At 39.8% G+C, this 121,896-nt stretch overlaps 1 protein-coding gene across 4 annotated transcripts; it reads right to left on the bottom strand.

Annotated features, from left to right (window-relative positions):
• Positions 1-403: 403 nt before the first annotated feature.
• Positions 404-74,218, bottom strand: MINDY3 (MINDY lysine 48 deubiquitinase 3). 4 transcript variants are annotated; one of them, XM_065583031.1, is made up of 15 exons: positions 73,743-74,218; positions 68,220-68,299; positions 65,305-65,362; positions 64,701-64,874; positions 60,075-60,126; positions 57,938-58,052; positions 53,492-53,565; positions 52,893-52,972; positions 41,176-41,246; positions 38,706-38,786; positions 11,118-11,190; positions 9,923-9,995; positions 5,576-5,663; positions 3,131-3,202; positions 404-1,489 (listed from the first exon to the last, which is right to left on the bottom strand). In XM_065583031.1, the coding sequence occupies exons 1-15, from the start codon at positions 73,837-73,839 to the stop codon at positions 1,340-1,342; spliced, it is 1,338 nt and encodes a 445-aa protein (XP_065439103.1). In that variant the 5' UTR covers positions 73,840-74,218; the 3' UTR covers positions 404-1,339. The 4 variants fall into 4 exon arrangements, with proteins under 4 accessions (XP_065439103.1, XP_065439106.1, XP_065439105.1 ...); XM_065583034.1 differs by having other exon boundaries at positions 64,701-64,890; positions 73,743-74,054; XM_065583033.1 differs by lacking the exon at positions 3,131-3,202 and having other exon boundaries at positions 73,743-74,087.
• Positions 74,219-121,896: the final 47,678 nt, after the last annotated feature.

Here is a 121,896-nt window from a genome sequence, read left to right as displayed (position 1 = left end):
CAATATACAGGTGTTTTGTTAGATTTTGTTCTGACAATTCAAACAACACAGGTCTGCTTAATGGGGAAACAAGCTAACTCATGCTGTTATTTATACATAAAAAGAAAGTATCCCCACCTAAACATTGTAGAGAAAATACATTTCTAAACATGAATTCGTAGCCCTCTTGATATTAATATACACTATGCATTTATGGTCTGTGAACAGCAAGTTTAAGTGGATCAACTGCACGAAAGTGATCCTTTAGTTATCTTTAACTTGTGTTTATATCCTCAAGAGATCACTCTACTTCAAAAATTGTCCATTTTTAGCTCCTCTACTATCCAGTTATTTTTTTCAATAAAAAGAAATTGAAGAGGAAGTAAACAGGTCAGATTGAAAAAACAAACTTGCAAGTACTAGGTCATAGTTCAGGGAAAAGGTTTTATTTAGGGCTAACAACTAGATAATAAATAAAGGCATATACTCATGTAATAACAGATGTTTTCATGCACTTAACACATACAATAAAGCTGGCTTACATTGCTGTTTGGACAAATTGAGAAGAGGTATTTGGCAATACTATAAATCTGAACAATTTAAAGATTATAGAACAAATTCTTCCTGCTGTTGATTTTTTACATTTCCTTTATACAACTTTGAATAAATATTAATACATTTATTTTTCCTCATACTCTGTCTTCACTTTTAACATGCCAGATAGCTAAGCCATAGCAATATACAACCGCCTCGAAACGGCTTTTATAGTTTATATTAAGTAGTAAGAGCCTAAAAATTATTCCTAATTTTACCATTTTTGTAAAAGTTGTTTAGTTAGAGCCAAATTTTAGAAAAAATTGCAGAGAGTTTAAGCTCATTTAAACATTCAGTGCAAGGCCAGTCCAGACTGCAAATTATGATACTGTAACGTAAGCCAGTATAATTTAAATAACAAAACGTGCCCAAAAGATTCAAGAAGAAGCAAACATGTTTTCTGAATGTTTTTACAGTTGAAAGATTAATTTGATACCTAACATGCAGATACTGCAGTATTAGACATTTTTCAAATCTTTATGAGATGGCAAATTTAGATGGTATAAGTAGGCTTTTTTAAGAACAGAACTCACAATACTACCACAATGACCAAAAATGACCAACTATTATAAAGAGAAATCAATCTGATTAAAAAAATTAAATATTTCAATTAACACTGAAAAGTGTTTGTAATCATTATTTACAATTTATCAATGATACCAGTGTACAGCTTCATACAGTCAAGTATACTGCTTTCAGCAAATGCCAATTCTTAATCCCCCAGTAAAGCATTAGATAGTAGTATAGTATATTTCTTCTAAACACATCAATTTAATGAAGGAGATCGATCTGTGGTCCAGAGTAATTCTATATATGGCCATTTGGTTTGCAAACAGCGCTTTATTGGAGTATCATCAGTCTGTAGCATTGGATCTTCAAAGCCCATAATAACTGCTGTGCCTTCTACATACATGACCTGTCAAAATAAAACCATCTACTTCAGTATATTTCCTGAAATTCCTTTACAGATAGACATAGAATGTTGTTTTCACAGTGTAGGAAGCCACTTGTCACAAAGCATGCTTTTCATAATAAAAGGAAAAACTCAAATCAAATTAAAAGTTTTATACAAGTAGTTCACATTTATTGAAATATGAGATCCAGAGTATCTAACTGGTAGGTGTTGATGCCTGAAACTTCTATTCAGGGCATAGATTATTCATGCAGTTTACATACTGACAGTAAAGGCTAAAGCAGAAAAATAAAATAGAGAACTTAAATGATGCAAAAAGTCTGAGGCAATAGGCCATTCACTGAACAAACTCAATTTGCTTTAGATAAGAAAAAGATGAAAAAGCACAACAGGCAAAACATGTACAAATCTTTCCTTATAGTATAGCATGAGTCTTACAAGAAAGTCAGAAATCATGTTTTGACCAAATTTTCAGATGAGTAGTAGTATAGTTTTGAAGCAGAATGCTTTCAGTGCACCAAAGTCTGCGTTTCTATATATGGAAACACTAAAGTTATAGCACTGACATTTGCTCATATAGGTAAATGTTACTATAAACTATCTGAATATTTTTAATTCAAATGCAACAGAAAAGAGGGAGGAGTGAATTAATATATACACAGGTGTCAATAGACAGAACAAATGAAAAGAAATCGACAACAAATACAATTGTGCACAAGAAAATAAGGGTTAATAATGAGGATGGACAAAATCTTATATTCCTTATTTCATGTTTTCATGAATAAGCACACACAGAATATATTTATTTAACCACCCAATTAAGTGGCCCGATTTTCAGAGGTGACGAGCACCAAGAGCTTGCACTGAATTGGAGCGGCAGGTGCTCAGCACTTCTGAAAGACAGGTCACTGCTTTAGGTGCCCTTGGGTGACTTTATAATCCCAGTTATTCTGATTTCAACGAGCATTAAATAGTGATGGAATCAAAATGCATTTTCTGGAAGGGCCTCCTCACTGGTAGTTGTCTCTGTCTATTCATTCCTTGTAATCTCTACTCAGACTGATAGCAAAGGTGCTAATTAGAACTGGTTGAAAAATGTTTTTTCCTTTGAAGAATAATCTTTGATTTGACAGAAATTTGAATATCTTTTTTTGGCCAGAACCAGAAATTTTGATTTTGAAATGCCACTGTGGTGATTTATGGGAGTTTAAGTTAATCTGTCTCATAACCCCATTCTCCTCTCTGGGTCTGACTACATCTCCCATGATGCATTGCCTCCTCTCTGGAAGAGTGTGACTGGTGTACCACAGTAAATATGGTTTGACCAGGGAGCATGGTATATAGAAGAGAAGTGGAGTATGAGGTAGCATTTCCAAACTGAAATATTTCTGGTTTTCGGAACGGGAAAAAAAAAATCAAATTTCTGTGGAAAGCAGAGAATTTTTGCAAAACAAGTTTCTACTGAAAAATTTTGACCTGGCCAACTGTTCAGTGTCAAAAGTGGTGACAGTTCTGCAATTTGGACACAAGGAATGGCACTGACATCAACTCATTTCACATAAGACAGTGAACTGCTATCACATGGTCATGATTATTGGTTTCTCCTAAGCAGGTTCCAATTCATTTTCTCTCAGATCATCATACCTTTTCATTATAATTAGACTGCTTCAATCCATTGTAGTGATATACAGTGAATGACTCTGGAACCCTGGAGTCCTGGTATAAACAAGACAGTTCATTTTATATCATAAAATCAGCTTACCATGCACCCTTTTTCTCTTTACAATTACTTTGCTTGATGGGAAAGGGGCAAGTAGGTCAGAAAAAAAAGGTGAGTCAAGATACAGAAGATTTTCCAGGCCCCTCATAGGAGAAAAATACAACACCCAGTGAATCAGTTCCACTACCTGTTAATAGATGAACATTTTGGGTTGCCTAAAGAGACTAATGATTCAGTGCCCAACTGGATATCTTGAAGTGGAATGATAAAAAAGTTGAGCATATACACTCTGAAAATTGGGCCTCCGAAGTGACTCATGTTCAACACCCAAAAATACTAGCCACTTAAAACTGTTAAGTCTGATCCAGTTAGAATGCTTAAGTACTCAGTGAAAGGTTTAATAAATTCTTTCCAAGAAAGAATTCCTTCTTCACTTACCAAAAAGTGCAGAAGAATCATGTCTGGAGTTAAAAAGAGTGATATTTAAATTTAATAAAACAACTAATTCCACTTTGTCAGTGGTATATTGCTTCCAGACTTGTCAATAATTGCAACACATCAGTTTTTGTATGAAATAAAATTTAATTAAAAAAAACTTTCTAGTGGTTCCACAGCTCTGGATCTTTCAATCCTAAGAAAATGAAAGCTGCAGCCTACACTCTTCCTCCAGACATTGAATCATCTCTTAATGTATTCAGTCCTTACCATCTTGGCAGCAAAGCTCTAGAAGTGCTTTTGAATCATTGTTGTGTTAGTGTTTCACATTGCAGTATTGTTTTGTTATGGTACATTTTTCTGATCTATATTACATCTTTAAAAGGTGCATTGCCAAGTATACTTTTAAAATAGTAGTGGGTGTTTCACTTTTCCTTAGTAACACTTATTATCTTTAAAATAAATTTTCCATTTTTTTTTTTAAACAAATGCTGATTTTCCTGTATTTCAAACATGGCTGAAATTAATAAGGCTATTTTGTTTACTAACTATAGCTTCAAGTCACATAGTGAGATGTGTAAAGATTTGTTTGGGCCCTAGCATCGATTAGGTCAGCAAAATCTGGGAATAATATTTATTAGCTAACTGCTGTAACAAAGGCTGCAAGACTGGTACATAACATTGTGGCCATTGCATTCTCACAAAAGATGAAAATAAAACTGATTTCCAATTCCCAGGCAAGAGAAACGGCATTTTAGATCTAAAATACTTGATGACAATTTCTCCTTATCCGACTTTGTCCTCTTATCTGTAGAGACCTGCAAATCCGTGGGTATCTGCTTTATATCTGTGGACAATTTCTGCAGATAGCAGCGTGGACGGGGATACAAATTTTGTATCCGCGCAGGGCTCTGATGGTAAGAACCGGGCGGGTAGCTGTGAGGAACCACAGCATGGATCCTCCATCTGTCTTGGGCAGGGGTCCTGGGGAGCATGGACACTGGGTGGGGGGCCTGCTTGGCTCTTACCGTGGTCGGGTGGGCGGCTCCACGCTGACCCCCCGGCCAGAGTTGGGTCCAGGAGAGCTGCATTGGCAGCTGTTGGGAGCCTGGGTCTCTCCACCTGCAGGGGGCTGCTCAGGGCAGGTGGAGGGTCCGCCACGGCTCCCCACAGCTGCCAGCATGACTCTCTCCGACCTGGTTCCGGCTGGGGAGAGGAGCAGCTCTGAGCCGCAGCCCAGCCACGCCACGATAACAGTCGGGCAGGCAGCTATGGGGAGCTGTGGTGGACCCTCCACCTGCCCTGGGCAGAGGGCTCGAGCAGCTCCAGGGCATCTCCACAGCTCTCCCCCCTCCCAGGCCTGTGTGGAACCAAGCTGGGGAGCTGCAGCGGACCCACCACCTGCCCGTGCGGGAGGGAAGGGAGGCTGAGAACAGCCCCTGGCTGTGTCCCCGCCCCCCAGACTCCCTGCCCAGCTGAGGGCAGGTGGAGGATCTGCGACTTCGCCTGGGCTCCCCACGGCAGTCCCCGACTGGGCTCAGGCATGGGGGATGCCTTGGAGCCTCAGCCTGGCGGATATCCACAGATAATTTTTGTGGATAGCGGATAGGATGCATCTGCACAAGGCTCTACTTATCTGACATTTGGCAGCTTCAGTGGCGAGTGCTTTTTGGTGTGAAAGCTACAAATTAGAATACTTTTTCACCTAAACATTTTGGAATGCTAATCATGTGGGACAGTTATATTGAACTGAACAGTGCAAAGAGTTACCTGTTGACCCGAAGTATCAAAAAAATGCAACATTTATTAGCCTAAATACTTTTGCAAAAAAGCACATTAGAGGTATGAATGTTTAATGCATCACTGAAGAATCCTATCTAGTGAAATACAAAATGTTCTATGGCATAAGTAGTAGAAAAAAACATCTATGTTACCTGCTCAGGGAAAAATTCTTGCAGAAAGGGACCCAGTAATATGATTCCTAGTCCTTCTGGGTCTAATTTGGTCTTCATGAGATTGACACTAAAACAAGAACATTGGATACAAAAATATGAGTTGCACATTTTTATTCTTGCATGACTATGTTATGTGGTACTACAACATTCTGACTGCCAAATATATTGAGGTTTTTTGATTTAGACTCTTAAATGACAAATGCACCAGAACGGCACCAGATTTGAGAAAATGCAGTTATTTTTAAACTAAAGTAATCTGTTATTCAAAATTGAAGTAGTTATAATTTTGAAAGATTGCCTTATTAGGTAAAGTCAGTTGAAAGTCAGGCAGACTAAAACCTACACTTTAGCCCAGAAGACATTTTACTGTATTCTGCAAGCATTCCTCATCTTAAACACACAAACCAGTCATCCTTTGAAGACCTCTGACCAAACAACCTGTTTTTAAATAGGGATTTGAAAAGCCACCAATGAATACATTTCAGAGATTTTTAAAATTAAGTTGATAAGAATAAATTTAATTGAACTAAGGTCCCATGTTTATCATAGTATATTTACATAGTGCCTTTCATATTAAAGTAGCCCAAACCACTTAACATTTATTTTGATATTATACATACAAAAACAGAGAAAATGAGAATATACATGGAGTAGTATAAAAGCTTTATTGGCAGTAATGTGGGATTTTTGCAAGCCGTTCTAAATGAGTGTTGATAAAACATTTACATTTCTATTTATGCAATATATTTTACAGACACTATTTAGCAGAGCTTTAAAAAGTATTCATATTTTTTATAGCTCTCAGTCTAGTTCTAAAAGTTTACCAGGATAGGCTTCTGAATGAGAAATTTTAGAATTCACACAGTATCTAAACTAGCTCTCCTGTAAATCAAGCAGAATTTTAACATCAATTTTAAACTGGTCACTGGTCCATGACAGAATATTTACCATTCTGCTAGCAAACCACACCTTTGGTGTGTTTAACATTTTAATTATTTTTTTTCAAAGTAGTCTGAAAACTGCTCAGTTTTGGAATGTTAGAACAGGTTCTAGGCATGATGGATTAGTGGACAGAATGCACATGAGGCATATTTAGGGCTTGTTTACATGGAGCAGCAACATGCAGTGTGAGGGTGTGATTTCTAACGCGCAGTAACATATTGTGCATTAAACTGGTCCATGTAGAGCCCGCTGGTGCACACTACTGTTTCCACAGCTCACTTTAACATAGTACTGTTTCAGACAGAGCTATGGTAAAATGCAGCAGGGTACACGGATCAATCAACACGCAACACATTAGTACCTGTAAGGTGCATTATTTCACTTTGTAGATAAGCCCACAAGTGTATACCACGTTTCAAATGCTCTTCAATTAACCTAATGAATATAGAGAAACCCCTTTACTAACTGAAATACATCTCTAGAAAATAATACAGCAACTGTTTAAAAACCTCTCAGCCACACTAAGTTTGAAGCCTAATTTTAAGCAGTCATGGGATAAAAGATAGTCCTCCCATGGATCAGTAACTGGTTAAAAGATAGGAAACAAAGCATAAGCATAAATGGTCAGTTTTCAGAACAGAGAAAGGTAAATAGCAGTATCTCCCAAGGATCAGTACTGGGATCTGTGCTGTTCAACATATTCATAAATGATCTGCAAAAAGGGATAAACAGTGAGGTGGCAAAGGTTGCAAATGATACCTAATTACTCAAGATAATTAAGTCCAAAGCTGACTGTCAAGAGTTACAGAGGGATCTCACAAAACTGGGTGACTGGGCAACAAAATGGCAGCTGAAATTTAGTGTTGATAAATGCAAAATAATGCACATTGGAAAGCATAATCCCAACTGTATATACAAAATGTTGAGGTCTAAATTAGCTGTTATCACTCAAGAAAGATCTTGGAGTCATTGTGGATAGTTCTCTGAAAACATCTGCTCAATGTGCGGAAGAAGTCAAATAAGCTCTGAGAATGTTAGGAACCGGATATATAAAAAAAATATAAATATCGTAATGCCAGTATATAAATCCATGGTGTGCCCACACTTTGAATATTGTGGGCAGGTCTGGTCACCCCATTTCAAATGAGATTTTAGATATGGAAAAAGGTACAGAGAAGGGCAACAAAAATATTTAGGGGTATGGAACAGCTTCCATATGAGGAGAGATTATAAAGACTGGAACTATTCAGAGGAGAGACTACTGAAAGGGGATATTATAGCGGTCTATAAATTCATGAATGATATGGACAATGTGAATGTGTTATTTACCCCTTCACCTAACACAAGATCTAGGAGTCACCCAAAAAAATTAATAGGCAGCAGGTTTAAAACAAACAAAAGAAAGTACTTCTTCACATAATGCAGTCAACCTGTGGAACTTATTACCAGGGGATGTTGTGAAGAACAAAACTGTAACAGGATTAAAATAATAATTAGTTAAGATGGTCAGGGATGCAACCCCATGCTCTTGGTGTCCCTATGCCTCTGACTACCATATGCTGGGACTGGATGACAGGGAATGGATCACTTGATAATTGCCCTGTTCTGTTCATTCCTTTTGAAGCATCTGGCATTAGCCACTGTCAGAAGACAGGATACTGGGCTACATAGACCATTGGTCTGATTCCAGACTGGCCGTTCTTATGTAGAAAGTAAACATTAACCAACTGAAAATATAGATGGAAGTTAGGGAAAATGTAACCATCAAATTCTAAACAGGGCTAAACAACTAAATTCTAAACAGGGTTAATCTTCTAAAGAGTATCATAGGATCTTTAGTAATCACGAATTAGCAGAATCTCATTTCATCTCTAATTAAAGATGCCACCTTCAGCAATAGTGCCCTCAATGCCATGTTGCAGGAATTCATTCAGAACTGAAATAGAATAATTCCATCTACTGAGTCACCAGCATAACTATCCGACCAAAAATGGTTTTCCTTGCACACCTCCCAAATACTGAGCAGGTCTGAGGATGGTTAGGTTTTGAGATCTGAAGAGATCTCAGCCTGATGTAGAAGCTTATAGGAAACTATATATATATATTTTATTTCCTATAAGCTTCTACATTTTATTTTATACATAATTTAGATGTTATTTGCTTTGAAGAACACCACATTTCCAACCACCACGTTTGATTTTTATCTTAAAGAAAACAGCATGACAACATACAAGGCATTAAGAATCCAAATACTCTTTACGTTATTTAAGTTTGTTCCATATTTCATGGATTGGAGACCCTAAACACAAAGACTTAGATGTCCGCTGAAAAATGTGGTGAACCTACATAGGTCAGAACCTACTCTATAATACTATTGCTTTAACAGAGAAAATATTGCAGACTATGGATACAGAGAAATTCCACAGCTCGATGTGCAGCAAGGAATCTTTTTAATAAAGTATGCCTTTCTTGTGAAAGATTCTTGACCATTCAACACCTGATGTTCCATGTGCAATAAGAGGTCATGATTATGCCACAAATATCTAAAACCCAAGCAGCCATTTCTGAAAGAGCTGGATTTGGAAGGAGGATTTTTCCCTTTTCCAAAGCAGATTTTTTAGAGGCAGTAGAACAAAAGCAGCCTTTCCAAGCCTCCCAAATCAGGCTCTTTCCCTAGAATTTGCAAAATTCTGTTCCCCTCTGGAAGGGAAAATATGTTTCACATAGAGCTAAGTACAACTACATAAAATGCAACCGTACAGAAACACAATCAATCAATCTGAAATGCAGTTTGAACTTTGAGCTCTAGGATGGTATTAAATCTTCCTGTAACATGGTGGTCTGCTGTTGAGAGACCTTGTTTTTTCTAGCACACAGATTCACCTTGCAGTATTGGGTTGTCATAGGCAAATACATGCACTTACAGAAACGTGGGTCACAAATAGCCAATAACTGGGAGCTACGAAAGACTCTTCTTTCTAAATCAAAAATAATTTTTGAATCTTATCTTTAGGCCCGTTTTCTTTCATTTACAATTGACTCAATATTTTGAGACATTGTCCGTAGGACACTACACAGAATTAGATGTACAGGTCTGTCACATCTTACGTGCATTTAACATGCGCGATTTCAACTTTACGCAGTCGGCAAAAACAAAAACAAAACAAAAAAACCAACAGTTTTAATACTATACCTGTAGTGTGAGCGATTTCGCCCGCCATTGAACTCAATGGGATTTTGGCTATACGCGGTTTTCGCTTTACGCGCTAACCGCGGAACGGAACCCCCGCGTAAGAGGAGACAGACCTTTACTAACAATTCAAGATAAAACCAACACATAACTAATCTGTTAAATGAAAATTTAGCTACACAAATTATACTTACTATTCAGGATCTGATACAAGGTCCAAAGCCTTCATTACATCTTCTAGAAGGGTATCAGGTATAAATCCATTATCTACAAATGGGACAAATTTTCTCATTAGGGGAAAATAAACTGAAAACACTTCAAGATTATGGATTTTACCCAAAATACTGGTAATCAAACCCACATCTTAGAATTTGAGAGTGCACTGTAAAGTTACAAGATGATGTCTTAGAACTCATGATTTCCATACATATTTCACCAATTAAAAAACTGCAGGCCTACAGGTCTTAAAAATGCCATTTTTCTAAAACATTTGAAAATGTGAACCTTATTAAACTTAAAACAATTTTTTACTAATAGACATATCATGCCACCTTAAAATGGTGAGAGAATGTTTCTAAACTTGTTTCTAATTAAAATAAAATGTGAATATCAGGCAACTTCTGATTTCTAAAATGAAACTAAGGAATCTTTCAGTTCTTGTCATACCACTCAGAACACGATGGATCAGGTATGAAAGTCTTACATTTTTCGAAAATGTAAGCTTAGGGAAAGTGATGGGTCACATACAAAGAAACATACAAAGTCCCCAGTGTTGAAAAGTTTACAGTAAGAACTCTACTTCCTACTATTGCTATATTTGACTTCCTCATGCTCTGTAGTTTTCAAGAGGCTTGTCCATTTTATTACTAGGTTGATAAACAGCAACACTTTGTGATTTGTCGGTTAATCAGGAGGTAGCACACTTCCCTATGGGTATGTCCGTCTACACAAGAGCTGGAAGATGTGAATTCCAGCCTGAGGAGACATATCTGTAACTAGCTCAGATTGTGCTAGCTCATTAAAAATAGCAGTGTAGCCATGGCAGTGCAAGCAACGGGAGGGGCTGGCTGTGCCAAGTACATACCTATGGTCTTGGATGAGATCATACAAAGGGCAGCCATGTATGATTTATAGCATTCTAGCTCACTAAATCAGAGATAGTGCAGGTATGTCTCCCAAGCTGGAATTTACACCTTCCAGCAGTAGTGTACACATACCCTGTGAATCAGTATTAAGCCTCATCATGAGCTGTGTGCCTTACAATGCAGGGGACTGTACTACTGGAGGTGCAATGTTTTGCATGTATTGTAAAACTGTTGCCCTATTTTTCCAGAAAGTTAATATAAAGATTTCAACCCAAAACTTAAAAAAAAAAAAAGGCAGCCTTACCTTCTGGGTCATACGTTTGAAAAACTCTTCTGGCTTGTTCTGAAGGAGCTTCAGGGGCAACAAGGGCCAAATCCTAAACAAGAAAGTTCCACAAGATTCATTATTTCAGACCAATACATATTGTTTCACTATGAAAATACATGACCATACTGAAAAATTTCAAACCTTAAATTAATGAAGAAACGAAGTATAATCGCAGAGGTAAGCATTAGCTTCAAGTTAATTCCACACATTGGTGGTGTTCAAAAAGCTTGCGTTAAGAATGCATTACGGTTTATTTAGATGGCTTTCCAGACAACTATCCTGGTATGGATATAGCTTGTCATGCAGATGTCATGGCATAGAAATAGCTGATTCCAAGAGCAAAAAGTGTTATAATTGGGATGCTTATATTGGCAACTAAATCCTTTTGAATCTAAAAAGGTATACACCTTTAAATCAAAGTTAAATACTCTTAAAAAATTTATTTTAAAGACAAGAATAATTAAAGATATGGAAAAAAACCAGAAAAGTCAGTAAAATACAGATGGGTATACCAGAGATAGATCATGCCAAACTAGCCCAATAACTTTCTTTGAAAAAATAACTGAGTTCTTTAGACAAAGGAAATGCAATGAATCTAATCTGGACTTCAGTAAGAAATTTGATATGGAGATTAGTTAAAATGGAAAAAAAAAAGGAAATTAATAAAATAATTGTTAGGTGGGTAAGGAACTGGCTAAAGGGAAGAAGACAATAGGTTATGCCAGTGGTGGGCAACCTGCGATCAGGGTAATCTGATTGAGGGCCACGAGACATTTTGCTGACATTGACTGTGCACAGGCATGGCCCCCTGCAGATACCAGTGGCTGCAGTTCGCCGTTACCAGCCAATGGGAGCTGCGGAAAGCGGCGGGCCACAGGTTGCCCACTATTGGGTTATGTTGAAAGAACTATCAGGCTGGAGAGAGGTTACTAGTGGAGCTCCTCAAGGACTGTTTTTGGAAACAATCTAAATTAATATTTGCCTTAGTGTACTAAGGAAATTTCCTGAGGACAAAGTTGGGAGTCATTGTCAATACAGAAAAGCATTGGAATATTATACAGGAAGAATTGTATGACTTTCAGAGATTCCAAGGCCAGAAGGGACCATTGTGATCATCTAGTCTGATCTCCTGTATAACACGCTATAGAGCGTTCCCAAAATAATTCCTATAGTAGATCTTTGAGAAAAACATCCAATCTTGATTTAAAAGTTGCCAGTGATGGAGAATCCATCATGACCCTTGGTAAATTGTTCCAATGATTATCTATCTTCATTTAAAAATTTACACCTTATTTCCTGTCTGAATTTGTCTAGCTTCATCTTCCAGCCATTAGAACATGTTATACCTTTCTTTGCTAGAGCCCATTATCAAATACTTGTTCCCCATGTAGGTACTTATAGACTAATCAAGTCTTTGTTAAGCTAAACTGAGTATCATGTTTTATAAATCCTTCCATCGTTTTCATGGCTCTCCTCTGAACTATCTCCAGTTTATTGACTTGCTTCTTGAACTGTGGAAACAAGTACTGGATACAGTATTCCAGCAGCAGTCACATCAGTGCCAAACACATAGATAAAAATAACATCTCTACTCTTACTCGAGATTCCTGTTTATGCGTCCCAGGATCATATCAGCCCTTTTGGCCAAAGCACACTCGGAGCTCATGTTCAGGAGATTATCCACCCCCAAATCTTTTTCAGAATCACTGATTACCAGAATAGAGTCCTCCACCTTGTAAGTATGGCATACATTCTTTGTTCCTAGACATATACGAATTTCTGCGATAAGCTGGAGCTTATCTTTGGAAATGACAGGAGAAAGACAGACCTAGGTGCATTTGTTGATCACAGGATGACTGAGCTACCAATGTGATGTGGCTGTAAAAAAAGGCAAATGCGATCCTAGGATATATCTGGTGAGGTATTTCCAGTAGAGCTAGAGAAGTATTTATATTGCTGCACAAGGCACTGATAAGACCTCATCTGGAATACTGTGTAAAATTCTGGTTACCCATGTAACCAGAAAGATGAATTCAAACTGAAACAGATGCAGAGAAGGGATATTAGGATGACCAGACGACTGCAGAGCCTATCCTACTAGAGGAAAGATCTTGGCTTATTTAGCCTTGCAAAATGAAGGATGAGGGGGGGATAAGCTTGCTCTCTATAAATGCATTGGGGGGCAAGGGGTAAAACATCAGGGAGGGAGAAGAGCTATTTAAAGTAAAGGACAATGTTGGCACAAGAACAAATGGGCATAAACTGTCCATGAATACATTTAGGTTGGAAATTAGAAGGTTTCTAATCATAAGAGGAGAGTGGTGGGGGCAAACAACCTAACTATAATTTTAAGATTGATCTGGATAAATTTATCAATTGGATTATATGACAGGGCTGACGGCAACAGCAAGAGACTGGACTCAATGACCCAGGAGGTCCTTGCCAGTCTTATGTTTACATTGCACTAAACCTAAATAATTTGTTACAAGTTAAAAAAAAAAAAAAGTTGCCCTACCTATGACTCAGAGTACAAAACATTTTTTTCTAATTTATTTTCATTTTCTTAAAGCAGAAAATCAAAGACAATACTTTCAGTCAGCAGATTTCAGTATGAGACAAATAGTTTTAGTCTGGATTGTGCAGGCCTGTACTATTGTTCAATTTAACTGAGTAGACATAAATGGAAGCCATGCATCTACATAAAGTATGTTATTTTAGTACAGTGACCCACATATTAGATTAAAGAAAGAAAAAGCTACTTCAGGGAAAAATAGAAGTGAAATGCATTCAACCAGAATTTCATTCTTATTTTAGGTCTCAATTGCAAATGCTCCAAATGAGCAAGATATGTAAAAATATGCTTAACTTTAACGTTGGCATGTGCTTAAATACCTTCCTGCATGGAAAGGTAAGCTTGTAACCTTGCTCTCATAATTCATTGAAAGTATATGTAACGATTTACTTCTTTACGATGCTAAATTGGCATACAATGACATATTAGGAATCCCCATATGTGATGAACAATTTGTACAACTTAAAATAAATGGCATTCCTATTTAAGAAAAACTAATAAAAAGGCACTGTAATAAGTTTGATAACTAGAACAATGTTATAGAACCTCAATACTTTTAGCAGTACATTCTCATATTTATATACTTTATCTGAGCTCCTTTCCCAACTGCAAGTTTTGCAAAAAAAAGCCAAACTGTTACACCACCAAATGATAGGATTAAAAAATAATAATTCTTCCAACCAAAGGTTGTAACAGAAGTTTGATGGAGGGAACAAAATTAGCTCTTTATCTTGCATCTCCGTTACTGCAACATCCTTAACATAAGAATGACCATATTGGGTCAGACCAAAGGTCATTCTAACCCAGTATCCCATCTTCCAACAGTGGCCCATGCGAGGTGCTTCAGAGGGAATAAACAGAACAGATAATCATCAAGTGATCCATCCCGTCATCCATTTCTGGAAAGCAGAGGCTAGGGACACCATCACTCCCCATCCTGGCTAATAGCCATTGATGCACCTATGCTCCATGAATTTATCTAGTTCTTTTTTGAACTGTTATAGTCTTGACCTTCATAACATCCTTTGACAAAGAGTTCCACAAACTGACTGACTGCATTGTGTGAAGAAATACTTCCTTCTGTTTGTTTTAAACCTGTTGCCTATTAATTTCATTTGGTGACCCCTAGTTCTTGTGTTGTGAGGAGTAAATAACACTTCCTTATTTACTTTATCCACACCTTCTCTCTAGCCTTGACAAATGCAAACTTGCCCCACCCATATCCAGTCAGAACACTATTGCAAATATCGTTTTCCTAGGGCATCGCTTTGATCGCATTATCCCTCTTTGAATCCCTCTACTTGCCCCCCATTTCTACAACAAGCTGCTCATATTCACTTCCAAGGCCATTCAGCCAATTCCCACCCTATCAATCATCTCTCATTCACTATTTTGCTGTTGACACTCATCTCCTATTGACCTGTGATGCCAGCCTCCACTGCCCACTTGTTCAATTTTGTAACACACCTTCATTGCTTTCTCCCATGCTGACCCATAGGCTTGGAAGGCACTCCCTATAAACGTCTACAAAGCTACTGACTTGATTACCCACCTTCAAATCTCTCCTTTGCCACGAAGCCTACAAAAAACTTTACAACGGTTAGGCTGCTCATGTGCCTATCATGACCAATATTATTTCATTGTTTACTTGTACTCCCTCATCTGTCTATATCCATCTGTTGTCTATCAGATTATAAATCCCTTGAGGCAGTGGCTGTCTTTTTGTTCTGTATTTGTATAGTACCTAGTACAATGGGGTCCTGGTCTATGACTCTGGCCCGTAGGCACTACAGTAATACAAATAAATAATATTTGAAAAAGTTAAAAAACAACCTTAAGAACTTTACATACGAAGAAAATGAAACATTGCAGCAATAATGAATATCCAGAATGCTCTGATTAAGTTTAATAGAACTGTATTTGGGGGTGTAGGACAAGACAAAGACACTCAGGCTGGAACCTTTCAAACACAACTCCTTCCTAATTTTATACAGGGCCTGAAAGACTCTTCACTTGGTCTAACAGAAACTTTTGTCAAGGCAAGTGGGCTGAGGAGCTGCTGGCTTCTTTCCTGGCGAATGATAGACTCAGGATTGGAGAGGCTATTTTTAGGTCCCTTTAACCCATCACAATATGATCTTGTACTTGTTTAACTTTTTACAATTCCACAGGATACGGAAGAAGAGTTCCCATTCTCAAAATATCTCCAACAAATTCCCATCGATATGACTTGATTACTTGTTTAATGGTCTTCGTTTGGTAACAAAACTGAAATAATGTAAATATTCATAATTTGTGTTGGGCCATGCACATGCCTATCTTCTCGTTTCAATATGCGTGACCACGGAGGAACACAAGGAATCAGTCTTTCTATTCATTAATTGGCATCTGAAATAAATTGTATGCTTGTACAGTAAATGGCTACAATTTTAAGCCAAATGCTAAATTGGAATAAAGCCAGCTATTTGTTACGCATTAAATTTTTAAAGTATGGAATTTTGATGTTCTATGTAAGTCATTCAAGAAGAGATTACATAATTTGCTTTACATGAAGCTTTAACTCTACACTACAGTTTTCATTGTTTAAAATAGCAAGATCAGAAAAGCACCATTAGCTACCACAGAGAAGTGCCAAGAAAATCAACTTGTACTTTTTTTAAAAGTGCGAAAAAACCCTAAAGTTCATAGTAACTTTAGACTTCAGATGGAATATTGTGCTATGATAGCAGGTAATAACAAATTAAAACACCTTCATACGTATATGACCCACATTCCCTACGGCAGGGATAGTCAATAGGGAGAATGTGGGCCACATCTGGATCACCAGACACTTTTGAACGGACCTCCAAATCTTTTTGTTTACTTATTACTGTTGTTTTTTATTATTATTTTCTCTGGAGGCTGGCCCTTGACTATACCTTTGACCAAGAAATTTGGACCTTGACAAAAAAAATTAATTGACTACCCCTCTCCGATGTTTCTGCAATGAAAATAAATGGAAAATATGAACTTCAGTCAGTAAAGCTTAGAAATGTGGCAAACATCTAACAAAAATGTTCTTCAACTGCCCAAATTGAAATTCCATCATTTCTGCCAAAATATGAAAAACAAACCTCCAGCCTTGTGAACTGTATTTGATACATTCCACACATTGAAACTTCCATACAAGGAAATCTCATCAACAGATTATCATAACACTTATTCAACACTTTTAAAGTACCCCATGTCCCAAGAGGCAAGAAAATCATATTTCACCCTTTGGCTCTGGTGATATACAAATAGCCATTTTTACAACTTTCAAAAGTTCTCTTCAATAATACCAGTTATTTTAAGATCTCATGTTTATTCTTAGAGGCAAAATATATTCTTAGTAAGTTCTAATGAAAACATTCCAGAAGTTTGTCCTGCAAATCCAAAACAACTCATAAGAATTGCTATAATGAATAAGCTGTGATTACGTACCTGTTTTGAGTTTTTTACAATACTCTTCATTGAAGGACCTATTATCCTTTTAATTCAAACCCACTTGGATATGAAATATTTAGAAGTTCTATACATACTACAGTAAATACATGACTTACAGTAATATTTTATTACTATTAAAATATCTTGTAAAATATTTTTCTACATTGTTTGCCTAATTTCAAATTAAAACATCAATATATGTAAGAAGTGCCTAAGTTTGATAAAGATTACATTATTATTTTTTTTTATAACTATTCCAAGCTAATCTGTAGATTTACACCATTCCTAAAGCATTACAAAGGCCATCTTTTTTGTAGTTCACACCAACTTTCATCTCACTACACTCAATAAATTGATAATTGTTACTTCTACAATACAATACAGCAAGTCTTCCCACTCGAAGGACACAGATGCTAAGATTGTTTTAAAAAAATGGATTCCAAAAAGTTAAGCTCCTAAGCAGCCTAATTTTCAAGAGCGCTAAATACCCAGCATATCACGATGACATCAAGAACAATACCTCAAAGCACACTCAGTACAAGCTTACACACAAAATTTTGTCAATTCAGCACAAAACTGACCAGTGATGCCATGCTACTCCAGTTCGGGACAACACCATAGTATAGAATACCAAGCATGCAGTGCTTTTGCGATACGGACAGACAAACTAGGCAGACTAAAAGTGATCATCACGTGTAACCGAAGAATGATTTTAATTAGATGCATTAGACCTTTCACCTCCAAAGATAGAACTCATTGTATCACAAAAACGCAAGATCTAGATTTTCTAAGTTTTTGTTTAGTGTCCTTTTATATATCAAAATATGAATACAAAGTAAATAACATGAAATATTGGTATGATACACAAAGTATATTTTAGTAGAAACAGTGTTTTAACACAAAACAGAAGTACTTGGTTGATCTGCGAGCCCACAAAGCGTGCAGAGATAAGTCTAAGCTTAAAGATCATATTAAAAATTGGCAGTTGAAACTACTGCAAGTTAAAGATAGAAGGTGGCTTTGAGGGAAGAGTTCCCACCATGCTTGCATTCTCCTTAAAGGACTTTAGCCAGGCAGATGTACAAGAAAGGAGTGATTTGTTTTTCAGTATAGTATAGAAGGAAATAGAATATGTTTCTTCTAGGCTCTTCTCATTTCAAGAATTTCTTTCCTTCTCCCAAATCCTTAAGGTCTTTCAGAGACTTGCTATAGACCTATATTAAAATGATTGGCTGGGAAATAAGATAATATCCAGTGAAGCCTATCAAGCCACTACCGAATGGGCTGGATGGATTGCTGTTAATCCCTGCTAGTGCTTCACCGTCTTCTGAGTGAAGTATGAAGCTCCAATTGATCCCCTTACCTGGTAACAAGTTACCCTACCATTAAAAGACTGGGTCAGCCAGAAAAGCTTACATGTAATCAGTTCAGTTATGGCACCAATTGCCAATACACAGAAAGTTAAGGCCAATTCCTGTCTACTAGCTGTAGTTCACTGTTGTACCTATAAGAGTTAACGTTATTTTTATGTGGTTGATATGCATTACATATAAAAATGTGTTCACCAGTAACAAATCACTAGCATTCAAACCCGCACCTTATTTGATACAGAGAAGCATATAGTTCAAACATACTTTATATGTTTCTCACTTTCAAAAAAAAGTTTATAGCCAATATTACTGTTTCTGTTTAACTAAGGCTCTGAGCCCATTTCTATTTAACCTTATAGTGAAGTCAATGCTGAATCAATGTCAGCACAATTGTTTCCATAGCAACAGACCTGTGTGTAAGAACAGGACTGTGATTTCACAGCAGGATAAGACAGGAGAAGCTGGACTATGAGAGAAAAAATGTTTATTAAAACACAAAAGTTCAGTAGCAGAAAATGCAACACAAACAAGGGGGATTGTTGGTTAAATAATCTTGTTTTCAATTCTGCTTTGGTATGAAATTCTCCCATTAAAAATAAAGAAAGTAATCTTATATTAGTGAAAAAAGGTGATACTAGCTTGTGAAAGTGTGTACATGGTAAATCTATGTTTTATTTCTGGTAATGAGATTTTGAAACTCAAATGCAACACTCAGTTCTATAAGATGGTGTTTTACCTTGTTGGCAGAATACTTTCGCAACTAACTGCTCAAGATTTTAAAAAGTACTGTAATGATTAAATATGCTTAATTATATGATTTTTATTTAAAAGCCTGCCTTTTAAAATCTTTAGTGTAAGGCCATCAGGAAGTTGATGTCCTTTAGTGTAAGGACATCAGGATTGATTGTCTCCAAGTCTTAAACCTTTTTGATAAAACAATTTAAATAGAGAGGTTTCTTACTGACTGGGGAACTTTTTAGACTAACCATGTCATTTCACATTTGCTTTGGTAAAATTCGAATAAAGACTAATTCACACATTTAAACTAAAACCAGATAGAATTAATTTCCTGTAATCATAAAACTGCTGAAATAAAAACCTCTTCAATGCCGAAGAGCTGTAGCTCGGTCATCAGTATGTTTAAAAGCTATCTATACTACGCCTTTTTATAAAGTAGCAACATTAGCTGCTCTTAAATAACTACTGAAAATACTAGCCTTCAATTCACTGGCTAGATAGATAAGCACTTCACTACCCACAATCTTTCTGCTCTGATATACCTCTTATTGCAGATATTCTTCTGTTTATGTTGATCAATACACATTAAAAATCAAAGCAGCTTTTATACACCAGCACAGTAGCCAGTATTTTACAATACTACTGTCACACAAAAAAGCAGGCAGAAAAAATAGAGATTCTAGACATTTTAAAAACAGGTAAGTTGAAACAGTGTTCTCTATTCTTCAGAAATGTCTGGTAATTTTACTCAATAGCTCCACCTTGGACCATGTCACAGCTGATCCCAGTTTCAAATATATCTCCACGTCCAATAAAGTTGAATTATCACATTTGACTAATCTTAATACTGAATTCAAAGTTGCTCCATATTGTTGCCCATGTACGTGAGTTTTGCTTAAAGGTGGAAGTTGAGTACCTAGATCAAGGTCTGACACAAGGGTCTGCTACTGAAAGAGCTCTAGCGGGGATCACCGACAGCCGGGAGCCTGCATTTTACTCACTACTTTCTACTTGGTTAACAATCTGCAAAAGTAAATCAGTTGTAAAGCAACAAAATCTCTTGTTCTGCAATACACAATTGCACTTTCCTGGATATTCCACAGCACAGGCCTGTGATACCGGTTTCAAAATGTTGCTGATGTCACTGGAAAACATACCATGTAGGACCAGAGGCACTATTACAGAGATGATGCATTTTCCAGTGAGAAAGTTGCACTCTGGAGGGAAATGACAGAAGAGAGATTCAGAAACGTAATCTAGAGAGATTAGTCTTTGGAAAAAAGCCGTACTATACTGTGAAATATTCGCCTATTTTGGGGGTTCTTATTTGAAAAAGAAAAGGAATGGAGAGACCATCTGCCACAAAGGAATCAATACACATTAAACATACAGTAGAACCTCAGAGTTATAAACACCAGAGCTACGAACTGACCAGTCAACACACCTCATTTGGAACCGGAAGTACACAGTCAGGCAGCAGCAGAGACCCTACCCCCAAAAAGGCTAATATAGTACAGTACTGCATTAAATGTAAACTACTACTAAAAACAAAGGGAAAGCAGCATTTTTCTTCTTCAAAGAAAAGTTTCAAAGCTGTATTAAGTCAATGTTTAGTTGTAAATTTTTGAAAGAATAACCATAACATTTTGTTCAAAGTTACGAACATTTCAGAGATACAAACAACCTCCATGCCCGAGGTGTTTGTAACGTTGAGGTTCTACTGTAAAGCACAGTACACACAGGAGAACCAATTTATAAGCAAAACATAAGAAATAAGAAAACACAAGAACCTACCAGGGAAACTCAAGAGAGTGTTAAGAGTAACAGTGCATTCATGTAATTCATTTAATTTGCGTGGGATCCCCTTTTACGTGCAGTTCTACTTAGAAGTTGCTAAGGTGGCATCCTGGGGTTCTACATCTGTTCAGACTTCCACAAGTCTGCTTCAATAGGGCAAAACATGCTAATATCCATATCCTATAGTCATATCAAGATGTAAGTGTTCATGCTTTGTACAAACTGATCAGAAACATACACAGGGTTGGCTTTAGTACTTCCTCCCTGCAAATTCAAAAGTTTCCTAGCCAATTCATTAGTTTTCATCTTTCTTACCTTCACTGAGCATCAACATAAGATAGATTTGTAACAATAAAATAATCTGTTCTGTAACCAATAAGTGAAAGAATGCAAACACCAAACAAGTAAACCAATCCAGTATCACTGTATTTGATATATTAGCATTGTTGCTTATTGAAAGAACTTTCTGAAAAGCTATGCTTCAACAGTGCCTCCCTATAACTTAACACTAATAATAATTATGACATTCAATCTCAGCACTTTTGAATAAAAGGACCACCAAGTAAAAGAGATCTACAAAATACATTCATTACTATTACTCCTAATAAAGTCACAAGAACTAGTTACCTTAATAGGATAAAAAAAATCTTAATGCAATTAACTATACTAGTGCTTAAGGCCAAAACTCTCCACTACAATTATGATTGAGGAGTCAAATTACAGTCTCATTTATTCAGCCTGGAGATGAATTTCTGATCCACAACATTCTGTTCCTTATAGAGCATAAAGAAACTACATTAATTAATATTAGTGCTGTCCTGACTGCAAAGTGCTTTCCCAGAAATGGACCCAGCAGTGCATAATCCTAGGGCTTATCTATAGAGGAAGTTATCGCACAGCATGCAAGGATGTGAATTTAGCACACTAGCTACTCTATAGTAACTTCTCTATGTAGACAAGCCCTAGGCTACTAGTTTTGACTCGTCCCATAACAGACTACCAGGGTATGAGGGACTCAGGGTGCAACATCAGATGTTAGAGTTAGTTATAGAGGCATAAGGCCTCTCTATTGATCACCACATTTGGAGGGGTGGGTACATAGCCTAATAAAATGGGTGTGGGGCAGCAAAAATTTTGACGCTTCATGAAGGCTCTCCTGGTAAGTTCTATTGTAATAATTGGGCCTAAAATGTACCCCAATTATGAGCTCAACTGTGAAGAGTGAGTGAAAGTTAACAAAATTTTACAATAACCTACAACAAATATTGATGAGAAAAAGGTGGTGGGAAAAAAAGGAAGACTGAATTAGCACAAACAAAAAGGCCTACTGATATAATTCAAGGACTGTATTAAGATCATGCCTGGTAAACAGAACAGTGGAAGACTAGAAATCAATTGACCAAAATTGGTGTGTTGGAAACTAAGCCTAATTAAGTGAACAGGCTATTCCATATATCACTTCCCTTTTGGGGTCTTCACAGATTTTGGGAGGAAAAAGATAGCTACCATGAAGCTGGCTGACAAAGACAAGAGAAGGGGAAGGTGTCAGTTTCACCATCATGGTTGCCACCGCCACCATCTCCTGAGACACTGGACATTCATCATCTTGATCCTGAGAAATGTACTGACCAGACCAGGCCATAGAGAGAGACCCAGTCATCACCACCTCAAATAACTCTGGCTGAATCCCAAACACTGAGATGTGAGCCTGTTACTCCCACTCCTTTTTCTTCCTCACATTATATCTTCTCTTTGCTAGCTTTCTCCCCTATTACCTTCCATCTAATAAGGGTCTGGAATAGACAGTCAAGAATCTATATTTTGCAACACTGCTGTATGGCTGTGACCAAAAGAGGCAGCTAAAAGCAATGTCCTAAAAGCCCAATGCTAGTACAAGTTTGCCAGGTCTCCGAGTGGCTGATAAGACTGTGTGCTGTGCCAGCCATAAAGCTGCAAATGAAAGTCAACATCAGAGGCAGAAGCTGCATTTTCTAATCTTTGCTGTTCTTTTCTCTTCCTTCTTGTGTGTGCCTTGTTTTGTCTTCTAGGAAATGGAATCGGACTTTAACAGCAGCACCATCCCATTTCAACTAACTTCTTCTCTTCCCCCCCAAACCAGATAGTTATTACACCATCTAAGAGACAGCTACAATATCTAAGAGACTGTCAAATGGCATTTCTTCCTAAAAAATCCCTTCAACTAAAGAGAAAGGGAAAAAGCAACGTTGCTATGCTGCTAAAATGAAAGCTTTACTTAATACTTTACATTACAAATGCTTTAATTGTTTTTCCTTCTTTTTTGTATCTTTAATAAAAGGTTAAAAGGATTTTGCATGATGTGTTTGCTATGGTACTAAGTTGAAGTCTCTGTATACCAAACCACAAACCTTGTTTAAACTGTTTAATGTTGGACAGTGACCAGGTTATGTTAATAACTGACTTCAGGCCCATACAGGTCATCTAAATTAATACTACTGTCCGCTCCTACGGGTTCTTCAGAGGAGAGGCTAACATGAGTCTTTAGTGACTAAAGCAAGCAGTCAGGACTCAATGGAAACATGAAACAGATCCATTAAGTAAAATACTGTCAGTTTTACATACATAATTTTCAGAGTAAAGTACAATTTAAAATGTGAGCATGTTTAAAACTGCTCCCACCAAGGTGCTATACCCTCCTCCCCTTCATACTGGGATTTACTGTACAAAAAGACATTCCTACAGTTCTTTAGTCCTAATAAAGAAATGACAGAAGAAGTAGCCACAATCCATTACAACCTACATCCCCAGCCCAAGAGAAAAAAATCAAAACAAAACAGAGCAAGACTTCATAATTTTGGGAGGAAAAGTAATCTGCAGTGAATAATATGACTGAGTATCCATCGGGGAAGTAATGCTCTTAACAGGCACTCTACACAATTACAGAAATCACAATATATCTTCTATTCTGGAGGGATAGTTTAACTAAAGAGCCAACAAAACATCCACTTGATTGCACAACTTTTGAAGAGACCTAAACTACAATGAATACATCAACACATTAACATCTGTGGAGATGTTAAAGTCATCTAATATTTTATATCCAACCAATACCAAAGGCAACAATTCATTTGCTGGACTGTCAGAAGGATGGCTCTTCATTTCCATATTTCTTTCTTTGGAGGACAGATTACGGAGACTTTTAGAAAGTCGGGGTGGAGGGGGGTATGGTATTGTTTTAGATTTTGTTTGCCAGCTACTAAGTAGATGATCTTTATCTACCTGGGGCAAGCCTTTGACTTTGAAAGTAAATTTTTGCAAACAAAACAGAGTGTTGGGCAGATTCTTTGGTCCCCAGGTTGCAGATACTTCTGAGGGATACTTCACTCAGAATAAACAGTGGCTTTGATGCCACGGAAGCGCCTTCACAGGGTTTGAAGATGTAAAAAGTAACAGGATATTAATACCATTTCAACCTATAAAATTGATTACACATGATCAGATACACAGTACATGCTGGGTCTGATATGTTCATCTATTTTGTGAGCCTGCATTAAGCAGGAGGGGGTGGAACAAGTGTGACAAGAACACATCGTGTGTGAGCAGAGTTCAAAGTAAATGAAAATATATGGCAGAAATCAAAGCCATTTTGAATCCAGGACAGGGATCAATTGGTCTCCACATCCACTGAAAGTAGGACATAATGAGCTTAATCTGAAGCAAGGGAGATTTAGGTTAGACAGTAGGAAAAACTTTCTAACGGTAAGAGTTGTTAAGATCTGGAATAGGCTTCCAAGGGAATCCCCACATTTGGAGATTTTTAAAAATATGTTGAGCAAACACCTGTCAGGGGTGGTCTAGGTTTACTTAGTTCTGCCACAATGCAGGATCCTGGACTTGATGACGACTTGAGGTCCCTTCCAGTTCTACATTTCTATAATTCTGTGATTCTAAGTCAGGTATTCAAACTATTCAAGCAGGAAAAAGTTGCTTCTTAAGCACAAATGTAGAGCTGGTTACAGCTACTGCTTATTTTAAAACTTATGTACAGCTTGCCCTCAAAGACAAAGTATCAGGCAACTGTGAACAAGTATTTTAAAAAACAGCTATGGGATTAAGAATTCATTTTCACATTACAGCAAAAATTTTAGATTTTCAATTCTGTAATTGCCAACAGCACACCAGATGCTTAACTCTGTAGGGGTGCATTTTGAAACTCCCTGTTCTGTTGAGCTACTTCCCTTCTCTCTCCACCCCCACTCCCTGTTTACTTTTGAATTCCTTTCTTTGAAAGAAAGAAAAGTATGCTAATACTGCATTACATGTAAAACTTCCTTGTAAGTTCAGTTTTCCAGCCTTAATGCTGTATTAGTGAACTTTTTAACATTTGTGCTCTGGGCACAGCTGTTTTCTTGGTTGTATAGGCCCTTGAAATTATAATTTTCTAAATATGCCAGCCATTGCTTTTGTGATCCTGGACCATGAAGTGTATTCAGGTCATACATGTCTTACACTCATGATCTTAACAATACAAAGTATTCAGAGTATGTGTTTTCTAAATTAGCCAGTACATATGCTTGCAGAGTTTAAGGACTATCTCCACTAACAATTTTTTCTGTATTGGTAGAATGCATGGTATCAAAATGTCATTGATAAAACTTTTAAACTAAACAGTTTGCAGACTTCATGTATAACATGCAAAATAAATCCATATTTACCATTTAAAAATTTTAAAAAGCTATTTTAATTCAGGAATATAATCTTAGATATGCAGGCATACAAAAAGATGTTTGATTAAATGTGACTTCTAATGTTACTTGGAGGGAAGAAATAAAGACATCTGCCATGTAAGGCATCAATACCAATCTGGTCTCAGTAACAGATATCACTATGTACACTGCCAATTTACCCAGGGAGGGTTAAGAGCTTCCTGCACCACTAAAGACTGTTTTCTTTACAATTTTTTAAAAAAGTTTAAGCTTTCAATGTGTTCCCTCATGTGCCCTCACCTGAAAGTGAAACTGCTTAATCAGAAGAGGTCAAAGGTGTTATTCTATACACATGAACGTCCCTATCACCATGAAAGGGGACAACGAAGGATATGTAAAACTCGTTTCCCACCACTTCAAAAGAGTCTGAAATGGATTTCCAAGGGTATTAGTCACTGCACTTGTAAAGGATGAAATTGGATGCTGTATATGGGTTTTTGCTAATGTTTCTGTGGATTTAACAGCTGTCACATGCATTACGGTTTTCATGATCAAACAACAGCCAAAAGACAAATTGATTTATGTCAGGTTCTTGCCATGCATACAATTGCACCAGTGTCCATAGTGTTTCTGCATTTCCATTGGATACATGTTTAGGAGTTTATAACTAGGAGAGAATTTGGGACAGAGCTTGGCATAAAGCTTCAGTCCAAGACTACCTTTGTTACGATTTAAAAAAAAGATTTGCCACTGAATTGTATACTGCCATGTTAGTTTTCTGAGCTTATTCCCTTGCTTCTAGTCCAGCAATGTTTGAGTAAGGCAGACATAGCAGGCTTAGCCTCAGAGAGGGCAGCCAGGAACAAGGAATGTCACCTCACACTACCTCCTCCAGCTAATCAAGGAGAAACACTGACCTGCTCAGGAAAATGTCTACTGCCTTCCTTTGCCAGAAGGGGAGATTAAGAAGAGAAAGGACAAAATGAGGCAATAGCCTAGATATGAAATATATCAGAACTGTGCACAGACATTTGAAAAAGTTCATAGGCACAGTAAGTGGTCAAAAGGGCATGTTTAAACTGCAAAAAAGAGACCTGCAGCATGGCCAGAGCTGGCCTGGCTCAGCTTACTTGGGCTTGAGCAGGGGGGCTAAAAATTGCAGTGTAGATATTCAGGCTCAGGCTGGAGCCTGGACTTAGACACTGCAAGCAGGGAGGGGTTACTGAGCCTGGGTTCCAGCCCAAGCCCAAATGTTTACACTGCAATTTTTAGCCCCGCAGCCTGAAATCCAGAGGCCCAAGTCAGCTGACCTAGGCTCTGAAAATTGGTGCCATGAGTTTTTTATTGCAGTGTAGACAGACCCTAAAGATTAACTCTTTATATTCTGAAAACCAATAAAATTCTCACTTCAAATTACTACTCATGGACATTCAGTAATTATATTCCAAAGGCTTTTATTTTTGGAACTGTACACTACATTTATGACTTCCAGCTAAGTGGAGGGAAGACACCTTTGATGGATGTGTCCCATTTCATTTTGTAATTTAAAAAAAATAATAATAATTTAGGACAATCTTCTACCAATAGTCAGCACTTCCCAACTGAGAATCATTAGCTAGCACTCATTTTCTAAATGAAAAGCAATAAAGGGTGTTTGTGCCATCAGTTCTCAAACTAATCCAGACAGAGTTAACTGGTCACACAGTGTTGGTTCTCTTCATTTCCAACTGTTAAGTCACTTTAAGAGACTGGTAAAAAAACCTCCTAATAGCATTATCATGTAAACAGCTGCCATAGGGATCGCAAAGTAAGAGGGGAGGTGACGTATGCGATTTGGAATGTTAGGGGTGTTCCCCACACTAGGACAGTTTGAGAACCTATAGTGTATGCATTTTACTTTATATTAAATATGGGAAATGGAAAGAAGTGACATTGTAGTCTATCACACCCTAGGCATCTCAGTCTCTCCTGTTAACAGCAGCAAATATTAAAAACAGTATTTTGGAGTACAGTGAGTTATACTTCTAAGATCTCTTGAAAAGTACATATCGTGAGGGAATGTTTGAATAAATCTTACTCTTCTAAAATGTATTTTTGCTAATTTGAAATAAATCTAATGAACAGAACCAATCACTATACATATAGCAGCATAAGTACTGGAACAGCGAACTGTGGCCAGTGGGAGCTGTGATCGGCCAAACCTGCGGATGTTGCAGGTAAGCAAACCGTCCCGGCCCGCCAGTGGATTTCCCTGATGGGCCGCGTGCCAAAGGTTGCCAATCCCTGGTCTAGATGAAGTTTACAGACTCACGATAGTTCAAAAGCTTGTTGAAAGACCATGCATGATAAATAGAGAAAAGGTTAGCTATGAGTGCTGAGATAGCCTCTTCATTGAAACAGTCTAACACAGCTTCTCTCTTCTCCCTCTTATCTTTTCACAAGTACAAGGACATTCATTTAGACCTATCTCTGAAAGATGGACTGTTCAAATTTAGTAGGTAAAGAAGTGATTGTTACATTGTCTTCTTAAACAACTCTTCCTTGCCTTCCACTCACTTAAAACCAGATTAATATTTACAAGAACTAAGGCCTTATCTATGCTTGGTATACAGTGATCTGCAATCAAGTGTTGCTGCATTTGTGTGCTGAAAATAGGTAAACTCAGCTGGTGCAAGTCATGGCTTTTGTACCTCTGCTTGGAGGGTTTGCAGTGATGCTAGCTGCTGCAACAGATGGAGACTAATCTCAAATATAGAAAAAATATACTGAAGATTAAGTGGATTACAGTGACATCATGTTGGCTCAATCTATTGATTTTGTATGAATTATATTGATTATCTCAATCATCACATTCCTCGTCACCATCATCAGCGATTGTCGTCCTGGCTTCTCCCAAAGCACGCAGACTGGTATACAGCTTTTATAATGTGTTACATTAATACCACTATGTCTAATGAATATTCTGTAGGTGTTTCATCCCCTTTTCCTTATTTGTATTTCCTCACCCTACGAATGTTGGGGTGCCCTTCTCCCGTAGGTTACTAATCTGTTTACTTAAAGTTTATTATCTTGTATGTCAATTAGTTACTATGTTATTCTTGTGGTTGGACATCTGCTGATGTTCCTAACTTAAAATATCCCAAGTTGGTATAAACTAGTATCTTGTGTTTACCTGTGAGCAGTTTAATCATTACAGCATTCTATCTTTGGATCTCTTATGATCTATTGGTTACTCCTGGTTAGCTGCTTTGGCCTTATGCCTTGATTAGCTTGAGGCTTGTAAGCTCATTGTGTTACTACTTTAATTTATACATATGCCTTGCCTAGCAAATTCCTGTACCTAGAGGCTACAAAGAAACTGAAGCAGGCAACAGTTGAGCTAAAGAATTTTATAGTCTCACATGAGATCTTGGCTACCATTTTAGATTTGCATCTCTGAAGGACAGTCAAAGCAGCTTTTAAAGACTGAGTTTCCATTTTGCCTTTAAAAAAAATCATTTTATCCCTATGCACAAGAAAGCCTTTAGGAGTGGAGAAAGCCTTTAATGGAGCTAAGGAGAACCACCAAAAAGTATTAAAAATAGAATGGTAAATGAATCCTCAGTCATTTAAAAAAAATAAATCAGATTTTTCTTTAAAATACCATGCCTTTAGTCATGGCTCAGAGAAAAACTGAAACAGTGGCTAGAGTAGCAAGATGGAGTTTTGTAAAATATTCAGAAAGACCCACAAGTCCATAGCACTTAAACTGAAAGTACCACACTGACAATCAAGACTCAGACATACCATTGGGGAAAGGAGCCTTGCAGAAGAGTGGCTTTGTTTTTCCACTTTGTGGGGCACAAATTTGCAGAAACAAAGAACAATTGGTTTACATTTATGTGCTGAGTTTCTATAAATATCAATTTAAAGCTAGAACTATCATTTAACCCATCAATTTTCAGTCAATTGGGATGTTTATTCTTCCAACTTTGAAAAGCAAAATATCTACCCGTCATGTGATGAGTCAGGCCCAATGTCTTCTATTGTACCAAACATGGCTGGAACCAACATTGGTTTGACACCTAAAAAAGGATACAGAATGATACAATGATGTTCACAGCCTTCTCTGCTATGTGGTAGGCTAATATACTGTACACAGTGACTTACAAAGTAAGAAAGGTGTATTTAGCAGTGCATTTGATGTGTTCAATACTTGCAAGCCATTCTGTGTACTCTACAAAAAAAAAGTGAGAAAGCTGAAATGTTTTTATAACTCAACATCTCAGATGTCAGGTATATAGAGGTATTGTATGCTGTTCATCCACTAGAAGTGGGCCATGCCAAATACTTCAAATTACAGTGGACTCATTCATAAATCTTCTTACCTCATTCTCTGCAAAAAACCTTCAGATGTCTTATTAAAGTTACATTAAAATTAATTACTAAGACAACTGAATACTTCTGATGTCTTTTGCACAGAATGCGATTGGACTTATGAATGAGTCCAAAGATTAAAATAAATATTCAATAATGCTTTGCTTAGAAATGTGCAGAAACGTCCATTAAAAATTTGGCATCAATGATTTTTATTCAAATATTCCATTTTATATGGTGGCTAAACTTTTCATGACAAAGTGATTTTATATATTTATTACTACAACCTTTTGAAGTTAAAAATTACACCAAACCATAAAATGATAACAGAATGTGCCAATTAATCTTGTAGTTATAGTCAGAGAAGACCATAAATTACATTGTGGAGTTCCAATATTTATTCTCAATGTACTTCAATATCAAATTTGCCCATTTTACAAGTCAGAAGATGTATTTTTAACTGGCTACACTGCTAACTGATCTGAAATTAAACTATGCTCTCCTTCATGTATCTCCAATAAAAACTTGAATTGAAAATTACTATTTTGTTGCTTTGGAAAATGCAGAATATATGTAATGACGACAGTTAAGTAGAGAATATGATTTGAAGACAAAGCACCCACACTGAATTAAAGAAAAAGGAAAAAAAAAAGATTTTTGTAGTCACTTTTCTAGCCAGATTTTAAATAGACTAAAATGTTAAAATAGGTGGTTACATTTCAGCACACACTTAATTGCATTTTCCCTATAACTTTGGAAAATTTCTGAAGCGCCTCAATTATATTTACTTGAATGTTTAGCTTGTCATGGGAAATTATCTTGTTTCATCTATAAAGGGTGTTTTGTTTGTTTGTTTATTTATTTTGGAAAGGGCCTCGTACAATACGAACTGGAGCAAGAGTTTTAATTAGAATTTTTAGAATGAACTTTGTTCCCGTGAAGATCAAATAGGAATGGGGGGGGAGAGAGAGAGAGAGAAATCTGGTATATTTTGACTCTTGATTTACAAGCCTTTTCATCTAGGCTTGGAAAGGCTGTGGGAAGATAAAGTAAAAGGGATATTCCATCTCTATTCTAGCTCAGTGTGACTGTACTAAAATGTACATCTTTGGAGAAGGAATCCAAGTTAAGAACCAAAAATCTTATTCTTTAAAGGCATCTTGAACTTGCACACATGAATGACAAGTGATTTCATCAAAGCACTACTCTCCTATCCCCCCAAATCAATGAATGCAATTAATTTCATTTGTAATTAACCACTTCAAGTCATCAAATCAACACAGTCTACCGAGGACTTCTGTGCCAGCCAGAGTGACCACCGTTGATGGTGTCGTAGTAGGTTAGTGAAGTTCCCAGATCTGGCTCAATCCGTCAAATCAACAAATCTCTGGGGCAGCCCCGCAGGTGGCACCAGGTAGGGACAGTGCGTGCACCTCTTCACGCATCAATGGAGAGTTTGAGAGCAGTGTGTTAGGGTGTTGTGTGTCCATCCTGGCGACAAGGCTGAAAAGTATGCCACACCACTTTTGACCATAATGAGTGATAGAAGGATAGTCAGATCTCTGAGATTATGAGATTTTGTACAAAATCAAGCCATTTTATGCTCTGGATTTGGTGCTGACAGCACAAATGGAATGTTTCTAGCTGCCAAGTCTGCCTATAAGAGAGTGTCCAGGTTTCTGATGTCTATTAGCAATATGGGAAGTACACAGGTTTGATAGGTCTTGAACTTTGTCTCAATGCAAAGACATTAACTTTGTGCAGGAGGCGGTGAGACCTATTCGTCAAAGAATGTCCAGTTTTCTGAGACTGTTTGAACTCCGCTTGCAGAGTAGGTAGATGAATGTGTCAATACTCCATGGTACCTGAACCCATACCTGAGCCAATTTGCACTGGGGTTCTGGTGGCCCAGTTCCAAGGTTCTGGACATTGGCCTTCTGCCATGAGATGTTCAACCTGATAGTGTGGGCAGACTCTGAGACCCTGGTGGGCAGGGCTGAAATTCTATAATAAGCATTACAAATTAATTCTATAATAAGCATATAAAAAATCTCTCCATAAGCAGGTTTGCGTTGTCGGCATAATCTTGGTCAATGAACACTTCTTGGGCAACCTGGATTCGGACATGTGGAGCAGCAAATCCTAATATCTAGCTGATAGCTTGACAAAATAATGCCGGGGCGAGAATGCATCCTTGCTGCACCCAAGGTTGGATAGAAACAGACAAAGCCATGTACCAATGCAAACACTTGTCAATACTGGTGTGAAGATTATGCACATCTGGAATGCCAAGTCGGCTCTGCGTGAGACAAAGTGCTAACCTGTAAACTGATTCAAATACCACTTTGATGTTGCTATATACACCTCTATCTCGATATAACGTTGTCCTCGGGAGCCAAAAAAATCTTAAAAAGAAGAACAGGAGGACTTGTGGCACCTTAGAGACTAACAAATTTATTAGAGCATAAGCTTTCGTGGACTATAGCCCACTTCTTCGGATGCATCCGAAGAAGTGGGCTATAGTCCACGAAAGCTTATGCTCTAATAAATTTGTTAGTCTCTAAGGTGCCACAAGTCCTCCTGTTCTTCTTTTTGCGGATACAGACTAACACGGCTGCTACTCTGAAAAAAATCTTACCGCGTTATAGGTGAAACAGTGTTATATTGAACTTGCTTTGATCCACTGGAGCGTGCAGCCCCCCCCCCCCCGAGCATGCTTTACCGCGTTATAACTGAATTCGTGTTATATCAGGTCACGTTATATCAAGGTAGAGGTGTACCACAGAAAGTGTGTGGTTAAATTCTCAGTGCAGCTCAGCCAGAAGCCAAAGGGTAAGGACAGCTTCCATTGTGGACTGCTCAACAATGAAAACTGATTGCTGTGGATAATGTTTGTTAACGAGTGGCTGCATCCTACCAAGCAGGACATGAGCAAAAAAATCTTTCCAGGAACTGATAACAATGAGATCAGCCTGCAGCTGCAACATTTGCTGCAAGATTTTTTCCATCTTTCCATTCTGCTGGCATTTTGCCTCATGCCCAGTTTTAAAAGCAGTTGATGCAGGCACATGTGCACCGATTTTCAAGGCATTTTTGAGCAGCTTGAACTGAATATCAAGTCCAGTAGCATGTCTATTCCATAACTTTTGGATAGCCTACTTCAGGTGATGGAGTATCAGTGTTTGTCCCAAGTCTGCAGCCACACTGTTTGCTAGATCACATAGCTCTGGACAGTTGTGAACAGGTGTGTGGGTCAGCACACTTTCATAATGTGTTTTCTCTCTGTCCAGGACCTTGTCCATCAATGAGCAGGAACAGCCATTTGGTTTTGGGATAGGTATGTCAGAAGGCTGTTTATGGCTGCCAGACAGATGCAATGGCTCTGAAAGCAGAAGGCAGATTGTTGTACTTTAGGCTGTCCTCTGCTTCATCAGCCAGGTAGTTGATGTAGATCTCATGGTCACATGTGGCCATGGCCCAGAAAATGCCTTTCAGCCTTTTACTTTCCTAGACATCTTCTTGCTTGCATGCTCCCGTCTTCTTTGCTAATATATCAGAGGCCTCTTCAGAAAGCCAAGGTTTCTTGCACAAGTGTCTGACATTGATTTAGCCATGGCATGTAATACAGCATTAGGTAAACCAAGTCCAGATGATCTCCACATCATCTGATACGGTACTGAGCTTACATATGTGATCCTCGATGGCCTTGTGTATTTTGCTGCTTCAACAGGATCCTCGGATAGATGCTGGATGTTGTACTGTTGGTGGACATCTGGCTTGTGAGGAGTTGGAAAATGCAGAGAGCTGCACAAGTAGTCTATGGTTTGAGTTTGCTGGTGCTTCTAAACCTAAGGAGATTTCCCTATGGAGTGGTTTTTGATGAGGATGTGATTAATTTCCTTCATGGCACATCCATTGTATGAAAATCAAGGCCAGTGATGATTAAGGTGCGTGCTTAAACCAGAAACCCATGACAGACAAGCCCTCATGGGCACACAATGTTAAAAAGCTGGATGGTATTGTCATTTGGGGAACCTGAACTGAAGGACGCTGGCACAGTTTCACACCCATTTAATTTACAGCCAGTCACAGCATTGAAGTCTCCGAGCACTAGCAGAATTGACTGGCTTTGCTGCTAGCTGGTGGCAGAATGCATCCTTTTCCGCAGGTAATGCTCCTTCTGATGGTGGGAAGGCCATAATGACGGATAGGTGTCCACGACAATGTTGGAGCCAAGCGTAAAGTAAGTGTGGAGAGATGGGGTTCCGTGTGCTTAAAGCGGTCTGACAACCTCTAACAAAACACCACACCCTGAATTCAGTGTGGACCACTGGAGTGGAGAAAGATTGATCCTTCCACAGTAACTTGATCACTTTGCGACAGATGGTCCTGTGATATCAGCGATTTTGATCTTGAAATGGGTGAGTTCTTTGACAAGTGCTGTGCTGTATCCAGTGTTAACACGTGCCATGTGACGATATGTAACACACCTCTAAGGTCTAAGGTCTGGTTTGGACTTCCAGGAAGTTGGAACTTTAAGTGTAACAGCTAACATCCATCTTCCAAAGAAAACGGATAAGAAATCTTTTTACAAAAAGAAATAATTTGCTTATTCTCCTAAGGGCATATATACAGATACATTTTCACGGTCTACATCAGCCGTTCTCAACCAGGGATCTGTGGCCCCCCACAAGGCTGAAACCCCGAGCCCCAGCAGGGCTGAAGGCAGGCACCCCAAGCCCCAGCAGAGCTGAAGCCAGGAGTGGAACTACGGGGATGAAGCCCCGGCATCCCGTGGAGCCGAGACCCACCTCCCTGCTGGGCCCTGGAATTTCTATAGCATGTTACGGGGGGCCTCAAAGAAAAAGGTTGAGAACCCTGGTCTACATCACCCAACCATGAACAATAACCTTAGATGTTTATACTTACAGTGTGCACTTTGTGATAAGGTTAGTTAGCAACCTTAGAAAACTTACAAATATTCAAAACAGCTTTGTTTTTGATTTCTGAAACCAGTTAGAAATATTTTCACCATGTTGACTTGATTCTCTAAGTGCAAATGCCACAAAGATTCATAAGTAAAATATGCAGTACCTGTTCAGCTTAATGACCTCTGTGTTGAAGTTTGTAAATCTTGATTAAGAATGCTTCAGAATGCTGGAGACAGTATTTCCTCTTCATATACCTAGACAGTGATCCCTCATGAAGCCCTGCCTACTTCTGATCCGAACAGGGGACTTGTAAAGTTTGCAAGAGGTAGCAAGTGCCTCAGTAGCCTGATCCAATTCAAACTTGTTAGCAGAAGTTCTGAATACTACCAACAGCTAAAACTCCTCGCGATCTTTCTACAAAACTCCCATGATTCTCTGCCAGTGCTCAACATACCTGTCACTCATGCCTCTGATTTCAAGTATCAGCCAATTTTTACCTCTTCTCTCACATCCACTCAGCATCTTAATCCTGACACTTTCACAAGATCTTTTCTTTCTGTCCCTCTCATCCAGACCGTAGATCCTCCTCTCCAGCCTCCTAAACATCCACATATCACCCACTTTGGCCCATACAAAATGAAGTTGCGATAGTCGTTTTTGCCTATGGCTCTGTTCCCATCTTCCTGTCTATAAATCCTTCCAATGACTTCTTTTTCTACTGCTTCAGGTTCAAGATTCTTTTTCTTAATTTCAGGGCACTTCATGAATGTGCATAGGGACTTGGATCATACTCTACTTTTCTGCTTGTGGTTTCAAGAGTTAAAAAACCTTATGAGCTACTAAAGTTTCCTCAATCTCATACCAAGGAGTCAACACCCCAGTACTGCCAACCCCCAGAGTTCAAAAGTCAGTCAGACCTCCCAAAAATCTTTTTTTTTTTTTTAAATGTTTGGTTTTGGGTCTATCTTGATTTAACTCCCCCTGTCAACTCCCAGCGCGCATGCAGCAGTAAGTGGTGCCAACTCTCCCAAATTCATAGAATAATGCGATTTTGGTCCCCACTACAGACACTCTCACTGGCTGCCTGATGAAGTAAATCTTACAGCTTCTCCCCAAACTCCAAAATAGTTATGTCCCCTTCTGTGCTCAGATCTGCCTGTCTTAAAGCTCAGCAGTTAATCATGCACCCTCCACTCTCACATCAAGTCTGCCCTAAGCCACATAGTGAAATTCTGCTCCTCCTGCAGCTCCAGGGGACCTTCACCTTCACCCCTCTTAGGCCTGGGGAGCAACTACAGCAGGGTCCTCTTCCCCCTCTCCCAGGGGTATGCCAACAGGAGTGAATTCTTGAAGCTGTGAACACCCTTTTCCTTCATTACCGCCCCCCCTCCCCCAATCCAGGGGGTCTTCACCACCTTTTCCACACCAAGTGTTACAGGGATGAAGGGATGGGAGGGGAAGGAGCCAAGAGGAGCAGACTCATTTGTCACAGGAGTGGCGTGGGCAGGAAGGTGCAGAGCCAACCTGTTCCTGCTCCCCAGCCCCACAAACTCATCTTAGTCATGGGTGGGGGAAGAGAGGGACTGCTTGCTTCTTCATTGGCTGCTTCCCCCCAGGAAACAGGGAAGTGGGAGAAGGCAATCAGCTGTTTTACCACACACAGGGCTGAAATTCACATGAAGGTTGAAGTGTCTAGTCTCAGCACAAGAATGGCTCCAGCAGGGGCCAAAATTACATTACTTATGATGAAATCACAAGGGCTACACATATTAGATCTTCATAAGAAGTATAATACCTACATTTGCTATGGAAGGTCACCAGGGAAAAGAGGGAGGAGTTGCCTTGTATAGCAAAGATTTATAAACTTGCACTGAGGTTGAGACAGAAGTAGGAGGCAGATGTGTTGAAAGAGGGCTCAGGTTACAGGCCCCCTAGCTGGGGCAGAATCCTTTGCCTTTAACCCCTTCCCCACCTGGGGCAATGGGGCTCAGGCTTTGGCTTTGTCCTGCCCGCCCCCCTCCCCGGGGCAGTGGGACTCAGGCAGGCTCAGGCTTCAGTCCCCCCTCCTGGAGTCATGTAATAATTTATTGTTGTCAGAAGGGGGTCGCAGTGAAATGAAGTTTGAGAACCCCTGGTTTAGATAATACTTAGTTCTGCCTCAGTGAAGGGGACTGGATTAGATGACCTATTGAGGTCCCTTCCAGTCCTATGTTTTTATTATTCTAATTTAGGAAAAATTTATGACAGTTTAACGGAAGTAGTAATCATAGAATATCAGGGTTGGAAGGGACCTCAGGAGATCATCTAGTACTTTTATGAATGCCCAACAACATGAGACTCCTCAAACAAGCAAAGAGTCCCTGTTACTAAGTTAACAAAAATCACATGTGTAATGACAAGTGAAGGTCAAATAGGCAGCAGATAAAGAGGGAGACAAAGGCAAGATGAAAAAAAGATCATTTAGCTGGTCAGAATGGCACTTCTACATATCTTGATAAACCAGCTTCTTATTTATTGACAAGTTGGCTATTCTGCCCTTCACCTTATGCAGGCTTCACATCACAATTGAGTTTTTAGGAGGATTTGAACACAAAGATTGAGCAGAGAGCAGGAAGAACTCTCCTGGAAACTATAATACAGAGACCATTTTTTAATAGCTAAAGAATTCTGTACTTAAACTTTGTCCCTTGTTTCAGAATTACGATCTAAAAGAAGACTTCATTGTAAAGTGTTGAATTAGGAATGGGCAAAACTGCAAAAAAGCTTTCCACAAATTAAAAGCCATTTCCTAAAATCAAAGATTCACTTATGCAGAAAGCAGCTTTTCAGAGAAGAAGGTAAAAAGTTTGACTCACAAGGGACAATGTCTCAACCACAACTATGGAAATACGTGTCTAGAGAAAATTCAACATACGATTTACGAGTTCATTAGGAACTGTTAACTCAAATGTTTTATACTTTAAGTGTAATGGTTTATAGTTAAAGCTTAAATCCTAAATGTTAAAGTTTTCCTGATATGATGTACTAATTCTAAACATTTAGTATACCTCTACCCCGATATAACGCTGTCCTCAGGAGCCAAAAAATCTTACCGCGTTATAGGTGAAACCGCATTCTATCGAACTTGCTTTGATCCGCTGGACTGCGCAGCCCTGCCACCCCGGAGCACTGCTTTACTGCGTTATATCCGAATACGTGTTATATCGGGTCGCATTATATCGGGGTAGAGGTGTATGTATACTCGAGCTTACAGTACAGATTTCTGTACCTCATATGCTTTAAAAATGGATAAAAATATTTCCAAACAGGTGGAATTGCAAAGAAACCCCATATATTTTATTCAAACAAACCTCCCCACAACTATAGCAATTTAACATCTCAGACGTAACATCTATAGCACTGTAAAGCCTAAAATATATTAGTAGCTTAAACAACCTCTCTTTTTTAAAATGCAAGTTTAAGCTTAAAGACACTATAAAGATAGCACAAACTGTGAAACTTGTTTTTAAGGGAAGGGCTTGTTTTAAATGTTCAGTGATTCGATTTTTGTATTAAAGGCAGCTGAAACTCACACTTTAGCAAGATCTGAACTTTGGACTTATATGGTATTTATCTGCCTGGGGTCATAACAAAAACCAAAGCTATCATACCTTGGCAAAAAAGACTGTGAGATGTGTTTCACTGCCAAGTATCCAAATAGGAAACTTTGGAGATTTCAAGTAGGAGCCAACCTAGAAAAGATGCAGTAAAAACAAATAAACAAACTAGCTTACAGCTATAGTGAAGCCCCAATAACCCCCCCCTCAATTTGTAATATTAAAAAATTAACATTCAGTCACAATTTGAAGGTAGTATTTAAAAACTTTACTAAATTTGTTTTTGATTACCATATCCCCCACTTAATAATTGGTGATCTGTGATTTAGCCATGTAAATCCAACCATCAGTGGAAATTAGATGGCACTAGGCCCAATCCTGTGTAGTGCCAAGTGCCTTCAATCACCACCGAAGTCAAGAGCTGGTGGTATGCTGTAACTCTGAGGCCTAAGTCACTGTTTATGCTTGGGGGGAAAAAAAGTGGGGGGTGGGGCAGGGGGAAAGAGGGTGAAAGCAACTGAATAGAGAGCCTTACAACATGAATGTAGTTTATTTACATTGAAAAGATCCTATTTAGAAGAACCTTTTTTTTTTTTTTTAAGCTACAATTACCAACTTGTTTTGAAAAAGGAGGATTAAGTGACAAGAAAGGGTTAGGTGTTTAAGTTGATTAATGCAAAAGTAATTTGTTTGTAGACATCATACTTCTACATCTTAGGTAGCATATTAAATGAGTTTTTAAACTTGTCCCCTGAGAGAATATGTCACACAATTTGGCCCAATTTAATAATAGATGTGGCAGTTTCATCTCCAGAGATTGTACTGCTCAAACACCCTACTCCGAACTGTCCTGGAAAAAGTAGTATCGGATACTCAGGATGTCAAAACTCCACTGCGTAATTTGGAAAACAATATAGCTGCTCCTGGCACATTGGGAGCAGATTTCAATAAGGGAAAGTGTCAGTTGGAGAAAGCAGCAATATCTCATTTTACAATCTTAGAGACTAATCCTTCAAATGTTCATGCAAGTAACTGTACTCTTGTGTTTGCTTGTATATTCAGGCCCTTAAGGTAGGAGTCCATTTGTTTTATGCACTTGGCTGTGGATCCTGTGATTATAAACTCATTTATGTTACCTGACAAAAATAAAACAGAACAATCAGGTGCATTTCTTTATCCTTATTAAGCCAACCTAACATGATGGTCCCTCACTTGAGAAGTGAAAGCTCTCCCTACACCACCATATGCACTACATGGGGTGCACTTATGCTTCCCTTAGTCTACCACTGCATCTTTTTAAATCTATTTTTATTTGAGTGATTAAACTTTGAAGAAACGTTCATGGTTTGTAGTCAATATTCTTTTAAATATATGCAAATTCTACACAATTCTCTATACAGCAATAGCCAAGTCAAAAGGATTCAGTGTAGTATGAAAATAAACACCAAGAAGCCAGCCTTTGACAAATGTTACCAGAACAAGAGTGCATGCCAAATAAACAGAAAACATTAACAAAGCATCCAAAATATTACAAGTGTAGTAAAAAGCATACTAATGCCCCTTAAATAAAAACTTAGTGTTGAAGACTTATTTTCTGTATCACCACATATCAAAATAGCCAGAGTTTGTATTTAAATAGATTTTGATATATGCAGTGATGCACACATGAAGTTAGCATCCTGCCCTTGGATGTCAATGTTTTTGGCACAGAGAAATAGTAATAAGTAAATATTCAAGCACTTTTTTTATCTAGGAGTCACAGCACAGACTGGAACAAGGAACTTACAATACATAAAATCATAACTCAACTTGGATTTAAATTTAAATTTAAAGTATAAAACAGTGCCAGCTTCTACTTACATTAAATTTGCTGCAAAGCAGTTCCTTTGTAAAAAGCAAATCTAAGAGCTTCCTACCAATGCACAAATAATGAACCACACCAACTTAGCTTTAAAATACATCACTACTAAAATGCTACATCTGCCAAAATTACACATTTTGGCTATTCCGTTTTTGTCTTTATTTTCCATATGACTGAAGTATGGGATTTTTTAATTTAACGAATGGGGTAGCTAGTATCTACTTTTTTCTTTTTCTTATAATTCTGGTACAAATTAAAGCGTTCAGGACTTTATAAAATGCATGGTATTTTTGAGCAAGGTTGGAATCTCACATTTAAACATTCTTTTGGCTAAGAAAAGGGCAAAAATACATACATTAATTATTCTATTAATGAAGAGCACGAACTGTTAATTCTTAATGTTTACTCATCACAAGACATATATTTACATGCCTAACCAAAAAGAGAATGTTATTTTATTACAGACTTTTAGCCTTGGTTTCACTTTTTGAGGCTAGAAATACTACAAACCAATAACTCTTAGACTGTACTCTTCTACAGTTTAGGATGAAGTGCCTACCTGCAATATTTTCAGAAGAGGATGATGTGTTAATGGAATACTGCTAAGGAGCAACTCACAAGAGAAAGCTCATCTTAAAAATGATGGGGAAAAAGGCAGCTTACCTTACAGTATCTTAGAGATTCCATTAATGTCAAAAAACCTACAGTTGCCTGTTTACGTATACCAAGTAGTTCTGTTTAAAAACAAAACCCAAACATTTTATTAGACAAGTTATTTTCTATTTTTTCAAAAATGACATGGTATAAGATACCTTATTTTACAAAAACATACAACTTAAACAAGCATTGAAAAAGCAATGAGGTCAGGTCAACTGGAAGCTTTAAAAAAAATTCCGGATGACGTTAGCCAAACCCCAAATTGTTTTTTTCATAAATGAATACAACTGAAATGAACAGTTAATTTTACTAGAAGTCTGCTGTTGACAGTCCTTTTAAAAAAGTTTTGCTTTATTGTAAATCTAATTCTTCTGAAGTATTCCAGTATGCTCTAGAAAAAATAACATCCTGAAACTGCCATTTTGGAAAATGAAAGGAGCAAAAATTTCCACTTTTCTCTAATCATATTGACACTGTGGACAATGCAAAAATCAACTGGTTTCAAAATATTAGTTATTAATAAATGACTCATCATTTCATTTTCCTGTGGAGAACTTCATTTTTAAATTACATTGCGTGCAACCACCAGTACTAGCACTCAAGTATCAGTAGTAATCATCTGAAGAATTACTATTTTTAAAGAAAGCCTCACAATAAGAATGAAAAATACCGAAGCTGATGAATCTTTGAGAAGTATAATCTATACAGAACTAAAACTTAGACTTCAGCATCTTTAGAAATGTAGTTCCACTCTGAACAGGAAGCTATTTGCCTGAGCTGGACATTCTCTTGGATCTGAAAGTCAAGCTGAGTTCTTTCCTACTCAAGAATAACCACCAGTAATAAACATTCTGCAGACAAAAATACAGCATCCCTAGGTTTACACAGGTCTGATTAAAATTTAGTAAACAAATCTGTCGATCAAAAGGAGTAGAATCCAGCTTTCACTCTAACATGAATAAAAGCAATAAACATTTGTGACACTAAAGCAAGCATATGTCTGAACATACAGTGAGCAGATCTGTTTGGTAAAGTCTTTAAGGTAACGTTTACACAGCAAACAAACATCCGCAGCTGGCCTGATTCAGCTGGCTTGGGCTCGGGAAGCTCAGGCTGCAAGGCTGTAAAATTGTGGTGTATGCATTTGGGCTCAAGCTGGAGCCCAAGCTCTGGAACCCTGCAAGGGGGGAGGGTCTCAGAGCCCAGGCTCCCGTCTGAGCCCGAACATCTACACTACAATTTTACAGCCCCACAAGCCCGAGTCAGCGGCCAGTGTTTAACTGCCGTGTAGACATATCCAAAGTCACTTTTCAGAGAATTTCACTGAAGCTACTTTGATTTTGGGGAACTGTAACTCTAAAATATATATTTGTTAGTAATAGTAACTCATGTTATGATTACAATCTGTGATGCATATACCTACAGGCCAAGTTCTGGGGTAACACTGGGAAACATTCTGAAGAGAAAGAAAATGAACTTTTATAATGTTTCAATTAGACTCAATCCCGCATTTTATGACAGCACTGTATGCTCTCTTATTTACTTGGGACACCATGTGCAATGCATTTTCAAGAACTTGAATTCAACACCTGTGCAGTAAACTGACTACAGGAATTGCATGAAAGAAGTGTTAGTTTTTCCATGCATTTCCTTTATCTATCCATTCCAATAAGTCAAAAGAAGATATTGGGTAAGTTTCGCATGATGTGTGTTTCATTCACATAAACTGGTTATTATGCACGATCTTCCTTTCCCAATGTTGTCTACAAACAGACTTCTCTGCTCCGAGTTGCACAAGAAATGTATTCTGAAGATACTACACCTTGTAGAATCAAAAGTTTATCACTAAAGGATCTTTCTGATTAACCTCTATTTTGGAGGTACCTTTGGACCACAGGCTGTTAAAATTCTTTCCAGGCTGACATTCAGCCAGACAGGAAAGAACTTGCTCATGCACTGGTACATTTTGGAGCTCAGGCAGCACACTTATTCACTTACAGCCCCATTGCTATATATGGCAATATACTGAGCAGAATCACACTTTCCTTGAGAAGTAAAAGTGGCAAGTCCAAAATCTAATAGAAGGTGCATAGCCTCTCTTTAGAGCTAAAAAAGCTTCCATGCATCAGATAATTTTAGCTGAATTAGACCCTAAGCAAACAGAGGTAAATATCTAGCCTATCAAAAGGTCATATCACTACAATAATCCCAGTTAATACCATATATCAAATTCCCTTTGTGAAAAAAAAATTAATTTACACTGAAAACAGTCTTAAAACAGTCCATCAGATAAGGGCTTTTTGAAATGCAGTGGATCTTGCTTCTCTACTAGTGGGTGATTAAGGATAACTACATTTTTCAGGCAGAGATTTTTTCCCTTCCAGCTTCAATATAGTATCTAGAGTAGGGTGACCAGATAGAAAGTGTGAAAAATCGGGACGGGGGGTGGGGGTCGGGGGGTAATAGGCACCTACATAAGAAAAAGCCCCAAATATTGGGACTGTCCCTATAAAAATCGGGACATCTGGTCACCCGAATCTAGAGAGAAGCTGATTTTATAAAATAAATGCCTGAAACAAGCATTGAGTGAAAGGTCCAGTGCAGGACAGAGAACTGCCTACTATTTTGAGACATTATGTCAGAAAGGAAACAGAAGAGATCCTCTGATAGTTGAGGGCTTACACGTAACCTGCTATGCTGACTCTGGCTTCTTGTCAGAAAATTAGTCCTTTGCTAAAAGAATTTTTGGAATTACTTTACTGGGTAGTTAGTTTTTAGTGCACTGCACCTTTTATAAGAGCACTTTTTTCTGTCCTTTATTGTGCTATACCTAGTGGTGCTACTTCAAGCTTAATGCAACTTAAATGCCACCTTGTGTTGATATGAAATAATGCAGAAGTTCTGACAATACACAGATTGTTTTTGAAAAGGCACAGCATTGTATATACTAATAACATGTATTCTCTTTGCAGCTGCTTCATTCAGATGAAAGAGGAGGTTACTCACCTTGTACAGTAACTGAGGTTCTTCAAGATGTGTCCCCCTGTGGGTGCTCCATTTTAGGCGTTGGTGCGTCTTGGCGCTGCTGATCGGAGACTTTTGGTAGCAGTGCCTGGTTGGGATGTGCGTGCACAGTGGCCTCCTTGTGGTACTGCTGGCGCTCACGCATCCCGATCCACTCAATTCCTTCTCTATGTAAAGCTCATATAGAGAACTCTGTAGAGGGGAGGAGGGTGGGTAGTGGAGCATCCACAGGGAGACACATCTCGAAGAATCTCTGTTACTGCACAAGGTGAATAACCTTCTTTTCTTCTTAAGAGTGCTGTCCCTGTGGGTGCTCCACTTTAGGTGACTATAGAGCAGTACCCAGTTATGGAAGGTTGGGTTCCGGAGTAGGTTGCACAGTTGATGACTATATCATAAGGCCGAGTATTGCATCATTCTCAAAGCTTTTCGTTATTGCATAGTTGTTTGTGAACACGTGTACTGAAGCCCAAGTGGCAGCCTGGCATATTTCTTTGATTGGGACATTATGTAGAAAAGCAGTCAAGGTAGAAACGGCTCTCGTTGAATGGGCTCTGATCCCTGGTGGGGGTTCTATCTTTTGTTGCCGATAACATAGGTGGATGCAATAATCAAAATGGATTTTGATAGCCCATTTTAAAATGGCTATGCCTTTCGATCATCCAGTGGTGGTGGAGATGCAGAGTCTTGGTGACGTACGGAAAGGTTTTGTTCTCTATAGGAAGAATGCTAGTGCTCTTCTAACATCTAGTGTGGAGAACAGATTCTATGACTTTAGGTAGAACGCAAGGAGATGTGTAAGTTGACTGACCTGGAATGATAAGGGTACCTTTGGTACAAATTTAGGGTGTGGTCACATAGTTGAGCCATGAGGGCCCCAATCTCACTCACTGTACATGCTGAGGTGATCGCAACTAGGAATGCTACCTTCATTGATAGCTGTAGTAGTGAACAGGTAGTAAGAGGCTCGAAGGTGGCTCTGGTAAGTCCTCTGAGGACTAAGTTTAGATCCCATGCGGACTTCATGTTCTGAATTCCTGCAAGAAAGCGTTTTGTAATTGGATGCATGAAGGCTGTGAAACTGTCAATCTTATGGTGGAAGGTGGATATGGCCGTGAGGTGAATCTTGAGTGAACTAATGGACAGCCCTGAGTGTTTCAAGTATAGCAAGTACTCAAGGATCTCATGGATTGGTGTTGTAAGTGCAGGTCTGTGTTTGTCGTGACACTACAAAGTGAACCTCTTCCCTTTATGCAGGTAAGTAGTGCGTTTGGTGATTTTTCTGCTGTTTAGTAATACATTTTTAACCTTTAACCTCTTCTGAACAGGCTAGTCTGTCGCATTGGAGCCATCAAGGAGCCAGGCCTTCGGGTGGAGTTTTGGTAGATTTGGATGAAAGATTCGACCCTTGTCCTGAGACAGGAGATCCTGTTGAATGGGAAGGTTGTATGGCGGGCACCATATTAGGTGGTTCAGGTATGGGAACCATGTCTGTCTGGACCATGTCAGGGCAATCAGTATGATCCTGGCTCTGTCTGTATCTTGTGTAGTACTTTGGATAATAGCGGGAATGTGTACAGAAGGGGAGCATTCCATTGGATGAGGAAGGCATCTCCTAGGGAGTGTGGTCCTAGTCCTGCTCGCAAGCAAAAGCTTCGGCATGTGCGGTTTTTTGTTGTAGTGAACAGGTCTGTCTGTTAGTCCCCACTGTGGGACATGTGGAATATGTGTTGTGCTACTCTGTCATTCAGCTCCCATTCGTGTTCCTAGGGAAATGGTCTGCTCAATGTGTCTGCCATTGTGTCCTGGGAGGTAAGACACAGCAATAGTAATATTGTGGGTAATGCACTAGTTCCATAATTTCATAGCTTCTGTGCATAGGTAATGAGAACGCGCTTCTCCCTGTCTACTTATGTAGAACATACAGTTGTCTATTATTATTCTTACCGATTTGTTTATCGATAGGATGGGATGCACACTTCAACTCCCACAAAATCCAAGGGAAAAGGTCTCCCGAGGAGTCATTATTACACATCAGTATGCTCGAACTATGAGCAGTGAGACATCTGTGGTGATTAGGATGAATGCAGAGACTTTTGTGCACAGGGGTTAATTCCAACATTGCTCGGGATTGTCCACCATTCTAGGGACTGTGTGACTTTCGGTGGTAGCGACAGGATTTTGTTTAGGTTGTGTCTGTCTGGTATGTAAACCGTGCTTAGCTACCCCTGGAGATATGCACAACTACACATGCGCTGTTTGACTACAAAAGTAGAGGCAACCATGTGTCGTAATAGTTGCAGGCATGTTTGTGCAGAGACTGTCGGACTGCTTCTGATCACAGATATGAGAGAGGTCAGTGTGTAAAATCTGGACCTTGGTAGTGAAGCTTTTGCTTGTACTGAGTCTACGTAAGGGCCAATGAATTCTAGTTGTTGCACCGGAACTAGTGTCGATTTCTTCTCGTTTATCTGTAGGCCCAGAGTATGGAAGAGCGTTACAGTTCTCTGTGTAAAGTTTGTTGCTTCTGTTCAAGTGTGACCCTTTAACAGGCTGTCGTCCAAGTATGGGAATATCATGATTCCCTGTCTGCGTAAGTATACTGCTACTACTGCCAGGGTCTTGGTGAAGACTCTCTGAGCTGTGGATAGTCCGAACTGTATTGGAAGTGGTCTCTGCCTACTGTGAATCATAGAAATCGTCTGTGTGCGGAGTGTATAGTGATGTGAAAGTACGCGTCTTGTAAGTAGAGAGCTGAAAATCAATCCCCTTCTTCCAGTGCTGGGATTTTTGATGTCAGTGTGACTATTTTGAATTTGTGGATACGAACTAATTTGTTGAGTTTCCTGAGAGCTAAGATGTTCTCCATCCTCCATTTGTGTTATAAAGTAGTGGGAATAGAACCCTTTCCCTCTGTATTCTACTGGAACCTGTTCTACAGCACCTAGCTGTACAAGATGGTTTACTTCTTGTCTCAGAAGATGCTCATGAGAAGGGTCCCTGAAGAGGGGTGTGTGTGTGTGTGTGTGTAAGTGTAAAAGGGATGGTGGTATATCCTGATATTTCCAGTACCCAACTGTCTGTGGTGATGGATGCCCTCGCTAGGTAAAATGGTCAAAGTCGGTGGCCAAAAGTTTGGGTATTTGATGTAATTTGCTCTGGGAGTTGTGGGAGGTTGGTCAGACCCTCAACAAAATCCTCAAAATTGTGGCTTATTAGACAGCGTTTGGGACCATGAGGCCTGGTTTTGTGGTAGCTGACATCTCTGTGCTTGGTGGCAAGGCCTGGAGCTGTCAAATGGACATTGTGGTAGTTGGTTCAGGTTGTCAAGGTTCCTGTTATACGGTTGGAATTGTCTGCGTCTATTTGGGTGTGTATATATGGCCAAGTACGGAGTGTGGCACGGGAGTCTTTCATTGAGTGCAGGATATCATCAGTTTTTGATTAAAATAAATTTCTCCCTGTCAAATGGGAGATCTTTACTGTGGTTTGCAGTTCCCATGGGATTCCTGAGGCTTGTAGCCAGGAGGCTCTCCTCATGACTATGGCGGTAGCTGTTGTATGGGTTGCTGTGTCTGCTGTATCAAGGGAAGCTTGTAGTGCTGTTCAGGCTGCTAGTTGTCCCTCCATCACGATGGCTTGGAACAGCTTCTTTCTTTTCCTCCGGAATATTTAGTAGGAACTCGTTGAGTTTTTGGTAGTTGTCGTGGTCGTACTTCACCAAGAGGGGGGGTACAGTTCGCCGTGCGGAGTGTCGCAGACGAGTATACTTTTTGGCCAAAAAGATTAATCTCTTGGCTTCTTTGTCTTGAGATGTGTTCTTAAATTTACCCCCAATTTATGGCGTCCACCACCAAGGAATTTGGTTGTGGGTGGAAGAATAAAAAGTCTATGCCTTTGTTGGAGACATAATATTGTGTTGGTTATTTTGCTCATAGGTGGTATGGCTGGTGTTTGCAATATCATTTCCATGGGTTCCATTGATACGTCGTTCACTGGTACTGCTATTTTTGTTGTGAATGCTGGGTGTAGAATCTTTAATAGTTGGTGTTGATTCTCAGACACCTCTTTGAGTGTGAGGTTTTGGCTTTGTGCTACCCTCCTAAACAATTCTTGGAATTATTTTGAGTCGTCTGCTACTGTGGGCAGGTGTGGGGAAGACTCATCTGGGGATGAAGGGGAGTTATGTTCTGGTGAGAGAGCCTGTGTGGTGTCTTCCAACTCCATTATTGTGTCCTCAGGTGCCTCTGAGGGTTCTGTGGCCGTCTCCGTAGGGGGTCGTACCTGCTTTCTTTGAGATGTGTGAATCCTTTGCAGTTGTGATCTGTATGCTGACCATGGGTCCCAGTGTGCCCATTGCATCGGGAATGGAAAGGGTGGGCACATCTATGGGTTAGCCAGTCATGGGGGTAGGTCTCTGTGAGGATGGTCGCTGGTACCTGTGTGGGATGGTTGGGGTTCGGTACCGGAAAGGGAGGAGTGTACAGAGTAGAATACTCCCTCCTCCATGTCGTCCTTCTCATTGCTTGAGAAGTGCAACACAGACATTGAGTCCTAGTTTTTCGGTGCCAGGAATGGGAGACCCTGGTGTGGAGGTTATCAGCATGTCTGGAGCCGAGGTCGTCAGTGCCGAGTAGATATGTTCAGGCACCTGCATTGGTGCCACCCTCTTGTGAGTGGCTTTGATTGGTGCTGATCTTGGCGGTTTAGGTCTTGCAGGTATTTGCTCCCTAGGAATCTGTACCAGGGTGGCATTGTCGTTTTCGGTGCTGTCAGCAGCATGTCTTTCCTGGGAGTGGTTGGTGCCGTGGAGGAGGAGGCTGTCTTATGCCTACCACTTGACTCCTTGCCTTTACCGTTCATACTCTCCATGCGGACAGTGCCGGAGGTGCCTGCAGCATCGAATGCGCTCACCCTGCTGGCCATCGGCACCAAGAGTAGTAATCTCGCTGGAGACCATTTTCTCTTTAATAGTTCTCCCTGAGTCAGTGATGTTTCCCTTTTCCTTGATTTTTTGGAGGAAAGGGTACTTGCTCTATCCAGGGAGGAGGTGCCTGGAGAGTCCCTTCCTGGGGGCTTTCTAGCGTCCGATGGAGGAGTAAGGGATTTTTTTGTTAGACTAAAAATTATCCTAAGATCCCTATCTCTCCTTGCTCTGACTTTGAGGTTGTTGCAGTGGGCACATTTCTGGGGAACGTGTGCCTCCTCTAAGCAACAGACGCACTGTGAGTGGCCGTCTGAGACAGGCATCGCGTCCTTGCAAAAAGTGCATCTTTTGAATACAGGTGAGCCTGGCATGGTCTTTATCTAATTTTCTAATTAAACAGAAATAAAGAAGGAGAGGGATCTCCCCGAGGTTTTTTTTTTGGAAGTCTAAATAGTTATAAACTGAAGTTTAAGACTATTGCTACACTATTGACTAACTATAACTAACTAAACTCTAATTGCTATCTAAATTGTTCTATTTCTCTATTTTAGGTTGTTTTAAAGAGACTGCTGTTGGAGCTCCATCTGCAGCCCAAGACAGCTGAGAAAGAACTGAGGGGGTCAGGATGCGCAAGCGCCAAGAGTACCACAAGGCAGCTACTGTGCATGCGTGTCCCAACCAGGCACTGCTACCAAAAATCTCCGATCAGCGGCACCAGGATGCACCAACACCTAAAGTGGAGCACCCACAGGGACAGCACTCGAAGAAGAATTACTACTTTCTAGATCACAGCATTTGAGCCAACAAAAAGGAACTGGTATTAAACTTGGTAAAGTCTACCACAAAAATGCTTCATAAAGAAATCAAGCAAGTTAAGATAGTTTATTTTGTAACTACTCTGTGAATCTCAAAGTTAGTACTCACAACTGAAAGGCATCTTCCAACTATGCAGGAATATAGGATGGAAGAGAGAAGACTAGAGGAACAGAGCAAGCGTGGGAAGTAAGCGGATAGTAAGTCAAGGAAGTAAAGTGGAACTGGTTCAAACAATTTTAAAATAAAGGGCAATCTGACTTGGCGTGAGATGGGTAGGAAAACAGTCACTTAATATTCCCATATGGCACTTGGATGCTTATGGAATTTCACAAGTCAGTGCTGTATACCATCTGCAGAACAGTTTTGAATATTGTAATTTGATCTTTTTCAATAACTAACCAAAAGCATGAATTTGATTAAAAATCTGAAATAAAAAATGAAAGTGTTAAGATTTAGGACTTCGGCCTGTTCCCACTGAAACTAATCTAGATACTAGGTGTCAAAAACAAGTTAACGGAAACCAAATCACAATTATACCAACTGTTAAGATATTCATTTTGTCTTAATTTATACACAGTAAATGTGTACAATAAATATTAAATAACATCAGACCACCACCAACTTGGGTTTTTGAAGCTTTAAAAGAAGCACACCTTAACAGTATTGCATCCAAAAAAGATTATTCTAGGATCAGTGGATAGCTTTTATTAGCCAGGCTCAATGATATATTAGAACATAAATACAGGAGGCAGAATCAATGGAAGGGTTCAGAAGAGTAGAGCATTAGAAATGCTATGAAGTTTAAGTTTCTCTGTCATTTGAGAGGCTGAAAAGAGATAGATGATCAGTCTACTGGGATAAATTTAACATGTGCATTGTTTGCATCTGCTTCATCTTATAAACTTAAGACCTGTGACTAGATAACTCTGGTACAAGAGACATTATTTCTAAACCTAGAGATTAAAAAAAGATGTACTCTGTTACTATATTTTAAAATTTGTCATCAGTTTGTGGCCAGGCAGCTCCTTTTAAAAATTATATCAAACAACTGAACCAGAGATCATTAAAATATCTGCAAAATGCAAATGTGCACTTTTATTTTATTTATGCAAGTGTCTAATTTAAACTGTGCTTTCAATATTTAATTTATCATATCTAAGGTAGTCCTTCCACAGATTAATCTCACCACATGTAGCCCACAGGGCTGGCTTGCCTTTATTATATTCAGCTGTAAGGAATCTACAGGCCTGTATCTTGTAAGACATTAGCTTAAACAAGTTAGCATAAGCGTGGTTAAATAGATTAATGGTTACCTTTAGATTTTGGGAACTAAGGAGAGCTTGCTCAACGGTAGAAGTTGGAACTTAACAGTAAATGGTAACCGCAAGGACCTTGGAAGTAAGAGCTGCAATTCTGCTTAAGCAAGAAGTGATGGGTATGATAATGAGCTAAAATGGTATTAACACGTATCAACATGTTAACCTATAGAATAAGTACACTTTAACACTATGTGGGTAAGGAAGTTAGATTTGGCCATAGTGGGTTCGATATTAGGTTAGGACCTATAATAGGGCAACCCACCATGTGGCATTAGTTCTTTCTTCTAGGCTTTTCTGCTTTTCCCCATTTGACCCTTCAACTCATTCAGGAACCTGGACCATTGGACTCATTGCCATGCCAGAGACAGGGCTGGTCCTTTGTCTCTTATCACCAGGTCCTCAAAGAAGGGTGCGAGTATGCAAATCTAAGAGCTTATGCAAAGAATGATACCATAGATATCCCCAATACTGTATTATCTCTATCTTTTTATATGGTTTGGATCTTTTCTGGCTTTATTCATTATTTTAATAAAGGTCTCTAAGGTTTTAATTTGCCCTCAGTGTGAGTGTCCTTGCCATCCACCCTGAGGCTCCCGACAAGATACTGGACTTATTGGTTTTAGTTCTGTGTAGCCTGATTTTGGGACAAGAATCTTATCATCGTCATATCAATTGTCATTACAATGATTATTAACCTATTAAAAGGGTCAAGCAACACATGCAACTAGTAAATAGAACTGTTGACATAACCAGTATCCCTCAACCACTGTGCAAATGCATAGGATGTCCAAAAGGCATTGGATATCAGCTATACATGGAGTACCCTGTCCAGCTCTGACTGGTAGTTACTGCCTAGAAGCAGCTTAGGCAACTGGCTAGTAATCATAGTAGGAAAATACCTATGGAGTCTACTTCAAAGAGTCATGTAGGACCAGACAAAGTCCTTGCATTTTACTTCTGCAGGCCTTCTACATGAGGAAGCTACAGATTGACTGTTGCCAACCCTGAAGAGACTGACTAAAGAAGAAATGTGATAAGACAGCAGAGGAAGACAGTGAACAGACCAAAGGAGGAAAAAAAGGTGTAGTGCAAGAAGGAGAGAGGACAAAGATAGCGAGGGAGAAGGGAAAAGCATAGTTGTGTTCCCAATGCTATAACTCAGCTTGTCTTACTAATATTGTGGAATGTAGCCAACCAAAATATGTTTACTATGCAATTACACGTGACTATCCATCCCACGTAATCTGAAGAGTTTTGGGATACATGCAAGCACTCCCTTTACTTCCCCCTGTACACTTAGGAATTTAGATATTGTCTTCCCCAGGAATAGAAATGTATCAGAGATGTATCATAGAAAATATAACTGAAGGATAAAGGTATAGCCTTACACCCCTGAGTGCTGTATAAATATTGTCTGATTAAACACCAACCTCACAAGGATTTTGAGGATTAATCAATACCAGCCTCAAAGATTTTGGGAGGATTAAATATTACTTTCACTTAATGCCTACATTGAAGCTAAGGACAGCGAAATAGCACCTCACCTACTGAACCAGGAACACTGTTCAACTCAAGTTTCTAGCACCAAACAGTTATGCTGTGTAAAAACAAAAAATTATAAATTGGAAGTAACTTACTCATTCCTGAGCATTCTCTATCGCCGTCCCACACATTAGAAACTGCATGCCCCGTCAACAAGAGGTTAATTAAGCTTTGGCTATGTAATGGAAAGATATGCCTTAGTAAAAAGTGATATGCAATTTATTTCTGCAAATCTAATTATTCCTGAATAAAGGAGAAAACTCATCTTAGCAAGCATTTGCTGTCTAAACACTTTGAAATCAGTTTAAATATATATTTCAATGACACGCAAAATAGTTTAAAACTAACATTTTTAACACAAGTTTGCCAATTTATCGCCATTTTAAGAGATTTAATACTTCCTCTGGAAATTCAGTATTAAAAAAGAGTTTGTTCCAAATCGCAGCGAACCGTGTGAACAAAGGGGTTCCAAGAATTCAAGTAGAAAGTTACTGCAATAGTTGTTGCTTTTATCTATTGTAGAATAGCAACTGAATTCTTTTCAGCAACTATTTCTAGAAGAATAATCACTCATAGAAACATGGGAAAGTGTGTTAGTCCACTCTACGAAGACTATTGAATAATCTGGCTATTCTAGTGAAAATATTAAAAAAGCTGCAAATACATCTCACTAAAATTACTATTTACAACTTACCTCCCATGGCCATAAACAGGATCTATCAATGGCTCTGTGGAATCTTCAATTTCATTTTTTATGTTTTCGATACCCTAGAGAAAAAGCAGAAGCACTCATTGGAGTATTTATAAAAAATTAATGTTGTTAAAGAATGAAGACAAGCTTAAAGCTAGCAGATACAAAATAAAACAGACAATAAAACATATCAAGGTTGGCTGCCCTAGCAACGGACAGAAGAGACACTAAGTGCAGTGTCACCTGAAAGTGAGAACAGGCAGTCTCATGACACTGTTGTAGCCGGCGTCGCAAGATATTTACGTGCCAGATGAGCAAAAGATTCATATGTCCTTTCATGCTTCAACCACTATTTCCGGGGACATGCATCCATGCTGATGATGGGTTCTGCTTGATAACAATCCAAAGCAGCGCAGACCAATGCATGTTCATTTTCATCCTCTGAGTCAGATGCCACCATCAGAAGGTTCATTTTCTTTTTTGGTGGTTTGGGTTCTGTAGTTTCCGCATCTGAGTGTTGTTCTTTTAAGACTTCTGAAAGCATGCTCCACACCCCGTCCCTCTCAGATTTGGAAAGCACTTCAGATTCTTAAACCTTGGGTCGAGTGCCGTAGCTATCTTTAGAAATCTCACATTGGTACCTTCTTTGCGTTTTGTCAAATCTGCAGTGAAAGTGTTCTTAAAATGAGTAACGTGCTGGGTCATCATCCGAGACTGCTGTAACATGAAATATGGCAGAATGTGGGTAAAACAGAACAGGGACATATAATTCTCCCCCAAGAGTTCAGTCACAAGTGTAATTAACGTGGTTTTTTGTTTTGTTTTAAATGAGTGTCATCAGCATGAAAGTATGCCCTCTGGAATGGTGGCTGAAGCACAAAGAGGCATACGAATGTTTACCATATCTGGCACATAAATACATTGCAATGCCGGCTACAAAAGTGCCTTACAAATACCTGTTCTCACTTTCTGGTGACACTTAATAAGAAGAGGGCAGCAGTACCTCCTATAAATGTAAACAAACTTGTTTGTCTTAGCGATTGGCTGAATAAGAAGTAGGACTGAGTGGTCTTGTAGGCTTTAAAGTTTTACATTGTTTTGTAGATATGTAACAAAAAAAATCTACATTTGTAAGTTGCACTTTCATGACAAAGAGATTGCACTATAGTACTTGTATGAGGTGAATTGAAAACTACTATTTCTTTTATTATTTTTACAGTGAAAATATTTATAATCAAAAATATACACTTTGATTTCAATTACAACACAGAATACAATGTATATGAAAATGTAGAAAAACATCCAAAATATTAAATAAATTTCAATTGGTATTCTATTGTTTAACAGTGCAATTAATAATGCAATTAATCGTGATTAATTTTTTTGAGTTAATCACGTGAGTTGACTGCAATTAATCAACAGCCCTAATATTGATACATAGTGAGGACCAAATAGAAGAGCTGGTTATAGAGGACAACCTTAGTTCAAGTGACCATGAGCTAATTCAGTTTAACTAAATGGAAGGATATACAAAAACATATCTGCAACTAGGGTCCTTGATTTCAAAACGGTTAACTTTAAAAAAAAATTCAGGGAATTAGTTAGGAAAGTGAACTAGACTGAAGAACTCAAAAATCTGAATGTGGAAGAGACTTGGAATTACTTTAAGTCAAAGTTGTAGAAACTATTTGAAGCCTGCATCCCAAGCAAAGGGAAAAAATTCATAAGGAAGGGCTGCAGACTAAGCTGGATGAGAAAACATCTTAGGCAGGTGACTAAGAGAAAGCAGACAGCCTACAAGGAATGGAAGAGGGAGCGATCAGCAAGGGAAGCTACCTCTTGGAGATCAAAGCGTAGGGATAAAATGAGAAATACCAAAAGGCAAGCGGAGTTGGATTTTGCAAAGGGAATTAGAACAGTAAAAGGTTCTATAGCCATGTAAATAAGAAAACAAGAAAAGAAGAAGTGGGACCGCTAAGCACTGAGGATGGGGTGGAGGTTAAAGATTATCTAGGCATGGCCCAACACCTAAACAAATACTTTGCCTCAGTTTTTAATGAGGCTAATGAAGAGCTTGGGGTAGTGACAGGGTGACTAACGGGAATGAGGATATGGAGGCAGAAATTACCACATCCAAGGTGAAATCAAACACAAATAGCTTAATGGGACTAAAAGCAGCCCAGGTAATCTCCATCCAGGAATATTAAAGGAACTGGCACATGAAATTGTAAGCCCACTAGCAAGGCTTTTTAATGAATCTGTAAACTTGGGGGGTCGCACCCTCTGACAAGAGATTTGCTAATACAGTTCCTATTTTTAACAAAGGGGGGAAAAAAGTGATCCAGAAAACTAAAGGCCTGTTAGTTTGACCTCAATTGCATGCAAGGTCTTGGAACAAATTTTGAAAGAGAAAGTAGTTAAGGACATAGAGGTTAACAATTGGGATAAAATATAATATGGTTTTAAAAAAGCTATATTGTGCCAGACCAACTTAATCTCCTTCTTTGAGAAGATAATGGATTTTTTTAGTCAAGGAAATGTAGTAGAGATCTAATCTACCTGGATTTCAGTAAAGTATTTTATACAGTTCCACATGGGAAATTATTAATTAAATTAGCGAAGGTAGGGATTAATATGAGAATTGCAAGATGGATAAGGAACTGATTAAAGGGGAGACTACACCGGGCCATACTAAAAAGGTGAAATCTAAGGCTAAAGGGAGGTTACTAGTGGAGTTCCTCAAGGACCAGTCTTGGGACCAATCTTATTTAACATTTTTATTACTGACATTGGCAAAAAAAGGAAGAGTGTGCTAACAAAATTAGTGGATGACACAATGTTGGGAGGTATTGCCAATATGGAGGAGGACCAGACAAGAAGATCTGGATGACTTTGTAAACTGGAATAGAAGAAATGGAATGAAATTTAATAGTGCAAAGTGTAAGGTCATGCATTTAGGGACTAACAAGAATTTTTGCTATAAGCTGGGGACATGTCAGTGGGAAGCGACAGAAGAGGAGAAAGACTGCGGCGTATTGGTTGATCACGGGATGACTATGAGCCGCCAATGTGATGTGATGTAGATGTGAAGAAGGCTAATGCAGTCCTAGCATTCATAAGGTACAGTATTTCCAGCAGAGAGCGGGAAGTGTTAGTACTGTTATACAAGGCACTGGTGAGACCTCATCTGGAATACTGTGCACAATTCTGGTTTCCATGTTTAAGAAATATTAATTTAAACTGGAACACGTGCAGAGAAGAGCTCCTAGGATGATTTGAGGAATGGAAAACTTACCTTATGAGAGGAGACTCAAAGAGATTGGCTTGTTTAGCCTAACCAAAATAAGGCTGAGGGGAGATATGATTGCTCTCTATATTTCATTGGGGGATAACTTAAATAACTTCTCTCCCTCCCTGGTATTTAAGTACCAATGTGGACAGAAGAACAAATGGACTTCAAAGGAGTGAAGTTCTGGAACAGCCTGCCAGGGATTGGGATGGGGAACGGATGGATGGACAAAAAACGTAACTGGCTTGGTAAGTTTACAGAAAGGGTGGTATGATGAGACTGCCTACAATGGCATGTAGTTGATCTGCGACTGCCAGCAGTAAATATCACCAACAGCTGGTGATGGAACACTAAGATGGGGTGGGCTCTGAGTTACTACAGAGAATTCTTGCCCAGGTGTCTGGCTGGTAGGTCTTGCCCATATGCTCTGCTCAGGGTCTAACTGATTGTCATTCTGATCCTAAATATAGCAGACCCCCTGGGGTTTTCTCACCTTCCTCTGCAGCATGGGGCATGGGTCACTTGCAGGTTTAAACTAGTGTAAATGGTGAATTCTCTGTAACTTGACGTCTTTAAACCATGATTTGAGGACTTCAGTAACTCAGCCAGAGATTAGGGGTCTGTTACAGGAGTGGATGGGTGAGGTTCTGTGGCCTACAATGTACAGGAGGTCAGACTAGATGATCATGATGGTCCCTTCTGACCTTAAAGTCTATGGGATAAGGAACACTCTACTCACAGTTAATCAATGGGGGAACATTGCAAGGAGATCCTCTGACTTTCCCCCTTCCTCAGGATTTCACTGCTACCAGCTGAACTAAAGACTAAAATGAAAATGGAGCTACAGTAGATTTATGGGCCTAATGTTCCTACTTAACAGGCAGGGATGGGATGGCAGTCAACACAGAAATACATTTTAACTCTATAAAAAGATTCTTTTCCACCTACTCCCCTGTAAAATACCATGTGAAGTTCACAAAGGAATTTTCTTAAAAATAAACTATTTACAAATTTATTTCTGTGCTGGATGCCCCACTACAACATGAATAAGGAGCCCATCCTACCCATAAACCTGGAATTAACTCAATTTTAATTTCTGAGCTTGCTGCTCACCTTTAAGTAAAAGGATAATGATCAAATCTTTTCTTTTAAAAACAAACCTTTGTCAATATCACAGAATACAGAAAGAGCAAAACTCCAAATTTATTTGTCCACACTGAATACTGATCCCACATGGCATCCTTTAGTTCTGGAAAGCTTTGGAATGATTGCTTGCTGAAGACACACACACAAAAAAGAGAGAGAGAAATAATTTAGATGTAGCATTAGAATAGTGTAAAAAGTAAAGAGAATCTGAGGTCCTAACATTAAGCTGTCCAAGTAAACAGAGTAACATCAGTGTTACTGCATGCTGAGACAGTTAAACAGCAATCTCTGCAATTAATATACCTGCCACAACTATTAGTATTTACTTATCAGAGGAGCAAATAAATGGTTTCTTTAGAGAAGCTGGTTACAGTATTATATTTTTACTAATATGCAAATATTTTAGTATAAATTATGTACATTTGAAATAGCGCAAAGTGGCTAGAATAAATAATTAACAAGTTTTTCAAATCTGAAGTTGCAGTAGACTGAATAGGTCTGTCGGTACAGTAATTAATAATGAAAGGAAGGAAGAGGGGAGAGTTATATCTTAAGAAAAACTCTACCCAATCAAGTGAAACTATTTTCCTTCAGTGAACAATGTGCAGGACCTATTATAAACCACTTTCCTCTCTGAGACTTCATTTTAAAGACCAGCTTGCCCCTCAAAGAATCATTAAGCCTTTGAAAGGCTGCTGTTAAAAGGACATAGCCTCAATGGGCCACCTCTTAGACAAAGCCTTAGTGAAAGCAAAAAGTCCTCAACTTGTGTGTGGATGGGTGTAATGGGAAAAACTGGTATGGAAAATAAGGTGGCTAATCTAAATGATGGGAGGCATATCTGGACAAGCAGACAGGTCTTAAATGAAAGTCAGAAGTAGAAGAAATCTCTGAATGCAGGTAAGTGACGTGATTGCTTTCTCTTGGGACAACATGGGATCACAACCATAAATTTCTTTTAAGAATACGTACGCATTGTTTCTTTTCCGTCACTTAAGCTGAGAAAGCCTTACCTAATGTATGTTATGCTAAGTGTAAATCTAAATATACTAAACAAGCCATTGTTTTTACTCCACTTTTCTCTGTTTTTAATAAAACTTATTTAATGTTAAATTTATATTGCAATGGTGCAAATTTGCTTGTGAGGGGGAAGGTTCACCCAAGCCATTCTTGGTAACAAAAGGCATCCTGCAACCTTGAAAGAGGTACAGGAGGCACAGAAAATTCAGAAACCTAACCCGCCAAATGAATTTGGTCAACAGGGCATGGGAAAGCATATCCACTCCCAGTGAGGTGTTTTGTGAGAAGCTGTGATGGGGAAACATCTGGGGACCTACGACAGGACCAAGGAAGAGACAAGAGTTGATTATAAGGTCAGGCAACATGTTATTTTTTTCCGTCCTCTTTCCACCATCACAGAAAAGGATGTTTTGAAAACTGATTGGTAGAGACTATTGTAAGTACTCTTGAAGGTGATAAAAACTTGTAGTGACCTATAGATTATTATAATGGTAACATTTATTTGATCCAAAATATTCTTAAACTTTTATTACTATTCTCGTTTTGTTCCTTACATTTTATTCCTGTAAAGATATAACTTTTTTTTTAATTTATTACCATCAGAGACATATTTTGGATAAAATAAAAGTTACCACTATAATAATCTAAAGGTCACTACACGTTATATTATATATAATATATATTATATATATATTATAATTAAACATTTATTTAAAAAGTTTCCTGGCCTGTCTAAGTTATAGAAAGATACCAGGTGAGGCAAGCTGTTTCTTGCAGTACAGGTCAAACAAGCATTTTTTTTTTTAAATCAGCATAATCTGTGAAGACTATATCACAACAAATTTAATTATTCATATCCTTTTTACTCAAATTTATTAAACATGCCTTTTAATTAACTGCAAGGAGATGCACATAATTATGTGTAAAGTGTGCTAATCTGACATTTTAGATAATTTTTAAAAATCTTGAACCAATTATTGCTTCCTTTTTGAATTATAAATACACAGCGTAAAAACAAAGTTTTAAACTCCAAGTTTGACCAACTCTTACAACACTTTGCCATATATCTGATTTTGAATATTAGTGAGATTGTAAAATAATGTATTTTAAATGTTCCAACATGTTACTTACTGAATTAATGCATGAAATCGCTCAAAGCCAAGCTCTTCGGCAGCCAAGGCAGCTATACACAAGAGACACTTTTCAGCACTACACATGGCAAAAAAATCACACAAGATACGCACAGCAAGCTAGTATACTTTCAAGCAATTATATTTTTAATTTCCCCTCCTTTTGAAATTTTCAATTTTATTTTCAATTTTTGTATCTAATTGATGTAATCTTCTTCACTGTAACAATATGGGTTATTCACCATACTTCTCTGTAATCTAAATAGTGGTGCATTCACGGATTTGTTTTTTTAAATTTTAAGATACAAAACAAAAAACAAAAGCAAAAAAAAAAAAAAAAAAATCAAGATTACACAGCCCCTAGTTGGTAGCCTTGAAAATTTGTAAATATATAAACTGTTCATTTTGCAAAAGTGATGATGATTGTTAGTCACCAAGCAGAAGCATGCTACAAATAATTTTGCAAGTCAACTGCAAGTATTATTTTCTAGAGGAAAGCAAGCATGATTATTTGAATAGTTTTAGAGCAGTGTCAATGTAAGAAAGCTGTACTTTTTTTCAAATGTTTAAGAAACATTTGTTTTTGTAAACAAATTAGAATGGTTCCAGATAGTTTTAGGCACACTGTTCCTGCAACAAGTTTTCATAACTCTAAACTAACTCTCTCCTCAGACATTCCTGAAATATATCTACAGCTAGAGGGGGAAAAAAAAAAGAATACAGCATGTAGTGTTGTCCCAGGTTCACTGTAGACCTTTTGGTCCCTCATAAAAGCTTTTGAAATGGAGAGAAAATGAGCTTTTCTTGACTTCCCCTTGCTTTTAAATAATTAGGCTCTAAAATCTTTTTGATACTTGTAAAATGTGTAAAACAAATCTAAGATTACAAGAGATACTCAAAAAGCAGCAGCATTAACAGGCTTGGACTCCACCAATATTCCTGAATGTTTTCATCTTATTCCTTGTGTATAATAGATACAACAGATGCTTCCACTTTCAATTAAAACTGAACAATGAATTTCTGAATAGCTATTTGATCCTGAAGGCACAGAAGTCAGTAGCAGTGATTCTGTTTGCTTCAATGAATGCATGATTGTGCCCTGTATCAATTACACGTGTACCTGCCATAAGCAACACTACTGATCCAGTATGAAGGTTCACAAAGCATTAAGCATTCCTCAAAGTATCTCATTTATCTGTAGAGGAATGGCTTAATTGAATATCAAAGTTGTATTTTGAAGGGCCTTTTTAGTTTGCCCGAAATACACAATATGCTTCTCTCTTCGGTGAAGAGGTGACTTTTGCAATGGCTAATGGGGGGTTTTTGGACCATGATTTCAGTATCCTCAGCACTGTCACCTACATATTAATGGTTTTAAAAATCACAAGCAGTCAGGAATTGCAAAAGGTATATTTATAAGAAGAACGTGATCTTTTTGTAAGTCTCATGTCCTACCATATGCATTCTGAAGAAATATGAAGACAAATACTTGAACTAGAACAGAAGACAAGACAAATGTGCAATGTGGCCAGATAATAGTTATAACCTTAAAATCAATCCTGAAATGGCTAAGTTACCTGTGGATCCTTGTCTTAATAGATTTCCTTTTTTAAATAAGTAAAAAAAATTCAGAGCTACACCTCTACCTCAATATAACGCTGTCCTCGGGAGCCAAAAAATCTTACCGCGTTATAGGTGAAACTGCATTATATCGAACTTCCTTTGATCCGCCGGAGTGTGCAGCCCCGCCCCCCCGGAGCACTGCTTTACTGCATTATATCAGAATGTGTGTTATATCGGGTCGCGTTATATCGGGGTAGAGGTATATTTGTTTTATGACTTACAAGCTTGTTTCTCTAGTCAGTGGACCACTCACGTATCAAGATAGAAATTGCCAAGTTAACCCCATAAAAAGTGACTGGACCAGAATATTTTTTGAAAAAGGGGAATGATCATTTAACCCTTCCAACTTAATGGCTAAAAAACTTTACACAGTCTAAAAAATTTATTTTGGGGAAGAAATCATGCATGTTACATTCCCGCAAAAAAAATGTATTTTGGAAAACACATGAACAGTAGTTCATAATGAAAATTATTGTAACTTTAAAGAAGTCGTCATAACTGCTATTGTAGCTAAAGAGACTAAGTTTAAAAAAAAAAGGAAAGGAAAAAAGTTAGAGAGAATATACATACAAATCAACATTTGAACCCGAGAGCTTGCATGATTATAATGAAGTGCATGGCCAACAAGTCATTAGTGTACACCACAAAAGCAGATGAAACAAACATGACCATTCTGTATGTGTGTTTGAATCCACTTTGTTGACAGTTCTAAGAACAGTATTTTAGACCATTTCACTCTGATACTACTTGGAGTGGAATAGCAGAAACTTAACATTTGGAACAAAAGCAGGAAACAGGCAGACAACAGATGAGGGGCCTGGAAGAGAAGGGGTAGCGCTAAAAAAAATAGTGGAGACAGGCATAATTCAGATGAGATCACACAAACAACATTTAGTTGGGAGAAAAAGAGGAGAGGAAAGAACAGATTAAATAAAAAAATATCCATATAAGAAAAAAGGTGATTAGAAAAAAGCTGAGTTTAAAAAAATACTATATTTACAATATTTAGAATTATTTTATAGTATTAATGTATTAAGACAGAGGTAGAAATGTTTACAACATTATAAATATACTTCAGCTTTTATTCCATTGGAAGTATGTAATTAGAATCCCAAAAGCAGCAGCCTGACTGTCAAGCTGACTGCCATCTCTGAAACCATCCTGTCCTCCGCAACATCAAAAGTCTTGAAAAACGAAAAGGCGAAGTTTGAATGTTCATTTGGTCACAGCAGCAAAGGCAGGAAATTTCAATCTATATCTTAACCCTGCTAGTGCTGAAACTTTGCACTGCCATCAGTTCCTTGGTACCCATCTCTCTGTCCACAGCCTAGCCAGCTAAGGACTTGGAAGCCCCCCTATAGCTAAAATGGGAGAAAATGAGGACAGGAGAAAAAAAATCTTGAGACCAGGAGGGAAGTAAAAAATCAAAATACTTCTTGAACTCCAGAGTACAAATAAGAGATGAGTTGTTCAATGCCCCAGAGCAGAGAGAGACAGACAAGGGAGGTTCACCATTAAAGTTCCCTGCTATTCCTTTAAAGTACAGGCTCTTCAGAACAGAGGGAAAATTTGACTAATGCTGGGATGTGATATCACATCCCATTTATAAAGGGCAAAGTCAACCACAACAAGGAGTCTGGTGGCACCTTAAAGACTAACAGATTTATTTGGGCATAAGCTTTCGTGAGTTAAAACCTCACTTCCCAAACTGGTACAGCAACATCAAAAAATATATAGGAATACATTGGGACAGATTAGTTCACTACAACAGTTAGCTCATACATTCCAACTAGCCTAGCTGTAGTGAGAGTGACCACACTACTGAACACTTTGAACTAGAGTGATTGGATTATCAGCGGATTAGTTGAAAGTGGAGTTGCTACATCCCCTCTACATTACTAGCTCCAGCTTTAGCAGCACTCTGCTCCAAACCACCCTCCTTTATGGGCTAGCTAGGTGGAGCTTAAAGTACTACTGAACTTGAGCTAGAGATTTGTGTGTGGGGGGACAGGAGTCTGGTTGAGCCCAAGTTGTCAATGCAGTGAAGAGAAGCCCTAAGTGGCCGGGCTGCCAATATCAAGGTTGCTGCAGGGGAAAGGGAGAGGGTTTTTTGTGGTAAGCAAGCCCACTTTCCATGTTCACATAGGGCTCAGGACAGGTCAGTATTTTAACAAGGAGAGTCGGTTTGGAAAAGCCTTGCGGCAACCAGAAACTGCTCCAATCTCTTACAAGACAAATTTCATAGCACAAAGATGATGTTCATGACAAACAGGAAACCATACAGAAAATATTTTACACAGATACTGCTATTCCCTCGTTACAATAATCTTTCAAAGAAGGAATTTACCAATCCCTAGAAATAAGTTGCCAATACAACTTTATGCACATTATGTCTTAAGTGGAAAAACATGTTTGTTGAACAAAAACGGGCAGAAATTCCATAAGTGATCCTCTCTGAGAGACTTATAATCTTTCTAATAGCCACTATATGGTGAGGTTGAACTTTGTTAATTAAGCAGCTTCTAGGAACAAGTATGTTTAACTACTATTATCTGAGCATTCCAAAGCATCCTAGGCACTTATCAGAGGTTAATAAAGACAATCCTTACCAAAAAGAGCTTATGATCCAAACTCTATCCAATACTGTCACCCGATTTATCTATTCTTAAAAACTTTCTCTTGCAATATTGCCTACAGAAAACAAGTACACTCATGTACAACAAAATTTGAAATAAATAATGTATGACTATCACCTTGATGGTGTACCCTTCCTCACACCATCTGTCTACACTAGCACTTATTGCAATATAACTTACGTCGCTCAGGGGAGTGAAAAAGCCACCCCCTTTGAGCGATGTAAGTTACACTGACCTAAGCGCTGGTGTAGATAATGCTAGGTTGGCAGGAGAACTTTGTCCACTGACATAGCTATTGAGGGTTCTCTAAAAGAATGAACTATTGCTCAGGAGACAACACAATTAATTTAGAGAGAAATACATCTTACAGGGTTGTTCCTCCTGATGACTTGACTCGACAGGACTCTCAGAAATACTAGCAGTCTCTTCAGTTGTTTTTCCTCTTATCCATGTTGCCAAAGAGTACGATTCAGAATTATCAGAGCAAGCCATCTCTAAAATGTCACATAACGTATGACAAAGAAGGTTCTTCTGTTCTTCCTCTGAAAGATCAGAATCCTGCATGAGTTCAATTACTGTTTATCACTATCTTAAGTATGCTAATAGCATTGAATGTATGCACCCACTTATTAACGTTGGCAACTGTCAGAGTACAAAAATTTACAGCCAGCCCTCCAAAGATACATCGCAATAAGATTTCTGTTACTCACTTTCAGTTTAGTTTATAAGAATTTAAACTAATCCAAGATGAATGATTGAATCAGTGATGTCCACCAATGTGATCAAAAATATTGTAGACTGGCATTGAAGTATGAAAATTAGCAAGTTAGTGCCATGTGAAGTATAAGTATCATTTTTCCCCACTATGAAGACAGCATGGCAGCACAGTTAGGCAAATGTACAAATATTTATAAACCTCTTTGTAATGCAAATTACTAGAATAAAAAAAATATGAAAACAGGTCCTAATTACCTTGACATTCTCTCCAAGCAGACTTCTCACAGGTGAAAAGCTTCTTCAAAAGGAATGCCTTTATGTAGTGAAAGAAACAAGCATTAGACTACAAGATGAAGTACTGTATATAATCGATCATAAGTCAGTTTGTTTATAAGCCGACCCCCCCCCCCAAGATGAATAAGTAAAAATGGAAATTTTTTATGACCCATTCATAAACCAACCCTATAATTCAGGGGTCAGCAAACTTTGGCTCCTGGGCCATCAGGATAAGCCACTGGCGGGACAAGATGGTTTGTTTACCTCGAGCGTCTGCAGGCACGGAGGTAAACCTAAATAAACAAAGTGTCCTGGCGTGCCAGCTGCTTACCCTGATGGACTGGGACAGCAACTGGTGGGGAAATGTTTTGGAGGGTGGGGAGAGAAGCTGGGAGTCAGGGCAGTAACCTGTGACCACCCTCCCCCTGACCCCACCCCTAGCCTGGGACCCCCACAATCTTCCCATCCCATCCCTTCTCACCTTATCTGGGGAGGTCCAGGGGAGGATGTTTCTGGCCTGGCTGGAACTGCTCTGGCAGGCTGGGCAGCATGGCCGCAGCCTGCTCTGGTGGGCCAGACCGGGCGGCGTGGCCACAGCATGTTCTAGTGGGCTGGGTGGCACGGACGCAGCAGCCACAGCCTGCTCTGGGGGGCGGGGCCAAGTGGCACGTCTGCACCTTGCCAGGCCCAGAGCTGCAGCTGCTTTGGAGGCTGGGGGGAGAGCAGCGTGGCCAGAAGCGGAGAGACTCTGGCCCCACCTCTTTCCTTTTGGGTCTGCTGGCAGTGCTGCCTCTCCTTGCTCCCTCTGTTGGGCAGAGGGACTGTGTCCCACCTCTCCCTCTCTATACCCGTTCATACGCCGACCCCCTTCTCTGGTGCTTTCCTTTTTTACTAAAAAATTCGGCTTATGAACGAGTATATACGGTAATCAATTTTTACTCTACATCAATTCAATTCTACATTTCACATTATATTTATATTAAAAAGACAGCAATAATATACAGTTAAAATGTCAGATATTTGAGCTCAAACTATGAAAGCATGCCAGAGCCTCATTTGTTCTCTGGTTTCCCTACTCAATCCTATTACATCAGTGGCTTCAGAATAGGTTTCTCTAGTTTTAAGTATAAACCTCAAGTGTGAAGTATACCCATACTGCCTACCAGAGTTCATACCTGTATGCCAAATTGTATACCGAACTAAGGACTACTACCCCATGAGACTCTTGCTTAAGTGAAGGTACACCACCACCACGTCATAATTCTACATACTAAGTTACATAGAACACTACCCTAACCTCCTTCCATGCAGAGAACAAACTAAACATTTTCAGCAGTTAACAAGCTCAGCAGCTTGCAAGATACATTTTTCTTTTAAAAGGGTGCCTGGGTAATGTTTCCCCGTATCAGTCTGAAAATATATCGCAGTTCTAGAGATCTGCTAGGTTTTCTATAAATCCCTGTGATTAAAAAAAATAATAAAAATAAAAATCAGGTCTCAAACTACCAACTTCAAAACCAAACATGCAAAATGATGTTCTTTTTGCCACTTACAATGCAAAAGTAAACACACATTTATATGCTCCTGCTCTAATTAATACTCATACCACAAAGTATTTCAGAGTGTTACAGCACTCCCATAGTCTCCCTTTCCTTGCACCAGGCTCACTTACCCAACAGATTCTCCTCTCAGGGCTCTTTAGCTAGCTTTCTTCCTTTAGCCATCCATGCTATCAGCAGCTACTCCAGGTTCTCTCCTTATTCCTCGTTTGAGCCCTTCCTTCCTGCTCCCCCAATCAAAACCCATTTAACTCACCCATGCATTTTTAAAATAATTTTTTAAAAGACAAATTGAAGGACAAGGGAATTGAATCTATATACACTGAAATGAGAACAGTCTCATAGATTTCGAACCATTGGCATACCCCTTCCATTTATTTAGATTTATAGGCAGCTGACTGACTTGTGTTCTTTTCTCCCAAATTAGGAGGACTTAATTGTATTATAATGCCTATGTCATAGAACAGTGACTCCCAAACTATGGACCACAGACTGCAATGGAAGCTACATTAGAAAGAGCTAAAAAAAACAAACTAAATACTTTCCTATTATTACTTTGCCATTTAAGCAATTGCTTAAATTATCACAGGTATGTTAATTCACTTTGGGATTGGCTACAAGATACTAACGTAACCCACACTATGAAAGTTTGAAAATCATCATCACAGGCAATCAAGGGTACTGCAATCCATATAAAGTTTCCAGTATAGGAGTCCCAAGAACGGCAATGATAAATTTAATGTCTTCATTATATTGACTTCACAGATTTCAGTCCCAGTGATCTGGGACTATGAAAGTTTATTATTTCCACTTGTTTATTCAGTAACCACTTGAAACTCAAATGCTCTAAATTTTTTGAACAGAATTACCTATTGCAGTGGTGCCTGGGACTGCTGTGGTGAAGGCAATACTTTTAAGAAAAGCATTGGTGAATTTGAGGTAAAAAGGATTATGTAATTTCGTATCAGTCTTGCTTACATCTCATCTGTGCTTTCTTTTCACTTGCTACATTTTTAATTGCTCTTTTATCCCGCTCAGCCTCTGCTCTATACCTTCTTTTAAGCCACCTAGGCTTGAATTTGTCTCTCTTATTTCCCAGAAGGAAAATACCACTTTCGCGAAGTCTCTATGTTGATAGACTATTTTTGTCCCTTCTTGTTCTTAGACTGTTGTCTCATGTGTTGTATTTATTAGATGTTGTAAATTCAACTGGCTGGGGATCCCTCTCTATCTTTGGCTTGATTTTTTTATTCAGCTATGGTACCATATAAATTATGTAAGAGCTGGTGAAATTTTGTGCCTGTTTAAACCATTTCTGTAACCAGTGCACTTTACCTGAACGGGTGCAATCACCGCACAAGGGCCACCTTCAAATTGTTCTAATGCAGTTGATTCAGATTCACTATATACAAATCCTGAAAATGAAAAAGAGCATGGTTAATGGTGTATTTAAGATTACATATATTCTCCTTGACAGGAATGCCACTCACTTTATTCACCAAGATCAAGTTAGTTTTGTAGACCAGAAAATACTATTTTTACAGAGCAAACAAGTCTAATTTATGACACATGAAAATCAAAAATGTATGGAGTACAAGGGGGCAGATTACATTCCACAATATTACTTATATCAGCAATGACACATGGCCAAAAAGTCCAAAAGGCCAAAAGCTAGTCCCTAGAGTTTTGAATTAGTAACATGTAAAGTAGTGAACAAAATTAAGATGTTCATCAGAACGTGACTTCCAACACTCTACCGTACTCATTCTGATTCAGTAAGAATATAGCTCCATATAAATCCTGTTTAGAAACTTGAGACACCATATCTTACTGTAAAAGCTGATTTTTGAGCTTCTTTTTACTGAATATTCACTCTGTAAATAATCCATTTCTGCTTCCACTGAAGTCCATGGTAAATCTCCCACTGACATCACAGGAGGCACTACTGGGCCACAATTAAGGATTTTTATCTTTTTTAAGGCATGCATTATCTGCTTTCAACTACAGAAAGCCCTTTTGGAATGTTAATTGTCCATGAGCTAGACACGTTCAAGATGATCCTGGACAGGACATCTGAAACTTTTCCTCTTCCATATCCATGGCAAAATCTTAAAACGGAAACATCGAAGCCCAATTTGCCACACAAAAATTTAAGTTAGGGTGGACTAAAGTATTCCAAGCACCAAACAATATTCAGCTAATAGTCTTTACACAATGAACTACATTTATAGGCCAGTCTAAAATTATGTAATTTATGGCACCCTTCACTAAGTAAATTAGACCATTCCTTCACTAGAAATGAAAATTACATCTTCCTTAGTCTGTCAGCCAAACCCAGAGGTGATGCATAATAGTGTGTAACTGACCTGTTACTAACTGGCTGTTAGTTCAAGATGATCTGAGTCTACATTGATATAATTTACATACCAAGCGCCAGCATACACAAGTTATACCTATTTAGATTCCCTTAATTTGAACCAAAATCTCTATTACTGCATAGTGCTGCCAAACGTTTCATTGGTGTCATTTCATTCACTTGGTTTAAATGACCTAATGATATAGATTGCCACCAATGCTATGAGCTAGGAACATCCCATAGCCTACTGGCATTCACATGTACAATCTGAGATAGCTTCTGACCTGAATGAGCCAATATAGACTACAATTTTCCTTTAACTTTAAAAAAAGAGTACCATTGCAGTGTTCTCAAAAGTACAGGGTAGTATTCAGTTATTTTGATGATTCAGTAATTGCAATGAAAAAAAAAAAAAGTATAGGGTACCATCCCACCACACACAAGAAATCTTGCATTTGTTTCACATTCTTCAGGGGTTTGCTAGAGAGCTTGAATCTTTTTGTTTACTATATTATATCATTTTTCAACTGTGTGACCTAAAAATGTCAGGTCAGATTTGCCAAACTAGTTTAGTCTGCCCTAAGGAGACATGCCATACTAAAGGAATATTTGGCAAATGTTTATTTAAGTTGGTAGAGTACAATTATATCATTTAAACTAAAGTCATTGCTGCCATTTAGTTCTGTTAATATTATTATTAGAATTGCTTTGCTGGCAATCTTGAGTATTAACAGCAATATGGTGAATGGATACTGAATCAATACTGTACATGTAGTGACATATGAAAGTTATTTAACTCCTGGGGGAATTCTGCAACAACAACAACAACAAAAATCACAAATTTTGCACACAATATTTTAAAATTTTGCACATTTTATTTGTCAAAATAACACAATATAATCACACCAATTTCAATTATTTTTGGTAATTTATTTCAAAATACCTGTCAGCAAGTATGTATGCAACAATACAAACAACAACAAAAGATTAAAGAAATGTTTTGACACAAATAGATTCCTTACTAGGCATATTAATACAGAACTCTGAGTAGTTCCTCATGTGGCCCTGCACCCCCTTTCCCGTGCCCATATGTCTCTGTGCCCATACTCAACCACCCCCTCCCCCATAGGGCCTTGCACCCCCCTCCCTGCACCTCCACTCCCATTCAGCCCCTGCCCCAGTCTGTCCTTTGCCACTAGCAGCCCATCTGTGACCCCCCCAGCAGCCCCATGTTGTCTTTCTCCCCATATTCTGTCTCCTAACCTAGCCCAATAGGCGCTGTGAAGAAGGCAGGGCTCTTTGACTTCCCCAGCTGCCCGGAAGCTGCAGCTCTGGTCTATTGCCACAGCATCCTCTGGTGGGCAAAAGGCAGAACTGCAGCAACTTTCAAGCAGAAGCTGTTTTCTGCTCAAAAAATTAAAAATATGCACGGCACATTATGCATGCATGCAGTGGTGCAGAATTCCCCCAGAAGTATTATTTGTACATCTGATATTCCTTAGTATGGATACTCTGAGTACTATAATTTTAGCCTTTCCAAAAAGTGTAAGTATCTGGATTTTTTTATTTTTACATAATGCCTATAGCAAATGTTCATTTGAACTTTGGCTAAGACCTGCTTATTGTATGATGCCCTTTAGGATTTCATCTACTTTTTGGCCCTTCTTTAAATTCCAAAAGGATAATTCAGTTAGACCAAACCAAGTCTTTAAGGGTTTTTTGAAGTCTAGTCCACCTACCTTATCTACTGACCCCTTTGGCTTCCCTTCCTCCTTTTACTCCCCACAAGTAACCTCTTCTTGGAGAATTTCTATAATAATTTTAATAATACAGAAATCTAATGCACTACTTCTTTCTTAACAACTTGTTGAAACCCAGAAGTAGTCTTCCTCAGCCAACATAGTCTTTATGTACTGTCAACTTTAAGAAGTCAAAACCTAACACCCAGCTTCCTTCCGTCTCCCTCTATCCAAGGTATAGCTATGCTCTTCAAAGGCAAGACTAATACTATCCTATGGGAGCTCATCTTTCTTCCTCTATATCAGAAAACCTGGCTTGCCTGTCTTCCTTTCATCCATGTACACGATTATTACTTACCTCTAAACAACTAACACAATATTTTATAATCACCAACACTCTCCCATCTTTCCTCACCTAGTTCTATGACCATCCTCCCAATCCAATCCCATTCTTCATTAATCATTTCCCTTCTGCATTCACCTTTGTTTCCAGTTATCTGAAAAAAACACTCAGATCTATTTAACTACAATTCAATTCCTTTAGAGCAGCAAAATACCATTCTTCCAAGTTCTCTCCTTTGAATCTTTTATATCTGGATTCTGCTCACTTCAGTCTAATACCACCACCCCCACCAAAACCTCGCTTTTTACTAGTAAAAACAAAGTATTCAATGCCCCTGCTGATTTATCTGTCTGATGCTTTTCAAAATTCAGTCCTACACATGCACCCCCCAATTTATGAGCATGTTCCTTTTAAAATTGCCTAGTTGAGAGATTCATATTTCTCTTTGTCATATCAGTCATCAAGCCAGATGAAACATTTCAACTTCTTCTCATTCCTTATTCATTATTTTCAAATAAATATCTGGGTCCAACTTTACAATTTCAGTTCCCAAATAAGATTCTCTATACAAAATTATTAACAATAACTTGCACAAAATCTGCATATAGTATAGATATAATATAGTATAGATCTCAGATTCCATGGTTACCATTACTTGTTTTCCTATGAAGAAGCACCAATCCTGCACAGATATTTGCACCTGATTAAGTCAACCTGATTAACGCAGGGACTTTAGAGGCTGCTGCCCAGGGCCCCGGGCTAAAGGGGGCTCCACGGGGTGCTGCAGGGCTCAGACAGGCTGCTTGCATGCCATGGCCCCACGCCAGTCCCGGAAGTGGCTTGCTGCTGGCATGGCTCTGCAGCCCCTGGTGGGAAGGATGGGGGAGGCGGTTCCGCGCACTGCCCCCACCCCCAGCACCATCCCTGCAGCTCCCACTGGTCAGGAACTGGTCAATGGGAGCTGCGGGGGCGGTTCTTGCGTGCACAGGCAGCACACAGAAACACACTGTCCCCCTCCCCCCAGGGGCACCCAGAGATGTGCCAGCAGCTGTCCACTTCCACAAGCGGCATGGGGCTATAGCACGCAGGCAGGCAGCCTACCTGAGCCCTGCTGTGCTGACGGCTGAAGCCTGCACCTCATACCCCCTCCTGCACCCCAACCTCCTGCCCCAGGTCAGAATCCCCTCCTGCACCCAAACTGTCTCTGTTAAAGAAACTAATATAACAGCTGTTCTAAGGTAAGAAGTAGGCTACTCTGAATTAATTTAACTATATTCTACGTTTTAAGACTGAAATGTAACTACAGAACGGCTTTATGTTAATTAAAAGGCAAGTTTACTAGTGTTATTAGCCTTGATGCCATAATTGTGATCGTTTTGTTATAAATTAGGAAAGAGACTTGTATACAGGGCCTCACAAAATCTAATAGCCCCAGGCCCACAGGAAAGTTAATCCAGTCCTGTATGCATGAGAGCTTGAAATTGAGCAAGTGCAAAAACCTATGCAAGATTGGGCCCAAGTCTGTACCTGGTTTTGGCAAAACTACTTATGATCCCAGTGCTTCTCTGTAGTCACATAAGAATAAGCAGCAAACACTGGAAAACTGATTGTGGAAACAAGAGCCTAGACCATGTAAAACGTGTATATACTGCTGTATGGATTCAGTTTGATAAGTAAATTTCCTCCATTTCTCTTGTAATTCCCTTTCAGTATCTTAAAAAGAGATTGCCAGATAACCCAAAAAATATTTTAGCTGTGAAATTGCTTCATCATGTAGTCATAGGCCACAAACGATCTAGTAGCAAAATAAACCAACTTCACATGTGCAAAACATCATTACTGTATATACTGTACCCCCAAGCATGCTATTTCCCAATTTATGCCCCCCCCCTTTTTAGGGGCAACAAAACCCCATGGACTGGTACTGACAAGACAACAAAAGATAAAGTAGAGGGTTGATAAAGGGAAGATTCAGCTTTGAGTAAAACTAACTGGGAGGCTGAATTGGGAAGAATTAAATCAGAGACAGAAGACTAAAGGGAAAAGAACTCATTCAGAAGGAGACAAGTCTGAGTTCCTGATCGGAGGAGGAGAAGGCAAGTGAGGGGGTGGACTTGGCAGAAGGGGGGTAGTAAAGGGCAGAGGATGGGGTGGAGGGCAGGGAGGAGCAAATGAAGAAGGAGAATGCGGGGCAAGACTGAGAGGGTGGAGAAGAAGAGGAGGGCCCAGAGAAATAAGGGGCAGCGGAGAGAGGCAAGGAGTGGGGAAGAGCAAAGTGCAGGGCACGAGGGTGGCGAGAAGGAAGGGGGAGAGAAGAGTAAGGGGCAGAGAGATGGGGAGGAGCGAGAGAAGGGGAAAGTGGGGGGGAGAACGACGCGCGCGGAGGAATCAGGGCAGAGTGCGTGGAGAGGGGCGGCTACCTTGCGCCCAGCGGCAGAAGATGGTGTCAGCGAGCCCGCCGGGCCCGGCTTTCTTGCCCCACACCAGGTGGACGAGCTCCTGGCTCAGCTCAGACATGACGCGGCGGCGGCTCTCGGGCCGGGCGGAGACGGCAGCTCCTGGCGCTGGAACGAGACGGGGCTGCTACCAACCCGCTTTCCCTGAACATGGGAAGGGGCCGGATCAGAAGGGGCGGCCGCGGGGAGGGTTCAGCAAACAGCCGCTCACAGAGAAGGGAGGAGGAACCGCCACAGCCGGCTCTGTTAGATTTCACTCAGCGGAGTCGCCTCCACAAGAAACTTCCGGTTCCTCTCCCGGGTGAACCGGAAGGGGAAGCGCAGCTCAGCACCAATCCCAGTGCCCGCCTCTCAGGCTGCTGTGACGCCACTTTAACGACACAAACAGCTCCCGCTCCCCATTCCTGACTTTGGGTGCATTGAGCATGCTCACCCGCACTGAGCATGCCCAGTAACCTTCGCTGTTGCCATTGCCCTCTCTCTGCAGTCCTTCCGCGGGTTTTGTCTCGCGCTGGGCGGTGGACCCAGCTCGTGCCCTGGATGCAGCAAGGCTCGAAAGCGCGAGGCTGGGAGCAGCCGTTGGAAGTGTTGTGTTCTCCCAGGCGGCGCCTCGTTCCTCGCGGGCTGGGCGAGGCTGCTGGTGCGGAGTCTAGTCACAGGCGCCGGCGAAGCCGAAGATACATCTGAGACCGCGCCTGTGGGCCCTGGCGGCTCGGGCTGTGGGCCCAGGAAGGGGTTGTGATGCAGCGGATCTAGGTCCGAGACACAGCCCCCATGGGGGCCGAGCCCCTCTCCTGGCCAGGCTGAGGCAGCCCAGGCATAACCCCTTGTGGGACCACTTGCACAACGGGGCATCACCCTGCCTCTACCCCTTCCTTGGATAATCTTCACCGCAGATTCCACTGCCATTCCTGTGCAGGTGCTTCACAGATCTACCAGTGTGCCAGACCTGCCTCCTGCCCAAACTCAAATCTCAGCCTCTCCCCTTGACAGTGCCTTGTGGATGTCTAGCTACCAGCTCAAGATCAATGTGGCTGGAACAGCGTTCTTAACCTACCCCACCACCACCCAAAAAAACAACAACAAAAAAGCTACCTCCTCCTTTGATCACTGTCGAGGCCATCACCATCCTGCTGGGCACTCAAGTCCACAGCCTGGGCATCATCTTTGACTTGACCCTCTCTCTATGTCCTCATATCCAGGCTATGTCTAAATCTTGCAGATGCTCTCTGCATAACATCTCTTAAGACTGAAAGACTGTATCTTAAGATGCATCTGAAGAAGTGGGTTTTTTACCCAGGAAAGCTTATGCCCAAATAAATCTGATAGTCTTTAAGGTGCCACCGGACTTCTCGTTGTTTTTGTGGATACAGACTAACACGGCTATACTTGACAGACTTTCCTATGCATCCACACTGCTAAAACTTGGCCAGGCTCTCATCACCTCTTGCCATGGTTATTGCAACATCTTTCTCTTTGGCGTTGACAAAAACAATCTTGCACTTCTCCCTACCGCCCCCCCCCCATCCATTCTGAATGCCGTTGCAAAGATCATTGTCCTAGCTTGTCACTTTGGCCACGTCACCCCACTCTTTGCATCCTTCCATGGGCTCCCTCTTCTGTATAATGTCAAACAAGCTTCATGTTCAAGGCCCTTCACAGCCCTGACATCTTTCATTTAGTGTCAAAAGGTCAATTCCTGCCATCTCCATTGCTCACTTATCATATTGCCCCTCACACTTGGAAGGAGTTCCCCATAAGTGTCCATAAAACTAATTCATTATCCTCCTTTAAACCCCTTCTTAAAAATTATACTTTGCTGTGATGCTTCTGAAAAACTTGATAACGATATGGCTCCTGCTATACTGAGACCACAGCCTTGCTGACCAATATTGTCCTATTTCCTTGTACTACCCTATCAGTCTGTCTGTCCATCCGTTGTCTCATACTTAGATTGTTATCTGTTTGAGGCAGGTGCTGTCTTTTCTGAGTTTGTATAGGGTCCTAGTCCATGGGCAGGCTGGGACCTTGTTCCTCCCTGTACCCAGGCTCCCTGCCCAGGCCTTAGGAGGAAGGACTTACTCCCCAGCCATTGGAGCAGAGGTCTCCTGCCAGCCCAGAATAGCCATGATTGGGTGACAGGGTGCCTTGAAAAGGGCTGAGTTAACCACCCCAGAGACAAGCAGGAGCAGCTACCACATCACAGAGCTATTGCTGCAGGTCGTATTGCTGTGGGGACTTGTGGCCTACTATTCTATGTACTCTGGCTGTCTGGGGCCAAAGGAGGGAAGAGATGGTATTCTGCCCATGCTTGTCCCATAGCTCACCCTCCCAAAAGTGGGACATTTCTACTAAAATAATCAGCAGTGCTATCATACAGCAGTTCAAATTGTGATAATTGGACTTCAGTGTTAACTGTGGTCTGATAAAAGTGAAAAGCAGACATGGCCTAGACTTGGAGACCTGTTTTGGAGGGATTATGGGAAAGAGCATGGGAAGAGTTTGGCAGCCATGGATGGAGAAAGATAAAAGGCTGCCCATTGCTTTCTTTTAGGGTTTGTGTACATTCGAAGTTATTCCAGAATAAGATAGGGTGTGAATTTAAAGCAGAATATCTATTCTGGAATACTTCCCTGTGTGAACACTATTATTCCACAATAAGAGTGCCTTTTTCTGGTTTATCTTAAGGCACTTTCAAAGTGGAGTAAACTAATTCCAGATTAAGAGTGTCCATATCTGGATTTATTCTGGAATAGTTATCCAAAGAGTGAAGGCGACTCTCTTTCCCAATGTGTGGATGAGATTGGAGCAAGACTGCAAGAAACTGGTTGAGGCTCAATTCACCCAAAACTGACATAATGATACTTGGTTGTAAGAAGCAACCAGTGATAAGGTACAGATTATTGTATACCAATCACTGTTCGAAGGAATGTGCCCACCATTTGTTATTTGTGTAACTTGCTGGTAGAGCCCAAGCTGCTTTTACAGGATCAAATAAAAGCTGTGGGTAGGAATGTTTTTTTTAAATTTACATCTAGTCACAAGGTTGTAGTCTGTTCTGTAAAGATATCACTCAGCTTCAAAGGCCAGAAGGGACCATTGTGGTCATCTAATCTGACCTTCTGTATAACACAGGCATTAGAACTTCTGCAGAATAATTACTAGAACATAACTTTTAGAAAAATATCCAATCTTAATTTTAAAATTGCCAGTGGTGGAGAACCCAATACGACCCTTGGTAAATTGCTCCAATGGTTAATTAAATTGTTGTAAAAATTATGTTTTATTTGAAGTCTGAATTTGTCTAGCTTTCTCTTCCAGCCATAGAATTGTATTATAGCTTTCGCTGCTAAACTGAAGAATGCATTATCAAATATTTGTTCCACGTGTATTTATAAACTGTGATCTAGTCACTACCTAGCCGCCTCCTGAGTGACAGATAAACAGATGAGACAGACAAATAAATTGAGCTCCTTGAGTCTATCACTATAAGACATGCTTTCTAATCCTTTAATCATTCGCGTGGCTCTTCTTGGAACCCTCTCCAGTTTATTAACATCCTTCTTGAATTGTGGACACCAGAACCAGTCATAGTATTTCAGCAGTGGTTACACCAGTGCCAAACACAGGCGTAATATAGCCTCCGTGATCCTATTCAAGATTTCCCTGTTTATACATTCAAAAATTATATTAACCCTTTTGGCCACAATATTGTAACAGGAGCTTGTGTTCATCTGATTATCCACTATGACTCCCAACTCTTCTTCAAGAGTCATTGCTTCCTAGGATAGAGTCCTACATCCTGTAACTATGGCCTACGTTCTTTGTTGCTAAATGTATAAATTTATGGTTGGCCTTATTAAAATGTATATTGTTTGCATGCAGCATAAGTGGTTCAGATCGCTCTGTATCACAGACATGTGGTCTTCGTTATTTACCACTCACCCAATCTTTGAGTCATTTAGCAACTTTATCCGGGATGGTATTATGTTTTGTTCCCTATTATTGATAAAAATGTTAAATAGCATAGGACCATGACCTGATGTGTGCAGGCCCCCACTAGAAACAAACAAACTTGCTTTATGGTGCTGATACCCCATTTACAATTACATTTTGAGACCAGTTAGCCAGTTTTTAATCCATTTAATGTGTGCCATATTAATCTTGTACCGTTCTAGTTTTTTAATCTAAATGTTATGTGGTACCAAGTCAAATGCCTTACAGAAGTCCAAGTAAATTACATCAACACTATTACTTTTATCAACTAAACTTGGAATCTTACCAAGAAAAGAGAGGTTACTTTCACAGGATCTGTTTTCCATAAACCCATGCAAATTGACATTAATTATATTACTCTCCTTGAATTCTTTATTAATCAAATCCCATATCAACCACTCCATTATTTTGTCTGGTATCAATGACAGGCTAGTAGGTCTATAATTATCTGGGTCATTCCCGTTTACACTTTTAAAGTAAATTTAAACATTAGCTTTCTTCTGGTAATCTGGAACTTCCCCAGTGCTTCAAGACTTACTGAAAATCAACATTTATGGTCCAGCCATCTCTTTTAAATGCAAGTTTTCTGGACCTGCTGATTTAAAAATACCTAACTTTAGTAGACGAAGTGGATATTCACCCACGAAAGCTTATGCTCCAATACGTCTGTTAGTCTATAAGGTGCCACAGGACTCTGTTGCTTTTTACAGATCCAGACTAACATGGCTACCCCTCTGATACTTAACTTTAGTAGCTACTGCTTAACATCGTCCAGAGATACTAGTGGAATGGAAAGGGTGTCATCATTATATAATAGCACTACATCATCTGTTTTTTCTCCCGACTACAGAACAGAAATATTTATTAAATACTTCTGCCATTTCTGCATTATTATAGATCATTCTTCCGTTTCCATCTAGTAGAATACCAATACCATTGTTAGGATTCTTTTTTGTTCCTAATAAACTTTTAAAACACCTTCTTATTATCTTTACCTCTTTTGGCCTTATTTCTTTGTGACCCTTGTTTCCCTTATCAATTTTCTACAGTTCATAACTTTTGATTTATATTCATGACTATCAACTCCCCTTTCTTCCATTTGTTATACATTATTTTTTTATAGCTGCCTTCACTTCTCCTCTAAACCAGGTTAGTTTTTTAACCAGTATGGCTTTCTTTCTTTTTGGGGGGATTGTGGCATTTTGGGCATCTAGTAAATGTTCTTAAATAATTCCCAATGATCATACATATTTTTCTGATTAAATTCAGCCCGGCTGAATTGGCTCATAATTGTGTTCAGCTTTGTGGAAATGGCCTTTTAAGTTACTGGTTTGGACTTTATTCTGTTTGCACATTAAAAATGTAATTGTCATAATCACTTGCACCTAAATTACCATTAATGTTTAGTTCTGTGATCAAGTCCTCTATCTGTCAAGCTGTGCTCCGGGGGGGGGGCGGGGAGGGGGGGGGCGGGGCTGCGCGCTCTGGCAGATTAAAGCAAGTTCGATGTAATGCGGTTTCACCTATAAACACAGTAAGATTTTTTGGCTCCCGAGGACAGCGTTATATAGGGGGAGAGGTGTATATAATTCCTGCATGTTGGACGCAACACGTTTTGGGTTAGGAAATTGTCATCTATCATATCTGGAAATTCAGAAGATGTTTTAGTACTGGCATCATGAGACCTCCAGCTTGTGTCACTCAAACTGAAGTGCCCCATAGTCATGCAGGGTTTTTTCCTACATGCTATATATAGGTGCTTAAGGAGCCAGTCACCCTGCTTGCTAGTGCAATTTGACGGTCTGTAGTAGTCACCAGCTTATACCCCATCTTGTGGTTTATCAAGGTTAGGACCTTCATCCGTAATGATTCAAGATCATTTTCTTCAAAGTTGTCAGTAACTCAAAAATAAGTAATGCCATTTTTGATATAGAGTGCCACTATCATTCCCTTTTTGCCCACTCGATCCTTTCTAAATAGTTTATAACCACTGATTTTAACATTCCACCGGGTTTCAGTAAATATCAACTGGATCAAATTTATGCTCATAAATGAGCAATTCCAATTCCTCTTGTTTTTTTACCCAGGCTCCTAGCATTGGTTTATTAGCAATTCAAGAATTTCTTCTTTACATGTCCTTTGGTTCCATGATTAATTTTGTTCTCAATATCTTGATATTGTGCTAAATGAGTGCTCCTATCTTTCCTCTTTTTACCCTCTCATTTTGTTATTAGTTTAACACCCTCATGACTACTCTAGCCAGACTCCCTGAGGAAATTGGTTCCCATTCTGCTGAAGTGGAGGCAATCCAACTACCACAGCCTCCTCTCCACATAGAGGGTGGACCAATGTTCCACAAAACCAAAATCCTCCACCACTTACCAAACCATCAGTTCACTTCCAGAATCTTCTGCCGTCTGTCTTCCTTTGCTGTTGGGACAGGAAGGATGTCTGAGAAGTTTGCTTGGACATTCTTCTTGTTCAGCACGCTTCCTAGTTCCCTGAAGTAATCTATTATCTGTGAGATATCCCACAACACAGTGTCATTAGTACTTATATGAACCATCACCAATGCATCCTTGCCCGTTGACTTCAGAAGCCTATCCAATCTTAGAGTGATGGTACTTGTCTTGGATCCAGGAAGCACACCATCCTTTTATCCACCTGTTCCTTGCAGAATGTTCTTTCAATTCTTCTGAGTATTGAATCCTCAACAAGGATAGTCTGTCTTCCTTGGACAGTTGGCGATCTCTTCAGGATTTACATTTTAAGTTTTAGCTCATTAGCTTATTATAGAGATGTATGCAGATGAATAAAACAAACCATACATATTGCCATCAATTGGTAGAGAGAATCTACAGTTCAGCAGCAAAAAACAAAACAAAAAAAAGTTTTTTAATGAAGGTGTTGTTCTGAGGATGCAAGGATGATGCACATAAAAAGAAAGAAACTGATCTAATGGAAACAGAAAATAAACAAAGATCTTCAATTTGGAGCATAATCCAGTCTCACCTAATTTCTTAAAGGCCTTTCCCACTTCTGATTACCAAGTAGCTGTACATGAACTTGACAAATTAGAGAATTGGTCTAGAATCAACAAGGTGAAATTTAATAAAGACAAGTGCAAAGTACTTAAGAAGGAAAAATCAAATGCACAGCTACAAATCAGGGAATAACTACCTATGTGGCAGTACTGCTGACAAGGAACAGGGGGCTATAAGTGGATCACAAATTGAATATGAGTTAACAATGTGATGCAGTTGCAAAAAAAGCTAATATTCTGGAGCGTATTAACAGGAGTGTTGTACGTAACACATAGGAGGTAATTGCCCTGCTCTACTCAACACCGGTGAGGTCTTCATATGGAGTACTGTGTCTTAATTCTGGGCACCACACTTTAGGGAAGATGTGGACAAATTGAAAAGAGTCCAGAGGAGAACAACAAAAATGATAAAAGTTTAGAAAACCTGCTCTATGAGGAAAAGTTAAAAACTCTGGGCATGTTTAGTTTTGAGAAAAGAAGACGTGGGGGGGGGAGGGGAGGGAGAGGACCCGGTAACAGTCTTCAAATATGTTAAGGCCTGTTATGAAGAGGATTATGATCATTTTTCCCCCCGTGTTCACTGGAGGTAGGACAAGAAGTAATGGGCTTAATTGGCAGCAAGGGAGATTTAGGTTAGATATTAGGAAAACTTTCTAACTATAAGGGTAATTAAACTCTGGAATAGGCTTCCAAAGGAAGTTTTGGAATCCTCATCATTGGATGATTTTAAGAACAGATTGGACAAACACCTAGGGATGGCCTAGGTTTAATTGGTCCTGCCTCAGCGCATGGAGCTGGACTGGATGACCTTTCAAGGTCCCTTCCAGCCTTATATTTCTATGGTTCTTACAGTGTTTCTGTATTCCCTTTGGGCAGAGGTCCCCAAAATGTGGGGTGCTTCCCCCTAAGGAGGTGTGGATGAACATCCGGGGGGCATGGCAAGGCCCGGGCTAGCCCTCATAGGGGCTGCAGAGGGAGCGCCATGCAGCCCCTCTCCGCTCCCAGCTCTGCTCCCGTCCCACCCCCAGCCACGTTCTCGGCCCCATGCCTGCCCCCGCCTCGGCCACTGGCAGCAGCTCTGTTCCCGAGTCTGGGGCCAGGGCCGGGAGCAGAGCCGTACCTGGTCACGGCCCCAGTTGCTGGCCCCCACCACAGCCCGGCTGTGGCTCTGCTCCCACCCCCTGCTTCAGCCCCTGGCCTTGGTCCCATTCCAAGACCCAGGCCCATTCCCAGCTGTAGCTTCCCACCCCCAGCTGTAGCCCTAGCCTTGGCCCCCTTATCCCTGCCCATTCCTGATCCCTGGCTCTGGAGGGGGTGGGGGTGGGTGCAGACGGGTAAGGAGGGTGTGACCCTCAAAAGTTTGGGGACCTCTGCCTTAGGGCATTAAGGCCTGATCCAAAGCCCACTGAAATCATGGAAAAACTCCTATTGACTTCAGTGGACTTTGGATCAGACCTTTGGTCCCCAGCCGTGCCTTGTTCATGCTATATATCTCTGTGAGGGGTAAGCAGGGAGTGGACTCTCTGCTGGCTGGAAAACAACAGGGCCTAAACCCTGTCACACACCCTTCGTCAGAAAGCTACCATTCCACAGAAATTGAGGAGCAATTGCTTTAATTTTGGGATAATGTTGTGACTCAGAAAAGCAGTCTTTAATGATAGCTATACTTCTGAAGATAGGGTTCTCTCTAACATTCTTCAGTCCACTATTACAAGGATCTGTGATGGAATAAAAAAGTGGTATTGATCCAAGTATGCCCACAAAGAACACACAAAGCTTGGCTGAAGGTACGCGAGGTGCACCTATGCAGCACTTAATACAAAGTAGGAGAGGAAGAATGTTAAGAAGTTCAGACCTGCAAATACCAGAACACCAATTACGAAATAAGGAAAAAGTTAACACACTAATAACGTTAAGAACACTCTGTGTATACTGTATCAGCTGATCGGAAAATTTCAAAAAGGCTTCCTAACTACTAGAACCTTACAGGGCTGAAGCACTGGAATTTCAAAATGGAATGTTTGTTAACCTCTCTGTGCAGCATATATTTTAGGGACTGTTAGCAAAATATTTTGGTCTTCCTTAGGTTATTCGTATAAACTGGTGAAAATATTTTCAGAACTATTCTTTTGCTGGGAAGCACCCTTTTTGTACTATTATGGGTGCATGAAAATGAAAAGACCTACATGGGGGGGAGGGATAGCTCAGTGGTTTGAGCATTGGCCTGCTAAACCCAGGGTTGTGAGTTCAATCCTTGAGGGGGCCACTTAGGAATCTGGGGCAAAATCAGTACTTGGTCCTGCTAGTGAAGGCAGGGGGCTGGACTCAATGACCTTTCAAGGTCCCTTCCAGTTCTAGGAGATGGGATATCTCCATTAATTAATTTATAATTTTATTGAAATTAATAACAGTGTCTCTTCTGTCTGAGACATGCTTTTTAATTGTCTAAATTTACCAATATGCTGATAGTTTTATTCTTTAATAAAATCAATCTAGTTTTAAACTAGTTTTGTGGTGGAGTCTCTATCACTGGAAATTTTTTAATCAAGACAGATTTTTTTTTCTATAAATGTTCTAGGTCAAACAAGAATTAATTCAGGGAAAACCAATGGCCTGTGTCATAAAAAAGATAATGCTATCTTCTGGCTTTATAGTCTATAGTTAATCTAAGTCATTTATATTCCTGGGTAACAAAACTGTTCTGATAACACTGTCTTCCTTCTGTAAAAGCTAAAACTAAAGGGCCCAGTTTTCTAACCATTCTGTGGGTGGACCTACCACAGAAACTTCAATGTAAGTTCTGCTTATAGATGACAGAAAAGATGGGGTTGTAATATTTTACTTGTCTAATTTGTCATCACCCAGTACTACTACTGAATGTTTTATTGATAGTCTAAGTGTGCTTAGCCTATGTGTCTTTTGCAAGCCTGCCACTATTCTGGTTTTACCAGTACAGCAGCTGCTTGCTGGAATTTTTCTCTTTTGGGTGCAAGTACTGAGGATTGATCAGCAGGTGGCACTGCTATACTTCTTTCTGCTATAGTAACAAGTGTCCGAGTTTTCCAGCACACTGACATTTCCACATTTCCATTGAGTTCTGATACTGGTTTGGGTACATTAATAAGATATTTTATCAGTGTCTTTCTACACAGAGTAACTGCATAAGGTGCTTAACTGAAGCAAATTCCCTGTCTGCATTGGCATTGTGTGCCTTGACAGTATTGGCCTAATTTTGCTCTTATACTAACATAAATCAGGAGTAACTCCAGGGAGCTTAATGGAATTAAACTGTTGTAAGAGCAATATAAGAACAGAATCAGACCCCATATTTCTTACAATAATTGGTCTTTTCCTTCTTGTTCTGCAATTTTTTTCCATTTTGAATCAATGATGCATAGTGTATGAGGTGCTTTACAATGTTACACAAAATAGATAATTCCCTGCAATTGTAATGCACTTTCCTTACAATTTTCAAGTGCCTGTGATCATGGAATAACAAGTATAATAGACTGTAGGATTAAAAACAGTTTTTAGAGGAGGGGGAAAGAGTAGGCATAGAGGGAAATGTTTCAAGCTGGACATAAGGGTGAGAGGAGGATGATCACAGGAGTGCTCCCCAATTTGTCTGATTTAGCGCATGGAATGCAGAGGAAGAGGCTGGTATATGGCAAATGGAGTTCATTGTAGACAAATACAAAATAATTAGTCTGGGAGCAAGAAACCAATCTAGGGAATATGTGCCAAATAGAACAATCAACCAGTACACTGGCCAGGGAAAGCATCAGGGAATTATTGTGGAAACATCATCAGGCCAGTGCACAGTATCAGTAACAGCAATGAAAGAAGGCAATCAGTATAGTAGGTTGTATTAACAACAGCACAGAATACAAAATAAAAGCGGTGAGGCCTTGGCTGTCTAAGTCATTTCAGTTAGCCTGCCTAAAGTTTACTGATTCCTATCTTAAAAAGTGTGCACTCACAAATTCCAGTGCCTGCATAAATGTGATGGGGCTGTGCGCACACTTGGTTGTGTTTGCATAGTCACACGGGGCTAAAATGACACATGCATTTTAGAAGATTTATGCCACTTTATGCAATACAGGTCAAGATACTCAGAAAATATATTGTTGCCTTTAATAAAGTGGGGCAATAAGGTTGATACCAAGTTCAAAGAATCCAAATATATGCTAAGTGAACGATGTCTTGGTTGTTCACTGGCATTTACAACTTAGATGGAGGAGTGGGAGGGGTGTGTGTGTGAGTGTGTGCAAATTTACTGGAGGGAGTGAGGTTGGACTTGGTGGACAAAGGGATTAGGTGGTGAGTAGGAATCTATTACTCTGTTTTGGAGTTAAGAATGTACCAGTACTTTTATTTTTCCCGTTTGAATACTGATTGGCACCTCTGAAGTCCAGTGCAGAAGCTAGTACATCACTTAATTTTAGTATGCCAACTGCTCTGCATGTTATAATGATAACTGTATACTGCTTCACACAAATAGAACATCTCTGTATATAATATGAATCTGACCTCTGCTCTGTGTAAAAGGTGTGACTCAGCATGGGAAATATAATTTAAGAACGGGACAGTTAAATGTGGAAATAAATGCCATTTTGTTACTCTGGAGCATTGCTTGAATATTTCCAAATTTACATGCACATTTAGTCTTCTTAACAAAGGATGGATCTTTATGGTGACAATCTGAGTTGTTTTTGCCTATTTCTTTATTAAATGCATAGGAGCTGTTTCCCATTTTTTATTCTATGCTGCCATCATGTGGCTGTTTGCCTTGTTAATTTACAATGTACCTGCTTTTCAATATACACAATTTTTCTATTTTTCTTTCTATATAATACACAAAATTCTATTCAACTTATTTTTTCTTTGCCAGTAAGATACAGTTAATTGCTTTTTAATTCTCAATGGTTTTTTTAGAAGGACACAGAAACAGCCACTCTCCCCCTTTAAATCTCTACTCCAAACTCACTTTGTTCAATCTGCTTTTCCCCCATTAACTTCTCTGTACTACTTTATATTTCTGTATTCACCTCTGATCATTTAAAAACCAAAAATTACCTCACAGCAAATAAGAAATGGATGAAAAACATAAACAATTTATACTTTGTGTATGTGTACATCCTCTTCCCTTTGCTTTTTCTGACTAATTAAAGGCCTAATCCTGAAAAGTGCTTGCATTATCTAATGTCCCAATCCTGTGAACTGCTGAGGGCTGTCAACTCCCAGGGGCGTTCAACAGAGCTGTAACTAGACATTTTAGCACCCAGGGAAAGCAAGCATATTTGCGCCCCCTGCTGGGAGGAGTGGCATTTTTCAGCCCCATTTTTCCACCCCGCCACACTTGCCGCGCCCTAGTTACGGCCCCGGCATTCAATAGGAGCTAAGGGCACTTCGCACCTCACAGGATCAGGTCCCTGAGAGCAGAGATTGTGTTGTCTTATTTGTCTTTAAAATGCATTCCCTGGCTCTGGTAATACATAAATAAATATAATAATAATAATAATGAAGAAAATGCCAAGCTGCTCAGTGCATACAGCAGAGAAGGGAATCACACTTGTGTAGCCAGCTGCTCTAGTATTGGTGGGGAGCTATAAAGTATTATATTGTTCGACTTTCCAAAGCAAGGTTTCTATGGTTCCCCATTCCTATTTACTCTCTTCATAGCTTTGGTTATCTAGGAAAAAGAAGTAGAAAATGTTGACCAAGTCTATACTGAGAATACACTGTTTAGAAGTTCAATGTGGCACAGTAATGCCAGCGGGCTAGATTGGGCCTTTGTTCCTAGCTGAGTGTGTAGGGTGTAGCTGAGTGCGTAGCTGCACCACTCTTGGGAAGGAATGGTGATTTAGTGGCAAATTCTCCCCTGCTTTACCTTTGCTTTCAGGGGAGTGGTGGGGAGTGATCTACATCACCTCTTCACAAAGTGCAGTTTACTTCCTCACTTGCGTCAGGCGAATTCTAGTGGCTGCCATGGGAGGGAGGGGCAGAGCCTACACTCTGTGGACACCCTGCCCCTCTCTACCCACTTGCTCACAGACAGGAGAATAGTAGCCCTATGGAGCCTATCTCCCTCACCCTTGGACTTAAAATCCAGACAGGCAATGCAGGGAATGGGGATGTGTAAGGAGAGGATGGGCCTTAATGTCCTCTGACTCACCTGTGCTGTGGCATGAGGGCCACTGGCTATCTGGACCACTAGAATATGAAATTAAAATAACATATAGTGATTTAAGGACTTATTTGTAAAATTGCTGATGGTAAGCATGTGGAAATGAAAGAAACACAAATGTCTCAAAGCTAAGAACAGGACATAACACTTGGTACATTCATTATTGTGCCAAATACAGTAGGAAGAACATTGCTACAGGAGATAGCTGATGCCATTGGAATATGCTTGGCCTTCTCTTTCAAACTCTGGGGCGATTCTCTGATTTTCTTCTGAACTCACCTCGTTCTCATCCCACAATCACCCTGTAGAAATTCCTCCAGTACCCTCATCCAACTATTCCTCTGTAGAGACTATTTAGTAGCATCTGTTTCTGCCTTAGTAATGCTACAAACATACACATACTATCATGTTTCCCGCAATGCAAGATCTCATACAGATTCAACACTTCCTTTTCAATCTCCTCATGTATTGTTCCCACCATTTACCCTGTAGAGATCCCAATTCTCTTTTGGACTGCAAGTAATTATCTGATCACCTCTCTTGGTTCCCTGGCTGCAAGATAGACCATATCTCTCCATCCTCTTAAATTTAAGTAATGTACATTTAAGAAAAAAATAGTATTTCAGGTAAATGACAAGCTCTTTCTAGATGGACTGTGCTTTTGGAAGCTGGGAGAACAATAAGATAAGAGTGTTCAATATAATTGCAAAGATTTTTTGTGCTACACGTAGATCAGCAATTCTCACACTTGAAAACTTAGTGTACCATATCTAAAACCTAAAAAATACCTGCAGTATCACCTTCATAATTTACCTGCAGGATCACCTTCATAATTTTAATCAGTGTAATTATAATGGATTCTTACTTTGAAAAATCAACTCATTTTCCACTTGATTGCACCATTATGTGTGTACCACAATTTGATAACTGCTGGTCTAGCGGAAACCAAAAGAGCACCACAGGCAATCTTTTTTGTGTGAAAATAATTGTTTTTAATATAGGAAATAGTATAAAATTAACCCATACACCAGTATTTTAATTATAATTGTGTTACCTATCAAGGAGATAAAACAACCTATTGATTTCCCTTGATGCATGTGTATATTGGCTATTATCATTAGTGGTAGTCATCCTTCTCACAGATGGGGGAAGTACTCCTAAATGTTGACATATGATTCATAGCTCAGTTTCTATTAAAGTTAATAATTTTAATTGCAAACCAAGTAGGAATGCCAGCTTTTTTGTATGTGCATATTTTAACAACAATGGTTTAGTTTAAACTACAGCACCACTGATTGAAATTGATTCCTACCAACTATAGTTCCATCATTTGCAGAAACATTGACAAGAATTAATATCCCTATTTGTACAGTAGCAGATACATGAAAATCTAGCAGGTATGCTGAGGATTACCAGAGGGAATGATACAAGATGTCTCGCTAGAAAGGGAAAAAAGTATGGCACTGAAAACAAGAAAGTGGACATATGTATGAGAGACTTGCTATACATTTTTTTTTTTCAGTTATCAAGCATGGAGTTTTCAGTTCCTTGATTTCTTATGGTTTGGATTTTGTTTTTTGATTTTAGCGCTGCTTCATCTTGTTTTAAATTCATAGGTTGAGATGTCCTGTCACTAAATTAAAATGAAATTATATTCTAGAGTCAGTTTTTATCATGCATTCACATGGTTACTCCGGATATGACCTGTGGCATATTGCCCTGGGTTATGGACTGCAATTCTTGTGAACGGTAAGATAAAGAAACTGACAATATAACTGCCAAAAAAGTAAAAATGTTGATTGTTAAGAATGTCAAGAATTAAATGTATGTATAACCAATAATATTAATATTGTGTGTTCAGCTTCATTGACTACAGGTGGCTTAGACAAAGTTTTAGGTCTAGGAGATGTTGAATCAACTAATAACTTCATGTGCATGCAATACTCTTCAGCAAATTGCACCAGTTACCTGCAGTAACTCTGCATTGAAGAAAAAATAAAGAGAGCAAGCAATCATGCCAAATTCTCTCATAAGAATAAATTATGAATCATTCCAGTTCTATATATCTTAATGTTACTAGTATTATATAGAGTATTTTATTTGATTTTAATTTTAAAATGAATGTCTATGTAGCATGAAGTTGAATAGCTAAGTGATAACTGATGTCACCAGGTTTCTTCCAAGATTACTGTTGCTTCCCTATACAAATAGAACCAGAGACTTCCTGGAATATAGTTTAACTCATTAAAAACTACTTGGGGTTCTGGTATTGTTTTCTTATGAAGCTAAGTGAGAAGTGAATATTTTCATAATCAAAGTTTTACTTTCTCTTCTTTTTGTGGGGTCTGGAAGCCTGAGAACAGGTAGGAGAACATGGGAGCTTATTGAAGATGTGTCATAGCAATGTGTGAAAGTCATAGAGGGAGTATTACAGGGGCCTGGAGTCATTTGGGGGCACTTATAGGGAGGGAGGACAAATTGTGGTAACATTTCAGGGAGGCCATGTGAAGTGCTACAGGACCTTGGAGGTTTTTGGGGAGCCTGTTGGAGGTGTTTGTGAGAAAGATCAAGAGCAGTGGGAAGTCTGCAAAGGGGTGCGGGGGGGGGGGGGGGGGGAGGAAGCAGGCTTGAATAGTCAGGACTCAGGAGCCTATAACTTTAAGGTAGCTCATGTAGTGCTGGAATTCTGTCTGTGAAGGTAATAAGGTGACTGTTTCATGGGGAGCTGGGACTCTTTCAGGCAAGTTCATCAGGAGGGAGGATAATGTGGAGAAAGGAGCTTGCCAGGAGGGTGAGAGCAAAGTTATTGGAGTGCCAGAGCATGTGAGCTATGAAAAACTAGAACTCTGTCAAGGAGAATCAAAGATGTAGAATGGGGCTCTGGAGAGACAGTGGCCTCGGTTAGTGTTTTGGGTGCAGGGAACCTCTTGATTACAGCTGTGCAGGAGTGAGAATTTCTGTATCATAGGAAACTCTGTGCTTTCAGCATTTGTTTTAATTACAAATCAGCTCTTGTTTTCTCCGACACTTCCTGCATCTCATGTGCTTTACATTCTGTTCTCTTTGGAACAATATTTTGTCTCCTTCATTACTGTCCATCTGTACCTACGTCATACTGTTCCCTAACCTTGAAATAGCCTCTCTCTTCCTATATGATGGACATCCTACCTTTCCTCCTTCAAATCTATCCTAAAACCCATTTCATTCATCTAACCTTCCCAATGACACCCAAAATGTAAATAAATAATAATTTATGGGGCAGAAGTCCACAGAGTGGATTATGATTAGGGCCCTACCAAATTCACGGCCATGAAAAACACATCACGGACTGTGAAATCTGATCTCTCCCTGTGAAATCTGGAATTTTGCATGCTTTTACCTTATACTATACAAATTTCACAGAGGACACCAGCATTTCTTAAATTGGGGGTCCTGACCCAAAAGGGAGTAGCATGGGGGTCGCAAGTTTATTTTAGAGGGGTTGCAGTATTGCCACCCTTACTTCTGCGCGGCCTTCATAGCTGTGCAACCAGAGAGTGGTGGCTGTTGCCCGGGTGCCCTGCTCTGAGGGCAGTGCCCTGCCAGCAGCAGCGCAGAAGTAAGGGTGGCAATACTGTACCATGCCACCTGTACTTCTGCACTACTGCCTTCAGAGCTAGACAGCCAGAGAGTGGTGGCTGCTGACTGAGGGCCCAGCTCTGCAGGCAGCAGTGCAGAAAGAAGGGTGGCAATACCATACCATGCCATCCCTACTTCTGTGCTGCTGCTGGTGGTGGCTCTGCCTTCAGAGCTGGGATCCCAGCTAGCAGCCGCTGCTCTCCATCTGCCCAGCTCTGAAGGCAGTGCCACCATCAGCAGCAGCTCAGAAGTAAGGGTAGCAGTAGTGCAAACCCCCCTCCCCCCGCTTCAATAACATTGCGATCCCCCCACAACTCTGTTTTGGATCAGGACCCCTGCAATTACAACACTGTGAAATTTCAGATTTAAATAGCTGAAATCATGAAATTAACGATTTAAAAAATCCTATGACCGTGAAACTGACCAAAATGGACCATGAATTTGGTAGGGCCCTAATTATGATGAGCCAGTTAGAGTGGTTCACAGGAAGGAAGGAGTCATAAAGTGAGAACCTGTTGTGGAGAAGGAGGTGATAGCTAAGGTACTGCCATGCAAAGAAGGTTCATTTTTGGACATTTTTCAGTTAGAACATTTTGATCTTTATCCATCCTGAGCTGAATCACCAAGGGGAATATCATCACCCCACAAGAAAAATAAACTCACTCACAGTATTTTATGAACATGCATTATCATAGTTTATATGACAGTAATTTTGCTTGTCACACCTTAAAACTTGACATTTTGAAAACAGTGCAATTAGCAGTAACTTCAGATCATCCAAATTAGCTGAATTTTCCCCTCTTCATGTCAGAATTTTCTGCCCAGTAGAGGGAGTTGTAGTTCTTAGTATAGGTGTTCTTAACAATACTATTTAATTTAGTTTGGGGCAAAAGTCTCTCTTAACAATCTGGTGGTTAAGAAATTAAGGATCAGGAAGCTATGTCAATTTATAGCATCTGATTTGAAATGTAGAAATTAAAGAATTTCAAAGTTCTGACTCCCCACAGCAGCTGTGACGTGACTTCTTTGCACATACTGTTTGCATATATGCTGATAAGTTTTATCCTTTAATATATGTAGCACTGCATGGACAATGTGGCTGCGCTACAGTGGCTTTGAATGTCCTCACTTTGGTACTTTTAAATTCCCCAACTATAATGTTATGCTTACATGGTTTTTTTGTCTTTTGTTTTCTTTCTTTAAAAAACCCCACAACAACCCCCTTCCCTCCTGTGCTCTGCATTAGCTACCTGTGTGCTTGTGGGCATCAAGGTTCTGGTTATGATCTATAAAACCCTGAATAGACAGGGACTCACCTTTATTCCTAGGTTGCATTGTGATAGTTAAGATAAGGAGTTCAGGAGATAAGATAAGGAGTTCACCCCAAATGACATTAGCTAAGCCAACAAAAGAGTACTTTTTTGTTGCACTCTTTTGTTGGCATCGATGCGTCTACACCAGGGGCTTTGCTGGCATAGCTATGTTGGCTGGGTGTGTGTGATTTTTTCATACTCCTAACCACCATAACTATGCCGGCAAAACTTGGTAGCAGCATAGACTAAGTCTAAGACTAGCATCAGGCCTTTTTAGTGGGGCCCCTTACAGGATGTACTGGAGAGGGGTCTCTTGTGGGGGACCATTGTTAAAATTCTGCCATTGGACCAAAAGGAGTGTGATGATGTCCTTCAATAGAGTTCACGTCTTTGAATACAGAAAAATCATCTCTGCCAGAGACGGCATAGACCTGGGCCTCATTAAAATGCTTCTGAAAGAGATTTTCTTTCTCTGCACTGCTCTCCTGCCATTTGAAATACTCTGTGAAGTCCAGTGTATCAGGTATTTTTGGAAAAAAGCTTTTCAGGGAAGGATACCCTAGAACTGTAATGAAAGGGGAACACACTTCAATTTACAACCCGAACACTGCTATCCTACTTATATTGCTCCTTTATCTATTCTCTGGCCCTAAGCTCTGCCCAGACCTATCTGCTTAGTACCCTATACCATTTCCCACTAGACTCCTAGACTTTTTTTCATGATGCCCACTATGCATGGAACAGCCTCTGTCTTGTGAAGCAAATATCATCCCTCTTCTCCTTCAAATCAATTAACCCATGTTTTTGCCCAATTTTCTATACCTATTTACTACGATTCTGTTAGCTTCTATTGTCATGCCTCTTCTTTTTGTTGTCTGTATTGTATCTAGCTATCTACAATCTATGTAGATTGTAAATTGCTTATGGGCAGGGACCTCTCTAAGCTATGTATTTTATAACATGCAATACACACGTATTGGCATTTTATAAAGAAATTAGAATACTAGTTTCAATATTTTCCGTATGTGATTAACTTCTTTCCTTTTCTTCCGTAACTCTAATGTGACCAACCTTATTCAATGTCCAATATCCAGTATACCTTGCTTTAAAGACAATATAATAGAGTTTAGCACTAAGGATACCCAGACTCCTAGTTTCCTCATTTGTATCCAGTGTGTTTTCTATTGTCAAATCCATCTTTCAAATGAGACAAAGCTAATCACTTGTGATCACTCAGGCAGAAACTTTCAAAAACTGTGTATGCAATTTTATGTTTAATTTAGACTTGCAGTCACAGCCATCACAATTACTCTGTGTGAATAAGGACAGTAATGCTCTGCCAATTAGACACACAAATGCAAGTTCATTTCTCTGAAAATGTATGTCTAAAAATCATATCACCTCCCTCTCCACAACAGTTTTAATACAACTAGGGGTCTTGTGTAAAATTCCATTGTATTCATATATATTCTGTCTACCTGCATTTCTCCTGTAGTTTCAACTGAATATGTTGTTCTTCACTTCCTGTTCCAGACTGTTGCTCATAGTTATTTAATAGCAACACAATAACACATCAACAATCAGGTTCCACCCTAGTGGGAAGTACGTTTCACTTGTGGGTGAAGTGATCCACAGACATCCCGCTCTCTACTGAACTCTGGTGTTTTATGTGGCTTAATTGATGTTTGAAAAACATTCTGACATCTTCAAATAAAGGACACTGTATAAAAGCAAATTCCAGAGTACTTTACTCTTAATCAGGATAAAAGTCTGCCCCCCAGACAGTTTCTACTATTCTATTATTAATGATTAAAGGGTGAAAAGGGTTTATTGAAACACTTGAACTATTTTAAAGAATCAAAGTGATCTTATAGTGTGAAACAGCATGTGTCACAAGCAAGCAGAGTTTTACCAGACATTCCAAATGAAATCATCATTGGTTTGAGAGCAAGCATGAGAAATTTCAGCCCAAAGGGTAATTTTTTTTTCAGAACTGTCGAAGCACCTGGAAACTGGGGCTTATAAGGAAAGTGTCTATTCAACTGTAACTGCAGAGCTACCACTGCAAACACTATTCTAAAGGAAAAAGAGTGAAAAGACAAAACTCAGACATTATGGCAATCTTTCTCTGAGATAGCTGTCCTTTGGAGACCAGATGAGAAAGAGCCTGACATTCAGACACTCCGTTGGGTGACTGGAAATAGCTGGAGCTGAAATACCTTCTATTGAATAGTATGAGACTGAGTGGCAGTGAAGTGCATCACAGATTGTATTGTATTTTGACCTATGCATCCTAAAATAGTATTCTACAACACTTAGTACAGAATGGGGAGTTTAGGGATGAATTTCAAACTCCATCTATCTCTCCCTCTTAACCATTAACTCTAACAAAAACATAGAGACAAGGGTGTTGCCTTGATTCACATTAACATACTTTCAGTGGCATCAGCTTTTTACAAAGTGCCTAGGGTGGGTTCACTGTATTCCCCAGCCACGTGTTGGGCAACAAAATCTATAAGAAATAAAGCTTCCAGCGATGTCCTCCTTCTTTCCTCTCTCCCCACTACACAATTTCACTCTAAACAAGGATAGTTGTAGAGGAAAAACAAATGCCTGCCAATAGCTGCTTGCGGACATGCTTTTGTGCTACAATATCACTCATGCATGCTCTCTCCATAGCTCCTTTCTCAGGTAGTGCTATAAAAAGAATATCTGTTTATAAATTTTGGACATACCAGGTTTACTGCATCATACAAGCCTGATCCTTCATATTGTAATTAGTTATAATATTCACCCTAAGTTTTGCATCTTTAAGGTGCTGTGTTTATAATAGCTGCATAAATGACATACTGACAAAACAAATTAATCTTTAGAGTCTTCTTTGCAGTTCAGCAATATGTCTGCACTGTGTAGCATCTTTTGGAACATGCACTCTCCCCGCTCTCCCCCCCAAAACAGAGCATGTGTGTGGGAATAAATACTCAGGGCCAGATTCTCTGCTGTGCTCAGCAGGAGTAGGGTCCATCAAGGAACTGGTTATGGCTTCCCAGATCTCTGTCCTAGGGTCTGCTCAAATTTGCACCACCTGGCAACAATCCCCAAGAGACTATTTGCTAGCCGAGAACGGACAGAGTGCAATGTGCTTCAGTAACTCCTTCTCACTCTTGACATGCCCTCTCCTTGCCATCAACACATCCCCTGCATTGCAGACTGTGAGGAGGGGGAATGTAGGAGCCAGCTCTACCCCAGCTAGGGACTGCCATATGCTGTGAGTGTACCCAGCAGAGGACATTTAGGTCTAGATACTGCCCCCTTTGCATTTCCGAAGCTGTACAAAAGGAAAAGAGCAGGTCAGAGAATATGGCCCTCAAAGCCTACAATATAAAGGTCATGGCACCTAGAGAAATGGAGGAGACTGAGAAGAAATGGATATTATCAGAGCTGTGCAGAGGATGGAAGTTCCAGATCATGAAGAATTTTGAGATTTGACTTTGTTCTATATCAGAGTGAAAACTGAAAATTTTGAAATTCTCTGTGAAGGAAAATTTAAAAAAAAAAAGTTTGTTTCAGGCCATCCAAGACCATTTCACAAATTTGAAATGTTTAGTTTTGATTTTGACTTAGAATATAAAATAAAATTCAAAATGAAAAGTCATTTCAAAATGAAAAATCAAAATATTTCATTCAAAAAAATATCAAAATAGCATGTTTGACATCATTGGAATTCTTCCCCACTGTTTCTTTTCTAAATGAAATTCTGGCAAAATTGACCCAGTTCTCTGCAGTCTTTTGATTTTTAGAGAACTATGTATTCCAGTGGAATATGGTTCCATTGAAGTTTCTCTGACCAGCTCTAGATAGTCTCTCGGAAAGGAAGTCAACACAGACTTGTCAGCATATGGACAATACATGGTCTCTCAAAATAAGAAAATGTTTTGTTCAGCTCCTTCCTCATGTTCATCTCTCTTCCTCCTCCTTATCTGCTGGACATTTCTTTTGACCCTTATTCTGTTTTGTACCTTCCAATATAGATAAATGTGGAATCCTTCCTGTTGTCTCACCTGCTTTTGGGTCACTCCAACCATATGTTAATCTCAAGCCTTTTATCTCATTTGGACAATCTAATCAGAATCATTCAATTGATGCATAAGTCTGTAGGCCAATCTGTGAAAGAGTTATGCATTATGTCCATCTCTCTCAGTTAATGTTTAGCCTTGTAGGGGCAATATATAGAAATTATGTCAATCCTGTTGTCGATGCCTGGATTGTCTTCCTATACTAATAAGCATATTACCCTACATTCAGCTGTCTCTGGTATCTAATTATTCCCGCTACTGAAGAAAGTTTGGTGTCAGTGTTTTTTGAGAGCTTGTCTTCATTGCAGCATTTAGTTCGAGTTACTCTACTTGAAATAGCCTAGCTCAAATGAGAGTGACCACCCTGTGAAACAACACTGGAGCTACACCGTGAGATTTGAATAGCAGCACAGAGTAAGTGGTGTAGCAGCTACTGAATTGTGCTAACTCAAGCCTGTAGCTTCATCCCCACTGCATTACTACTAGCTAGAGTGTCTGCAGCATTTGAGATCCAACCCATACCCCCTGACAGGCTAGCTAGCTCAAGTTTAAAGCACCACTTCACTTGAAATAGAGATGTGTATGTGTGGACAGGAGCCTGCTTAGAGGCAACACTCGAGTTATAGGTTGAGCTAACACTACAGTGAAGGCAAGCCCGGAGACAGAAATTTCACAGAATATAGACTATCAGGGTTGGAAGGGACCTCAGGAGTTCATCTAGTCCAACCCCCTGCTCAAAGCAGGACCAATTCCCAAATAATCATCCCAGCCAGGGCTTTGTCAAGCCTGACCTTAAAAACCTCTAAGGAAGGAGATTCCACCACCTCCCTAGGAACCCATTCCAGTGCTTCACCACCCTCCTAGTGAAAAAGTTTTCCCTACTATCCAACCTAAACCTCCCACACTGCAACTTGAGACCATTACTCCTTGTTCTGTCATCTGGCACCACTGAGAACAGTCTAGATCCATCCTCTTTGGAACCCCCTTTCAGGTAGTTGAAAGCAACTATCAAATCCCCCCTCATTCTTCTCTTCTGCAGACTAAACAATCCCAGTTCCCTCAGCCTCTCCTCATAACTCATGTGTTCCAGCCCCCTAATCATTTTTGTTGCCCTCCGCTGGACTCTTTCCAATTTTTCCACATCCTTCTTGTAGTGTGGGGCCCAAAACTGGACACAATACTCCAGATGAGGCCTCACCAATGTCGAATAGAGAGGAGTGATCATGTCCCTCAATCTGCTGGCAATGCCCCTACCTATACAGCCCAAAATGCCGTTAGCCTTCTTGGCAGCAAGAGCACACTGTTGACTCATATCCAGCTTCTCGTCTACTGTAACCCCTAGGTCCTTTTCTGCATAACTGCTGCCTAGCCATTCGGCCCCTAGTCTGTAACAGTGCATGGGATTCTTCCATCCTAAGTGCAGGACTCTGCACTTGTCCTTGTTGAACCTCATCAACCTCATTTTCTTTTGGCCCAATCCTCTAATTTGTCTAGGTCCCTCTATATCCTATCCCTACCCTCCAGCGTATCTACCACTCCTCCCAGTTTAGTGTCATCTGCAAACTTGCTGAGAGTGCAGTCCATGCCATCCTCCAGATCATTAATGAAGATATTGAACAAAACTGGCCCCAGGACCGACCTTTGGGGCACTCTGCTTGATACCGGCTGCCAACTACACATGGAGCCATTGATCACTACCCGTTGAGCCCAACGATCTAGCCAGCTTTCTATCCACCTTATAGTCCATTCATCCAGCCCATACTACTTTCACTTGCCGGCAAGAATACTGTGGGACACCGTATCAAAAGCTTTGCTAAAGTCAAGGAATAACACATCCACTGCTTTCCCCTCATTCACAGAGCCAGTTATCTCCTCATAGAAGGCAATTAGGTTAGTCATGCATGACTTGCCATTGGTGAATCCATGCTGACTGTTCCTGATCACTTTCCTCTCCTCTAAGTGCTTCAGAATGGATTCCTTGAGGACCTGCTCCATGATTTTTCCAGGGACTGAGGTGAGGCTGACTGGCCTGTAGTTCCCCGGTTTGTACCGGTATGTATCCTCCATGTTAAAGTCTGATTCCAGACAGAATTACTGCCTCCATAGATAGGAGAGAAGCATTTAACTTTCTTGTTTTGCTGTTTGAGGAGCTCTCTTTTTCAAGGTTATATATTTCTTTTTTTCATATAATTTTATTCAGAAATAAATGATAGTTATAAAAAACATTATAGTCTCGCAAGGGGACTACATTCACAAGCATAGTCCCGAGTGAAGACATATAAATTACAGTAATATACTCCATCAACTTCCATTTATTTTGCCCATAAGATAAGGCATTAAGTAAATTGTTTACCTTGTAAACTAAGAAAAGAGAAAGGATAAGAATTTATTGCAACCAATAAACAAATAGAAAGAAAGGAGAAAAGAATTTCAGAAATAGTATACCATTTCAAAAAAATAAATCAAGAAATGAATATTTTATATATACATAATTCAACATAGTGAATAAAATTGAAAAAAACCACTTTAAATCATAATGTCTAAATTGGTTTCCACTTTTTTTGGTGGTATGAGATCAAAGCAAGTTATTCTTTTTATAAGGAATCATGGTGCCTATCTAGAATACGAGTCTTAGGGTTAGGGTAGAATCTGTTTGTCATTAAAGAAAGGAGCTTAGTTGGCAATAAAGTACTGAAATTTGGCCTGTAGCATCAGATTTCATGAAATAAAAAGGATTTATTTTTATTTTTATTTTTTTTTGCAGTTTTCTATTTTGAGCTTCATTTTTGGTTTAGGTTCCAAGGCCCCAATTCAGCAAAGCACATGCATGAGTCTGTCCCTATTATAAAACACTTAAGAACATGGTTAAGTTTAATATGCTTAAGTTCCATTGACTTTGGTGGGACATAAACACACACTTAAGTGCTTTGCTGAAGAGAGATGGACCTAAGCATATGCTAAATTCTGATATCATCCCAGTTACAAACTAATGTTCTAGACTTCCAAACAGAATTAGGGTTTGATGTAAATTTTTGACTTTGATGGAAACAGGAGCAGACCAGTAGTAAACTGGAATCATCATCTAATTTAGAAATGGCATACATAGCTGTGACACACTGGGGTACAATCCAGACCAGGCTGGGGGGGGAGGGGGGGGAGGGAAAGGGGGCTGTGTCACCCCTGCCCTTTAATGTAGGATGCCTTGCAATGCCTTGCTGCTGTAGCCTCCAACCTGGACTGCTCACAGACAGCCACAAGCATGCAGGTCACTCCCAGAGGTGTTTGTGTAACTGCAGCCTGCCAGTCACATTCTGGGCTACACTCTGATTCTCACAAGCGTTAGTTATCCTGAAGGGTGACCACAACACATTCCCCCCCAGAAATGTATGTCCTGTACCTCCCTGCCTTCTCCTGGATAGAACCTATATAAATACAAATATATTAGTATATTATTCCCTTAAAGGAATAATGGACTTATCTTATTACCTAAAATGGAGTTATCTAGACACTTCAATTTAAACACACTGGATTAGATAAAACGAGTTTATTAACTACAAAGATATACATTTTAAATGAGTACAAATAATGAGGCATAAAAGTCAGAAATAGCTACAAGAAAAATAAAGATAAAATGCTCTCTGGTGCCTAACTGAACTATATTAGATTCAAGCAAAGTTTCTCACCACATACTCCAGCAGATTACTGACCAAACTTTCAAGTCAGGACCCCTCCCCCAGAGTCCAACAGCTGTTTCCTTTTGTCTTCTCAGGTGTGGAGAATGAGGTGGGCAGGGAGCAAAACAGGGGTGCTTTGGAGTGTTCACTCCTCCTTTGTATAGTTTTAGTCTCCCTCTTGAAAAACATTTCCTGCTGAAAATCATGAGACAAAGAGTGTATGTGGAAGGATATACCCGACTGTTTTTTTCCACCTGTTTGAGCTTCTTTTGTTTTTCCTTTCTGCTTGATGACTCTGTTTACTGCTTAAATGCAAATTAAGGCAAGCACACATTCCTTTGTTTGGGACAGATCTGTTTGCTGACTTCTATTTGGGCAGGGCTGTGGGGTTTGGAACATGTTAATATCATCATACAGAGGACTCTTATAACTTTACATACAATGTTACCACACGTATTTTAATCAGACAAGACTGACCAGCAAATTATGAGTTTTCAAATGATACCTTAGAAGGCATCCCTTGTAGAAATTATTACACTAGCATGTAGGGCGTGAACACAAAGGTGTATTCCATCACACTAGGTTATAGCTCAGAAATGGGTGTGAGCAAACCTGGCCCTTTTCACTGCATCTGGATACCTTCCAGCAATGTGCATGTGTGTTTTGTTCATGTGTATTTTGGAGCATTTTTCAACTAAAATGCTACAGTTTTTTTTAAATAAACATTTCCAATAGACACTTCATTAGCTCTTACTAGCCAGTATGGTTCTCATTAATAAGTAAAATATCTTCCTCTCTGTAAGGGTGTGGACTCACCCCTGCGGCACCCCCTACTGGTTGCTTCAGGGAATCAGCTCAATCCAGCCTTGGAGCACCCTCTGCAGGCCAGTGATTCGCCTGTCCTCTTCTGTTTCTCCCAGGACCTGGTGCCCCTATTACTGGGATGCTGCCCCCTGGTAGTACCCCACAGATCTGGGTCTCCCCTCCCTGGGGAACCCCCAGCCACTATCCCCACCTTGCCTCAGTACTAGGCCACTGCCAGTCACCAACTAGCCCCCGCTCCCTGGGGCAGACTGCAGTATAGGCCACTCATCACTGGCAAGGGGGGTTTGGACTTGCTGCCTTGGCCTAGCCCTGGGCTGCCCTATGCAACCCCCAGCACCCCTTGTCCTAATACTAGGCCACAGCCTGGGCTTTCCAGGCTGGAGCTCCCCAGCCCTGCTCCACTCAGGTACCCTGTGTCTAGCTCACTGCAGCCAGGCCCTTCTCCCTCTGAAGGCAGAGAGAGACTCCTAAGTGCCTGGCTCCCAGCCTCTTTATACAGGCCAGCTGAGTCTGTTTGGAGCATGGCCCCAGCTGCAGCCACTTCCCCCAATCAGCTCAGCCTTCACGCTGCCTGTTCCCTGGGCTATCTCAAGCCCTTCCAGGCAGGAGCAGGTGTCCACCCTGGTACACTCTCCTGTATTTAACACGGATGGTAGGACATGTGCCAAATACAAATAATAATGAGTCAGGTTAAGCCCAAAACCTAAGGTATAAATGGTTTACAATAACCATTTTAAAGATGGTTTTTCTTATTTACATAGCCCAGCACCTGCCAACAAAACACTGTGATGTGGAATGGTTTTCAAGAACCAATTGCAAAACGTATTTGAGGACTGGGAACTTTTAAATAGTGCACATGGGGGTTTATATATCATCCGCAAATGGTGTCTCAGACAGATATTGACAGTCTCTCCCTTGTGTGATGAAGAAGGGCTGCTCACTGGATCACTTTAAACTGGGGAGGAGATAGGAAGCTTGGATTGGACTGAGGAAAGAGCCACAGACTCTGTGGAGCAAACAGAGAGTGCAGTAGTGCTGCTATGTCACCCTGTGACCTGCCCTCAGGTTGGGAGTATAAATTCTCTTCTCCCCAACACCCAGATTGTTGCCTTGTTTTAATGTTATATTTAAAATATATGTTACAATAATACACATACTTTGGAATTAGGTCTTGCTGTTTTGTACTTCTTTTTCTAAAGTTAAGATTCATAAAGAGGACCTGCAGGTGTCGTACAGGCCTACCCAAACAATTTTAATCATATAGGAGGACTGGAGACAGTTTCTATTGTTCATAAGTCACTTGAGTCCTGAGAAATAAGCCCTTATGAAAATCAGATGCCTTTTAAAAGGATACATTTTTGTGTGAGAAGAGTTTTTACCATAGTAAATAATAGTACATTATTGCATATCAGATCACAGTGCTCTGTACGTTTTGTTTAATGATAATTTGGAAAGAAGCCCATTAAACTAGGAGAAAATGCATAAATTATTCATTCCTTTTATAAGTTTCAAAACTATAAACCATTTTGCATTGCATTCTGGAATTTTGGTACACATCACAGTATGAATTTGTATGCTCAGTTTGCCAAATTTACTTGTCTTCAATGAAATTAAACCACAGAGAAGTTAGCCCAGGATATTTAGGAGAAGCATTCTCCGAATTAAAAAAGAGATTGTTTGTTATTTAAGTGATTGTTAAATAATCTACACTACAAAAGTTCAGTTTTAAACCTTAAAACCCCCAAACAAATCATTGTTTTTCAACACTTGGAGAATACATACAGCTCCTGGGTTAGTTCCATTTTGATGAAACCTGTCATTGATAAAAGAGAGTTCAAGCTTCACTAAACCAATTAAAATGTTTTTGCCTCAGGAGGTAAATAAAAGCACATGATAGAACTAAAGCAGAGTGGGAGAGTGGTAATCAGTACAATAGTTCAGTATTGAACAATATTGAACACTGTAACAATAACACATAATAAATCATTTTGAAAGGTACATTGGATATATTTTTTCAAGGACAAATAAAGTATACTCATGAGGATCAAAAGGAGGTCTATGTTATTTTTATGGTCCATTTTAGAAAGTATTGACAATTCCTTTTAAAGAAACTTTATCCTCAACTGCACAAAATATTCCTGAAAATAATTTCAACTATGACTTTGTATGTGTTAATTTGTCATAGTTAGAGGTTTTTTTCTTAGAAGTGTTTACACCCCTTCATCTTTAAAGTCTGAAATGTATTTCAGTGATTTGTGTTAAACAGTTTATATCTTGATCTTATTTACAGAAAAGTGACAAATAGCCCACACTTGTCTAATTACACCATCTAAACTGGGGGTAGATTTCACTAATGCTTGCATTGCCAGTTCTGTATTTCCAGCATACAATTTAAACAGTTCAACAAATTCAGATATATCAGAAGTTCTGGCTCTATTGAAATCAATGGCCAAACTCCTGTTGACTCCAGTGGAGCCCAGATTTCACCAATTGTTTTAAAATGGAAATTAAAAAGATGACTTGGAATACTGACTACAGTAAGACAGGCAACCCTTTCACTTACTTCAGTAGAAGTTGTTCTTATGTGCTGTCCGCTAGATCAATCCACCATAGCTAATCCACCTGCCCAGTTAAACAGGAGAGCTAGTGAAAGAAATTCTCCTGTTCTAAGAAACGGATTTAATACTACTAAACATAGAGGTGAATACTGAGGCAGCGTTAAATTTACAGTTTGTGTTTTGTGCTTTTATGCCTTCCGATTGCACTTTGTTATTTTGATTAATCTTTTTTCACCAAAAATATGAATGTTTGCATGTTGCAAAAGTAAGATGCATCTTTTCTTAAAGAATGGACCTCCTTGCTTTTAAAATGACCTAATTTTGGCTTGAAAAATTCAGTGGAAAATGACCTATTTCGGATTGAAACCATTTGCATGCCTTAGTGAAAGGGTTTTCTTAGAAAAGAGTCTGTATTGCAATTAATAAAATGTAGAAGCCCTTGAGTTGCCTGTATTTTGCATTTTAGTACAAATATGCTGCACACCTCCAGGTCCAGTACTACATCTCTTACTCAGTGGTTGATCTCTAAAATTAATAGTGAAATCCCCATCAACTCTAATGGGAACAGGATCAGGCTTTCATTCCTTATTTAAGCAAAACTCTTAAGTACATATGTTGTCTTCCTAAGACTGAATAGTGGAGGATTTGACCCCTAGCAGCTGCTTAGGATCTGGCACTTTTATCACTGTGAGGCACATAGGACTGCATATAAAAACTGAACACCACAATTGTGATTTCAGGAGGAAAATATTTTTTACTGTGACTGAATTTAAGTCTTAACCTTTCTCCCAGATTGTGTGTGTCAAAAAATACTGTTCAAAGTTGAGCTGCTGAGTACCCAAATATAAAGGGGAAATTATAAGTCTATGTCTGTAAAACAGGCACTGTCCATTTCTGGGCATAGCTGAGTGAATGCCAGATTGGGATTTTCTTAAGATTTCAATTCCAGCTTTTTGCTAGCTGTGCATTTTTAGTATTATTTTTGATTTTGGACTTTTTAGGGGGTTGGAATAATGCCAGAAGAGTGATCCATGACTTCAAATGTCTCCAAATACCTATGGATCTGTTGATTGGGTATATTGTTGGATCCATGGAATTTCTGAGCCCAAAGTTACTGGGATGGTGAAGTTCTTCATTTGCATAAAGGTGACCTAATTGGACCCCAATTGGTGATGCCAGTGACCTCAGAAAAGAGCAGCCCCATTCTGATTTCACAAGAAGATCATGAGAGGCGTTCCAAAGGGGGGGGGGGGAACCAACCAGCCTCTTATCTTCAAAAACTGAAAGGAAGAAGCTTGCTTCTGGCTTGTTTGCCTGCAGTGGCTGCTCCTATGGCCCTTGGCTGCTGGTCTCTGGCTATGCAATGCCAGCATGCCTGACAAGGAAGCCTATGTTTCCTGCACCCTTCTGCCTGGCCACCGAGGTAAAGGACTCCAACAACATGTGTCTCTACTTTGACATCTACAAGGAAGTAACCTCTAGCTACTCAGCAAATCTTCAATGTTAAGCATCAGAGCCAATCACTGGCTTATCTTTTCAACCACATATCAGCTTCCTGAAGCTGAATGAAGCCACAAGCATCACAATAACCATCCTGCATAAATGTCAACCTGTAGGGTTTTGTTTTCGGATCTTTGTTAGTACAGGGATACCTCTACCTCAGCATTCTTGCACTTATTTTTAACATTTAACAGATGGCTGGTAGCGAGAGCATACACGTCTGTGTTTGGCTAAAATCCACAGAATTTAGAATGGCACCTATAGAATTAACAAATTTATTTGGGCATAAGCTTTCGTGGGCTATAACCCACTTCATCAGATGCTTGGAGTGAAAAATACAGTAAGCAGGTATAAATATACAGCACGTGAAAAGATGGGTTGGGAATGGGCCACATCCACCCTGATTGAATTGACCTCATTAGCACTACAAAAAGTAATTTTCCCTCTATTGATATTCATACCTTCTTGTCAACTGTTGGGAATGGGCCACATCCACCCTAATTGAATTGGCCTCGTTAGCACTGACCCCCCCACTTGGTAAGGCAACTCCCATCTTTTCATGTGCTGTATATTTATACCTGCCTACTGTATTTTTCACTCCATGCATCTGATGAAGTGGGTTATAGCCCACAAAAGCTTATGCCCAAATAAATTTGTTAGTCTCTAAGGTGCCACAAGGACTCCTCATTTTTGCTGATACAGACTAACACAGCTACCTCTCTGAAACCTATAGAATTGTTTCCCAAATACATAAGACAGCCATAGGTTAAACAAACTTGCTGTCTAAAACATCACATGCATATATCTGATGAGTTAGGTGTTGTATGTTTGATCCTGAGAGTTCCTATTATTTTCACCTAACTTCATCATTTGAATATGAAGTGAAAGAAGCCTCATCATCTAGAGCTGTAATGAAATGTTTCATTGTAACCCTATGTTGGGAGAGAAGAGATTCACTATCACCAGCAGTTTGGACAGGTTACCTTTCTTAGCATCAGAGCTGTAGTCTCAACATTGGCTTCAACCTGGAAGTGATTTGACCCTCTCTGTATCAGCTGTTTGGCTGGAACCTAAACATATGGGTTAGCATTGAGACTTGGGGCTGATAGCTAAACAAGACTATTGCCTTCTCAGATTATTACATAGAGCTTCTAAGGGACTGTTGGTATTTGATATTTAATCAACCAGCTAATTGTATAGTTTTACTTAATTTTGTTCAGGTAACAAAATATATAAAATTGAAAGCCTATGTGGTTTGGATGTTTCCTCCTTAGACAACAGGGTTCCATACCTGTTAGAACTCAACTTCATATCCTTGATGATGGTCTAGATGTCTGTAAGATTAATTAAAAATATAGTATCTGGAACTGAAGAGGGAAACTCAACAAGCAACTATTATAGTAGCAGAGTAACCGTGGAGTGGATTGTAATTATTTGATTTGCACCAGGGAGAAAACAAGGTGTCCTTGGTCATAATCACAAGCAGCAATCTTTGGCAATCGCCCTAGCATCTCTAAATAACTTAAGAGTCCTCCAGAAAATTGTGTGTTAAAATCAGGCCCAAACTTGTCCTCATGCAAGTAAATGGGAGCGAATACCAGGAGTTTTGTTGACAAAAGAACTGTAGAGTTTTTTTTCCTTTTTACATAACGGAAAGCATATAAAGATCATTCTTATGCAATAAACAATATCTTTTTTTAAATAGATATTAGGACCATTTAAAAAAAATCTTTCCGATTATGGTTGGAAAATTTCCCATTCTGCCAGGCTGTTCTGATTGACATGTGACTGCATTTCTTTGAAGATCTGGAAGGCCACAATTCAGCTAAAAATTATTTGACATGGACTTCCACTGGAGCTGAGATTTCAGCACCATCAGAAATTCTATGGGAACTATCCTCGATTTGGGTTAAGCTCCCGGGACAGCAGACCTCATCATAAGGCAACACACACTATAAAATGAAGTAAGTCAGTTTGATTAGACTTTGCTGCTGTTTAGAAAAGCTAAAAACAGAATTCTCTCTCTCTTCCCCAGGGAATGTGGAGGTTGAGGACAGTGAATGTACTTTGGCTAGCAAGTTTGAAGATGTTCTCAATGCCGCAGTATGTATTTGAGTTTTACAGGTGTGGCAGATTTCATTTCTATTTTGCCAGTCATTGACCTCCAAAGATATAAATATTTACACTGCAACTTGAAAAAGAAAATCCCCAAACAGAGAAATGATCTTAAATGGAATCCTCTGCAGCTGTAAAAAGCTTTTCATGCCACTGCAAAATAATAATAGTACATTTTATTTCTTTTATGGTAGTGCCTAGAAACCCTAATCAAAGATCAGAGTCCCACTATGCTAGGCACTGTATAAACAAGTAAAGAAGACACCCTTTGTACCAGAGAGCTCAAAATTTAGGTGTCAGGCTGGATGTAAGAGACAAAACAGGCAAACAGAGTTATTATTTGTTGATGGGGTAAATTAACAATAAAATGAGCAGAGTTTAGCATAAAAGCAGAAGTCTCATCTCACCACATCAATTTGAAATCTGTATGAGCACTTCACATTCAGTTCTTTAGCAGCTGGCTTACAGATGTATTGTGTTATACATCTGTAACATTACCCAAGGTATAATCTGGACAGATGGACAGCTGTGTTCCCTCAAATCTCCAACCTGGTGTGCCTTTTAAACTGCTTCGCTGTAAGAGCAACCACTCGTGGTCCTGCTCACACACAGCCTCTAACATACAAAATCATTCCCAGATGAATTACATGAATGCTCTGGTCAGTCATTCATGAATTAACATACAGGGTGAAACCAGCAATCTCCCAGTCCCAGATTTATGCCAAGAAAATGTGTCTTGTACTGCCCAACACCCTTCTGGACAATGCAAGTTCATACAAAGTTCATCATTTCATCAATGGAAAATGATATGCACAAATCCTGTTATCTCAGGTGGAGGTTCCCAAACACTTCAATCCAAACACAATGGTTTAGGTAAAACAATAAAACAGAAAGATAGATTTTAAGTGATTACAAGCAATGAGGCATAAAAGTCAGAATTGGTTACAAAGAAAAATAAAAAGATAAAACGGAAATTAATACCCAATTAGCCAGCAAAGGTCTTTCTCCCCAAATGCTCTTTACTGTGTTTACTGGCTGGAAGCCTTCAGGCCAGGACCACTTTCCACGTTCTGTGTTTCTTCAGGTGTTGTTGCTGCAGTGAGCAGAGAGGATAGCAGGAGAGAGGGGTAATTTGTCTTGTGTGTGTTATCTATCTATTCTTATACCATTCTCCCCTCTTTGAAGATTATCTCCAGATGGGGTTGAGGCGACAGCAAGTCTGTTTACACCTCAATATGTGAAGTTCTCTCTCACACCCTTCTTCCTGCCAAAGAATGGCAACCCAAGCTCAACAGAGTGTTACAAGTGCATCTGAATGGGTATACTGTAGGCAGATACAGAGAACCTAGCAATGATCAGCACCTCCAAATCTTTATGCATACTGCTCAGACTGTAGTCCTTTTGAATTTTTCCTCATAAGTCAGTTCTTCCAGAGCCTTAATTATTTTGATTGCTAAATTCCAAGGGCCTGATCCTCATGTTTACCAGAGCCGCACTTGGTGCACCTGAGGGGTGGGAACAAAGGTAGCTTTCTGCCTCCTTCTTCTTCCTTGCCCCCTCAAATCCCCAGTGCAACTTAGAGTAGCTTCAGGGGTTTTGCGAGAGCAGAGGTTAATCTGAGTAAGGGATGGGGTAAAGATTATTTACAGTAAGGCATGGAGTATGTGCTCTGTGTGTAAGCCTGATCTGGGGATCTACACAAATTACTTATTATAACTTTGGTAATGTCACTAGAGCTTGGTTAGGTGTGAATAAACAAACAAAGCAGAGGCTGAGGAGCAGACTGGCGCCATGTGAGAAGCATGAACTGTGTTTCCCCAACATCAGATGAGGGAGGAGAGGGGAAGTGGGACAGCAAACAGGAGAGACACACACATGGGGAGGCGATGCTGCTCAAGGGTGTGCGGAAAAAGGGAATATTAATTTTTCGTTGAAAGAGAAAAGAGCAAAGGGGAGGAAAACCCACCCAAATAATTAATAATAATTAAGGTTACAATTTTGTCACAGAGATAGCAGAAGTCACGGAATCTGTGACTTCCAGAGATGTCCATGACTTCAGCCAGTGGTAGCTGAGATCTGCAGGGAGCCCTGCCGCTCGTGGCAGCCAGGAGCTGTGGGTTACCCCCACTGCCTGAGGCGGCAGGGGCCTCCAGGAGCTCCGAGCCACTGCAGGCAGCAGTGGGACCCTGCAGTTCCTGGCTGCTGCAGGCGGCGGGGGGACTCCGCAGCTCCCAGCTGCCACAGGTGGCCGGGGTCTCTGAGCTGAGCAGCTCCCGGCTACCACGGGTGGCGCGGGGCCCCTGAGCTCCAAGCTGCTGTAGGCGTTGGGGGGACTCTGCAGCTCCTGGCCACCATGGGTGGGTGTGGGACCCCATAGCTGAGCTCCCCATTTTGTCATGGATATTTTTAGTAACAGTCACAGACAGGTCACAGGCTTCCATTAATTTTTCTTTATTGCCCATGACCTCCGTGACTGTTACTAAGAATATCCATGACAAAATCTTAGCCTTAATAATAATACTTTGCATTTGAACAGCTCCTTTCTTCTAAGGATTACAAAGTGGATGTTATCCTGAGTTTACTGAGTCAGAAACTGAGGCACAGAGAAGTTAAGGGGCCTCATCTCACACAGTAAATCTGTGGGTTTGGCTTCACTGCAGAGTTAACTTTAGTTATAACTCAAGTGTTGCCTCTAACTTGAGTGCCACACAGAAACCCATCACTCAAGTGTGGGGGGTGCTTTTACCTCGAGCTGGCTGGCCTGAGAGTGGGTATAGGTTAAAACTCAAGTGAACACAACACATCAGCTGCTAAGAAACCCACTCCATAGTGTGGGTGCAAACTAGCTCCACTAAAATGCTGCTAGTCCTCCAGTGTGCTTCTCACAACTTACATCATGTGTCCAGAAAGGACAGTTAAGTTCTCTAACAATTCACTGGGAAGAATTCAGAGAATAGCTCAACTTACTGCAGTACTAAGAACCATGGGATGTGTCCCAAGACTTTTAGCATTGTAGACAAATGATTGCAATACCAATGTGGACACAGCAGCTCAAGTGGTTATTTCACCATTTGGCTACTCTCACTTGAGCTCGACTAACTGAAGAGGAGTAACTCGAGTTAACTCTGTAAAGAAGACTTCCCCTGTAGCAGAGTTAGGAATAGAACCCATTACTCCTGACTCCATTTCCAGAATTCTAGGCCCTAGACTACATTGCCACCCTTTCTAGGGCAGGGAAGGCTAATGTTGTTTTTCAGAGAGTGATAAATCAGAAAGGGTATAAAATAGAATTGGAAAGTTTTCCCCACTATTTTTTTATACAATTCTCTACATAGAAGTAGAACAATAGCTGTTCCTCCATGGCTATATGTAATAAATTTCTAAACTAAATCCTGCTAAATAAGCACAATGCATCAGCTAGAAGAATAATGAGCAACTTCCACACCCCTGAACCCAAGTACTACTCAGAAACCCAGGTCAGAGATTCTTGCACAGGAGAGAGACTGCAGACACGTGGCATTTTGTTAATGCTCCAATATTAATAAAAATTGCCTTTTTATCACATGTTAATTTAATCTGTAGAATGATAGAAATATTAGATGTCACAACATTTTAGGAACTAAGAGAATGGATGAAACTCTGGTGTACCTTTTGATGGTGGTTGTAACATATAGTTATACTACTTCCAATTAGTGGTGGAGAAATATTGATATAAATTGTATTAGTACAAAAGGTAAAGGTGCTCTACCACTAATCATAATAAATTGCAGCATTCAACACAGAAATGTTATAGGTCTTTAAATTGCTTTTGCCTTGCTATATGAATATAGCTGAACATAGTTTAATACATTTTTTTACAAGAGGTAATTGTATCTAGCCCATACAATGTCAGGATAATAATAATGATATTCTAATATTAATGCAAGCACAAAATATACATATTGATGAATAATGGTCCTATGGTTTTGGATCTCCTTGCCAAGTCATATTAAAATGACAAATAATTGCCATTGCTTCAGAGAAATGGTATAGGCTCTGTAGTCAAAAAGCACATTAGGGACCAACAGTGTCCATTTGTTATCCTTTGTCAGGAAAACATGGTTCTTAATGAAAGGACACTGATTGAGGACAGTGACACTAAACCTTTTTCTCAACAAGAGCCATGACATGGGTATTAATAAGCAGATTGAAAGGTTAAGTCTCAGCTTTGGAACTATAAAATCACAAAAGAATCTGAAATAAAAACCCCTCATAATTTGGCAAAACTAAAGTGTAAAATAGATTGTGTAAGCCCACAAGCCACACGAGGTTACAATGGACAGAAAATAGTCCCCAGCCACTGCAAGGAAAGCATTTAAAATCTGTACCCAAATACTTTTTAAAAAAAGTCTTGTTTCCATTTCTCTGTCTGTCTTGGTAAATTCTCTCTTTCCCTTTCTACCAACGACAGTGCTCACCGCCTCAGCCAGGGCATTTTCTAAGTGTTACGAGTGTCTAGGAGAGCAGATGGCCTAATTTGAAGCGTGAGTAAACACAATATAATACATACCGGGACACGATTCTCAGCTGGTGAAAATTGGTACAATTCAATTGAGGTCAACGGAGCTATGCCAGTTTACACCAACTGAGGATTTGGACCACTGTTTTCATTGAGAATTCAAGGAAAGTGTGTGCTGATTATTTGGGGGAATAAAGAAATATCTTAGTGTATGAAAAACATTCCTGAATGCACAATTCATTGAAGAGATTATTTACTAATTACTGCAGTGCATAGCTTCCCATCAGAATCACAGATGAGTTTGGGACTGTAGGGCCCTGATCCTGCACAGATTTACATTCTAAACTTTACACATGAGGAGTGCCATTGGAGTCAGTGGAATTGCTCATAGTGCATGACGTTAAATACATTTGCCAGTCTCTGCAGGATGGGGCCTCACTTGCTGTGTCAGCTCTGTTGAGAAGAGGGTGAGGCCAGGACGTTCCTGTGGCTCGTGCCACTTCCCGCAGTTCCCATTGGCCGGGAATGGTGAACTGTGGCCACTAGAAGCTGTGGGGGGCCGTGCCTGTGGACGGAAAATATAAACAAAATGTCTTGTGGCCCGCCAGCAGATTATCCTGATAGGCCACATGCCGAAGGTTGCCAACCCCTGTCCTATGCTCTTCTCACAGAAGACAGATGAGAAGCGCCACAATCTTAAAGATTCAAGGGCCAACTTGAAATCATTGGGAATATACATGCCTTTCCCTAAAAGAAAGCAATTCTGCCTGTAACTGCCCATGGGCCCCATTTTTGTTTGACCTCAGACACTACTGTAATAAATATGATTATTTCAATAATATTTATTAAATACCATAATGCAAGTACATATGGCTACTTAAGTGACTAACTGGCCAAGTGCATGCACAAATGCCTGATTTGTATGTGCACAGTATATTTTCATATGCAGCTTGTGTATACACCATTTTGAATTTGCTTAGTTTTGAAAGTTTCGCCCATAATATTGAGGATTGCAAGTTAAAGCTGCTCCTGCTTGAGGTGATATTTTAGCAAGGCTTTTTTGTTGGTGTTTTTGTGTTCTGCGGTGAGGTTTCTTCTGGCAATGACAGAAGGGACAAATTGTTCATAGATCTATCCATCCCTGATACAGTATATTTTCAGTACTGTAGTTTTCGTGTGCAATGTTCAATTAGTTGAATGAAGAGACAGACTGCCAATATCTTGGTGAATAATGGACTTATTTTTCTTGCTTATAGTCTGATCTTTCTGGAACTCCCTCCTAGAATCTCTGGTCCTACTGAGACTTATCTGGATAATCCAGTAATGGGTTTGGGTTATGACTAGCTATATTTCCTCATGGAGGAAGTCACTTGTGAGGAAATTTAAGAAATGTAAGTAGTCAGATAAGGACATGAGTATACATAGGGGCCAGTATATTCTGCGATTGGATGGCAGTAGAATTTGCTGCAAAATGAATCCTTTGCTGCATTGTTGTACTACAGAACCTTAAGTTTTCCTTTAAAAACAAAAAATAGTTTTAATCCTTATAGTTGTAAAGAAAACTTCCATCTGAGAACTGAACGTATGCACTGTAGTCTGGGTCTGCACGCAGCCTTGAACTAAAGCTCTAACTAGAGCTGCTTTTGATTTTTTCCCCCACAAAAAACAGATACTTTTTTGAAATTTGTTCCTGAAAAAAATCCCCATTTTTGACTACTAAAAGAGTTATGAAATGCCACCGTACATCTCAATGAGCTAATCCTGAAGCCTAGTGATGTCAATTTAAATAAATGTCAACTGTTAACTATTGCACTGCTCAGCATTATAGCAGAACATCCATCTAGTGTGCGTATCCCTCAGTCCCAAACTGCCTCCCATGTCTTAATTGGTGCCAACCCCCCATCTGGATTTTCAACTTCCCTGCTAAATTCTAAATACAGGTATGCATTACCTTTACAATAATCTGTGGCCCACAGACAGCTTAGAGTCATCATAAAATAAATGGATCAGTGGGGTGCCATAGACTCTCAGGGTTGGAAGGGACCTCAGGAGGTCATCTAGTTCAACCCCCTGCTCAAAGCAGGACTAATCCCCAGACAGATTTGTACCCCAGTTCCCTAAATGGCCCTCTCAAGGATTAAACTCACAACCCTGGGTTTAGCAGGCCAATGCTCAAACCACTGAGCTATCCCTCCCCCCTTGCAAGTGTCCTCCAGACCCCCATTTCAGTTCCTTTTTAATGCCTTTCTCTCCCCCCTCAGCAGATGCCCACAGAGTTCTTAGGGAAAACAAAAAAAGAAAAGTCCTCTCCCCCTCTTACTTCCTTTATGGGAGGGGGAGTCCATAGGAAAATCAAGAGAGGTAAGGGTGACCTGGATACCAGGCAGGCTTGCTGGGTCAGCCCTTTGGGCTTAGTCTAAATTGGGTTCTACCTCCAGCCCCTCCTTGTGGGGCATACTGCTCTGAGGCTGGGTCTTGTGGCTTCGGAAGCAGTGAGACTTGTTGCTATCTCCCTCTCAGTGGGCCTATCTCAGCTGCCTGAGGCAGCCCTCTTCCTGTTCACCACCCCCTCCTATGGCAGGTTTTCCCTTTTAAGCTTCCCCTCTCCAGGCAGAACAAGCTGTGCAGGTGCACCTAGTTGGCGTTGAACAGGCCCAGAGGAGCCTGTTAGTCTCCTATCTGCCTGAGTGAGGACGTGTCCCTTCACAGCCAGCATAACCTCAGAGTTATGAATGCCTCGGGAATGAAGGTTGTTCGTAACTCTGAAATGTTCGTAACTCTGAGCAAAACGTTATGGTTGTTCTTTCAAAAGTTTACAACTGAACATTGACTTAATACAGCCTTGAAACTTTACTACGCAGAAGAAAAATGCTGCTTTTAACTTCTTAATTTAAACGAAACAAGCACAGAAAATTTCCTTACCTTGTCAAATCTTTTTTTTTTAAACTTTCCCTTATAGTTTTAATAATTTACGTTTAACACAGTACTGTTCTGTATTTGTCTCTGCTGCTGCCCGATTGTGTGCTTCCAGTTCCAAATCAGATGTTTGGTTGACTGGTCAGTTCATAGCTCTGGGGTTCATAATTCTGAGATTCTATAAATTATTAAATTAAATTAAATTAATGGAGATATCCCATCTCCTAGAACTGGAAGGGACCTTGAAAGGTCATCAAGTCCAGCCCCCTGCCTTCACTAGCAGGACCAAGTACTGATTTTTGCCCCAGATCCCTAAGTGGCCCCCTCAAGGATTGAACTCACAACCCTGGGTTTAGCAGGCCAATGCTCAAACCACTGAGCTATCCCTCCCCCCATTTCTACTGTAAATTGAATTCAGAATAAAAATAAACAACAGAAATACTGGGCTGATTCATTATTCATTTTCATACTTTCAGGGACAATGTCAACATGAAAATCCGTTCTGTAATTTTTTAAGACTACTATTATTACAAGCAGTATCAGAGATTACTGTAACTGATAGGAATTAGAGGAAAAAATGTGTAATTTCTTTCCATTTGTTTACTTTGTGCACGAGAAGTTTCACTATTTACCTCATATAGGCAGTTGGTCAGTTAGGCACTGATTCTGCTTGTTGATCAGCAAAAATGCACTTTCTGCCTATATGATGCCTTGATTTTAAATAGGGGTATCCTCCCACATGGACCAATGTGCAGGACTGGGGTCTTAGTCAGTTTCCTCTGTTATATTTGGCCTGACTAACAGCTTTGTTTGTGATAGTTGTTTTCAGCTATTTGTTATTTATACATTTCTAGTGTGGGCATAGGGGACAGAATATAATGCTCACTCATGGAGGTCAGGCAAGAGGATTTCTTATATTAGCCAACAAGTCTCATATACTGGTTGGCCTAGATCATGTCTCCTTCCAATAACTCTCCAGCCTGCTGTCTTCTCATAGCCAGTGGAGTTCTCCTTCAGCTCAAAAAATAACAGCTTGCCTATTTGTTGCAAAAGATCCTGTATATCATCCCCATTGATAACTAACAGTGGTGACAGTTTGTTACTCAAGGAAAGCACTAACAGACAACTATCGGCAAATCCTCCTTGGGTAAGAATTGGCATCTTCTATTGAACTCTGTGGATGAGAGTAGCAAGTGCATAACCAAGGGTAGAATTTGGCCCCAAGTATGCAATCTTTTTGCAGTTTCCCAATAAGCGACAATCTTCAACTCCAGCAGAGCAGCGTTCCTGCGACACAACAGATCTATCAACCAGGCACATATTATTAGACTTGGAAGGATTCACATTTTTTAAAAAAATGTTGTTGAATAATATTGACATTTACTTCCAAGAACATTTCCCTGATTTGTTTTCAGCAGTTTACATTTTTTTGCAGTAGCAGGAAATAAATACACACACACACACACACACACACACACACACACACACACAATTGCTTTTTATTCCAAATATAATGTCTGTTGAAATCAAGGTTCACAACAGAATCAGATACAGAATCATAATATTTGCTAATCATATTGCATCATATTAATCCCTTACAATTTCATTTTAAATAATTATCAGATATCATAGAAGCCTGATTAAGCTAGGTGCTAAGGGCCTACTTCCAACATGTGAGTCGTCCAGTTGACTTCACCATAAATTTGCACCATGTTGTCTCTCACTGCTTTGACATCTGTCTCTACCAAAACCAGCCAAAGAAAATGCCATGATCTTAATGAGATTACATATACGTTACAATTTATGCAGCTCTCCAATGCTAGAAGGTTTGATCTTGCTGCAAGAAACCTACCGCCACATATGGGAAGAGGTTTTCAGGAGATATTAAGAATGGATACTAGGTGGGTGCAAAATCCGATTTTTTTTAAAGATATTAGTAGATTAGTAGATTAGTAGCAGAACATTCAGTGATTTGCATTACCCAGGAATAATTTGATAGTGCAGATATATTGCTATTTGTACTCCTGTACCTCCAGTTGACATTACCCTATACTGCATGTCTGTAGAAAATGGGAGGTTAAAGTTGCATTCTGTATGCAATATGCCTTCCTTTTTTTCTTCATCTTCTTTTTATTCCCTTCCCATACTGTCCTACCCCATCTTCCCCACCCCCACCTTTAATTTAATGGGAAAGCCATGCACAGATGCCAGGCAGACAAATGTACTGAAGCCCCGTTAGCATTTAATCTCTTTTTAGATAAATGCAAATATTGCTGTCGATGGTACTGGAGCCTTGACCAGCAATCATTTGGGGAGCTTGCTCATCCATTTGTCAAGTCATGACCATTATTATCAGTCATTGCAAATTGAGATCCAGAATATTCGTTCCTGACGAAAACAACAGAATTAAGCCACAGGGCTACAGAAAATTGCTTTCATATTCAAGCAGTGCTACACATATACAGCCACCTCGCTGATGATTTTACTGCCCTGAAGAAAATATATTGCTGCTGCCACAACCCTGTCTTTTGGTACTTTGTCACTTACAAGTGATGATAAAATTGCAACAAAGAGACTTCTTTTTAATCTTATAGGTCATCGTTTGTACTCTGGACAATCCTCCCTTTTGTCCTCTCATTTAGTGTAGATAAGGTGGAAAATTCCTTTTAGTTGCCTCTAAAGTTCTTTTAAGCAACAGTGAACCAAAACTGAGCCTGATTAACATGCCCTGAAGTTGTTTAACACAGCAATTTTTTTGTTTACATTTTTCTTTTAAATTGAGAGTTCTGGATGCATCTTAAAGAATCATTAAGAAACTGCATTAGAGGTACACTTTTGATAGGTTCACATGAAGCTCTCAATGTTAAGAGAGCAGCTTAATCCCTTTAATGCCAGGAAAACCCCAATATCATAGAATAACTGTACTACTGAGTTTGGGACCATTATTATAACCATCCGTTACTGCTGAACATGCTCATAAGAATTTCTATTTTGTGTTATCCAACCTTGCACTTCAGAGGTGCCAGAAGGAATGAAATAGAAAGAGTCGATTTCTGAATAAATTCTCCATTACCCAGAATACTGAGTCTTTTAAAGAGGACTTTCACACTGAAGCACACTTGAAAGAAAAAGAGCATTTGTAAAGGCAGCTATTTATTTGGCCATATTCCTTTCCCTTATTTTCTGCATTTGAGAAGAGCTGCTTTTCTTTCAGGACAGCTTTTCCTTCAGCTTTGTCCCCCTCTGGAATCATAAGCCTGTGTTTGTGATATAACAAAAGTCTGTTGCCATGGAAATGCGATGCCACAAACTCAGTATTATGGGGTATCCATTCCCCTCCACTCTTAGGTGCGGAAGGGGACAAAAAAGGAGCTGGGAAGAGCAGAAGGAGGTAGAGCTACCACTGCAGCATGCTCTCACCTCCTCAGATGCCATTTGAAGTACCTCTGCAGCCATTCTGTGCATTTGAGGGTCTGTGAGTTGGGCAAGAGAAGGCAGTTGGTGATAGGAAGGGAGAGAGGCTGGAGAGCAGATGCCCTATATCAGTGGTATCCAACCATTTCAGCCTGAGGGTTGACCATATTCAGGGCCGGCTCCAGGGTTTTGGCCGCCCCAAGCAGCCAAAAAAAAAAAAAAAAAAAAGCCGCGATCGTGATCTGCAGCGGCAATTCGGTGGAAGGTCCTTCGCTCCGAGTGGGAGTGAAGGACCGTCCGCCGAATTGCTGCCGAATAGCTGGACCTGCCGGCCCTCTCCGGAGTGGCCGCCCCAAGCACCTGCTTGCCAAGCTGGTGCCTGGAGCCGACCCTGACCATATTTCAAAACCATCCTGGGGCCATGATCACTGTTTTGGGACAGATTTTCTGCTCTGTTTCATTCCCTTTGCATCACTCAGGCAGTGTAAAGGGAGCAGAAATCAGACACAAGGAAGGAAGGCCTCTGATGGGGCTCCCCACCTCTCCTGTGGAAGAGTTGCCAATGGCTCTAGAGAGCCAGCAAAGTCAGCGCCTACACATCCTTCACTGCACCTGGAACAGGCCCAGTACTACCAGGAGTTTTGTCCCCACAAACAATCTTCAAAGGGCTCCAAATTATTGTTAGAAAGGCCAAAATATGGCCACATACAAAGTTATCTGGTGTTATCAGCGGAAGTGACAATGACAAAATACTGACACTGTAGCCAAATTCTACTTTCTTCAACCTTAAAATCCAAGACTTTCCAGGGGCCTAATTAGCCCCTGGACTCCTTTAAGTTTTTTTTTTAAATAGTGACATCTAGGGCTCCCCAAATACCAACATGTCCATCCCCCCCAGTAATGGGACCCTAGAACTGGCCCTGACCAGGATCTGCACAGGGCACATCGTGGATGTGGGGGAGGGGGTTGGGGGTGGCGAAGAGGAAGAAATGGAGATCATGCTCACTCCAGGTGAGTATTGTATCTAGGAGACTGTTGCCAGCTGATGAAAGTTAGAGCAGGCTCCATGAAAATGAAACTGTCATTAAGATGGAGTGAAAGCTGGGAGTACACACTAACTTAGGGGGAAAGTAATACAAGAACTTTTTTGTTATTAAAACAACCCCAAACTTTTGGAAACACAGGAAATTCAAAGCTCCTCGTAAGAGAAACCCAAGCATCGGAAGTGCAGAAATGGACACTTACAGCACCCAAACCACCATTAAGTCCAAGCTCCCTATCAGTGCCTTAGAGAGCCACTCCCATTGCCCCAGTTGAACCATTTGAAGAGACCTTTGGTTCAGTTCAGGTGCTACTAAAGTCAATAGAAAGACTCAAAGTGACTTCACAGGGAATTAGACTGGGCCCCTGTGAGTAGACGTTCATTGGACCCGAGTCTCTTGTGAGTCACACTGGTTAAATCAGTATTAGCTTCTCCAGTACACCAAAGCAGTGTAGAACAGGTATAGGTGAAAGCTGAGTAAAGCATGGTGGGTATTTTAGCTCCCATGCAGGGTTTTCCCAATACTGTTGAAGCTGAAGATGTTGGACCACATTTATCAAGTTATTGCAATTTACTCCTTGAAAAAATTTATAATAAGAAAAGTGATTTAAACCTATTCAGCACAAAGGTGTTCAAAGATCAAAGAAAGGATTGCCCTTGTTTTGCCCATTGCTAATTTATCTTTTGTAAAATTGCTGATCCTTCCAGCCCATGCTTAGATTTGCATTGTTTATTTTCCTTTCATGCTAGAAGTTTATAAAGCAAATACAACCAAAATCCTCTCCTTGTTCAAGATTTACATTATAGTTACTTTTGTGACTTGGTAGTTTAAAAATAAGTGATTTAGGAGAGGAAGAACACATTTTTGAGACAAACTGAAGAAGAACTGAAGTGATTTACAAAGTACTACTGCTGGAGTGTACAATGTAAATCTTAGGTCCTAAGAAAATGATACAGTAGAGTAGCTTGTAGTGGAGAAAGTGACATTTTATAGGAATTATTAAGCCTGAAAACATTTTGATCCAGGACAAGAAAAAAAAAGCAGCTCCTCAGAAGAGAAGTAAATATTGTTGGTCGCAAGACTTTCTCAGTTACATGATGTATCTCAAAAATATAATAAGGATGATGGCATGTTATTTTTAAAACAAGTTCTCTGTCTTTCAAACTGTTGCATTACATGATTCAACTTTTCCTGGCCATATGCTGGTTACATTATAAGATTTTATAAGGTATAAAAACATAGTTGTTCCTCAACGCAAAGAGTAAAAGCAAGAGGACTTCTTCAGATGCAAAATACAAAACAGAGGCACAAAATTATGGAAAAAAAGATTTCCAAGATAATGAAAAACATAAACCAGTTTAAGACTCTGATCGAAAGGCTCCTAAAAGGTTGAGAAAATTCCATCGAAGTGGTTTGTACATTTCACAGCAGCCATTCTATAACTCTTGCTGAAAACCAGGAGCGGCGCCAGGGTTTTTGCCACCCTAGGCGGGGGTCCTTCCGCGCTCCCGGTCTTCGGTGGCAATTCTGCGGAAGGGGGTCCTTCCGCGCTCATGGTCTTTGGGGCAGTTTGGCGGCGGGTCCCGGAGTGAGTGAAGGACCCGCCGCAGAATTTCCGCCGAAGACCCGGAGCGCGGAAGGACCCTCTGCCGCAGAATTGCCGCCCCCAAAATCCTGCCGCCCTAGGCGACCTAGGCGGTCGCCTAAATGGAAGCACCAACCCTGCTGAAAACTATCATTTAAGGCTCTATTCACACTATGGGCTCAATTCTGAACTCAGATACAGGGTGGGCGTTTGTCATAAAATCGATTGCTTGCACGTTGAGACATGCCTGTTTATTGTACCCATACACACATGCATGTGTTTTCACACGTCACAAAATGTATCAGAACATCCTGCCTAGTTCAGGTTGGCCTGTCTCACAGAGACCTGCAAAAGGTGCCATGATTATGCTTTATCCACAACTCAGAGCAGCTGCTCTGATTCAAACTGGCTAAAAATGTATCATTTACTCAAACACTGATGTAACTTGTGGCACAATTCTAAACCCATGCAGGTGGACATATTAGTGCCAAAGCAGAAGAAATGCTGCTTTTTTCATAGCACTAGTGGCAAAGAGGCTCTGAGATCCCAACCTGGGACAGACTTCACATCATCATGCCCACCATGGAAGAAATTAAGTCTTCACAAGGCAATGAAACAGGGAGAAATATGAGCATGCCAGGGGTGTGGTGTGTGGATCTGATCACAGAACAAATCCACCTTTCCCAAATCAACATAGAAGAGACCAGGGAGCTGCAGCTGTATATATCCAGCAGCAGCTGGAAACATTGTACTTCCATGTGGGGCCTGGGAATTGCATCCTGCAAGTTGGGTGCCTGAATGCACAGTTCCACATGAGCACAGTGCTTCGATTGCTAGTGCTCATTTTCAGGATTGGGCCCATAGTGTAAATTTTGAGAAGTACTATGGACCTACCACTTGGTTTATCCATCTAACTGTGGAGAGTTCTGCTTAGAAACACATGACAGGCTATCGGTGTCACTAACAGAAGCTAGTCTGTTTTCTTTTGAGAGTTTATCATTACATTTACCCGTATGGGAAAGATCCATAGAAATTATGTTATATGATAATCTAGCTATATTTTTGAACCAGACTATCGAATGTAATACAAAACTTTATCCCTATTATAGACAAGAAGATTCAGAAAAGCGGAAATTCTCTATTAAATTCTATAGGTCTTTACAGTAATTACTGAATATAACCTTATTCAATTTCTATAGAACCCTATTGGGTTTCACCTATATTCAGTTCTATAGAGTTTTCCCATATGGTTAAGCGAAACAAACCTGTTGCATACAAATCTTGCCTGGTTCTCTTTTCAGCAAGGGTCCTATGGTCTCTTACTACCCATCCAATCCCATTACCACTGAATCTTGCTTAGTACTTTAAAATTGATATTCAGGAAGGAAAATATTGGACTATATCAGTCACAAAGTGAAAGCTCTCTCTCTTTTAGGGGATTACACAAATTGTTGCCAATTGCTGAGACCTGAGGGGAAGGTGTGTCTGACTGGCTAAAATTCCCTACAGACCACAAGGCTGTGCTACTGCGAATTTTTAAAACTCTCACTATACTCATCCAGTTCGAGCTACTGTTAAGGAATCTAAGTCCATTTTCCAGTTCCTTTTTGGCTTATAGGGTACTTTAATTGTGTTGCTTTGTCAGGGTCTAAGTTGGGCAAGGTAACATTTTCTGAACGCTGGAATAGTTACCTCTTTCCTCAAGATCTATTGCTTCTTAAGAGAAATCCTGATGAAAGGTTGCAAAAGCTACTGAA

This window comes from Chrysemys picta, chromosome 2, assembly GCF_011386835.1.
Source record: "Chrysemys picta bellii isolate R12L10 chromosome 2, ASM1138683v2, whole genome shotgun sequence".
NCBI lineage: Eukaryota > Metazoa > Chordata > Testudines > Emydidae > Chrysemys > Chrysemys picta.
The sequence above is the reverse complement of the archived record's forward strand: the minus strand, read 5'-3'. Positions and strand labels throughout refer to the sequence as shown.

Excerpts from the sequence above, each read along its gene's own strand:
- MINDY3 (XM_065583031.1), bottom strand. The coding sequence starts at position 73,839 with ATGTCTGAGCTGAGCCAGGAGCTCGTCCACCTGGTGTGGGGCAAGAAA. Across the intron at positions 68,300-73,742 it reads CTTCTGCCGCTGGGCGCAAG|GATTTGTATATAGTGAATCT; the intron begins GTAGCCGCCCCT and ends TTTCATTTTCAG. Across the intron at positions 65,363-68,219 it reads CGGTGATTGCACCCGTTCAG|GCATTCCTTTTGAAGAAGCT; the intron begins GTAAAGTGCACT and ends CACTACATAAAG.